The sequence below is a fragment of the Micropterus salmoides genome, unplaced genomic scaffold (assembly GCF_014851395.1).
Source record: "Micropterus salmoides isolate LMB-PRFRI ecotype aquatic unplaced genomic scaffold, ASM1485139v1 Ms_hic_scaffold_9, whole genome shotgun sequence".
NCBI lineage: Eukaryota > Metazoa > Chordata > Actinopteri > Centrarchiformes > Centrarchidae > Micropterus > Micropterus salmoides.
The window spans coordinates 28767160-28911221 of NW_024044681.1; the positions used below are offsets into that span (position 1 = coordinate 28767160).

At 39.1% G+C, this 144062-nt stretch overlaps 1 protein-coding gene across 1 annotated transcript; it reads right to left on the bottom strand.

Annotated features, from left to right (window-relative positions):
• Positions 1–10180: 10180 nt before the first annotated feature.
• On the bottom strand, positions 10181–97115 carry pcdh1a (protocadherin 1a). Its single transcript, XM_038709577.1, has 5 exons — positions 96536–97115; positions 88697–89511; positions 85574–87760; positions 31888–32107; positions 10181–14056 (listed from the first exon to the last, which is right to left on the bottom strand). The coding sequence occupies exons 2-5, from the start codon at positions 89489–89491 to the stop codon at positions 13686–13688; spliced, it is 3573 nt and encodes a 1190-aa protein (XP_038565505.1). The 5' UTR covers positions 89492–89511; positions 96536–97115; the 3' UTR covers positions 10181–13685.
• Positions 97116–144062: the final 46947 nt, after the last annotated feature.

Consider the following 144062-nt stretch of genomic DNA (forward strand, 5'->3'; position numbering starts at 1 on the left):
ACTGGAACCGTGTTGATCCTTAATATCGTTGTCCTCTTTCATTAATAATCAGGTAATACGGTGGTTCACTTTTACTCTGTGATCGGTAACGTTAGACTTTAGCTTCTGTCTTTATTTTTTTCACGTCAGTTTCACAGCCTGAATACAACCTTCAAATGCACAGTGCAACTGCAAAACTGCTTCTTTCTGAGATAATTTTTTTCCCACAAATTAGACAATATTTCTCCAGGGAGTGCACTAATAGACAGTGGCGGCAGCATCATGCTAAAAGTCCGACAGGTCCGACAGTTTGTCAGACTTAGTAACAGTAACTAAGGAGGCATGCCTTTTTCCCGGTGTGTTGGATTTCTGACTTATATTGTTTGGACTTCTTTTGATTATTTGGACTTTGATTATCGCCTGCTCCCTTTTTGAATTTGTTTACTTGTGTTGGACAGCTCATTTGTTTGTGACCCTTGATTGCCTCCACTCGTCATAAGCTTGTTATTCTTTTTGTTTTGAACACCATAAGACAGAACCTGCTGCATTTGGGTCCAAATCTCTTGTGTTCCTGTGTCTCCAATTGATTTAACATGACAGCTCTGTAAGTAAAGTTAGATGTTATCTGCATATAGACTTATTAGATGGTTTACATTGGTAGACTGTGTGCCTTAAATACCATAGCTAAGGCTACAGCATCTGCAGCAAGGGGTTCCATGAAGATGGCGAAGAGAGAAGGAGAAATTCTGCATCCTTCCCTGAGTACAATGTGAAACTGGATGATTGTAGCCCATTCATTTTGACTGTGGTCTTGAGATGAAGGTGAGTTGTACAGTGTCTTAATCCAATCTAAGAAATTACTCTTCAAATCCAAACTTTTGTAAACTGGCAAAAAATATGTCAAATTAATTCAATCAAAAGTGTTTTCTGCATCTAATATAGTAACTAATTATGTTGATTAGTTTCCTTTGAATTGTATGAATCCAGTCTGATCAGTACGTATTATTGATGGAGTGACATTTTCAATTTTAGTAGACAGTGCTTTGGTGATGATGAGTCACTAGAACTGCCAACTTATAATATTTACCCAGGCTGTTTTCACTTGTATCTAAATTTGTTTCAATAAATTATTCAAGTCCACTGGTCTTTGACTTTTCCTTAAAGGTATGTTATGTAGCACCCTTTATTGTTAAAAATTTACAAAATAAAGCCAGATTTTAAAAATGTGTCCTGGGTTGATTCTGCATCTGATGTGTCATAATCTGACTGCGACCCTCTTGCAGATTCGGACCGAATGCAATGATTGGCTGGGTGACTGTCACCCTCCCTCGCTGCCATGGCTACCGGCCCTGCTGCTACAGGAGCTGCCCCCCTGCGCGCACCCGGTCAGCGCTCTCAGACCGGAGGTAATGTTTGCATGGCTTTTCAACGATAGTGACTGACAACTGAGGAACACCAAGGGGCTGAAAAGTTACACCACGGTGGCTTTAATTCTGCTGGACAGGTAATCTGGCTTTTATCATTTCGATGGTAATTTGTTACTTTCATCGCTAGCAAACGTAGCTACCTACTTAGCATACAGCTAACGGTTGCTATGAGTGCAGGCTGGTGTAGGAGCCAGGGTAGAGAGGATGAATTATATCTGGCTGTTGGTGAGCTGCTAATGCTAATATTAGGTAAGACAATGTAGGTGTAGACTGCGCCGGTTTAGTTTATTCACCATCTAGGTTTATTATACTATGTTTACACCTATCTTTACACCTTGTATCTAATCTGTTTGTGTAATTATCTTGTGTCTGCAGGCGTTCTTTGACTGTATGTTACTCTTTTACAAATGATGTAGCTGTGTGTTTGTAGTTATGAGAAATACATTTCAACATTAGTGTACATAAACAATGATGGCTAAAGGTCCCCAAGTATCTGTGTTTCTGGTATATAAGCTACCTATAATATAGTTTTGACATTGTTCTTAGCTAAACCTACTGTTTGAAAACATTTTACTGTAACTGGTGTTTTTCCATTACTTATTTTACCAGAAGTAAAAAAAATCCTGTATGTTTTATTTCTACTGCGCCCTCAGGTCACCTGCAGTCTTCCAACACCCTGTGCTTCTCACCAGTACACTGATCGGACCATGCTGGCTGGCCTGGATTACAACCACCATGTCCACAGACCAGCCAGGAGAAAAGCTGATGACACAGTTCAGTATGTTACATTATGAGTACTCTTGTGCATTTTACTCAATACATTTATAAGTGATGAGTCAAAAAATATTAAACAGTATGAGGAATACAGATACATGGTGCTGATTTATTGTTATTGATTGCATTTTATGTGGAAATAGTTTACTAATTACTCTATAAGAGAACAATGTCAGGTGTTAGCTGATCCTCCTTTCCGTATTATCAGGTACAGCGAGGTGCATAACAAAAAGTCCAGGAAGTGGAGCTTGTATTCATTGAAGGTTGAGAAGGACAGTTACATCGCAAACCTCCAGAGTGCCATCATCCTCCTCCTCCGGTTGTCTACTACTGAGGAGATGCCTAGAAGCAGAACCAGGAGACCTGATGATCCCCGTCAACATGGGGTTCAGTCAGGTGTCCCTGCCCCAACTGTGTTGCTAGATACAGCAAAATATAAAACAAAAAGTAATGTGGTTGGTTTTGAAATGTGGTAATCATGTCAGAGAGGTGACTGTGATATATTTAATCATCTCCATAGCAGCGATACGATGCGACGAACTGTCTTCATAATCAGTCGATACATCTGGACACAACTTGTCTCTTCCTGTATTTTTTATTGATTATATTGATGTTTTAAAAATGATCTATTTGTGATATAGGTTGTAGTTTTAGTAGTATATAATAACAATAAACAAGTGTTAAACCACATTTGGATGTCATTATTTCAGACATAAGACACAAATGTAGTTCCTTGATTGTTTATGCTGCAAGTGTAAAGAAAAGGCATTTATTATTTTCAATGTTTTATTTAAAAAAGAATGAAAATATTATCCAGAACAGGGAAAAATATCTTTGTATTTTCTCTACCCTCCTGGGTATAAAAAGAAAACAATGTACAGGTATTCATTCACACAGTGGAGGGAATTATTTGTGTAGCAGTTGGTGACATTACATCTTACACACTGCTAGGATTAAACCTCTGTATTGTCCTGGTGGATCAGGATAACAATTGCATATCTTCCAGAAACAGCAACTTAGTATCACGACTCTGACCAAGTGCTCCACATTGCCACACTACAAACTGTCTGTATGCTGCCTGACTGAACTGTCTGTTACTGAACTGCGTCTGGAAGGTAAGCCTTGTGTGGTGCATGGAAACACTGTAGTCTGGATGTTGTCCTCAGTCCTCAGATTCTGGCCTGTAAAGGAATATGTAGTTGTTAGAACCCCAAACTGGAAAGATCGATGTAATAGGACACAACATTCATATATATAATAATGTGGAGTTTTTTAGGCTACATTTATAGTGATGACTTTTTCCTCTTTTCCTATTTTTCTATAAATTTCTTTGTAACTTAACACTTAAATTAGTATGAAGTATGAAATTATTGTCTTTTGAATTTATTGTGGGGTCATTTGTTGTGTTTATTTATTATGATATTTCCTCTATTTATCTATTGAGTTATGGGGTACCGGTGGGATTTCAGAGCATGTCAGTCTATGAATGAATTTTATTATTTTTTTCTGGTTTCTATTCATTGTGTAGAGATCTACATCCATCTCATATAGATCACTCTGGAACGTTATAGTATTGCTACCATAGAAAGAGTCGTATGTACTGTAGGCTTAAGTTCGATCTTTAAAAATGGAAATATGAATGGTTTGTAATTGTTGCCCTCTTTCATGAGGAAGTGGGTGATTGGTGTAGACAAACAATTCAGCTTCTTGAAGGTCTAGCACTGAAAAATTACTAATATATATATTTTTTTGCAAGTTGGACAGTGTGCGGGAGTTTTTCTTTGCTACTTTAGATCCACCTGTCTCTCTCCGACGCACCTGTTTCTTGTTATAGAGGGGCGAAGTAATTAACTGTTCTGGTTAAAATGCCTAAAAAACTTCCATGGGGAAGAAATACAGACCTGGTGCTTTATTGGAAGGCATTTGCATACAGTAAGTGCTCTGTGGAATTCTTCCAGTGTAAATGGTTAATCTAATTATTCTGCTTAGTCTTTGGTCAGTGTTGGAAGGTCTATGTTGTTAAGAAAATTGTTTACATCATCCGGTTTGGTTCATTGTATGATGTAAATAATATTTACATAATTTATAATAATAGTAGAATGTTTAAAATGTATTGTTTATCTCTTTTGGTGAGAAGAGAGTCGTCCCGGATGATTTTTTTTGTAGCTGGGATAGTGTTATTTTTTTTGTTTTTGTTGAACTTGTTTTGCAGAGATGTTTCCCAGCTTTTTTATTATAGCTTGAAAATTAAGTTTTTTTAATGTTTGATTTCCAGTTGCAGGTTGCTTCCATATTGTTTTTCTTGAAAGAAGTATGAGATTACCCCCCACCATCACTGTTTTTGAGTTTCCCAGCATAATGTTGGTGAGCTGCTTGAAGAGTCTGACTTTCTCCTTAAAAAACTGTCAAAGTCTGGATCTCTGTGAGGAGTGAAGCATTAATAAAGCACCTTCTGGAAGGTTGTTTGTAAAATTGCTTACTGTGGAGAACTAAGCAGATAGGGACATGGTCACGTTTACAATTGAATGGATTGATGTATCAGTCATGTCCTGTATAAATGAGTTACTAGTGAAGAAAAGTCAATGCAGGAGAATGAGTGATGTAGCAGTGAAAAATATGAATATTCATTTACTGTTGGATTATTTATACGCCAACTGTCGCCAAGTCCTAACTCCTCCATATACTGTTTTATTGTTTCTGTGGATTGCCATTTCCTGCTGGTTGTTTTTGTCTATTGAATGGTTAACAACTGTGGTAAAAGCTCAGTAAATGATGATTTTAGAATCTGTGAAATTGTACATGAATGTGAAAAATCTGTGTAAGTGGAGTGGGGGGTCATCTATGTTAGGTCTAAGTTGTTGAATGATGTGTTAATGAGAACGAATCCACATCTGGGTAAGTAATGGTTGATTTATGAGTTAATGGGACTTTCTTGTGACTCATGGATACAGATCTTTGCCTTGAACTGTAGTAAGGAGACTTGACTGAATTCTGGTGACTGTAATCTGTGGTTAGAGCTTGATGTGTGGGTTTCTTGAAGTAGGCATATATCAGGATTTATTTAAATGATTAAATATTTTATTGCTTTTAGCATGGGAGCCAATCCTGCACATGATCCAGTTTAGGAATTTAAGTGGGGCAATGATTGAGGGTTTTTGAGATGATGTGTCCTGGTGAGTATTTGCCTTAAGTAATGTGCGTTTGATTGTGCAAGCTTGTGTGTGTAGAGGTTATACGCAAGTGAGTGTGTGTGTGTGAGGTTGCAAAGATCCTTTATTTTTGCACGCTGTCACTGGTTTTCATATGAGCAATTCAGAGCAACAGACAACAACAAAAAACAAATACAGAAAAACATATAGTGCGAAAGAACAGAGATAACATGAATTTGTGGGGTGGCTGTTCACATAGGAGACCATGGGGGAAAAAGTCTGTTAGTCTGTTATTTGCATGTGTTTGAGAAGGGAGGGCGCAGGGGAGGAGGTCCAAATCATGTTATTAACGTCACTGATGGGTAGGTGTAATGTAATGTGTTTGAAACCAGTGTTTTGAATCGGGGTCGCAGTAAAGTTGTCCTTCAATGTATAATTTGTCAACAAACAAATTTACATTGCTTTGCATTTCTTGTTTTGTCTGTGTTGCTTCACAGTGGGAATGTGGGAATTGGTCATTAAGTCCATAGTTAGAATGTTTCCGTTCGTTTGCTTTGTTTTTAATCAGGTCCTTGTGATTGAAATGTTAGAGTTTGGCAATGATGGGCTGTGGTGTTTTGTGGTGTTTGTTGTTTGTCCAAGAGGGTGATCTCGGTGGAAAGTGACATGCTGGAAGGTATTTTCAGCAGAGGGGGCTGTCCTGGATATTTGACGGTGGCTTGAAGCGAGTTGTTTGACAGTTCTAACTTAACAAGCAAATCCAGTTTATTGTTGATAGATGTGAGGACACTGACCTCGATTTCAGTAGTCTGTTGAACATTGTCTGTAGTAATTTCTTCTTTCGCTTGTTTGGGATGGATGACTTTTACAAAGGCGAGCTGGGAGCAGTTTCCATTTTGCACTGTTGGTTGCAGTAGTTCAGCTATTTCCTCCAGTATGCGTAAAAAGACTTCTGATTGTATATAGATTGAGACAGGGGTGGTAACCTAAGTTTGAGGTTTTTTTAAAGTCCCGTCTGCTTTTCTGATTAAAATTGTACCTGTGCAATCTAATGCAATCCAATGTATGCTGAGACTTTGTCAGAGAGTTTTAACAAATTTTTAAATCTGTAATCAGTGAAATTATACTAAAACTTCTGTTAAGTGTTTGTCCAACACTGCAGATCTTGCATGTCCAAATATTCTGTTAGGGGTGGAAAAATGTCTGCTGTGGACGTATGTCTTGGTGTTTAGAGATATCTCCCTGTGCAGTGGTCCTCAAGACTAGGTCTTCTGAACTCGTCAACTCCATCTCAAGCTGTTGTCTTTTAAGACACTGCTACTGCTTGCCTTAACAACATTTGGATGCTTTTCATCTTCCATCTTGCAAGGGAGAAAAACATGTGAAGGGGCTGGGCGATGGCACTTCACGATGCCTTTGTGAAAGAGATTGTGGTCAAATCCCTGCGACTACTGTGTATGCTGGGAATGTTGAGGTCTCTTATGCAGTTCTGCAGAAATCTAATACCATGGCAAATACCACGCAATAGAGCGAACAACGACAGCAGCCGCTGCGATGTATTGGCGACCTGTCCAGGGTGTACCCCGCCTTTCGCCCTATGTCAGCTGGGATTGGCTCCAGCCTCCCACGACCCTGTACACAGGATAAGCGGTTGAAGATGGATGGATGGATGGATGTACGACAGCAGCCAGCACAGCACTTCCAGACAGACATCCTGCTACTACATCTAACACCATAACAGCATATCTTGGAAAACTAAAGTAAGCTGAATGTCCATGGGCAAGTCATTTAATGTTACCTGACACAGAAATCATGGCTAGAATAGTGTTGTGTGGCTCGGTCCGAGCCACTTTGTTTGTTTCCCGTTTGAAGAGCCAGGACTGTGTACAAACAATGGATTTATTTCAGCACACACACTGAAAGGACAGCTAGCAGACCATGAGGACTTATTTGCTGAGTGTAACAAAAAGTCGCGTATTGGATTAGAATCACATACCTTACCTGCACTTTGAACTCTGGCTTGACTGACCTATGAATGGTAAGCTGTTCTCCATTAGTCTGCCTGTTGCCCCCTTTTTCAGTGTGTTGTTTTCAGCGATGCACGTCCCTCTGCCTCAGCCTAAAGTAAATACAACTAGTGAGGCAGGCAGGCAAAAGACCATGCGCAATACCCATATCCAAGAACATGTATTGCATTCTCAAGAGACCTGAGCATGTGAGGGGCCTGTGTTTATGTGTGTAGATGGATATTCAAGCCTTTAAAGCCTTGCTAGAGGGTGTGTGTATACTGTAACAGTAATATTGTGACAGCTTACACAGTCACATTTACATCCTGACAGGTAAATGCTGAATAGGTAGCTAACCTTGTACTCAATGGCAACAAAGGTGAGAATTGATGGCAGCAAAAAAAGTGATATGTAAAGCCAGCTTCATCTCAGATAGCTTAACCGGCCTCGGATTCTTTCTTTTATGTGCTGCTGGAACCTGCTGTAAACTAGTTTTCACTAAATCAGGTCAGTTGTAATTCACACAACCATCCGTTGTTACTTTTAATCCTTTCCTCTATATTAACAAATGAGAAATTAGCCACTCGAGTATTAGCCCTGAAGTATTATTTTCATAATATGTTGTTTATGGTTTACTGGTCTATATCCGCAAATTTAAATATGACTGGATCTATTGTTGAACTGAATGGGATATTGTATTTGGAATATATTCATTTTATGAAGAGAAGAAGTGATCCTTAATACCTGCAAGATCCAATTAACTGTGATGAGCCATTTTTGTGTAACCACTTTATACTCAACGTCACTTTCTGCCAGTGTTCACTGACTGTGAAAATGAAGCATACAATTATTGACTACACAGAAATCTTTATATAACAAAACTATACACTGACTAAAGTCTTAGCCATAATGCTCACTGGCAGCTATGACTGAGGACCATGTGCCTAATGAGTGTAGATTAACTGGCTTATACAAGGGAGATTGTTGCCTTTATCTATTTCCAAAAGAGTCAATACCTCCAGTTCTGTTGGCCAGTGCAGTTCAGCAGTCTCAGGGTACCTACAGCATGAGTTTGATCTTTGAATTAAATATAATATAGATACAGCAGGCTGGTCCTCTGTTATAGGGCTGTGATAGGCACTTTCAAAGGTCTTAGTGCAGAATATCCTGCACAGTTGAATTATCTGTTTTTAGCCTCAATACCAGCAAAGCAGTAGGGATGGCAGTGTCAGTTGGTCGAGCCACCACTTTGGTCCAGGCTGAAATATTTCGACAACTATTGGATGGATTGCAATGCAATTTTGTACAGACTGTTATGGTGTCCAGGGGATGCATTCTAATGCCTTTGATGATCCCTTGATGGGTTTTTTTCTAGCAACACCTGCAGGTTGACATTTGTTTTTCAGGGTGAAATGTCTCAACGACTATCAGATGGTTTCATTTGCCTTTGTCCAATACTTTGACTTATGACTGAGTACCTTCAAATTTGCTTATGCTAAGATGCTAAACTAAGATGGTAACAGTGGCAAACAATTATGTTTGAACTGCAGAGAAATGATAAACAGTAACATATATAATAAATACTTCATGTCTAAATATTAAGAAAAATATATTTATTACATATCTCTAGCTCATATTTCATGACTTTGCTTACCTATGATATCATAAAATCACGCAAGCCGATTAAGATGGTGACCTTTCTGCTTACACTACACAAATAGTCATACTACCATGCACATCTCTTAACACTTTCACACTCACAACATAATAAACAAGGACTACTGAAAGGAAAACCTAAAGTGTCTTAGTATGGAGTCAGGTCGCCACAAGCCTCCAGAACAGCTTCCGTGCTCCTTCTGTGCTCCTTGTCCATTGGAGGGATAAACACAATTCCTCCGCAAGATATACCCTCTTTTATACCACCTTTATTTAATCAGGTAATCTCATTGAAATCAATATCTCTTTGTCAAGAGAGACCTACATATAGCCAGACATAACAAAAGGACACATAGCATCAGAGACAGTCACAGACGTCACAAAATAGATTTGAAGATAAAAGTTGATATTATACCATTTGGTATTACGGAGATGGTGGTGGAGCGCACTGTCTCAGATGGTGGTCTTTAATCTTTCATAGGTGTTCAACTGGCTGGAGATTTTTGCTTAATCACTCATGTTACAGTGCTGTAGTTCACACATTATTAAATAATATGGTATCTTGCAACAATGATTAAGTCAATTGACTTCACAGCTTATGTGCTAATGATCAAACACAGTATAAATGCATAGACTATGAACACCCAGACATGGAACAAGTTCCTCCTTTCACTGAATGCTTTCAACCGTAGCTCATTGTCCATTAAAAAAATTCTATTATCTCTGACTTTAAGCAACGGCACATAGACATCTCAAAATTAACATCACAAGACATCAGTCTTGTAAGCCTTGCACAAAATGCTTAGCAATGGGCAGCTCATCAATGCATTAAAGAAATGTTCTGTATTAAGCTAAGTGCATGATGGGGACTGTGTACTTCTGGCACATTGTTTTTCTAGTTGATGCAGTGAACACAGGTCCTGGGACTCTCCTACTTCAAACCCTGGAATGCTTCCCTCTCAACATTCTGGGGCCTCCTGACTTAGAAATGAGGCACTGGTCCCCACATGACAAGAATACTAGTTCTTCTTAATGAGCCTGCGTCCTGGAGTGAGACACATTTTACACAATGTAGCTTCAAGATTGCAAAACCTCTTAGAAAAATGTAGCAACCAAACCCTTGTTAGACACTAAGCGATGAATAATAATAGAAAACAAAGAAAACACTGACAGCATTCATTTTTTCCCTGAAGTGATTTTATTACAAAGTTCATGAGGACTTACAGTATTACAAGAGAATTTGTCAACATGCGAAAAACAGAACAAAGCAGAACACAGGAGTTTAACAAACTGGTAAGATAAGACAATCCACTGTTCACAATAAACATAAAAACTGATTAAGTCCTCAGGAGGTGGGAGCCGGTGAATGACTACAGTGCAGGCATAGAACGGCCACATTCACACTGACTCAGCAAAGGTCAATCCAACCAAGGCAAGATGTGCACATCTCAAGAAAACATTTTACAATTTTTATATGCCATCGGCTTTTCTCAGAACTTTTAGAAAGCTTCACTTGTATGTACATAAAACTGTACAAAAACATGGCATCACAAGCATTTTTATCCTATATAAATATACCAACAATTAGGATAACAACTAGATTCTCTCTTGCAAAGACATATTTCCAAGGCAATTGTCTTTGTACTAGATGAACGGTGGAAAAGATGAAATGTTCAGTTAATTTCAGTTTGTTTGGGGGAGGGCCTTTTCAGTATGAACCAGCACTGTCATTTCAGAAAGTAACAGAAAAGAAAAAAGAGTAAACAGTTTCTACCAATTATCTTTGGAATTCATGCTAAAATCATTGCCTGCCTGACAGCAGACACAGGGTTGTGGAGATCTATGTACACTACACCACCAACAGATTTTTTTTTTTTTTTTTCACACAACCAGAAAGAAAAAAATCCCTTGCCAATTTCAGTACAGTAATTTGTCCATCTGTCCACAGAAATGATCACCATACAATACACACTACAGAGAGGCAAAAGATACTCAAGTGAATTCAACATTAAATCAATGTTAAGTACAAATTAAACATTATTCAACATACTTTTGAGTGTATTTAGGTGCTTCATGATGTCCTCTTACTTTATTCAAGAAGAACCATTCTGTGTTTGAGAGAGAAGTTAACACAGTTCATTCAGCATGAGTTCAAAAGAAAGGTCAAACCTGGTGATATATTGTTCCAGGGGTGAGTAGCAGGAGGTCATTATCAGCAGGAGTGAAAGAGTCCGACTCATTAAGACGGGGGGGTGTAGGCCCAGGCTTATTTTTATTTTGCAGAGAACTTAAATCTAACTCCTGCCATTCCATTTGGAGTTACCCCATTTACTTCCTGTATGGGTGATCAAAGAGACAAATCTGAAGATACATTCCAGATTATCCAAAGCGATAAGCGTACTTAGGCTGGAATCAGGTTCAAATTGAACCACAGAGATGATTCTGGATGCAAAGCAGTTGTGAATCGGAATTGAGTCAAAGCATTTAAATAGATAAAGTTGTGATTGAGGCTATGTGACATTGGTTTTATCACTCATTGCTATCTTTCTCACTTTTCATTAATTCCAGGTCAGTGATCTCACCCGCCGCTTTGAGTTCGTGAAGCGGCTATCCACAGCTCTGAGAGCGGTGCTTGGGGGAGCCGAGGGGGTTTAATCACAGTGTATCATGGCTGTTGTTTGAATTTTATTTCAGTCGCTAAATGGCTTTGAAAACGGCATAATGTGCTTTCTCCCCCTCAAGGCAGGATAATCGCCCACCTTATTTAATCATGGCCATGTCCAGTAATTTCCATATGTTTCCAGTTTAATTATTCTAAACACAATTTTCAATGGCAGCATGATGAGGCAAGTGCTGATAAAAATACCCCTTTTAACTGATTGTAGCTCTGCGGGTGGATTTGCATTATCTGGTAGGTGCCTTGTCCTGAGGGTGTGCTCACACATGCCCTAGCTCAGGACTCATTACTCACCCTAATTAGTAAATGTCCATTCTAGGCTGTTCCACCCTTACTCTCGCTATGAAAATACTCTGCAGAGGTGAAAGGTATCTACAAATCTAATCAAATCAATGTTTAAATCAAAGACATTGGCTAGCTCTACAATGTTGTAAGGCAGGCTAGTGTTGTCATCATTAACATCCAATTACTGACTAATACATAGTGTCCTTCAGACATCTCCTTCAGATTCACTTGGATAATCTTTGTAAAGATAAATGAAGCCCACGGGCATGCCCTATTTTTAATTCTCTGTTCAATAGCCAGAGAAGGGAAAATACCTAATAATTTATTAACCATGTTGTTCTGAATACATGGAAAATCATAATTAACAGCAATAATTGAGCCTGACTCCTACTATCTACAACTATGTTTAAGATTAACATTTGCAGACACCTTCCATATTTCTTCAAATGTATAATTGTTTTTTATACTTGAAGGTCGACACTGTTCTATAATTCCTTATTTTAGTTGGTGCACTGTGTATTGACTTCACCCCTTGTGATAACTGATACATTTAAAAAACCAAGAAATTACTCTCAACGTAGAGCAGTCGTGTAAATTTATATCAGTATTATATTAACTCAATCTCTCCAGTGGCTCTACATGCCTTTTCATGTAAATAGCTCACTATGCATTCACTAGAGCTGTAGAAGTTCTGATGAATTGTGAGGAGAAATGACTATGAGCTTTAGAGGAAAGGACTGTGAGTTACACATAGAGCCCGTCTGATTGTCACGATAGAGAAGAGCCTTTTAAACTGATTTCATCAACACAGTGAGTCACAAGGTTTTATATGAAAAGCCAATCACAATGTGTAGTGAGTCCTCGGCGTTTGGTCATTAAACTCCGGGGTACTGTGGCCAAGTCAACCGTTTTCATGATGAACGATAGGTCACAGTGCTGAGAGTCAGTGGAACATAATGTCAGTTTAAATGTTGCCAGACAGCTTTCTCCACCAGTGGCATTGCTCTACGGGGAGCAGAGGTAAAGGCCATTCTGCTATGATTAGGGGTCAGAGGTGCGTATGATTGTATGGAGCGGATAAATACCTACCACAATATCGAGCTCCACTTCTGGAGATGGTTTCAATCAAGTCTAAACAGCAGCAGCAAAGAAAAGCTTAAATATGCTAAGATTCTGAGGCAATTTTTTTCAGTTTATGCCAGACAAAAATATATGTAGAACACACCATTCAAAAGTATTTACAGAACTGTACATTAAGATATCATTTGATTGTTAGTCAAAAGTGTTATGTCTTCTGATAGGGCCTGACTTGCTGTCTATTAAATTATATCTAATAATGGCACAAGAGCACTGATCACAACTTTCAAATTCAAGAGATCACTTCACAGAATGGGACTTGGCTAACTACAACGATAATTAGTTACTACGAAAGTAGCAATTACCATCTGGATTTCCTTTTGATCTGTTTGAATTGTATTCTTCAGGATTTTGTATGAATAAATGAGTGAGTGCATCAATTAACTTTGTGGAATTCTTAATAAATATGCTAATAAATTAATAATTTAAGGAGGAAATGACAAAAAAACAAGTGTTCATGCCAGTGATTGAATGAGTCACAGCCTATTGTTACCTACAAAACGGGCATTGGCTTTAGCATGTGAACAGCCTGTTTCTCCTTCTGGAGTGGGTGTATCTTTTCTTCATTTGTGCACCAATCGGATGATGGTATTCCTCACAGGTAAATTTCTCTTTTTGGAGTGTGGGCAGAAGGGGAGGTGGGTGGGAACTCAGAGGCTACGCTCAGGGGCATCTCCTCTAAGGGGCAGTCCTGACTGGCGTCGTGACCGCTATTGGAATAGGCACTACGGGAAGGCGGAAGGCGCGGCCGATGCTCCTCACCACCCAGCCTGGCGTTCCCGTTTGCCAGGCGTCCCAGGCTCCCTCTCTCCTGGTAAGGCACGAAGGTGGAGAGTTTCGGGGGGTTCCTGGTCTTGCGGACTGGGGAGGGATGCCCGGGCATCCAGCAGGCGTCTGAGTGGCCCAATTCGCTGCACTCGGTTGTACAGTTTCCGGTCATTGCCACATCAGGGAGGGAGCGGATATCTGTGGGCAGGAGAGAGAGAGAACAGCACCATCAGAGAGAGCTTCATAGCGATAAACATTGGAAAAACATTTATATAAAAAAAAGTGGTAAAAAGGCATTTGTGAACCGAAATGGTGTCATCTGAAACCCCCCCATGAAACCCATCCCCCTCCTTGATGTCTTTGCAGCTGTTGCTAAGCAGTCAGCAGCAGTTGCTACGTAGCTGTTGCTATGCACTGTGTAATGAGCACTACTGTGTGTGCAGTCCACTAGTGAGACATTCAGGAGACGGCCCGTTGTGTCTGTGTCATTTGGAAGTATCCCACAGCAGTTTGTCTGGTATGTTTGTAACGTCACACTGCATTGTTAACATGTTCAACAGCAATGTATTGATTTATATAACATGGGACTTAGATGGTGTAGATGGTGTTCCAAATTTGTGCCAAGGTAAAAGAAAAAGACTGCAAGAATGGACAAATACTACAGACACACATTACAGTGTTTGGTTACAAATGGAATGGCTGAATCCCTTTGGGCAAAACCATTGTTGAATGAGTTATTGATTGACAGTGCTGAAATGAGTTCCCTGCCCTTGATTATCATCCATTTTTTATTCAACTGTTCCTAATTAAATAAATGGGTCCATGACCCAGTGACCTCATTTTAATGTACAAGCTGTGAAAGCTCCAAAATAAGTTTGCCTCAGCTATCGCTCAAGAGTAATGTACGGTTTCTAGAAGTTGCACTGCACTGAAGAACTCATGTATTTGTTTACCAGAAAAGTGCAGCTGGCAGCCAACACACTTGTTAAGCAGCCCACCTGTTGACAAAATAAACATACAGCCCAGATTTAATGGAAATACCACTCAATTTATCTTTGTTATCCCTTCAGACTCTGACTAGGACAGCCAAATCGATGTCTGAAGAGAAGAGCAGACAACTAAGATCGGTGAGTCAGTGATGTCACCCGCATGTAAAGGTTTGATCGCTGTGATAAATGCATTACTGTAATGCCTCAATGCTGTCCACACCATGAAAGAACGTGTCCATCACTACAGGGCGGTGTGTGAAAGAGAGTAAATGTATTTTATTTAGAGAAAGCGGAGAGCTCAGCGCTGCGCACACAACAAGCTGAAAGATGCTGCTGCATGTGAATGATGCAACCACAGGAGATGACGTATCAGAGGTAGTGGCAAGGGTTCACAGCTAATAGAGAAAATGCCAGCTTGACAGTAAGCCTATGAGACGTACCATCAGTATTGTACTCATGACCGGTGGCAAGATAATTATCCCACAAAATGTCAGACCTCTGAGGCTGAAAAAACTGCTTCTGGCCCACCAAGCCTTCAATCAATCAAAAGCCAATGTGAGACAGCTTGTGTGATGGCATAGCTTGACTTTAGATTTTAAACTGCTTAATAAAAATTATTCAGGTATTTGTTCTCATTTTATTTTCCTTATTTATATCTAAAATAGTATTTCTCATGGGTAATCCATAGTACAATTGTCCAATTGTTTTTTTAAAGAATGCATAGCTTGTTCTATTGTTGCCATTAATCTCATTGTTCCACTAATCCTAAATTGCTAGATGTTTAGGCTATTTAATACATTTACTTTACAAGTGAGCAATGTGCTGCCTTATTCATGCTCAGTTATATAATTATGCTTAAGTGGCAAAGTCTTTTCTCTGTTTACTAGGCCAATGTCAATGATTCTTTTCAAATGAATGAACTACACTTTTATGCCTGATTAAGAAAGAAGAAACTGAATCTCTGAAGCTCTATGAAAAGACAGGCAAGAGTGTGTGCCTGTGTGTGCAGTGCCTCATGCATGATGATTGGAGTTTCATTTTCTCAACTCCGCTAAGAGCGTTGTCTGTATGCATCACTGCAGCGAAATGGTCTCTTGCTACAAAAGATGTTCATGGGAAGGGAGTTGGGGAGAGGGTCGAGGAGTACGCTTCCAAGCACAAGCACAGTCGTGTAGGCATCTACTCCAAAAGGATTTCACACTTGATTAAAACCTCTCCACAGCTTCCAGGAGGTTTATGCCACACCAAGTGGCCTTGTGCAAAAATCCAGCGCATCTCCACAACTACAGAATCAGTGTACTGGGAAAAAAATGTACATTTACACAGGTTTTCACATGCCACCATTGTTTCGTTCTTTTCGAATTAGAATGTGCTTTTACATGTGAAATGGCGAATGCAGCTTTACCTATTTAATGTATCATTTCTCTCTAAACTCATTCAGTCTCACAAAAGAATGGATAAAAGACATAAAGGTAAACACTGATTGCCACATCCTCACTGAGTGTCAGGTTGGTAATTGACTTGATGATTTGGACTTATGTAACGACATGACAACTAAAAAGAAAACATGTAATGTAAAATGATACCATGCGACAGTAACAGGAATAAAAGCACATTCTGAACCATGCTCTTCGTCAAGGGCCAGAAAATCAGCAATGACAGCTAAATACACCGTCGAGCTTGCCAGAGTCTGCCATTTTCTTCCAACACTGCCAAAGCACATATCGCACGTCATCAAGAGAGAACATTGACGCTCTCACGCCAGCTATTTTAGTAGGCCATTACCTTGTGTGGTAGTGTTTTATCTGAATTTTACATGGTTTTATTTATAAAGTAGCTATGACATATTGTATGTTCTTAACAGACAACTGATAGGCATATTTTCAACTGCAGCACGGCGCGTTGGAGTAAATATTTCTACGTGCTGTCATTCTATGGAACATATAATTTCCAGTCACACGTGTCAGCTCGCTAAAGTCATGTACTCATCATGTAATAATAATCAATTGGTTATTGTGCCGTTATGTGTCATTTATGAAAGCACACGTTTTTTACATTTGCTTGCACTGACCTTTTTGTCACACTAAAACCTATCTCTACAAAAAAAATAAAAAATCAATACTGATAATTATACTTTTGTGTCTGCTTTTTGCTGTGGCTATTAGCCATCTGTAGCTGTAGCACCCACTTACAGTGTGGCAGAATACCGTCTGCTCTGCACATCAAAACACACTCCCACACTTTGCTGAAACGATCGTTTGAATATTTGGTGGACACGCGATGAAGTAAATGAGTCAACCATGGGGTGAAGGAGCAGCCAAAGGCAGGGCGGGAAAATCGGTATTTTCTCACCCACTCAAACCTGTTTTCACCTGTACCTATACCTGAAATAAATCTGCTCACAGTCTGGAACAAACCCTTTAGAGTTTATAGTCTTGTATGTCATGGATGGAGAGCCAAGGTGGACAATGGAGAACAGATGGGCAAACCACAGCACCATTATGCCAGTGGCTGGAACAGGCTGACTGGATTTAGAGAGCTTGTGATATGGTTTTGAAGAGCAGTGACTCAATGACATTTCTTACTCTGTGCACAGCAGTATCCTTTTCCTCTAGACTTGGAGAGAGATTGCACCTGTAGCTCTCTCCTTTTATATTGGGTCAGTCCCGTCTGCTTGCTTAAAGCAATATCAGGAAAAAGAGAAAAAGAAAAACAGTAATTTCCTACCTTCTACTACCTTCAGTACCACATCAGCGACTCATAGTGAAACTTAGCAAAGCTTCTAAAAGCACCTCCACTGCAGTAGCATAACATGCACTCCACAGTGCAGTTACAGAGTGGGGGTACACACAGAGCTTAACCCCCCGGCTGACAGATACATGTGAGGGGTGGGTTTGCATGCTGCTTGCATCAGGGTGCCAGTGGGAGGTGTTGAGTGTCTGAGGCAGGCGTCCTCATCGTCTGATCCCCTGCCCACGGGCATGGGGGAAGCTGCCTCTTCCTGAGATTTCACACTGCTCCTCTCTGTTTGATTGCAAATGCTGCCTCTCCCCACCGGCTGCTTTCCAGCATGTGCGCCACACCGCTATGATCGATGGCGAACAAATATGAGAGACCCACAGCTTATAGAGGGATAACGGGGAAAAACAGTTACTATCGTTTGGGAGTGTGTGAGTGATATTAATGGTACGTTTGTGGTCCCTGCAAACTGTTTATGTGGTAAATGACTAAAAAGTTCCAAGAAACAAAAGGGAAAAAAAGAAATATCCCACATCTGAGCAGACATTAGCGTCTGGTGCTGGCTATCAGTATAATAACTGGGTATGAATGTATTCTGTGGTTGTCATACTCCGTGAAGAAAAACAACAAGAAACCAGGGTTTTGTATTTCCTTAGCTATGACATGTCAAGCCTTGTTATTCAAGTGCTCAACAGTTTCTCACAGTAAGCAGAAGCTACCAAAAACAGTCCTTTTTTTTCTCTAGAGGGGAGCATTTTTAAGAGAGAAAAACTTGCTACAAGCACACAAGCATAGTGTTGACGCACACATTTTCCCTGCTCATTGTAATGGAATACAAAAGAACAATGGTGGAGTTTGTAACCTTAGACATGCACTTTCACATCTCATGAGCAACATTTTGAATGTGTAAGCCTGAAGCTTTGTCATGTGAGATGTGAGATAAAGCAGCAGTTAACCATTTAGTTACAATGTTGGTGTTTTATTCTGTAGTAATTTGTAGCATTTTTTGCAACAGCTGATATACTGATCATCACTTTATTTTCAGTCTATTTTAATTACATGACTATTGAATGTTTTTATGCAATATGTATTTATGTATGTATTTTAGTACCTATGTCTTTTGATAATTATTCTTGCTCATTTATGTTGCAGTAAAGCTCTTTGGCACAAACCGGGTTTGTTTATAAAGCACTCCATATGTCTTTAGTTTCATGAAAACAAAATTAAAAATACTTGAACGCATCACTTTGCACATACTACATACAAGATAATTTGGGCTGTAATTAGTTTAAATGGTTAAATGTTTTAGTACAAACACGTTAATCAATTCTCGATCAAACTGTCCTCAGAAGGTGAGGCCAGGATAATAATTGGTATTGAAGTTTAAGGCATGAGTCAAAGTCTCCTTCACAGATTCAGTAAGGTCTGAATTCCCGGTTTCCTGAGAAAGGCGAGCCTGTTGCTGACAAAGGCTGATGGGTGGACATGTTGGCCAGAGGCATGTCAGGAAAAGCCGCTGTAGATGTTTCAGTGGGTGATGGAACACCTCCTGTCAGTTCTCTCACCATCCACCATTTTGTCTTTGAATTCCTTCATTTGATGACTGCCTTTTGTATCACTGCATCTGACAAAGCCTTAGCACCTGCTGACAGATCATGCTATGCACCAGCTCTTCCAATTGTGAAGTTGATTTGCGGTGTGATATGTCAACCAATACTAAAGCTTTGTCAAGCTGTGACACACACAAGGCATCTTCTGATAAAATAGTTTGAAAAAACTGGCGGAGTACTATGGGGAAACGCTTCAAAATGACGATATAGTTGATGTTGTAAGTAATTTAATCGTTTCTCTGCACATAGGGGTTTGTGAAACGCTTGTGTGGAGAACAGCTTCATGCCTCTGCCCAACAACAATATGTTCGGCTTTCTGGCCAATTACTGACTGGAAATTGCATTCTAAACCTTGACCAGAGAATATTGATCTGCAGTGGCTGCCAATGTAAAAAAAAACCCAATACAAAACAAATGATTTATACAGACATAAGAGACTCAGGTTTATGATTATCATATAAGTCCCAGTTTCAAGAGTATACCTAAATTGAATTAGGTCAAAATATCAGTTTTGTTTAAGCAGTCAATACATGGGACTACAAGGTTACACTTAATAAATTCTAGGGCTGTCCCCGACTAAGGATTTACATAGTCGAATCCAAATTGTCAAGTCTTGCCTATAGTTGACTGATAGTCGAATCATGTACTGTGTTTGTGTGCGGCGATTGCGGGCAGGGGGAGGGGGTAACACACAGTAGCGCCGCTTTAATCTTGACAAGCTGAAGAGCTGTAGTCTCTATTCATTAGTCACTGTAACTTACACTGTACATTTCCAGCTAAACTGAGTCTTATTGTTGACCCCTTTCTCTCTGCTCGCCTGCCACTCACCGGTCTTGTGCAGAGTTTTGCGTGCGTGCCGTGCGGCCGACAGCTGCATACACGTCGCGGTTCCTCGCGGATCTATATCAAGTACTATTTAAAAACGATCTAATATTCTTTGTGTGGTTCATCAATGGTGATAAATGATCCAAACGTCCCGCGAGGTGCGGACACCTCAGCGCAACAACGGTGTTAAGTTAAGGCCCCGTCTCTACAGCAAGTTCTTCTTCTGCCACGACACACACACATGCACACTGTTGCCCCCTAACTTGAGGGTTAGGGTTACAATTCTGGATTTATTCACGCACATTTATTTATTTATAGCATTATTTATAGCATTTCACAGAGAAACACAGAGAGAGTTGTTGTCTATGCTACAAGGACACATGGATTTTTTTACAAGCACGGATCAGGTAAAGCAACAGTAAACAGACCCGTGCAGATGATTTTGATAGGCTACGTCGATAGCAAGCCTCCTCCACATGTGGCACACCTGCTTCTGAAAATGGAATCATAGGTGGAAAAATCCAGAAGACAAGTTCTGTGTCTTTTTGGCAACTTTAAACAACGTACTGCTGATGGAGAAAGGCAGCAGAATAGACACATAAAGGGAGAGACAGACAGAAAGAGGCGGGGCAAGCCGGTGTGTTTGCAGCAGAGGTGTAGGTGTGTGAGTGTGTCTGTGTGTGTGGGGAAAAGAGAACTGAAGAGAAAGGGAGCCAATTCAAGCAGTGAGTAAACATTAAAATAAAAGGGGAGAATGAAGTAGAATTAAAATGGTAAAATAAGAAATAAGCTACTAGAAATAGAAAATATATCACATCCGCTGCCGCCCAAGTTGTTATTCATTCTGTGGGAAACACTGCCAGTACATTACATTACATTTAGTGTCAACAAATAGTAAAACCATAATACAAAATTTACAAACACAGTATGTAACAGTGTGTAAATCATGATCTGTTACATACAATTTGGTAAATTAAATTAATTTCAAAAATAATGAGTGCGGTGCCTGTCACATCTGTCTGCACAATGCACGTGTCAGAGCTCCCCTTCTCCGTGACTTCCTGCAGCCACACAAGGAGAAAAGAGCACCTGTGTTGCTCTGTGGTTATAACAACTCTGTTGACACAATGTTCATGATACCCTGCAGTCCCTGCTGCAGCCAATGGAGAACACTGGAACAGTGCCCATCTGTGGGCAACACCACAAGAATGTTTTGCAACAATCAGTATTTAATGTTTTATAATCAAATCTCATGTTTAGTCTAATTTTTAGGACAAACAGAAAAGCAGTCAGGACAACTATTTATAATTTGGGATTGTCCCACATTTTTCGGGATGTCTGTGCACCCTATGCAGAGCAGTATGTCTTGACCATTGACCTAGTGTTACTCAAATTAACTTTGTGTTGAAAAGATCATTTTGTCTCAATCTTTTGTTAGTGTAGTCAGCATGGATAAAAAACAGCATTGCTCTATATGCTGTATTCAATCTTATATTCATGCAGAGGGGGCTTCGCGGACTCAGGGTTGATTGTGCATGCTGAGTTTGAAAAGCACTAGTTAGCCATCAGTACCTAAATTTAGAAATTTGAATCTGTTCTTTAGGCCAATGCAGGTTTTCTAATGCTCTTCAATTAAATCTTTATCATGACATGACACAGTGACTATAGTGTGCGATGCCAAACATGATGATGAGGATTAAAATACAAGACCCACTTCTTTATGCATCTGTTCAATATGATGTAAATGCAATTTAACATAATATACGTAGATGATATGAATCTTTTGGCATAAGTTATGAAAATATAATAATAATTGGTGAAGTTATACTATAACAATATGTCACACTGAATAATTAAGAAAATTACTGCATGGACATTTTAGCTGTCATAGGTTTATTGGGAAACGGATTTTGTAAAAGGTTACCAAATATGAGAATATTTATGGTGGCCATGTGATAACCTGCTTACATAATTACATTTAGGCCCACTCTGCTCCTTCTCCTCCCTGCTTCTCTCAGTCCTGAAATAGGAAACCTTGCATTTTCCATTCAGTTTTCTGTGTAATTTAATTAGAAAAGCTCAAAGAAATGTAGACTAAATCCCTGTGGTGTGGGGTTGTGACTGGACGCTCAATAGGCTGAGGATTTTTTTCTTTTTTACTTTCCTTTGCCACAAAGTGTAACTCCATTACAAATTCTGCACAGGTCAAGCAAGGGGAAGACAGTGCATTCATCAGTTTGAAACAAACTTAGTTAGAAAATGTTAAGAATGCATTTGTAGCTGAACAACTTGAGTGACTCTGTTTTGCCTTGTTCTGCTGTGACAATATGTCAGCGAGCAGCAGTCTGTTTCTGGTGCAGATTAACTAATAAAAAACACTTTATTTGGCTTAATAATTGGTGACAGTGCTGAGGTTGGAAGTGAAGATGGAACTGAGAAAAATGAACACCAAAAATACTTTTTTGTAAAGTTTATGACTCTCATGATAATTAGACAGACTGTTTTATCACCAAACAGTTCTCTGATTACTTTGTGACGTTTGCTTGAAGAGTCACTTGTCTATTCCTGTCTCACACCCAAACGTTCTTTCTTCTTCTTGTCTGAATGTCTCTTTCTTGGTCCCAGCCTTTGAAGCTTTCTTCCTGCTTTAGGCTTTCACATTTGCACTCTATGGCCCTTTCTACCATGGTGGCAATGCTCCATGGCCTCATATTAGTAGGTAGAAGATATTTCATTTTCAAACAGCAGAGAAGAAAACATTCAGTCTTACTGTTAATGTTTGTTGCATTTAAGCTGTTTATTGCCTTGAGCCGAATTTTCCTAGAAACACTTACAGTAATGGGCTTTTCTTCTCAGGTCGCAATATGTTAGCATATGCTTTTATCTTTGTTTGTCGCCCACATACAAACCTGTCTCTTAAAACCTCAATTTTTAATCCATTACAGAATTTGATTTCAGTAGAATTTTTTTTTCTTTTCCACTAAGACCAGAAAAGGGGTGAAAAATGTACCATTATATGCCCAAAACTATACCCAAAACTATGACTGGATATTACTGGTTCTTATTACACCAAATAATGTGGGTACAACATCATTTGGAGTTTTGTTTTCATCAATAAGAAAATCAAAGTTGTCCTTATATTTGATCTACAACTCTAATTATCAACAAGGGCATTATTAACTCAGGATTTTCCCCTAGAGTTAATTCCTATGCACCACTTTCATGCTCACTATCTTCCAATCATTGATCCTATTGACATGGAAAAGGGTGTCTTCCATGATCCATTAGTTGTTATCCCTCCCCTTTCGATCAAGATGTTATCTCTTTGTAAATTCTGCCTTTGATCCCCATAGTCTGCGATGTGAGACATGGCTAACTTGGGAGAGCAAACATTAGCTGCTAATTAGCCTACACCTTCGTAGTCTGCATAGAAAGAAAAACACAATTTAAGAGTTATTTTTTATTTATTTTTGGTTACTGTGTAGTGAAATATTCTCAACATTTTTCCATGTCTTGAGGGCTACATAGAATTGCCTATGGCCATGGTTGTTCCAGAACGACTTTTATCATTTGATAAGACATCATATCCTCAAACTAGAAACCAAGTGGTCAGGCTCAGGTTGCTGTCAGAGTACTATGTAGTCTGGAAGCATTCCAGGCAAAACGCGTACATCAGCACAAGTGGTATAAAGAGACTGCTTGATAAAAGTTAATGCACATGGATTTAAATAATACAGTCACAGGAGGTACATCAGTTTAATGCCAGTATGGACAAACATCAACATAATCTCACAAAATCCGATCTTTACCATCATGGAAGCAGTCCATGCAGCGGCTAAATAACGACCCTGGAGCAGCAGAGCTTTATTTGACCATTTATTGTAGATAGAGAGTTGCTGCATGACTGACAATTCTCTGGGATAGTCAGCATACTAACGCAGTCAGATGGAAAGCTCTGTTTCCACAATACTCTGAACAATGCAGCTATGCGTTTTGAGCAGGACAATTCAAATTTCTAACATGATGAAATATGAAAATTGCCTTTTGTGTAGCAGAGAGGCAATGGGAGAGGAACAGCAGCAATCTCCCAATGCTGCTTTACCCATCTATACCCTCTGCCAGGCGAGAGCTTTTCTGACAAGGATTTGATTAAGGAAAAAGGAAAAATATCACATGGAATCAAGAAGATGTTGGAATATATAATGCAAATTTCAGTCTTTAAATGTGGACTTAAAGGGACTTAAAGGGACAAAAAAATACAGAAGGCAGTAGGGGGTCAAAATATTGGCTTTTGAGGCCAGCATGATTCCACCCTCCCCTGTTGCTCCTCACTGATCCATTGCGCTCAGCTCCTTGTGTCTGATTGACTTTTATACACTTTGGAATGCCCTTTGATGTTGTTGAAACCCTCCAACAGAAATAATAATCTAACACAATAACACAGTTGACCAAGTATCTAAGATGTGGGGGAGAGGCAGGAACACTTGGACATATCTCTGGGTAGCAAAAGTATTTTGCTTGATTTGGTTGGTACATATTCACTATGCTTTTGTGCCGTGTGTGGTTTAAGGTGAGCTAGATTGGGGCTATCAAGTGCAAGGTAGCAATAGCAATTACAGCAATAAAAGCAGTAAGAGAAGGAAAAAAAACCAACATACTGCAAATGCACAACAAGAGTAAACATCGCTGTCGCTTTTTTTTGTTTTTTAAAGTGGCTGCACTCGCCATCTGTTTTTTCAGTGCCTGTGGTGGCTGTGTGTTTGATGGGTACCTCATCTCCAGGCTAGATACTGTTTCAAAGTAGACAGCTCATCAAGATGAGTGACAAGTGTTGTGGGCCTTACAACATGACCATCTCAGAGGGAGTTGCCCAAAGGGAAATTGAAAAAATTCATATAACGCTTTAAATAAAATGGACCTTTGGTGGAGACCAAGGAATTGCATGAAGATCTATGTGTCTCTGTTACAGCTTTGTAGTTAAGAGCTAGCAAAAAATCTGTCACAATGTTTAAATGAAGTCAAGTGTGCTCTCTAATTAGAACAGAGATCCAGCAGAAAAGCATGGTAGAAACAAGCTACATCATCATGCAAAATTCAGTCAGACTTTCTCTACATTGGGCTTCAGAACAAGGGCTACAGCCAGAAAGTGAGTCTCTAAAGTGATCTAGTGAAGCTGTCAATGATGTGTGGCATTAAAAAACCCTGTCAAACCCTCTAAAATATTCTGATGATTTTGTTTAATAGGGCAGAAAAAAGCATAACACTGTCATTCTTGGCCATGAGCTTAAGCAAGACCAATTCATTTCTATTTAGTTTAAAGCATGTAGGATATTGATTGCATCATGTAACAACAAATCGCAAATTAAGAATTGATCCTTTCACCGGTAGGATATTTCGATTTGTAAAAAAAAGAAAACATACAGCTGCTTTCCATTTAGTGTAGAGAGGACATTTTCAGATTCACTGGGTGTAGTCTTCATTGAGTTCGCAAGGTCCTTGAACTGCAGTGAATTCTGAGATATCCTCAACTTACTGTGAGAAAGCCTTAAAGCGAGAGTGGCTCCATTCCTCTGTAACTCACTGAAAATAAGGAAATGCATGTCCGACCCATACAGTACAATTCCAGTCCCTCAAGTGCCATCCATCATTGAAGGGCAGAACACTAGTTAGAGGGAGGTTCAGCGGCTCTCCGTCCCCATCACACTATGATGGAGAGATGACCCCTGGGGCCTTTCTCTGATGCAGGCTTGAGCTGCCCGACCAACTGAGGTTGAAGTGAAACTGGCCCCTAGCCAGCATCCCCTCCCCGATGCACACCGCTCTACCTGCTCTACGAATCAGATCTGGGGTGAGACTGGGTAAGACCCACTGAGAGCAACAGAGCTCTCCCACCACTTTCTATTTCTGCCTCCATAATTATCCTTAAAGTTTCAACTCAGGGTCCCATGGACCTGCCAGTGGACACTCAGCTAAAAGGAGTGTCTCTTACAGCCACAAGCTATACCAGGCTAATTAAGACATTTTTCTCCATGTGTCTTTAGAAACTTGTACTTTCAAGCCCACGTTTACACATACATTACCACCTCTAAACCTGCTGCTTCAGCATGCTGTTGCCCAGACTCACTGGCGTGGCAAGAGCCGGCAGTGTGCTATCCAATTTTTGCCTAAGTAGAGAGCCATCCACTTTTGTTAGAGTAATACATGAGCACATCTAAAGCTTGGGGATACTGGCTTAGGCACACTGGCTCACTCATTCATTTTACAAGCTTAGTGCTAAAACCGGACATTTTCAGTGGCAGCATGGTGTTAAAAGCACTATTTATGGAATCTAATGTGTGCTTATACATGTGTACTTTTCATCCTGCGCATAATTCAGAACACTCATGTGGGGTTTCATCCATGTTATCTACATGTGGATAAGAGCGGAGTAGCTTGTGTAGATCTCAATTAAAATGAAGACAACTGGGAATCTATCCCCAGAAAATGTTCCAGAAATCTTCCACTAAATCATCTCTTTTTCATTATGTTTTTATTATTTAAACCATACTTCCTCCATTTGTCAGTGTTTTCTCCTCACAGAACATACTAACCAATACCCACATACAAAGACAAAGAGCAAATGAAAAAAAAAACAACAACCAAAACACTTGAAACATATATAAAACTGTAAGAACTACAGCCCAAATACGCTTAAGGTTATGACAAAACCATGCTATTATCACTGATGTTGCCACAGTCTTCCAGTCAGCTAGGCACAATGATGAAACTACAGAGAAATCACTTTTATGTGTAAAAGAAGGTAGTATGAAATTGAGTGCAAGGGGTAGATTTATTGGGATAATAGAACTTCTAGTCTGGTTCGATCCAGATTTCACATGTGGCTGCAATCTCTGCCACACAATAATATGTCAGTTCACTCATGAAAATAAGCCAATTCCATACTTGGCTACAGTTAATGGTCTGAGCTGTGTTACCATGTCCTTTCTCTAAGATGGCCCCGCTCAAAGGTCTGGGCTGTCTGCAGTCATTTGACAAACACTATAATGTGCGCGGCCAGCGTTTTGGATAAGTGTGTTGGTCTCATTGTTAGTGATCACATAAGCGAGAGGACATTTTCAGATTCAAATTGGGCGAAAGGAAATCTAGACACATTCAAAACTGTGATGTGTTGACATCAGTGATGATCAGCTCCATTTTGGATTCAGCTGCATTGTCCCATAAAGTAATTTGTAAAAGGGCTATAGTTAACCATTGTCCATGGTGTCAAAGCCTGATCCAGGTTAGAGAGCTTAATTCTGCTCCACTTAGGCTCTTCCAGTGACCTATTTGCTCCAAAATCAAATTACAAACAATTGGGGAGTAACAAACAGCCGCGGCTGATGTGAGCAGAGCATAATGCATGTGCTAGAATGAGCTCGGGATTATAAGCGTATTACTCATGACAACGTGCCTCAGGGGACCACTTGTAAGGATGTTTTCCACAGAAGCTTCCACAAAACTGCCAGTCCCATGACCTGTCTCTTCTCAGATGGTGGCAGTTCCCACAGTGCTGGCATAGGCCACTGTGCTGGTACAGGCTGGCATGGTCCACTCCACTCAATAGTACTAACAGGCAAGGACTCTGACAAGGCACAATGACAACCCACACCACTGCATCAGCACACTATACTGGCACCCAGGCAGGGGCCCAAGCTGGCACTCAAAGGACAAGCAAGCCCCATTAGACCAACATGCCTCTCTGTCTGGACAATGACTTCCACCACATCTTTCTTTGTTTAAAATCTTACTCATGCTTTGTACACACAAACGCTGATAGTCACAGGAAACCCATGAAATTAAAGCAGTAATGGCTAAAGTAGTGGTACCCTGTATGATACTGGGATGGCAAGCATTGAAACCAGGGGAAAATCCCTGACTGGAACTCAAAAAGAAAAAATATACAACGCTACATGCATCATCTGAGAGATCTAAGGCAGGAAAATCAGACAGCCTAACTAAAGAACCTCATTATCATGCAAATGCCATTTATTCCATTTTATCTCACCCTTCTCAATAGCCCATATGGCAGTGAGTCCGCACAGAGGAAGACACAGGGAGACCTCACACTGGGCAACTGGCCACATCAAAATTCCTCCATCTGTGGTTTGTGTGTGTGCGTATACACTGGTACCTGTCTTCAATCCACCTGTGTCCTATCGGTGCTGGCCCTCATATCACAGCCAAGATGCCTAACCACTGATCCGCGGAAGAGTGATTATTGTCTAGGTTGGATCGGACATGACGGGTTTGCTGATTAAACTTGTGTCTCAAGAAGAGAGAAGAGGTCTATCAACAATTTATGTTATATGTTTATGTGATTCCATGCGTGTGCTGGGGTTCAAAAACACAAGTTCAATGGCTGGGGTTGAAAATACCTTGTTATGAAATAAAATGTATGGGATTAATTAGGAAACTATGCGAAACAACATCAAACCAAGTCAACTCAGAATTTAAAACAAGTAATTAAAGATAACTTTGTGCAACTATTATTTTATACAAATCATAGTTTTTGACACTTAAGTTTAGGGCATCTAATGTAAATAGCAAACTACCAAAGTGATGCATTCTCCCTTTGAATCAATCAGTAATAAATACTGTAAATCACTTTGATTTGACCTTGAATCGAAGTTTGATCATCAAGGTCTGCGATATGGTGGATGGACAGATGGCACAGACAGAGACCAGTCCTTGGTCTTCCTTTGATTTCACTGTGGATGACAAACCATGCATCTTGACAGAAACCAGACATCCAAGATAAGCAGTTTTCATGCTGTCTAAAGCAATCAATTTAAAGAGAATTAAATAGCTCAGTGATTACGATGAGAGTCTATTAAAGTAAAACAGCACTGTAATTAAAATGATTTAGAGATTTGGGGTGTGATGCAGTACCCTCCAATGCAACAAATACATGCATGCATGTATGCAGGTGTGTACACACACACACACACACACACAAACACACACACACCTGATTGATGCAACCACTAGATAAACATTTCTGATGAGATTAACCAACATCTGAGCAATGTGCAAGGTGCACATATGAACATAAGAGTGGAAAATACACATGGGGAAACTGAAATGAAGTGCACTCTAACACAGCCTGAAGACAAGAATTAGAAAAAAGTGGGAGGGGGGAGCTGCGGCTCAGGCAGCAAGAACTCAAGAAATTGTATTACTGTAGTTTGAATCTACTCTTAATTCCAAAGACCAATAAGGCACCATAAGGGAATATGTTAATTTCTACTTCAGTGAAGCAGAGAGACTGTTACAGACCACACACACTTGCTCCTCTTTGCTACCCAGTCCAATAAACCTTGGTCATATTACTTCAGTCTGCAAGAATTGTCAAAAGACATCAAACATAGAACAACATTTAACATGAAATTCACCCAACTGATATAAATAACTAATACATTCTATGCCAGTAACCAATCTCTGGCATTAATATCCCTAATATAAGGATGCCTTGAATAAAGCAATTGCATGGGCTGGGATGCAGTCAAACTGGAATGCCCATGAAACTCAGGCTCCAGAATTTGACCTAATACTAGTCAAACGTAGTAAAGGTCTGAGTAATACCAAAATTTCAGCCAACAGCCAAAAGTTAATCTAAAGTGCATCATGAGCTACTACCACTATTCAATGTAGACTCTCTTAAAATGTAGATTCACCACTGTCAAAGTTCAACTTGTATAACAAAACACATCCATGTAGATATTTCCGGGGCCCAGTGATGCAAACGCTGACAGACTGGGGTTCATATATTGTGTTTTATCCAGCTTAAATGGAGTGACACATCACGCTCACCTCCCCATTTTTTGCTTGTCAGTCATCTCTACTGCAATGAATAAAGCTCTGCACCGGTACAACCTGTCACTCTGTCACTCAAGTGCTTAAAAAAAGACTTCACGTCACTATTCAGGTGGAGCTGGGGAGGAATTCCTCTGTCTCGTTTCATTTTTCTGTCTAAATCTTCATTTTATGTGGGCTCTTTGTTATCACCCTGAAGGGGGAATCACATTTTAATTAGGTCTATCCTTGGTTTGCAGTTCATCTACTCATCTTCCTGTCCTATGTGCTCATCCTATGGGCTTTGCTTCCTTGTAAGAGACGCTTAGTCCCCGCTCCGTGTCACAATCTAACATCTCCACCATCTTGTGCCATCTTTTCATTCTTTAACTGCTCCATCTCCACTCACAATCTTGCTCTCCTACTGCTGACAACAAAGAGCGCCCTGTCTGACAAAAACTGTTTTCTGCAGATGGGAAAAACACAATAAACAGCCACAACAATAGAAAAAGGAAAAAGAAAATGCATATATTACACATCCTAAGTGTAAAGAGCAAATGGAAATAGTCAACTCTTGGCTCCTGGGCTATAAACAGCTTGCATGTATATGAGGTGACTACATAAATCTATCTATTTAATGGAATATTAAGCAATTTCTGACCTCTATAGGACCAAAGGGAAGAGCAATATTGGCAGGACTTATCCCCTTCTGCACACCACCACCCACCCCCTCCTTTCCTTGAATTATGGTGTAACTAATTGACATAAACAAATAACGAATAAACATTTGCAATAGCCAGCTAATGAGATCTATCACAATTGTCTAGTAAAGAGGCAGTGCCTAACAACGCAAGATACTATACTAATAATATATACTTTTGTCATTTGCTGTTTTGGGAAATGACACATTTTTGCCTTTGATCTGAAATTGTTTTTTTTCCTCCCTCATTTAAAACAGCCAGAAATCTCTCCTTAATCAGGATGTACAGTTCCACTGACAAAAGGTACATCTGTGTCTTTTTCACTGACCCTGTGGCAAAGTAACTGTCAATGCTGATGAAAAACTCTATCAAGTCCTTGCTGATCTGTGCCATATTTTGTATGGGCCAGTAAGAAGCCTTATTACTTAAAGCCATTCCCTGTGCACAAAATGCAGTACCACACGTGGTTTTGAGATAAAGTCATAAATTAATACAACTAATGATATACAAATATCAAGAGAAGGGCAAGACGCTCTAGGTGAGCAGCGAACTGTCACCATGTAAGAGTGTCTAATCCTGCAATGCAAAATACTATAATGACTGGAAATGCACCATGTGAATCACTCTTCATAGTGTGTTACAAGACAGGTAATGGATTATATCTGGCAGCTTAATGCAGCAAAATTGCTATTATGATACACAGTTCACAAAATAGCAGTTACAGCTTTGGCTATGATTTCCGTTTTTTAATATAGACCTATGCTGAGACCATCAGTGTTCAGCCTGTGGATTGATTACTGTGCCTAGAAATTATGGCTCCTGCACACCTAAGCTGCAGTGTAACATGGGTCCAGCTAGCGGCAAGGAAATGCTTAGAGTAAACACAGCGTTCTTTGCACAGATGTCATGGTTCAGATTTATTTAGAGGGCAAATGTGCCATTAGTTGGGCTTTTTAATTAGCACACTTGTGAGAGCAGGTCATTAAGGATGTCTGACAGAGAAGCTGCTGATGAGGAGGATGGAGACACTGTTAACGCCAGTCTGATACCACACACCCCACACAAGCACAGATCTGCATGAAAACCCATAACATTTCACACAGTCATCGACAAAAACAGCAAGTCAGCGTCACAGGTGCCACAACATTTCCACTCTTAAATGGCTGAAGAGTCCAAACAAGTCTCCCACAAATGTCTCCATTTCCAACAACACACACACACACACACACACACACACACACACACACACACACCACAAGAGCCCATTAGAGCAATTTACATTTAAATACATATTCATAGAGAACAAGACAGAATGGAGGGGATTGTCACCGTACCATTTTCAGGGTGCTCGGTTTCTCCAATGCTGCCATCTGGAGTGGTTCTCTCATAGTGGTCCTCAGGCAGGGTCAGGGGTCCGATGCGAGGACCAGAAGATGACTTACTGCTGGGAGTCTCGGATTCCTCCAAGCCGCTGTCATAGTAGCTGTGCTGAGAGGCATCCTGCAGGTCCTGCACAGGGTTGGCAGTGGAGAAGGTCACTCGCCGATGGGAATGCTAAAAAACAGAAAGACAACAAATGAATATCTTCAACACAAGGAAATTGTGACAACTTTCAACTACACATTTCTTTTTGTTTGATGGTTCCATGGAGACACCCAGCAGGTTGTATGGTAACAGTTACAGCTCAAAACTCTTTTTTAGTAGTCTTTAAGACTACTGTCTGAATTTTGCTAGCATTATAAAGTTCACTCTTCAACAGTCAGAAAATAGTAATAAATATTAAACACTCTTAAATATTAAATAGTCTGCACTCTTATTATTCTGATGATTATAGAAGGTAGAGATATATGAACACAGTGAGGTTACGGACTTCAATAATTAGAATGTGCAAACTACCAGCAGCAGAAATTGAATAAATTGAGACAAAAGAACCCCCATATATTAAAATATCCCATACCACGACCTTTAAATATCTAAATATGGGGCATGTGTTTAAATATGCTGTATGACACTGTTGTGTATATGCAAAGACTGATTTCGAGCCTTTTGTATGCAGTGCATAATGAATAAGAGGATGAACTGTATATTCAAGAACTTCAGATTAATGTTTCTACACTGACGCATATTTTTCACAGAAAGAATCCTTGCATGTCAATATTGTATGTGGTGTAAAACTCTGCACACCTCATCTAAGATTCCTGAAATAGCAAGTGTAGATCCAGGGTACAGGATGTGAAGAACTGATGTTATTTGTGGCCTGTCAAAAATATGAATGTGAAGTGTCATATTCACAATTATATCTAAAACATTTAATTGGATAGAGGTGGACTGTAAAGACATTCCTATGTATGGAGACGCATTATACACTCGTACAAACATTCTAAGTGTCATAGAGCTTAAGAACGTGAGAAGCATTATTATTCCTGTTATTAACATTATTACTGAGACAAAAGTTTCATTTCCTGAATCTGCCACTGCCAAATTAATTCTGATGACAGTGATTGGTACAGTAAATCAGTAGCCCCAGTGAGATATTTCCTATCTCCGTTTTTTAATATTTCCCTTTTCCACAGCTTTTGATGTTTAACCGAGTGGAAAGCTAAACAATATTTCTGCAGTTTAACTAAAAAGGAATCCCGAGAAGATCTAAATAAGTCTAACAAAAAGAACAAAACAGAGCTCTGGAAATATAGTTTGTGACAATTACTATTTTGCCAGCATTAGAGTATATCATTAGACCTGCTTTCGCTGATATATACTGATGAGATTTGATGAAAGAATGAAAGAGTAAATGAATGACTGAAATACTGATGAAATCCTGAATTTGATGGCTTGAAGAGCAGCAGAGCGGCATGTAATAAATCATTCACGATCACACCCTTTATCAAATTGAATGGCTTGTAAATACAGTTAGGAGACCATTAAATTTCCTCTTCCCAAGATCAGTTTACTAATGGCTACTTACCACTGATCCACAACAGAAAGATGACTCCTTACAGTGCACACGCGACCGCGTTCCTTCCCCTTCCTCCACCCCCACACATGAGCACCTCTCGTAAAAGTCAGGAAAGCACTGATGCAGCAGAACAGCAGTGCCTCTGCTGCACGAGTCAGCCCAGATCAATACCACGGGTCTGTGCTTTCTACCATTCAACCACTTTTCTGCCAAACAAATCCATGCTAGAAATCATTCGAACCATCAGCCTTTTAGTACATACACACCAGATGCTTTTAGAGCTTAGGTAAGTGCTATCAACACTGTGTTCTTAATACTGTTAGTGGGCTTCAAAATGTTTCCAGAAACCTGTTCATCTGCCCATCATCTCAACCAGCCGTATTTTTCTCACTGCACAGATGCATCTCTTCGTCTTTCATCTAAATAATGATCATTTGAGTCCTGGGATACATCATAGTTTTTTTCACACAGCCGTGCTGCTACATCACTACATCAATAAATCATACATAGTAGACAGTAAAAAAGCTGTTTTGGACCCCTTGGTTATCTGTAAAATTTAATGCAACTTAAGCTAAATTTCCAAACAAATGAAAGATTATTGAAAAATAACAAAACGATGGCTTTTTATGTCCTTGTTTGTGGCAATCTGTATGCTTGCCGCACAAATGAGAAGAAAAGGGGGGTATAAGAGGTTTTGAGGGAAAAAAACACATTTGTTTTCTTTCTATTAAGCATGCTCTTTGATTGGTGCATCTATACACAGGAACATTTTTAACTGTATGAAATGTGCTTATAAGCTGTGTGTTGAGCTGAAAAAAACAAAGTGAGAACACACTATTTGACATTCCTCACAAAGAACATAAATACCATTAGGTTTACTGATTAAATTCAAATTGTGAGTACGCAGTGTGAAAATTGACCATATTTAACAGCAAGTCTCAGTACTGCTCCATCAAACTAGACAATAGTGAGTTATTCTGCTATTGTTTCTGTGTCAGTACCCGACTGGACCAGGCAAATAATAAATTTGAATGACACATTCCAAATATATGATTGGAGGTTAAGGTCTGGCACCACAGCTATTTAAATGTGAGGGGGCATTTAGTTGTTTAAATATGGATTCTTGCTTAAACTTCTCCTCAAGGCACCACTCCAGAGAGTCAGCATGTTTCCTGGGTATGATAACTAGCTAAGGCTGCAGAGATGGGAAATAGATTCTCCTTTTAGTCAGAGCACAAATCCTTTGCCAGGCCTTGGGGGCTGCAGGGATGCGGCAAGACGGAAGGATGGAAGGGGAGGCTGAGCAGGAGTGGGGAGTTGGTCAGGCAGACACGGACGGCGCTTTGGCTGGAGGGGACAAGCAGAAGGATTAGATTCTGGGAGACTGGAGGCGGGAGAGTGGGATTGTTTGGGCATTGTGGAAGGCGTAAGAAGCTATGGGGCTGAGAATGAAAAAGGGGACATTTATGATGACATCTGAATTCATAACCCCATTTAGATTGGGATGAAATGGCCTCATTTACGCACCTAATATTACAATCCCAACACAGACGGAAAAATACAGCAGGATTCTGTCTTTCCAGGGGACCAAGACACATTTTAACGCAGTAAAACAGCCAGAAATAGTATTATACAACCTACTGCTTCACAATAATTTCAAGCCACACATTATTACAGCTGAATATTTCTATTGACACAGACTATTGATACTGATACGCCAAAAAGCCAGAAGACAATTATGTAGCATAGTTTTGTCATATAACTTGGACCAATTTCACTTTTATACAATGGCAAACTGGCTGTCATGTTATATCAAGTTAATAAAAATAGAAAAAAATGAGAATGGCTGCTGTCCACCTAGTTGCCTCAAGCTATTCCATGCCATATATTTTGCTCTTATCTACACCAAAATTCCTATCCCCTTAGAGCTGAGATTGTGTTTTTGTCTTTACTGCCTTGAACATAATGCATTTGGCGGAAAAATACAGCGTATTGTACACCTACACTGAATGACAACCTGTGCATTTCCTGTCTGGAACCTGAGGTACATAATAGTGTTATTTCAAAAACACAGATCAGTACCTGGGCTACCTAACTTTGAATGAACAAATCTGCCACTTCTTAATGGATAGCATTTATATGAGCGGTTTGCACACCGTCCCCTTGATACAAGTTTGACTCACTTCTTAGAACTGTAGTTGACAAAATAATAACTTCATTTTCTTCATGGACCAGAGACAAATGTCTGTATCTCACCACAATTTTTAAATAAACTCTTAGGCACAGCAAGAAGAAAAAGTACAAGTCTTTATATGTGCTTGTATTTGAGGTGTGTTATGTAAGTCAAGGATACTCATTGTTTATTAACAGAGCTATTGACACAATATAAAAATGTCCTTAAGAAAGGACTTTTGACGCGACACTTTCTCTCTATCATCCTCCAATTGATTTGTACAAGCCAAGATACAATACAGGCACACACACATACAGTCTAAATACACATACAGTACACATCTAGTTGGGTGAATTATAAAGACCTCACTGTAGTTATTGGTGAATTTTACAACTTCTGACATGCCTCTGATGATAACTATATATTATACATATATTAAAACAATAGGATACCGCAGCCCAATTTGGCAAAACTTAACTTGAAACAACAGCTACTTATGGTTAAATGGATAAGGAGTGAAATAGTCTGATGCAGATAAGTGATGGTCTGTGTGAGTGAAATATGAGCATGGGGCTTAAGGAAAGCGAAAAACTGCTGGCCTGAATTTAAGAGTGCATCTTAGGTTATGTTGAGACTGGCAGCTTATGGGGGGGTTGATATCTGATTTAAAAATTGGCTTTCAAACTGTCCTTTATATCACCTGCAATCTGACACGTAACAGTGACGTCACGTCCAGAGGGCTAACGGCCCTGTTAGCTGGCTGCAACTGCTGCAAAAAAACATATATCAACCACCTCTGCCACTAATGTTGTGCGGTGTGATGGAGGACTTCTGCACTGAGACAAGATATTGCTATGGTGTGAAGAGTGTGAGGATACATCTCCATTATTCACCCGGCCTGCAGCTTTCTGTTTTGTGTCCAATGCACCACCAGTTTGCGAATGTACGCACGCCTATGTTGTTTCCACAGCAACTGACGCAGATGGGTTATTGTTAATGGTTATATCTAATCACTTTCAAAAAACAGTCTGGGCAGTCTGTCCTAAAGATTGGATTTGAAATAAAACATAATGTATTTGTCTGCAGCTTGAATGAAGGAATATAAAGAGAATTCCAGGGCGAATAACTGAGTTACAAGGATAGCATTTTTGGGACTGTGGAGTATCTCTATTGCCACTGCTGATTTGCACCACTGATCCCTGATGGGACAGCAGACCCCACTTCTGTTGTGCTCTCCCAAAACACTGAGTTCCCAGTCTATTGTGAATGCCCCGGAGCTACCTGACACCACTCTGCCTTCAGGTGCCCTGTCATCCAGCCAAGCCGCACTGCTTGCCAGCGTGCAGGGCTGCTGGTACTTATGCAGATGGGGACGCTTTTCCATCTTCTCTGACACTTCCAGAGCAGATTTCCAGCAGAGTCGCAGGTGAGTTAGATTTAGTGTTTGAATCTCTGTTCCATGCTTCCAAGTTAGCATTTGTGTTTTGACTGATCTGTATGTGAACATTTGGTGACCAAGCTGGCAACTGCATTGTCTGTACTTAATAAACTACCTTGTAGAAATAATTCCCGAGCGTGCTGTATTTCAAAGCAAGCGGCAGCTTAATGGTTGGTACATATGGTGGGACCAGATACAATCCATATAGTAGCAGCAGGATATATCAGAAGATTAACATAATAATAAAGTATTTCATAAATGTAACTACAAAGATGATTTGATTATTAATAGAATAGTCTGGCCGGTCTTCAACACAAGCATCCTGATTTGATATGAATTTTAATAGCACATCCTTTAATATGTAACCTGAGATTCAAAGCTTGAGGAAGCATGTAATATTTGAGGCATTTACCTCTGATTTTAAAGCCGAAGTGGTTGATACCCCATTTATGTCACTTTGATTGCATCTCCATTTATGCTACCCTGACTGCTTGCTAAAACATATTTGGATCAAAGTAAAAAAAATTGCATCATTTTTATGAATTAATCATCAAAATAATCCTTTTTAACCAATCCAGTTATCTATTTTATCCAATAACAAATAACAACATGTGCTAGATTGGTGTTGAGTAGTACAAAAAATAGATGATGTGCCATTTTCTATAAAAATCTAAGGTTTCTCCTTTATATTGTATAGCTGCAAAGAGAATTTTCCAAAAAATAAAATAAAATCAACAACAGAGCAAGTAACCCAATACTGTATTCAAAGAGAATACCTTGTTACTTCCCATGTCCAGTGGGTAACAATGTATCAGTCACAGGTAGTTAAAGCTGAGTCACTGTGGCCAGTGAAACATGCTGAATATTCAGAATTTCAGTTTGAGGAGTAAAGCACAACATACACCTTTGAAAAAGATATGAATGGGGATAGTAACCAACTAAACATAACCATTGCTATGTTGTATAGCAACTTGGTTGCAATTTGCTACTGTAAAGGCAGCTAGGGTGCATTATCTTTTCTTTAATAAAAATAAACTGGTAAAATGAGAGGCTTCAGCAGGTAAAGAATAAAGTCTTTGTGTTTCACACAGAGACAGGTGGAGAGAAAGGAATCTGCAAGGTTATGAGCATGAGTTGCATTTCACTGCGTTTACAATGGAGTGCTTTTAACCTGTTGCGAAGCCAAACAGTTATAGGATACTCTACTGGAATACCCTCAACTTTTCAAGCTGCAGGAAACCTATGTGGCCCTGTTTATCAATCGTGAATTGAGGTATGTCATATGTGTACTGCAGCTTGAAGCCAGACTTCTCCTACTGAATCACAGTTGTGTGTCTCTCAGATATTATGAAATGGGTTTTCTGCCCATGTTAAAGGAAACGGCTGATGTCTCAGTGCCCCTGTGATATGAAAAATTCAATTTAAAAGGATGAGAGAAAGAATGGTGCACGGCCTATTTTCATTCCCCCACACTGAGAGATATGAGAATGATGTTCTGTTGTGTGGAGGAAATGATGCCAATCGTACTGCAGAGAAATTCTTCCATAATTCAATTCAATTTCTTCCAAATCCCAATGGCAAGCTCCTCTGCCAAAGAGAAGCAGAATGACAGAGACAAAAAGCGAGGGCTAGAGACTAAGATGGAAGAAGAGGGACTAAAGATTGAGACTGAAACAACGGAGAAATAGAGACGGAGTCACAGAGAGCAGACAGACTTACTGAAAGGTAAGAGGAGGAGACAGCAATACAAAGTGGAGGGGAAGTGGATAGAAGAAAAATGTTTTAGTTATGATTCATTTTGATCACTTTGGCATTTAAGTACGACCAACTCATTTTCTCTAATTTCCTTTCTGCAGCGTCTGAGAGAAGTAGAGAAAATCATTTTATGTTGAGCTCTAAAAGGACAAACTGCTACTTCTTGTAAAGTAGACTAGTGTATAGTAAACCCGTAGTGTATCCATTTTCTTTTATTCTAAATGGAGCAATAGTTACAAAATGTGCATGTAAACTCTTTCATAACCTTTGTGAGTTCCCCGAGTGTGGCACCCAGAAATTCCATTTAGTTACAATGTGTGTGAGTACATCCCGGCTCTGGCATTTTGGGCGTGTATGCAGGAATCAATGAGCTGCTGCCTCTGAAGGCACAGAAAAAATGAGCTACACCAACAAATATGACAATGAAGAAGTGAACCTCTCAGTGTATGCAGCAAGCATAAAACCATGAAGACTGAAGCAGTTGCAACGGAAATGCATATGGAACTGTTTTTATTTTCCATCCCACCATTATGTTCCCCCATTCTCATCCCATCTACAGCTCTCTTTTCTCCCTCTCTTTCTCAGCTGGCACACACACACACACACACACACACACACACACAGTTGTTTTTGTAGGTGCAATAGCTCCAAGGCAAGCAGCGTGGAATTGGAGTCTTCAAAGAGTCTTGGATTATCAAAGAGACACAGCTACCAGAAAACTAGGGGACACGCTGGAGAGGGGGAGGGAGGAACATAAGTGAGAGGCGGGGAGGGGGGAAGAGCACAGAGGAGTCAGCATGGGTTTGGGTGGAGGATGAAGTGATCAGACAGGGGAGGGGTGGGGGGTGAGGGGCGGATAAAGACCCGAAGTCCCTTTGTTCACGTACTGTAAATGGAGAGAAAAAAAGGCTGGAGTGAATGCATTAAAAAACAATCACATAGACCTTAATGGTCTTGATAGGCAAGACTGAATTCGCATTCTTCACTGTCTGTGCGGGCGCCTATTCTGGAGTAATTTTTTTTTTCTTTCCCTACACAGAGAATTTCATTCCAATGGGAGCACCGGCCTTGAAATACCATAATGTTGTCACAGTAAAACCAAGTATTACTGCAGCAGGAACCACCATGTGTGAATATAGCTGCCACATCTAATGACAAATCTGACTGTTCACGCCATTCCATGTGACAGGATGTGGGAGTGCTGGTGTGAATGCATCACCCCTCGACAAAAAGCTCTCCGTCAGCCCCTCTGTCCCACAATGAGCTATGGATGTCTTTTTTCCATTACAAGACCACCTCTCACTATAGAACACATTTCAAGTCAATGTATGAAACTGATTCTGGTCGGTTCACTGCTGTCAGCCGCAGGGCATCATCCAACAGTGATCCTGTCCCACTGCCACAGCTACCACACATAAACCGCCCACCTTCACTGACCTGGTTTGAACTAAATTAGAGTCATTAAGTGTAAAAAGTGCATAAAATGCTCAAAACAAATCAAGGTACAAGAAGTAATCATCCTCTCTATGGACAGCTCTTCTTGTGGAATCAATGTGATTCTTGTGAAAGAGGGGTAGTCATCCTATTTGCATCCGTTTGGTCATTTTGGGGAATGCCTTGACATTGTTTGCCCTGACACGGGCAGAGGAATGTGAGTATGAGAGCGACAGTCGCATGTCTATACAGCATAAACTATTATTCTGTACTGTAAACTCTTATTAAAATATTTTGCACCTCTATTCACACTGAGCACATGTGCAGATGTTCTGTGCTGGTTTGGTGGCATCAGTTAGTGAAGGCACACAAAAGTACAGTGACTGTCCAGCATACTGTTATTTTAACACAGTTTTACTCATTATCTAATGATCAATAACCTTTCATTTGTGCTTCAGTCTTTTTTCTTACATATTGAAATACAACGATGGAATGGGGAAATACAAATGTAATATTCTGTGTCAAGAGAGATTTGGAGTGGAGGGATAAGCTTTGGGGAAGCAAGAAAAAGGATCAGTGGTAAAACTTAATTGGGAAGGGCACAGGATTAAAAATTTGATTGGTTTAGGGTTTAGATGGTGATGTCTTCCTACTGACACTCTCATTGTCTTAAGCTATGGGGACTAAATATGCTAATATGAGCTCACAGGGCCAAAAGAAATCTTACAGAATGAACATGGAGTTGGGGGTTTGCAAGCTATGTGCTAATAGACACACTGGAAAGGAGTCAATATTTATTTACTTATTAATTTCTTCACACATTCATGTGTCTATTTATGATATTGTTTATTTATTTAGAGTATACTTACATTTATCCATAGTGTAACTTGCTCCGGCACATAAATAAATAAAGTGCCTGATTGGTGAATGAATAGTATTACAGACCCAGCAGACTCAATCAGTCGATCGAGCTCTCTTTGATCAAGCTATGAGTTTGCAATGTCAAGAGAAGGATGGCCAGGTCAACAAGCGTTGCTGTTTTAGCCCTCCATCATATCACCCTGCAGTGTTTTTTCGTTGTTCCAACCCAATTTAGATGGATAAATTTGATGAATTCATCAAATTCAATGCCCCATGTCGCTATTTTCCAAACTACAGTAGCTACCACATACTGTCCATTGGAAGGCCGCAGTCGAGGCTTTTGTTATACGAGAGTGGCTGTGGTTTTAGCTAAAGTGTGTTGGAAAAAACCATCAGTGCCACCCTGTACCCTCACTTGCTGTACTATCTCTGCGAGGATCGTGAATACAGTTTCATAATCTGTTTAGCAAAGCTCTCGATCGGATCTAAAAAAAGCAGAAGAATTGGCATTTGCCTCATCTGTTTATCTACAACCAACCTTTCTACCATTGTAGCGTGCTAGATTTCATTAAGATTCGCACCAGGTACTACCATCTTGGATTAGCCAAAAGCAGTAGTTCAACCAACAATCGCAGGGCAGAGTCAGCCCCCCTACAGTATATCAGTATATGTGTGGACATTTGCACATTTATATATGTGTTTATATTATGTGTGTATATAATGTGTGTATACACATTTACTAGTGCCCGTTCACACGGGCCGATGTGACGCCTCCCAGCGCTTTGTGTTCAAAATGTGCTTCTCACATTGTTTTCACCTATAGCAGTGGTTGGCAATAGGCGACCTGCAGGCCAAATTAAATATATAAATAAATAAATACTAAATAATAGTCACTCAAATAATCACTTCCTCTGTGTGATTGTGCCTACAAAATAAAAGAGGCAGAAATGCTCTATTTCTAGTTGAATTTGCCAACCCTTGACCTACAGTAGTGTTTCTCAAAACTACTGGGGGGCGTTCAGAAGATGATGGGGGGGCGCTGAAAGCAATATTTTGGAAAGGCTGAGCTGGATTTGGGGGGCGTTTGTTGAGGTGAAAGTTTAAAGGCAAGTTTACACCAAAGATTCACAATAATACGAGTTTAAACTTTCAACTACTTGCTAAAAACTGTGGTCTGCAACATTAAAATCTGCCACTTTACTCCACTGCAAATGGACGAGATCATCATCATACAAAGGAATTTGGGCTGTTCTTTATCAGTTCAGCACATTGGCATGAAAAGGAGAGGGCGGCCTTTGTGTGTGTGGGGTGAGTTTATTTTAGTTTATGGCCGCTGAGGTCCACACAGCCTGGTTCAGGTTGAGGTTGCGTCTCTGGACAAGCTTAATATTGTCATTTTAACAGTCATGCGTAGAGTTCGTTATCTCAACTTCACCGGAGATGGTGGATTTTATGGTTGAAACCTCCCAACCAGCACTCAGAGTGGAAATAAGGTCTTTTTGATGTGGCAGGCCTACTTGAGGGGTGATAACCAATCCCCCCTCTTTAAAATAATTATTGGAACAGTGGTTGAGTTCACTACATATTATTAATTATAAAATTAATATTTATTTATTTAACACATTATACTTTGATGATACTAAAAGTACATACTTGTTTCAGCCGAGTACTCGTTCCATCCTAGTATATAGATAAACATATAATATATGACCTTCAAAATCATGTTACAAACTGCCTGCAGAATGGCAACACTACAAAAATAGTAGTAGTTATCTTTATCTTACGTAGTTGTGAAAGTCATTGCCTCCCACCACAACTATGGATTCATATTGCCACACATGAAAAACATGTCAAACATGGTGACAGTGATTTTAATACTTCCAGAAATTTTGTTCCAACTTAAAACCTGACTCCATCTAACCTCAGCAGGATATTTTAGGTGGCATATATTTGCACTGTGTGACACTGCACCTCTGAAACAAGAACATCACTTCCCTCTTTTGTAAAGCTCCTCTGGTGAGTCAGTGCTACACAAGTGTAGAGTTCACTGCTTTTAACAGGAGTGAAAGGAGCTGATTTCATTGGTTATGATAGAACTCAACTCTTACCACAGCTGATATATAGATGATGACATTTATCCTAATCTGGCCTCGATTTGTTTTATTCTATTTTATTTGTTAACACCATACTACTGTACTATAATGAATTTATTTTGTGTTTTTTATTGTTTTTATTGTTGCATTGCTTGTATTATCTTTTATTGTGCTGTGTTGTTTTGGTGTGCATTAATCATCTCCAATCCATTTTTAAAATCCTATGTTTTGTCAATGGCTTGTAAAGCACTTTGCATTTGATTTGTTTGAAAGGTGCTAGATAAATAAATATTTATTGATATTACTAGACTGCAGGTAAAACCTTTTCGGTCAAAGCCAAATGATCTAACACTGCTAACTTGAGCCAGCATCTGGGCTTGAAGTATGAAGTCCCTATAATTTTCTCTGCCAAAAGCAAGAGAAATCAAGCTTTACATAAATGTCTGGAATTGGCCCCAAAGTTTGTCAGATCACATCTGGTCATGCTCTATAATGTTGCTGAGCAGGCGCTTTGGCAGCTTTGCAAATTGTGATATCTGTATGTGTTTAGCCTATGGGTTCAGAGCCCTCTAATGGTCAATTGCAACTATATTTTTTATCTACATAATGTCCCTGGGGCAAGTTTCCAATTCAATATCCAACAAACTGTGGTTCTAAACAAAACTGAATTAAAGGCAAGTAGAATTTAAAGGCAGCACTTTAAGAGAAAGACACATATAAAGGAGCAAAGTGAGAGAGAGCTCAAAGAAACACACCCATTTGGACTGTTTCTTTGTAAGTATGCTACTAAAACACACTTTTACCTGACAGTATGGCTTTTTTGGTATCAATTCACAGCCTTGTCTGACATGGATCATGGCTGATATTTGCAGCGTACAATACATTTGTATTTGTTTTAGCTTGCAAGCAGTTGCTTCAAGTTCTGTGAAACCAATCAATATTTACTGTTTTGAAGCCCAGAGCAGAAGTTGCACAGTCACCACACCTTAATAGCTGTCTGTGGGCTAGTATAGTGTCAGTGTACTCATGTCAGCAAGGAATGGTAAGCTCAATTGAACAAGGTTTATGTCAAGTACCCAATTAAATGTTCTGATACTTGAAGTACATAGTCATAGCAGACTGTAGATGAGCTTTTTTCGTATATCACCATTTCCTATAATATACACTGAAATAAGCATCTTCCAAACTGTCTCTCTGAAAGACATACCAGAAGTTAATAACGCCAGAAGGGAAAGATAGACAAAGAAGATGGGCTGATGGGGGAAGTAAAGAATCAGACATGAGAGAAATTAATCCTCAATATCCACTCCCTGCTGGGTACCTTATTGCCTCTCAAACTTCCCATCTACAGAGTTAATATCTCTATTGCTGCAGCTGAGATGCTGAGGCTGAGAAGCATGCATATACTTCTATTTGTTTGAACTGGAACATAATTGGATTGGGGAGAGGGATGAAAAACCCTTCAACCATACTTAAAACTTTATTTTTCTGGCCATCCTTTTAATATGTGAGTGTGCGATTCAGTGTTTTGGCGTGCGTGTGTGCGTGCACATGTATGCGTTGCTAATAATAGCATCTCTCGTGGTCTCGCTTGTCTTGATTCGTTACCCTGCATCCGAGATGTCCCGATTGGCAATATATTCCAAGAGCTGGACAATTTGAGAAGTGTGTCTGCATCTCATTCTTGCACTCAGAGTGATCCTTTCGATGCAACTGCATGGGGAGCCCTCATGCTCCTCCATCTTATGACGGAACTTAGAAAAAATGCTTAATTGGATTCATAGTGACCTTTTTCATCTCTGGCTACAAGAGCCCAGTCACTCCCGAAGCAGGATGTGTTCTCAACATTGATCTTTCTGCAGACCCAGGGATTGAGAAGAGCCCGGTGCAGTGAAAGGAGGCAGAAAAACAACATATCAAAAATCATGAGATGAAGAGATTACTCTGTTTGAGTGAGCTGCTCATGTTTGTGGAGGCCTTTAGGAGTTAGCGTGTTTTTGTGAGAAGAGCTCTGTAATCCACCTACTGCATCTCAATCGTAGTGCAAACAAACTCACACACAAGTATCAAGTCCTGCCCTCTGTCTCATCGCACATTTGCCAGACACGCACATGTAATCCTCCTGCATTTCTCATTCTCAGATCCTACCTCCAAACGCTTCTCTTTTTGCATCCCACTACCCTGCTTTTTCCCTTTTCTGCAACTGAGCAATGAGCTTCCTGCAGGCTTCAAACAAAAGATGACTTTCAACTTCATCCAGAAAAAAAATAGAAGGGCTGTTGATGAAGCCAATACATAGTGACCTGCCTTTTCCCACAAAGTTTCAACATACCAACATGCTTGTATTTACAGCTCACATTGCCAAAGCTCAATTAAGTTTACACATATTTAATAATACCATATGTATCACCCAAAAGAGACCTATTAAGACATCAAAACAACCTGCTCTGACAATAATACTGTGGGAATTATCATTTTGAAATCTTGAAAAACATATGAGCAAATTTGTGTTTGTCACAGTCTCTCTGCAGCTTTGGTGATACTGTGGGGGAATATACTAGACACAGTTGATACAGATATGGTATGATATTGATGACAGATTTGATTAATCTACTGATGAAATTTTGGTGGAGCGCTCCACAATGGGCTTGAGACAGCGCCCCAAAGCAGAATAGCTAGTATGAATACTCTATTGCCATTTCCTTTCAGAGCTCATTTGAGTCATATCTGACATATTTATGGATCATCATGTCATATCGTAGCCATCAGAGTACAAGCACCATGAACCATTTAAATACTGTGGGCCATGCTGTCATCTCCTGTTAGTAACATATGTCTGATAGATGCATAAGAAGAGGCACTCAACTTGATTCTTTCACAGTGCTGCAGAGAAGCTAGAGCCCAGAGTTTGTGAATGTACTGGCAGGAATGATTTTGGAAGGAGGCCTATTTAGTTGAATAAAAAAATCGACAGCTTTATATTGAATGGAATACATGAGGGGCAGAGATACTGGAAGCATAGGGAAATTCAACAAACAGGAGCCTTATGGCCTGGATACAGAATGGTACAATATCTTTTTAAAGAAGTACACGTTAAGAGTTGCACCCAACAAATCTATAATGATCCTTTGTGTGCACCTTAACAGAGTTGCCTGGCAACAGAAGTAGAGCTCTGCAGTGAATTTAAGTGTCAAATGAAATACATTTGTAATCCAAAGGCAACATGGATTAAATTTTAGACAGTAGGAGTGCCTCTTGGACACGATTTCAATGGCTAAGGTGGGCAAAGTGAATTGGAAAAAGGCAAATAATTTTCTGCACCTTAATAACTTCCTTCTAACACTTACCTGAATATGGATGGTTGAATGAGCACAAAATAAGCAGAACTAATTAACTGTGTAGTTTGAAAATGGGCCGTCGTGCACTTACTCATCTGCCTTCAGCAGGAATCTATGAAATATCACGAGGGTGGACATGCGGCTGATAAATCATGATAGCATATAGATCAGTGTCATACCTTTTTCCTCTGAATTATTGATTAACTCGTAGACAGAGCTGCTGTTTGAAAAAACATTTCCTTTTAATATTTGGCCTAAAATCTGCTTGATAAATTTCACATCAAAAATGGGCTCATGGAAACAATGCTTCTAATATGCTTTATGTATGAGAAAGATAAAAAAAAATCAGAGAAACACTCTTGCAACCCCTCAACTCCTCCTTCGCTGTCTCAAACACCACGCATAAATGCAAATGTTTTATAAGCAGACTGCTTATTTTCTGCTAAACAATGTTAAGCATTTACACAAAGGGATCCAAATGAGCCTCTGATTGACGATAGAATCAGTGCCCAAGCAACCCATCACAGAGCCTCTCAATCCCACATATGCATGATTAATACATCAAACAACATCAATTCTCCTTCCTCTTCCACTTGTCAATGAGCACACACACGCATATGCACGCCCACATACATAGTAAACAGACCCCCCCCCCACACACACACACACACACACACACACACAGACACAATGTACCCAAATCCTTACAGGACGGCACATGAACACACATACACTGCCCCCTCCATCATGGTTAATACATCAAACAGCATTAGCTTCCTGGATTCCTGAAGCTTAGACAGACACGGTTCTGACAGCCAATGATTCCTCACTGGCTGCCTCCCCCTCCAGCTTCCCCACTTTCTTTATTCCTTATGAAGTCTGTTTGGGTGGTTAGAACATGCTGCCAAAATAGATTCACTTACATATTACCTTTGCTTTTTGTAAGCTTGTATAATGTCATGTTAGAAAGCCATCTCTACAATAAGATGACAGTGCCGAGGAGCTTTAGAGCTTGGGAGACGTAACAATAATAAGAGCAAGCCCTGATCAACAAACTCTTTATTTCATAAGATTTCCATATTCTTCTGACATCAGCAGGTATTTATAACCACATATATCCAAGAGTTGCTTTTGTACCATCAGCTCACGGGAAAAAAATTGAATCCCAGATCAGCATACAACCAACAGGCCATCAAATGCATTCAAATTTAACCCCATTCAATGTTGGGATTTTTTTGACCAGTCATACTGTAACGTCAATGAATCCTCACAGAATGAAGAGCGCAGGTGGTCTATTGAATCATGGTCTAATTAAAATGGACATTCATTAGTATATCTTAAGCATGAAGTGCTCTGTAATCACCATTAGAGGCCTGTATCCTCACAGTGCAATCCTGCATATGATTTCTTTTTACGGTGCTTTCAGCAGGATATTGATTTGAACTTGATTTTAAAGATGCAAGCTGTTGTCTCTCTATAAATTAGTAAACCAGAATATTTAACTTTCATGTGATGAACCTTAACCACAAAGGAAATATTAGTTGTAGCATACCTCCCCTAATACGATCGACAAACTGCCTGTTTTGTTTCAACATCAAATAAACGAACATGCTGTTCCCTACGGTCTCCATCTGTTTTCATTTCACTGTGTACAATCACAAATGGTATAGTGGGCCTAAAATCTCAGAAATAAACTTGCAATTTAAAGCCCAGTATTTACCTTACTCCCATACAAAGTACACCACGCTGTTATCTATAAACTGATGTGGTATCTTTTCTTATCTAATCTTTGTTTTTGTTTTTTTAGAGTGAACAAGTGATTTACGAGGCAGATGCAGCACTGATACTTTTTCCACAATACTTTCATTGATTTAAAGTAGTAACATTAAGGCACTTAGAAGATTGCTTTATGATTTTGAACGGTATCCAATGAGTATAGCTCTTCAATAAATATAAAAACAAAATGAAAGGAGGTTGTGTGTGTGTGTGTGTGTGTGTTATGGATAGCCTACTGAGCTGCTGATAGTGTAGCTTAAGTGCAGAGAGACTCATGTGGTCTGCTATACTGCAAATCCTCAAAAAGAGGATAAAGAGGCTTTAAAATCACATTTACAGCACAGGAGCAGAATCCCGCTGATAAACACAGATCATGGTATTTGACCGTGTCCATCAGCACATTGAAAGGCTCATGGCTTCTACACTATGGCGTCAAAAACAAGCCTTTGTCACTAACAGATACGGGGCAACCCTTCGATACCCTTCTAAATAATAGCACCAGTTTATTAGACATAGGGAACAACAGGGGGCAAGTCAACTATGACTCTGGAGTTTTCCAGAATTGTGCTCAGTTGTCTGACCTTTTATTTGGTTTATTAAATGAAAAACATGATCTAGATTTCAACCCTCAGACTCGTGTCTGAATGCAGCCTGTTGTAAAATATGTTGCATGCCACACAGATCAATAGGCTTCCTCAAAGCCAGCATACTATTTTTTGTTCCCTCATAACATTCAATAACAACCCTAAATGTCAATACTGATCACCATCTGCTAGACATTATCAGTACTACCTGAAAGGAATTAACTTCAAAAGATTACAGGAATTCAATGGTCGCAGGTGCGTGGATTTTGCTTTGGACATACTGTTATTGCTGATACCAATAACCTATACAGTATGTTCCTAGGACATTGCTAAGGTAATATGCAACCTGTGACGGTTATTGAGCCACTGTGTCACCATTGGCATTTTAGTTAATAATACAAACAACACAGCAACTGTGTGATTAGCTGTGTCTTTGCACAGAAACATAACCCGCAGTTTAATAATATCTGGCAGAAGGTAATATTTTATATTTATTGATATTTATCCCTACAGAGGGCTCAAAGTGTATAGTTATTTATGAGTCCATAGTTCTGTTTTCTTGGAGAGAAAACACTCTCAAAGCTGTAATGAATATAATTAATGTATATGGAAGTGATTTTTAAGGGTGTGTTTGTGTTTTATCAGCCTTGAAGTTGAAAATATTGTATTGTACCCACAATCTAACCGGAAGAAAAACTGTGGCTTGGTTCCTCTGTCTACCCATTCACCATGCACATTAATGTGCCCATTAATTGATTTGATTTGGACAAAACAGCAGGAAATATGTCATAGCTTAAAGCATTTTCAAGAAGAAAAAATCTGGCCTGAATACAGGGCATACTTTCCAAATCTTTCCATATACATATAACATTCTGTATACAGGGAAACAGCTCATAGTTCATATCATACAGTTCCACATTAGCTTGTCAGAGGGGAATTAAATAATTAAGTTAATTAGAAAAACATCATACATGAGTATGATGTCACAGCTGACATTTATTTATTTTTTTATAGATACACAGCATAGAGAATTCCCTGAAAAGACAATGCATTTAAAGGCCATAGTTTGCTCTTGTCCCTAAACAGACTTCTATTTAAAAACGCATATCTGTACAAAAAACAAACTATAAAAAGAAAAACAACAAATAAAAATGGAAGTACCAGAAAAGTACTTAATATTCTAAGGAAGGTTTCCTGATCACGCTTCAGAAACTGTTTCAAATGAACTTTAAAATGCTCCCTGTTATGAACCTCTCCGAGGTCTGTAGTGAGGACTAGGAGTTCCGCATATTTCCCCCTAGAATAATGACAATTCCTTGACTAACTGAGCAAGAAAGCCTGAGAGGTTTCACCATGTCAATGAGCACACAGAGCAGTTATATAAAGATTTATAGATACTGTTTGGTGAAGTCAATTAAGTTGTTGTGCTTAATGTCTTGAGAACATAGGAATAATGAGGTCTTAGTATCTATGGAATGTCTTAAGAGTCTTGATTAGTGTACAAGATGAGAGAAATCACTGGAAACTACTGTTAACACATAAAAGGTTAATAGTTTTGATGTCTCAATGTTTTTAAGTTAGCTTTTGCAACCCTTTTCACAATTCATCTGTGTTTCTAAATGACAATTTAAAATAAGAACAATATACTGTATCCGTCCATTGTCAACCGCTTATCCTGGGTACAGGGTCGCGGGGGGGCTGGAGCCAATCCCAGCTGACATCGGGCGAAAGGCGGGGTACACTGGCAGTATTGGCCAAGTTACTCAGAAATTGTAATATATTACTAGATACTTATTACTCCTTAAAAAAGTAATGTTATTACATTACTTATTACTGGATGATAAAAGTAACTAGTTACGTTACTCCTTACGTTACTATATTACTTTCCAGTGTTTCCCACAGAATGACAGCCGGGGGAAACGTCATCACGTCATCATGTTAGAATACCCGGTATTCTAACTTTGGAAAGGTTTGTGCTTGTGTTTGTGTTCACGAGAGAGAGCGAGCTAGCAAGGAGGTGATGCTCCTCAATACAGCTCCTCAATCAAAAATTATTTTATCAATATAAAAAATATTAAATCAATATGTGGTCGGTCAGCGTTGATAATTATCCAAATTATAGGCTAATTATGGGAAACACTGCTTTCACTACCATCCCCCCCTTCACCCCCAAACAAAGCGTCTCTCCCAACTTTTTTAACTAATATCATATTCATAACAGCAGCAAGGAGTAGCCTATAGGTTTTACAAAGCATATATAGCCTAGGCGTAAAGTTTCTTTACACCACCGGCTGAAATAAAAAAATAAAGCAAGAAAATCCTAACTTTTAAACAGCGTTTTTTCTGCACATGTAGCCAATTTATAAGAGCATTATTCAGTAGTTACAAAACGTTAGATTAACGCCACTCTCTCCCGATGAGTCCAAGCATCAGTGACAGTAGCTGGCAGAGTTTATTTCTAGGTTTCACGTTGCTGTGCTGCTTCAGCAGATGCTTCAATAAATCAGATGTAGAACTGTTCGCGGTTGAAAGCATTTTTCTGGTTTACACTAGACGACATGTTCTTTGCATGTTAGACTGTGACACAATAATGGCAGAAGCTACTTACAGCTGTGGAAAGAATGCCTATCTCCCTCGTTCTCCTTTCTTCCTTTAGTAGACATGAACAACAAAGTCCGGTGCCGCTGAGCTGCCACACAGTTGTGGATTCACGCCAAGGGTGGTGCGTTCAGGAATGAGTAACGCAGTGTTACTTGCTTTAGTAACTTCAATAATATTACTGTTTTAGAAAAGTAATTAGTTACACTACTTACTTACTGGGAAAAGTAATATTATTACAGTAACGCGTTACTGCACCCTGGACAGGTCGCCAATTCATCGCAGGGCCACACATAGGCAAACTATTTCTAAAATCTTGTTTTGTAAATTGTCCTATCACAGTCAAATTTTTTTTTATTGGCAAGGGCCAACCCCTGGATGAAAATCCTATATACAGTTTTCTTAGTGTTAAGTGTAAGGTGTGAGTTTTCCAACAATGCTGCTACAGATTGCACAAGCTGCCACAATGGTGTACATGATACCTCTGTAACTGATTTACTGAGGTTGAAATTCAAACACTGATCATCAGACAGGCCTGGGTTGATAACCGTATTATTTGATGGCAATAATGAACAACCACTCGAGAAATTCAGCTGTGTTTTCTTCCTTGAAACATCAGAGGCATATAAGAAAAAGAAATAGCTCCCTGGTGGCATTTTAGTGACATTTTGAAGTGAAGTGTCTCTGGTGAGTTGGCCAGAAATCTAGTATTTGTTTAAATAAAAAATCTTCTGTGCCCGATAACCACCTTGTATCATCTATCTCAGATCAATCGCTGAAGCCAAAACCCAGATGACCACCTTGAATCAATAAGATGAAATTAAATTTGAGTTCCTTTTCTGATCTTCATAGCGTTTCTCTCATAACTAAAGTGTGTTTTCACGTTGTGCTGGTGGCTAACGCTGCTCATGGACTGAAGAAAGCAGTGGCTGGGAAGTTTTAGAGTAAATACAGTGATGGCGGGTTTTCACAAGTGTTGGAGGTGGTTTGTCATGCTTTTCCCCTTTCCAAAACTGAATGAGAACAGACCTGGATGACTCATTGGCACTACAGTAGTAGGTTCCTGCTTTATTTATGAGAGCTGGAGGTTTTCTCCTGCGTGTCTCCTAGGCCCAGTGATTCATGAATGGACTAGACAGCCTGAGCCTGCAATTGTTGAGGTGCATTGGGAGCAGTGGATATTGAGGATTAATTTCTTTCGTGTCAGACTGTTATTCCCAACCCCCATCAAATCCATCTCTTTCTTGCTCTCTACAATGACTTTCCCATTTCTTAGTTTAATAGTGTGAAGCACAATTATTTGTCCACTGCCTGACAAATGGTCTGAATATTACGATAAAGCAACCCCCTGATATACTGTAGTATATATTATGTTGTTGTTTGTGGTAATGATTTAGACACCACCACTCAAATTCCAGCTTGTCACGTATAGGGTTTCATTACTCGCGTAGTAGACCAAAGCAAAAAGAACAGTGGGCCTGTTATTCTGCAGAGTGATGCAATCAAAGGTTCAAAGAGTGAATGAAACAGTATATCTGGCAGTGCTAAAAATGTAGCGAATATCAATTGTTTCCAGGCTATAGCATCTGGGCATTTTCTTGCTCACTGACTAAAGTGCATTATCCTGGTGATCACATGGGGGATGCATGCAAACATTAAAAAACAGGAACAAACATTATCAGCAGAATCTGATGAGAAGTAACAGTTCTGATGTTATGTCAAAGATGTCCACATATTGTGTTGCAGAGCTACATATCTACTAAAGTAACCCTGCTAACCAGGAAGTCCTGGCCCGTCCATAATACCATTTAAAACTCAAGAGGCAATAGTACGATAGATAGTCCCCCTCCCCCGAGTTCGCTACTCAACCTCTCTTAGCTTTGCTCCAACACAGAGGTTTTCCAAGTGTGAGGCGGGCCTCCCCAGGGGGACTCCAAACAGTTTCAGGGGAGTTTTAGTCAGTGGAAGTGAAACAATATTACATTAGTTATTATATTAGTTATCAAAAGGAGATCATATAGAATAGCCCAGATGTGTGTGAATTGGTTAAAGAGAGTTCAGAGATATCGTAGTTTGGGGGAACTGTTTTTCCCAACTTTTTCATAGTCAGAAACTACTAAAGGCCTTAGGACAGACCTATTTAATTGTATTTGGTGTAGTCTGAAGCAATATTAGGCTATCTTGGCTCAATTGTTGAGTGTCTATGGGGTGAAATAACACAATCATGATCCCATAATTGAGCAAAACTAAGCTTAGTTATCTAAGGGAAGGTGAGGGGGCACCTTTTCCTAAGCTTTGCCTGTGGACTTTGAAAACTCCATGTCTGATAAATAAACAAAATAAACTCACAGAATGTCTAGAAAGGAAATATTCTTTCACGTATTTTCCTTATCAAACAGAAAATTAAAACCGTGCACCATCTGAACTCAAGGTTCTCTCTTTCACCAAAGGTTCTCTCTTTCACCAAACTAACTGTATTGTTAAAAAATTGTAAAAAAAAAAAAACCCACTTCACTCAAACTCCACAGAAACAATATAAAACTCACCAAAAGCGCACTTTGTTAGTGTTTGCACCATTCAAATAATCGCCAACTCTGGTTTGAGCAAAATAAAGCCTTAATTCACAAAGTTAGATGTGAAGATATTCTGGCTCTACACACTGACGCTGCCTCTCTGATGGCCGACCTTCCTCTCGCTCTTCTCCGGCTTGACAATCCCTGCCTGATCCCTCTGTGTCTTCTTCGTCCCCCGGAGTCATAGTCCTGGCCAGAGCCACTGTAAATCACCTTGGTACCCTGTAGTCAAGCTGCTCCGTCAGTCTCAGAGGCTTTGTCCGCTTTGTTTTCACTGGGAGGCCTGATTGTGTTGCCATCTCGCTCGGCCCCAGTTCTGGTGCCCATTTTGGACTCAGTGTTATTTGCCTCCATATATATTTTTATATACAGTCTATGTACGTGTTTCTGTAAAAACACATTGATTGGCGTTTACAGACACCAGTAGCGGCGAATGTGTGTTTACGCCCCCACCCCATCATGCAGACTCTGTCAAACTGTCGGTCTCAGCCTCCGAGACCGACAGTTTGACCACTGGGAATACAGTACGAATGTGGTTTTCTTGCCGCGTTTGGCTCTTGGCAACCTGGGGCTGAGTCAACTGACAGAACCACTAGCAGCACAGCTAACTGACCGAAGATACAGGTACAGGCAGAAAGGCTGCAGTTAACAGTTTAGCAAAAAGTGAAGCTATTACAGAAGCTCTGTGTAAATCATCTTAGAAAGTAACTGCATTACCTGTTGGTCGTTGAGCTTGTGTTCGGTCCTGTTCATTCTGCGTTCACTGGGAGGCTGCTGAGGGAGGTTTTGTTGCCTGCTCGCCCGGCTACGGTTCCAAATCAGGCATCGCACCCCGTGTAACTTAAACACCTTTATAACGTTACAGTCTATGGTATACACTCCCCCGGTGCTCCGATCTCACAGTACGGGCAAAGTAAGCGAATTTGACCAGTTGTTGCACAGCTAACTGAGCTAATAACAGCAGCTAGTTAGCTTGTTAACTAAGTTCAGCAACAAGTAAAGCTATCTGTCCATCAGGAAACTCTGTGAATCACAGAGTTGAGGCAGGGCAGCCGGGGTACATCAGAGAGACAACTAGAAAAATATTTTCTCCATATTTTTAATATTTCTCCATTAAATATGATCCAGTTTTCACCAGAATCAGTGAAGAAAGTTGTTTTGTAATCAGTGGGGCCCAGTCCCAATATGCTTCAGCAGCTTCATATTTTTTATTGAATGCTAAATTAATACATGCAGATGAGTAATCAAAATTTAATTTTTTTCCCCAAATGACAAACTTAAATATCATCAAGAATACCTACAAAACAATGTTTTTGTCATTGATTGGCGGGATACTGCCATAGTGGTGACATAGTGCAAAGCATATATATATATAAAACATTTGGATTTTGGGAATAGGAGATTTTGTTATTCTATGTTTTTTCTAAAAATAGGCTGCGCAGACCCTCCCCACCCTGCTGGTAAGTAGCTAAGGGCAGCTAGCAGAAGTTATGGCCGGATGATATGATATGCTGCCCCCTCCCTTTTTGGAGTATGACTTTCATTAGTATCTAATGAAATGTATGAAATTAATTGTCCTTGTGTACTTCATTTGCTTTGGCAATATTTTTGCTATACATTCATGACAATAAAGCTAATTTGAATTTGAAACGTGAAGAATGGTCTCAATTCTTACACATTCTACCTTTAAATGACAAAAATCATCACATCCTGTCACAGTTGGAAGTGATAGACAGTTAACTTGAAATGTAGCACGTGTCTCCTGTTTCAGTGACACAGTAGGTGTCCAGAGGAATCTTTGAAATAGATGAATATGTCCTGGTTTCAACAGTATGTGTCCCCAGATATTCAGTTTTGGCAGATTGTTAAATATTCCTTTCTATGTAATGTTCCTTCTGCATCCTGACCCACAAAAATCAAACCATAAAACAAACAGCTATAACCCCATGTGGGGTTATTTCTGCAGCTGTTGATGGTTGCTCAGTTGCTGACATGCCAGTCTATCACAGCAGCAATAGTTTGAACCGTCCTCACGACATTGATTCTGAAGCAACTCCTGCTGTCTGACAGGAGTGTTTGCTGACAGTTTGCATTTCACCTCACCAAAGACAAATTGTTCAATAAAGACCCCTATCTAAAATTCATTTTTCTTTTGCTCACACTTATGATATTCAGAAATAAAAACAACAAGGATTCTGTTAAAATATATTTGTTGCACATAAGTGTAAAATTGTAAGTACAGCTGGCCTATGCCATTTAAAAGTAAATCTGTCATACACAGTAGTACAAATATGTTTACTATGGCTTGCATTTTGCCATAGTAATGCATATATGTATCTACAGTATGTTATGCTGGACTCAACCACTGAGATCTACCATTAAAAAAGATTTCTAAAGGGCCAAAATTATTTGCATTAACTATAAAAGAAGCAAGTGCTGCAGACTTCAGAAGACTGATGACACTACTTGCTACTAGCCCACTCATTGTTGTTATTAGACAGCTTTGTGGCTGATCAGTGTTTTAATTTGATTTATAAAGAACAAGATGTATTGAACTTAGCAATTACTAAGGGTTGTACAAAATTACTGCAGAGAAGCTCCATGCACACCAACAAAATCCCATTTTGTGCCCCAGTGTAGCTTTGATCTGTGCGAAAACAGATGCAGATCTGTACACATCCTTTACATTCTAATCCTATTTTTTGGTATCATCTGTTCACTTGTAGTTAACTCATTGTTCAACAGTCATTGTCAAATCTTGCTATTTTGCCTCAAGAGCATGACATGTCAAGAGTATATCTCAGATTTCAGCAGGTCAAGGTTGTTCACCTCTGCTTCACATTACACTAGGATTCGACACTCTTGAATGACATATTATGAAGTATTTAAGCTTCCTGATACACCTCTCTGGTGCTGTCCATATTACAAGATAAGCAACTGGCTCGCAGGAAGCTGGAGTTAATGACCCTAAAAACAACAGATTAGGTGACCCATCTGTAGTACATAGGCAATATAACTCACAGACTAAGGAACCATAAGGAAGAGCTCAAAAATGTAATGTTCCAAACTTATTTCTTTTAGTAGACACTATTATTGTGGCTGGTGGTTGGTAGAAATGTTGCAGAAGATATTGACACTGTCACACTAGACTATCAATATTATATGGTGAACATAATGACATTTATTTTTGCTTTTAACAGCCTTGAACACATAAAGTAGTAAATAAATTATGTTGATGATGAAGAAAAGTAGGGCACCAGTCCAACTGGGGCCAAGTCAAAGGTTTTTACCAATTATTAGTTATAGTATTACACTATACAGTGATGTAGTTCCCAAATCGCAACCCGAGATTTGGAGAAACTACTATAACTCTGCTAAAATGAATGCCAGATTAGCCAACTATCTTAAAATTGTATTTTTTTTTTTCATTTTCATTCCAGTGGGATAACTCCCACTGGAAAGAATAAGAACAGCTTTCCTCAGTCTTAAGTCAGACCTAACTAAATAGCCAGGAGCGTTATGATGAGAACATAACCAACAGGATCGGATAGCCCTGGAGCTAACAGTGGGTTTATAAGATAAATATTAGAAGAAAGAGATGGAATAATTCCAAGCAGCTCGATGGCAGCAGAACAACATGACCCAACCATTATTTCTCATTATGACATCTTCTTCTCTACAGCCAAGCAAATAAGACAGCATTTCCTTTCCTCTTCTTTCCATGTCTCACTCTCTTGCCCTGGTGCTCCGTCACTCACTGTCTGCGGTCTGCTGGGTGTAAGAGCATGTCTGACACATTTCCATTAGTGGGGAGACTATTCAATTACCATAGCTCAAGATATTTAAACCTTGCCAATTACTGAACATCTCCCCTTTAAATTATGCATACACTGAGCTGATAAGGTTGTGTAGTGATTTCTCCTTTTGACACGTTGCAGTGTGTTATGCTGTGTCCAACTTGCTTCTTCAAAAAGAGAGAAAACATACATATTTGTTTGATTCACACATCTATTCAGGCTTTGGATTTTACAATTGTACTGGACACCTGTAGCCTGTATCCACAAGTGTTGTGATCTAAAAGTTATAGTCAGCACCTGAAAGTGTTTTTTCTGTGTGTGGATGCTCATATATATATTCTCATATATACAGTGCATGTTTTTGGGTGGTAAACTGCTGATTTCACAGTGGGCCCTGTGATAACAAATCTGCTAAGGCGTGATAGTTTTCTCATAAAAATTAAGTAATAGCCTAATCATTAGCTCAAATAGTTTAAAGCCAAATCCAGTCGGCAAATTGCGTTTGCTCTCTAAGAGCATCTGATCTCTTCCCTTGTATCCTAGCAACCCTGTCCATTTCAAACGATACAGTAACATTCACACATCCTCCTACACTGCAATCCCACATACCTCTCCTTGCCTTGTCTCTGCACCTGACCAAATCTCCAGGTGAGCAGCTAACTCCAATCTCCAACTAAAATTTTTCTTCACCTTCACCCCCAACCCCCTCACTGTTGCACCTTTTATCTGCAGAGACACATATATAAAATAATACACACAAACCTCAATGCTCTTCTGCTTTTCTCTCTCTTATTCTACACATCAGCTGTATAGTTCTGCATGATTGTGTACACATACAGTACTTTTTTGGGGGGGTGGGGGGGTGGGGGGGTTAAAATGGGTTTCTTTTCAGCTACCATCAAAAGTTAGCAATGTCCATTCTGTCCTTAAATGAAAGATCCAACAGAGAATCTGCCCACTCATTGAACACGAGTTCAAGCGTGAATATAGTGTTTGCGCTGTAGAAATGAAAGACAAACTGAAAAAAACAAATGCATAAAAGGGGTGAAGGTACAGGGCACAGTTATAAAGGATCTGCTGGAGAATCCAGATGACTCATTTAATTAAACAGTTTAAATGGTAGTTGAGTGATTCTAGTTCTACGGTCAATGGATTGCTATACGTTTAAATGGGTAGATGGATTATATTTATGCGTTACTTCCTTACCTAATAGATAGCATTTTCACTGTATGTAATATACTGTATAATATCTATTATTTTTATACCTATCCAGCCAGCCATGTAGCAACCTTCATTCCAATAATTTTAACGCTCTGTGATCAAAAATGTATTTGACAGTGAAGAAGTGTCACATTGTAAACTCACATTTCTGTCCTGCCACACACTGTATAATACAGCCTATGAGTCTCTAATAAAGCAGTTTCAAGAATTAAAACATATGAAGAAAATGTGTAATTTCATCAACTGGTCAAATTATACAAGTACTAATTATAGATTTAACTGGGAAGATTTTAATCCGAAAAGCACCTAAAAACACAAAGCATCATTGCTTTCAGTCAATGATGTTTGACAGCTAACCATAGGTCTATACTTATTTTGACATAGTGATTTTCAACTTAAATGTTAGTGTCAGCTAACATGTAAAAAGTATGCTAGGTAAAATATAATTTTGATGCAAAAAGCTGGCAGCTAACAAGTCTTTACTTTTAGCACCAGTGTCCTGACTCTACATATTGCATTATACATTATAAACATCCCCACGACCCTGTATGCAGGATAAGCGGTTGACGATGGATGGATGGATGGATGGCTTATAAACATGTGGACACGCTTATTATTTATCCACTACAACAATGTTTTCCAGAATATTAATCAACTTTTATTTTGTAATGTAATCATACCTCAGTTGTCATATGCACAGCAGTTAATGTCAAAAACAAACCTCTGACACATACATAAAAAAAGTTTCTCTAGTAGAACCTTTCACTCAAAACATATATGAACAATACACAGGTCTCAATGCACATGAGCACAGATTATAAGAAACATTATTGCAGCAGCACTCTGAAATAAGCGACACATGAGCCCTGACTAGGTTAAATATCAAACATGTTTAATGTGTCAATGTCACATACTGTCCTATAGTTAAATAGGGGAAAAAAGGAGGAGGATCAACTTTCGGGTAATTTATTCTTGATCTTTATGTTTCTGTGAGATCCACACATCTCCTGAAGCTCTGGGTAAAGTATAAGCGTTGACCTAACTGCTGAAAACATTACAGAAACCCTCAATTATCAGCCCAGCCAAGCCCAAGGAAGTACTAGAATCAGTCCTGAAATGCTCAAGGTAGGAGAACAATTAGGACCAGAATCCTTTGCAGGATTCTTTACAACAAGAAAAGGCCTAACACCAAAACTCTAAAAACTTGGGGGCATCATACTGACATCACCGAACCTCTCATCTTAATCTGACATGCTGAAGGACCATTTTGATAAGAAAGAAGGGCTGATTTCAAGGATGGCAAAAACTAAGCAGATTCCTTTTTTGCATTACATCTGATACTGTCACAAAGCACCGGATCACTTAGTTTTCATAGACTCTCATATTCTTATAATATTTCCTTGGTATGGGATTCTTGACATAACAGCAAATGTCATCAAGATGTAGATTAGAGGTGTTAAGCTGTCTGCAGTGGGGCTGTGGCATATTATTAAATATGTGTCAAATTTAAACTGAATGTGTGAGGTGTATTCTTTTTCCCAACATATCCAATCATCACTGTTATGACTGGCAGGAGAAAAACACTTAAAGGGGGAGATGCAAGAAAAAGACACGCACAGATTCAGAGTGTGTTTGGTTTGTCACCTTGCTCTTCGCTGGACATTTAGATGAATTATTATTCATTTTGATTAGGTCTTACTTTAAACTCATAAATCATCTCAAATGAGTGGAGAAGATTAAGGACTTTCACAGAGCTGTGTCTCCAAGAAAGCAGACAAATTGAAGCCAACGGCAACAGTATTCTCTTGTGAAAACCTTATGTCTTTCATAGCAATGAAGAAAACGAACTCTGTTATGCGTTATTACTTGTGAAATGAAGGAAATTAATTGAATTATATTCAAGTCATAAGGGTAATTGTTTCTGAGTCAATGACTGTTTCCGACAGTGAGGCAGACAAGCTGAAAGACACAAACAAGCTCCCAGCTGGAGATATATATGCACAAATTCACAGAATCAAGCTAATTGCAAATGGCTATAATCAAATACATACCCTGAGTATTAAAAACACGCTGAGCCTGAACTATCTCTGTGTTTTTATCAGATCTAAACCATAAACCAAAAGAAATAATCCAGACCCCATTCTCACAACCAGACATCTTGTACACCTGCGCAAAGTTAACATTTTGGCTTAATCGGATATAAATACATGGCGAATGAAAAAGTAACAGCTATTATTATAACCTTAGCGTTTCCCTTGAGGGAAAAACACATACAGTTTTCAATGCTGAGCCAAGGGCAGGGCTCACATGAGGAAACCTTCCTCAATTAAAGATGGCTCAGCACTGAAGCATCGCAGGAGTCACACAGAGCACATACAGGTGTAGTATTTCCCTGCTTCAAAAAACATAGTTCACTTTTTTATTTTTGGTCCAGCACAATGTTATGCCACAGAGAGGACAGGTTCAGAGTTACAAGCACAACTATACTGTCTAAAAGTCCCTCCTCATTACAAATCAAACTCATGATGTGAGACGCTCAGCACTCAGACAAAAACAATAATCTTCTAATTTTAAAGACATTCACACAGAGTTAGTATAAAAAACATAGTGTTAAATGCACAGAGAACACAAGATCAAAGACTTTGTAAAGGGCTGTAGTCAAATATAAGGCTTATCACACAATTGCAGAACATTGGCTTAAGACATATGCTTATCAAGCACATACAGAAACATGATTAAATGCATAGATTCTTTCTAACATATTCTTGGGTTGGTGCTTTCTCAAACAGACCCTGAAATGCTCAGGTTTCAGATATATTGTATTTGAGCTTATCCATCTCTACAGACTATCTGCTACCCAGTTAACAAGGTGGAAGTAGTCAAAGAAAGCACACAACTGAGAGAAGATACAAAGAGCTTCTGTCAGATAACAAAAAATGCTGTGGTTCTTGACATAGAGTATATCACCTGTGCAAATCAAGTAATCATAGTTCTGGGTATTTTTGTATTCACCTAGCTCAAAAGCAGATTACTGACTTCATTTCCTAGGTAAGCATTTCTGGCTTCAACAAGCCGCATGGGGAGAATAGCAATACCTGTTTGTGTGTTCTCCTAGAGGTAGTGGAACCTTTCAATAACATTTTGTAATCATCAAAGCTCTGAAACTGGCCCTGGTGGGGTACTGTAACTTAACACCAGATGACTGGTGATACCTTCAAGCCTTCAGTATAACTACTGTTCGGTCTAAGTGCAGTTAATATGAATGGTCACACAACTGTAAATGGCAAAATGAGGACCACGGTGTCTGACACAACATGTCCCAAATTCCAATTAATTTTTGGGATATAAGGTTTGTCTCTGTGGAGGTTAAGTGACATTTTTCTAAGGTGTGTGAGCCTGCACTTGTTTGGACTTTAGTGCACTATCATGTGTCACTGGCCATCCACAGGTATCAAGTTTTACGTGATCTAGTGCCGGAAGTATCACATTTTGACAATTTGTCTTCATTTGAAAGTCAGTGTAGAGATGGACAGGAAACATGGGGAGAAAGAATGGTATGACATGCAACGAAGGTCCCCCTGGCCAGTGAACCATGGACATTGCAGTTATATGGTAGTCATGCACATCTAAGTTTTGTTTGGGAACTATCAGTTATCAGTTGCCATGTAAAGGCTTATTATGTTGCTATACATTTATACACATCGAATGTATAACATATTTGCTATATAACAGCACACACTGCTATTTTGGAAATCTTTGAAACCCCAAATAAGGTACAGTCCATGGACTGTATTTCTAAATATACACACCACTATGCTCTACGTTACATTCACCCACACACACAAGCATTTATACAATGGTGGTGGAGCTGCAAGGTGCTGACCTGCTCTACCACCCGAGCTACTGTCATCCCACACACAAGTGCATCTGTCCACTCCATTACCACTCCAGCACGCCATAATCGGAGAGCACTTTTAAAGGGGATAAAGGAGCCAGTGACTGGCCACAGTTGTTACAGCCCTAAACAACCCTTACAAGCATACCTATTATGTATTAAAACTGAATCACTTTAATCCAACCCTACTTCCACGTGCACATTAAAAAACGCCAAACTTGTGATGCAACTCATACTAAATTGTTGACTGCACTATGTTTCCTGCACCTTGACTCACAAAAAGCACCCACTGTCTCCTTTTGATCAACCACCTATAGAGCCTGAACCTAAGAAGATGAAATAAGCTTAATCATAATAATAATCATTAAAAAAAAGATTTTCATTTTGTTGTGATCCGTGTGATCTGATTATTTAATCTTCTGCATCATGCCTTGCTTGCTACATTATATGACTCACTTCTGAGTCATATATTGTAGCTCCTGCTTGTACAATGTACTTGTAAAGTTTATTGGAAAAACACCGTCAGGTCAAGGGGACTTAGTACCTTACTTTAGCTTCTGCATGCTGATGCGACAGCTACAAAAAGGTGAAATGCCCGTTTCTATTCCTTTTGATTAATGTGTTAGTTCATTAAATTGTAACTTGGTCTTACCTAAGCCATGCCTGTGGAATGCCTCATTTATTGGTCATTGGTCAATTTAGAGTATGTAAGTGTATATTTGTTCTGGCAAGGTTAAAGGATTATCCATATTTTAGTAAAAAGAAAAGAATATCAATTATGTTTAACTTATAGACACCCATTCTATAAGCCTGTAGTATGCTTAAACGTTTTACTTGACAGCTAAATCTGCCTGAGTTAAATGTCTGTAAAACTGGACAAGACTGAATGCATGTGCCAAGGACACTGTCTCAGTGTTAAAATGATCCTTGATTGTGGTGAATATTTCATACAGAGTCTCTAAAGTAGGTTTTAAACACTTAGTACACAGTAAAATGTTCAGTTCACCTGATGAATGGTATAGGCTTAAAACAAAATTTTTTGCAGAACATTATGAAAGAAGCAGAAAATTGTTGCTGTAGCAAGATGTTTTGTGGTGCCATTTATTTCTCTTTGCCAGTCTCCATTTAACTTGAATGTTGGGAAAGTAGGGTGCCTCGTGATTCTGTATACTTTGCTGGAGTTCTGAAGTTAAAAACAGTAACAGTATGCTTACCGCGCTAACCACTTGACGGATACACATGCACACACACAGGCTACATTCAGTATGAAGGCCTAATGCTCAATTCAGAATTTTTCCCAGATCAGATTTTTTTTGTTTGACAGTTGACATTGTTGTTTAAAAGACTCCAGTGTGAACTGTCCGTGGCCTAAAAAGTGACCCGCATGAGCAGAAGACGTTACACGCAGCACGCTGTTGTACAGAAGTAATCTAGGAGCAACAGAGGTTAGCTCCGTGTTATTGCCCTCTTTCTGTTCACAACTTTCTGTTCTTTTCATTATGGTTTCTGGCATTGGACAACACAACTGCCCCACAACTCCCTCCCTCTCGCTCCCTCTTTCTCTCTCTCTCTCCCCACTGTTTCCACTCGGACAAGTAGCATGCACATAACTTAGGATTTGGGTCACTTTGGCCTGCAGTCTGAACGTAGCCATAGACACACACAGACAATAAACACATAGGCTTGAAATGTGAGTAGAATCTTTGTTTGACAATATGAAGTGCATATTTTATGATTATAACGGAAGTATTCACAAATTAATCTTTCAGTATGCAACAGTGACTGCAGCTGTAGTGGATTCATATTGTTTGAAATGAAGTGGAAACTGGACAATTGTCCTACTGTAGCATGCCCTGGAGCTCAAACTGTGCAACCATGGAAATATCAATGTGCGGGGCAAAAGAAGCCTTAGATGTAAACCCACTCCAGCTGTGCCACCGAACCTCTCAACAGCTGGAACCCAACAGTTGATCCTTGGCGGGCCTGTTTCATTACCAGTCTGCCGCTCTAAGTACAGGTTTTCTCAGGCAGAGCTAGGACAGTTTATGAATACATGAATTATAAATTACAAAAAAAGCACAACAAAAACAAACAAATAAAGGGGGCTGAACACAGAAAAAACATTTTTGGTCTATGAACTAAGAGACTGCTACAGATACATTTATCAAAGAAATAGGCAGCAGTGCTATGATCTGATCATGGCACTTTTTTCATGCTCAAATGCACAACAGTGAGATGCTTCACCATTTTGGTTTCTTGATAATTAGATTGAACTACTGTTGTACTGAACTATTGTAGCTACCTTGCAGTAAGAAATGAGATAATAAAGTTAGAAATAAAAATGGACAAGTAGAAGCTAGTGTTGACAAACTGATTCCAAAATACAGAATGTAGCTAAAGTTAATGTAATCAGGAAACTGTAGAGGATTTTTACTTTGCGCTGTTTGTTTTATTGGGGCCGTATTCCAACGGGAGCGCCTAAGGCAGTGCTTTTAAAAAGACCTACATCCAAACATGAGCCAGATGTGTGCAAACCCATGATAACTGTAAATAAATAAATGAGCAGATGTGTTACAAAAAGTGTCTACCCGAAGTAAGTGGAAGAATGTTTCATGCTGATAATCTTGAAAAGGTCAAAAAAACTGTTTAAAATGAGTTCACCCTATTGCTTTTTTGCAAACATGTTATTATTATCTTGTTAATTATTTGTTGCCAGTGTACATTAATAAACCCACCAGAGGAGGATTATACAAATACACATACAAATGTTTGTCTTAATATTTTACAATGACAAAGTAGAGTCCATAAAAAAAACGTCTGCGTCTCCTTGGCTATGCGATATCAACTCTGTCACACCAGTGCACAAATTTTTGGCCACGGACACAATATAATCAGTTTAATAGTATAAGAAGGCTGCCAGTTATTCTGACCTCGAGACAGCAGAGCCCACAATAATTCTTGTGGCAAATAATTAGTTTTATCACACAATGACATGGGTCACCCGTAAGGGCTTGATTATAACAAGAGAACAATATAAGAAAATGTGCGGTTCAATGGAGCTCTCAAAGGGGATTGCTTCTTCATATCTTGTCAAATTCCAGATGACATTTCATATGACTGCAAACCAGAAACAATCCTTCACCATATGAGCTGCTGCAGCCTCTGAGAGTCATTATGTTGAGAGCTGAAATTCCACACTGCAATGCTTTAGTTGTCAAGTGCTTTGTTTGTACTGACACTTAGCAGAAAGGAAGAAGCGACATATATCAAATTTTTAATTCATGTTGTTTGCAGGATTATTTTATGGGAGGGGGGGTATATATATATATATATATATATATATATATATATTTATATAGTTTGCTATTAATCTTTACCTCTAACAGATTGACAGTATTTATTGTTGTACTTGTCTTATTTTTCACTCTTTCCATTACCCCTGGTGAGCTGTTCTCTTAATGGCACTGCATACTGTGCTTCCCTAAAGGAAATGGTTTGGGAAACATGCACATTTTGCTTTTTTCCCACTCTAATCTATATGGTATTGACCATATGTTGAATAATATAGCCTACTATTTGTTATTCCAATTACATTCCATACACAGTATTTTTTAGCTCTGCCTGATGGATTTGCACTCATCTAATGTGTGCAGTGTACTGCTGCTTAACAGACTCAGAATTTGCATTATAATGATTTAGAACACCAATGCATTTTTAATGCTCATAAACAAGAGTGTGTTACTGTGGCTTTTTTTCACAGAATATGTTTACTCCACCATTTAACTGTGTATATGGTTGCGGCATTTATAGCAACTCCTTGGCATGAGACTGCTCTTGTATGAGATTAATAATGATAAAAAATGTGTCTCAGCCGAAACACAACATTTAACTAGAATTTGAGTCGCTCTGAAGGTGAGCTGCAGCCTTAAAATTACACTTAGGTCATAGCTATGGAGAAACTAATAATTGCCTCTTATCATTGTCAGACCTGATGTTTTGATACTGATCAGCTTCTGACAAAAATTGAGGGAATTATGAATGTTACCACTGGGTTTAAGCATTTTCAAAATCACACTCATTAGCTCAAGGGGGGCACTCAGGTATTCATTCATTCCTCTATAATATCTTTGATAAAAAAATAAAAAAATAAATGTACACTGCATTTCAGCATTTTTAGATGTAGACAGATTTGTCCAGTGGGGTTATATGGGTGCCATTTGATTATCTGTAATAATAACATGTCACTGAATTGCATTTCTTAAGATTACACAAGCGAGTACAGAGCATGCATGATACAATCATCCCGCTATCAATGTGTGTGTTCAACTACTTCCTACATCGATACTCAGAACAGATATTCATTTTAAAGTCCTGTTTCTATTGCCTTGTACAAACATATGATATCCTGATATCTACATTCAATGTCAGTCTGTCATTCATTCAGTCAGTCAGTATATCTAAAAACAGCATGTGGTGCTGCAGCTCAATAGAAATATTTCTAGAAATCAGATTGTGTGTACATGAAAGTACATTCACTATCCAATGGATGGTCTTTCTTTTTGCATTTTTCTGCTTGTTATCAACTAATACAACTCAACTAGTACAAAGCAAAGCATTAAAAGTGTCCTACTGTATGTTAAATACCAACACAAGGCAACTTAACTCACACAATGCACCCCCAATAAATGCAAGATAGTCGGGCGAGTCACTTAAGGTATTAGGGTGGCCCTAAGCCTTTATCTTATCAGGTTTCAGTCCAAAACACAGGGGGATGGGGGCGGGGACAAAAGGAAGCCAAGCAATTAATTGTCTTCTCTGCTTGGCATCTAATTTCAACACCCCAGAAGGTCTATTACAGGAGCAAGACAGTCATTAAACCTCAACAATAATCACTGCTGAGCTATGCCTTCATCCTTCGTGCTACTTCAGTGTCTCCTGCTTAATGACAATTCCACTCAAACGCAGTAAAAATGTGATATATGCAAGGCAATTTATTGCATTTAAATACCATGCTAGTCACATCTGTGGCATGAAAGAGAAGCAGGGGAGTAATTATTGTATGTTAGAATCAGTCTATTATACTACTATGTATTAAATGGACTAAATAATCTGCTAAAATAACTGAATAAGAGAATGCAGCAGGACCTCTTCAGTGGCAAAAACCTCTAATTCGTCTCAAGCAACAGAGCAAAAAAGAGAATAGGGGAAGGTGGGACGCAGAGAAGTGACAGAGCATTACAGGGAGAATAAAAGTAAAATAAAAAATGTAGGACAGGGGAAACTGAGAAAATGAAGAAGATAGGGAGGGTGCTCAAAAAAAATGGTGGGGGAATAGGTAAGAGAATGAGGGCGAGAAGGAGTTTGAGAGGAATAAAACTGGCAGTTGGGGAAGAGGAGATGGTTCATTTGTCACTGTCAGATCAGTTTGTTTCTCCTTCATAACTGCAAGGACGGGATCTGGCCCACAACCCGGCCCCCGATCCTCCCCGTTCTTAAACAAGCCTCCCATCACCATCTATCCTCCAACCTCTGCCAGCACCTGCCCTATCTCCAATCGCTGGAGATGAGGATGCAACCCATGCTACAGTGCACTCTGTACACACACAATTTTGTCTGCCTTCGTGGACATGCTCCCAGAGCTTAATCGAATGTATGTCCCAGTAACAGTAGCAACCTATAGCCTGGAGTAAAATCATCTGATGTCTGAATGATAGTATTTCTTTCAGAAGCTAAATGAACCAGTAATGAGGAACATCCATGCAATTGTAGTCTTTTATCAAAAGTCACATTCACAAATTGAAGATGAATGTTTGATTTAGACTGAATGTCTTACAAATACAGAACAGCTGCTTATAGATGAGTTTGACCACAGCCCCTCTTTCTTCTCTATATGTACCTCCTGCAGTTAAGCAGAGGCGGCATGCTGATATAGCACTCCTGGATGCATCACAGGCAGAATTCAACAAACTTTTATTGGCTGAGTGTCTACCCCAACCTGAGCCCTGTAATGAGTACTGTGGTGGTGCTTCCTCAGTAAAAACCTCTCAGTTGGAGGTTAAAAAACACTTTCTTTGGCTCAGGAAGCATGGTGTAGTTGGCAATCATAATGCATGTTCAGTCCCTGGTGGGTAATGTGTCTCCGCATCCTTCATCAGGTGTAATTAACCTGCATTGTCTGTGGTGTGTAGGTAAGTCTGCAATTACTGCACTTAACTGCGAGGTGTTTCTGCTGCTCAGCAATTCAGTTTCCAAATGATAAGAATGGCCATGAATGTTTCGATAAGGATACCGTTTCTTACTTTGGAGTCTTTATTTGTTTATTTTACTAGAAGTGTTTCATTCCTGACCTCTGTGCTTTCGACAGCTGGAATATCAGTTCCTTTCTTTCTGCTGCATATTATCTACACATTTTCTTTATTTGTTACTTTTGATTTCTTTTTATCATTCATCAACATACTTGCACTAACATCTACTGTATGATGGATGGATCTCTCTTTATATTTTATTTTCCACCCAAACAACTATGTACAGTATATTTTCTTGAAAAGACCAAATGACTACTGCAGCTCGCAACAATTCTAAAGTTCATGTCTATGAATGAACGATTCCCCAAATCCACGGTTCGGTTCATACCTCGATTTTTGAATCGACCAGGTATGATAGCACCTGCCAAAGTATATTTGGCAACCCACTTTAGCATTTTGCAGAGAAACACAGAGAGAGATGTTATCTGGTATTACGTTAAGTGGACACTTTGGAAATTTTACACTACAGAGCGACAGTGAACGCACCACTGCAGATGTCGCTCACTAATGTTAGTTTCGGTTTTGATCCACATGCGACACACTTGAAAATTGAATCACGGGTGAGTTTATTAAACATGACTTTCTGAAACATATTTCTGATGGAGAATGTCAGCAGAGACACATACAGGGAGAGAGAGGCAGAGAAAGCCGTGAGAGACCAGAGGTGCAGGGTAGCTTTGTGTGCGTGTGTGAATGAGGGGAGAAGAAAAGAGGAGCAGATTCAAGAAGTAAATAAACACTAAAATAAGGTGGTAAATTACCTGAAATAACCTATTGTCATTACAAATACGATATACACACTGTCGTAAGGAGAGCTCAATGGTGTGTTCTGTCTCTCAGAACCAAGACACGAGACCGTGGACTTCTGTGTCGCGTTTTCTGTCTCAGGTCCAGAACTGTCACAGCCCTAGAAACGTAAATATTTAAAGTTATATGCAACATTTTGACACATTTTCTTGTTATCAAGATTTAGATTATAAGATCAATCAGTCACTTAATTGCCAACATTAAAAGAAGAGCAGGCTGGACAAAGCCAGAAGAGGTCTATAGCCCCCCCCCCCCATAGCCTAAAATTGAGCTGCCAAAAAAGATAGCTATATGACATCCTTTGTTTAGATTAGCCTAAGACCGGAGTATCTGCCAAAAATACAGAATAACATCTTAGTTGGGACAGAACAAGTGAGTTTGTGCACTTAACCAGCTGTTCGAGCTAACTGCTCTTAAAACCCCAGTTTTCTATTTCTACATGTGTTACGCACACACACATGCAATGTGTAAACAAGACAGCCTTTGGGGCTATGGGCTGTTTCCCCTGCCTCCAATCACTGTGCCAAGCTACGGTAACACATTATACAGCTTCCTCTGTACGCAGAGGTGACACTGATCTTCTCATCTAACTGTTGGGAAAACAGCTAATAAAAAACATCCTAAAATATCTACATATTCCTTTAAGGTTTTTACAGGTGAGAAGCTGTAGCCTGTTTGCGTGTTCACAGGGGCCACTCTGGCAGTTCTTACAAGTTGAAATGTGGTAACAGTTTTACTCAAGAAGATTGGAACTACTTACAATTGTATCTAAATGTATAATGAACTGAATCTAATTGCTAAATAGCCTGTCATAAATGTTGGCTTTGTCAAAACATTTAAGAAAATTTCACATAATCATAATTGTCTTACAATGTCACAGATGTTAATGAAATCTTGACTGTAAAGTAAAGTCTTTTTGAGGAAGTTTGATGGGACCTTTTTATTCAAACAGAGACTGTTGGGCACATCAAAATTAATGAGATCATTTCCTTTTGAAATTTTCTTTTCTTCCACTTTCTTTTCTCCCTTCACTTAAAACGCATTAGAGCAGTGAGGTCTCTAATCAGAAATGTAAATGGCATAGTCACATTGCTGTAGTCTTATTTTAGAATTTCACTAAAGCACTTTTTGGATTAGATGTTGATATAAAGTCAAACATGTCAACACCCTTCTCATAGGGCCATTCCTCATTATTCTAACTTCTTACTCTAATTGCCAAGGCATACACACTAGCACCACATCAAGTTGATTGTTTTGCTCACTTACTCATCAGTAAGCTCTTGGCCAACTAACTATGTATTACAAGGAACAAGATCATGTTCATTTGAATTCACATCATTTCTTTTAAGTAATATATTCATGCAATTTAAAGGTTCAGGAGTTACAGTATCCATATGTAAATGACAATCTATTAGACATTATGGATTTGAAAACGTGACAACGTGAGAAAAGAAAGCAAAATACCAAAAGAATGAAGAGAGTATAACCATTTTGTACAGAAATTTGTACAGTAGCAATGTGTTTCAAGTGTTTTCCCGTTTTAGGAAGTTCGTCTCAACATTGTTTTGGAATTTATAATAACGTTTATATTAATTAAACAATACCTTATTGTATATTATATTATATATAAAGTCATATGAATAGGCATTTCTTTAGGGGACACACAGAGTATAAAATATATTGACCATCCCATCATATAGAGCATAATCCTGAAGGACAAATTATAATTTATAATATAAGCAAAATTACATGTACTGTGTACAATATTATATAGTCTCATAAAATGTGTTTTTAGTACATAATTACAATTCAAAGAATGTATTTCTTTTTATGTGTTACATCGTCAGCTCTTTTTACACAATTGAGTTATATCAATACAACAAAAAAAAACAGAGAAAGGAGTGAGGCTGTAGTAAAAAAAAAAAGATATTTGAGTTCCCCACTCGCTGCTGTGAAACACATGGAATTAATCATAACCCCACAACAGTTTGTCACAAAGAGAAATGTTTCCCTAAAGCTAATTAAAAAAAACATTCATTAGGCAGCGCTCCAAAACTGTGTGTGGCAAACTTTTGTTTTGATGTGAGTATGTAGTTGTGACACAGCTTTAAAACCTGGTGTGTATATATATATATGTAGTTGTTGACGATGTTTTTAAATGTCCTGAAAATCTCCCCAAAACACCAAGTGGTAGATGGGATGTAACAGTCCTGTTTTACCCTTTGTTTGTAACCACAGAAATGCACCAGAAATAGCAATTTATGGCCAAGTCAGGGATTCACCTTTGACTTGATCTAGGATTTAGAATTTCAAACTGTGAAAAACGTGTCTGCCATTGGAAGATTTGGGTCAGGCTCATCAAACGTAATAAGCAGCTCTGATCACATGAGAGGCAGTATGCAAAACCTCTCAGCTGTATGCAATTGTTCCAATCGAAGGAGGGTGAAAGAACTGCCATTTGCTGAAGAGCGTGTTTAGGCAGCTATAAAAAGACAGAAAAGAAATCTCAGCTGGGATCTGTTTTAGCACAATAATACTTGTGTTTATTTAAATCCATTGTGGTAATTTGCATTATGTTTTGATTGGCTAACTAGATAAATAATTCCATAAACGTACAGTACAACAGCTGTCACCAAACCTCACTGAATTAGGAGATGATTAAAACTTACTGACATGACAGTTGCAATTACATTTCTGAATCTACATACAGTATCCGCAACCATGTAGCAAACATGCATGCAAACCCATGGCTCTGAATAAACATCTTAAGGAAAACAATAGAAATGTAATGGTGGTGTTTTGATGACAAATCAAATAAGTTTTACACCATCTGTAACTGTGCACCTTTGTGGCTGACTGGCCTTAAAGGTGTCTCTGGGCCAGAGCACTTCCCTAATGGACCTTAATGGGTTTTATGGTGCACTGCAGGCTTCTAATGGGGTAGTATGTCTGATGGGGGATGCTGCTTTCAGGTCCTCCTGGGCCCTGTCTAGGTTCCTAATGTGACCTGAAGAGAAGAATACATAATGTATCACTGATTCTAAAAGTCCAAGGTTAATACCCAGAGTTAGAGAAAGTGGAGAATTGTAGGGGGTGAAAACAGGGAAATGTGAGGTTATGAGAATGTGTGAGAGCAAAAGACACGAAGAGAGAAGCCCAGGAGTTAAAGCAGCGGGAGAAAAAATACCATGGCATATTATTGAGGGACATTTTGGTGGTAAGCTGCTTATTGATAAAAGCACTAATCTGCCTGGCAGAAGGTAAGGAGGCTGGGATGTGTGGTGATATAATATCTCAGCTAAAGGCAATGCCATCAGGGAGCTGAGCCTCCACACAGCTTTACCTAAAGGAGTTACTCATTTTATTTTATTTTTTTGCATAAAAAGTGGAATCTGACCATGTGCCACTCACAGAAAGCATATGAGCCTGAGGAAAAATGAGAGCAGATCATTGTGGACCACTGGCTTTTCATCAGACTTGATCGATAAGGAAAGACTATCACTTTTTAATACGTATATAGATCACTAGCATCACTTTAATTAGTTTCCTTCTACATCAAAGAGCAAGTCAGCATTGCTGAGCATTTTGATGACATGAAGAGGGCTTATGGTTGGCAGTCAGGGCTAGCTGCACAGAAAGTTCAGTTACAATTGCCATTTATCAGGAGGAATTTTGTCACTGGTCCTTTTTGCCCTCCAATCAATACATTATCACATTATTAAAAAATGTTTAATGCATAATCACTATAATAGGTGGCATGATACATGAACGTATTCATTAAAAGTGACAGTAACTCTTAATAATGGAGGTGTTGAGACAAATAAAATCTACCTCTGGAACCTCACATGGTTACCAGGAGTCCTCTCTTTGCTGCATGTTGATGCGACAAAACTGGGAGATTTAACTTTTGGGTTTCATTTTTATTTTGGTTCCCGGTGTGCAAAATACCCTATAAAACAGCAACCCTAGCTTGGTTGGTGACACTCTATACCCTGCTGTTGAAATGCTAATCACTTTGCCATGTCGCACCAGTCCTTGTGTACAATGGCGATAAAATCTGTTCAAAATAACAACTTCTAGAACTGGAAGTAACAAGTTCACACTATGTTGCTAACTTCACATTATCACACTTTGTTGCCACATTTTCCAAGTTTTGCAATGTCTTACTATAAAAAGGATGAAAATCCCCTCTTTCTTCTGCAGAAAACTCTGTGGAAAGTTATAAATGTCAGCATTTTACAGGTAAGTGAGCAAAAAGGCTTTCCAGATTGTAACAGATAAGTACATTAATTATGCTTAACATGCTGAAATGTTTACTGCTCCCTCTTGTACATGGTCTTAGTCTATTATCTATAACTGTCAGTCCTGCCACACTAAGGTTGGGCAAACCAATCTCAGAGGGCCAACTCTAACCATTCAATATAAGAGTGAGGTGCAAATGAAATCAATCCTCATGTCCTATTTCAAAGAATGGTTCTCTCATTAGGACGGGCCTGCTAATTGAAGTAATTTGCCTCTCTGCTGTCTCTCTTGCCCTCACCGTGTTGATCATCCCTCTAGTTAGAGGCTTCTCCCCGCCCCCCGAGAGCATTCTGAATCAATACTTCCTCTGTTAGCACTAGGAAATCTCTAAATACTGTCTAATAAGTGTTTGCAAATAATATACCCATCTCTAACTTCTCATCTGTGTTTTCCAATTCATTGTTACTTAATTACATCAGTTCAAATGGACTATAATTCTATAATTAAATAAAACAATAAAACAAGGGGGCTTTCACACCTGAAAGTCCGCACCAAAGTTCATGTTTTGATACATTTTGACACATTCGGTTACTTTTGGCTTGGTTTCACACTGCAATTCTGCGACCGCACTAAAGGACTTTCCATGACAGACTTGCGTCCTGTCGTCATCATCTATATGGGCTGCGTCTCCCTATACTTGACATTGATTGGTTTATTAAACAGTTTGACAAGAATGAATGAATAAAAAATGAACATGCATATTTGCCACTATAGTATTATTATTATGTATTACTACCTGCAGCACCAACTATACTGATGGTTAGTTCAAATTCGCAATTAAACGTCCTCGCTGTGCAAACACTATATCGTCGATGAGAAGAAAGGAGGAGAAGACAATAAGGGATCCTTCTGCACCTCCGTTTCAGCAGAAACCAAAGATGTATGTGGCAGTGTGCTTCTTTAGTGGCCGTTTGTTTGAAAAGATGAGCTGTCATGGGAGATTAATAATTGTGTCCTTATTTCAATGCATTTCCCTGTGCATTTGTTTGTTTCCGGTTTACACGTCAACCGCCAAACTTCCTGTAAACAGTCTGAAAGTCCGAACCATCCAAAAAATGCTTTCACACCAGAAACTAACCGAACCATGGTTCAGTTTGATCCGGACCGCGACTACCTCTTTTCGTCTGAACAAATTTTGCCTGCTTGGTCCAGACCGTGGTCCGTGGGAGGTTTCACACCTGCAATTTTGGTTCGGACCAAATTGAGAAGTCTGAAAGTCCGGACCAAATGAGGTAGGTGTGAAAGCCCCCTTACAGGAGAAAAAAAAAGAACTACCTGACAATACATAGGATACATGAATAGTTTGTGAACAGAGCAAAAACTACATGGCCACTGTTAACAGATTTTAGATTAGTATTAGTCGTGCTCCTAATGTTACTTGGCTTCTACAAATGCTAGCACAAACACTCCTGAAAGACCATCATGCCTTCAAGAGAGTCAAACAAATTAAGATGCATCATCTATACATACAATTTTCTTTATATTTTTTTCTTATACAATGTTATTCCTACTGGAATTCTTTATATCTCAGTAACTTGTAATACATTGATTAATCAGATACATTTTTCAGTACAAGGCCGATTTACACTTTTACTTCCTTTACTTCCTTTTTACCTCTTGCCACATGTCACTTGAGGTGCTGAATATGTAAGTCCCATCATGATCCATGGAATCTAACTTTGAGTTAAGTCAATTTTTAATCTTCTCTCCTCAACTACTTGGAGCCCACCAATAATATTATAGCAATAATATTATGGTCTGGCACTTTATTGGTCTTCTGGTGGAAAACCTGAACTCTGCATGCTAATGACACATGCATCAAATAGGATTAGACTTGTTAAGTCACAGGTATTTAAAGCAACTCTGTCCCTCAAAGTTTTGACAGTTGATTGGCCACAGAATAATTAGGATGTATCCTGATATGTAGGCGCTCCACTCTTTAAGACAACATCAAACAAGATGGCATCAGAAGGCTACACAGAGTGTGCCAAGAAATTGTAAATGTGCTGAGTATAGCAGGCAGTCTGTGCACCCAGCATTTCCGCATAAGCCTTGATTATTGAGCTGTGCCATCTTTTATACTGTGTAGAGCCAGATCTCACAGCTGACATCCGTCTCCGTCTACTGTAACTCAAGGTAACACACACCCTCTCTACCCTGGCAAGATACTTCAAAGGATGTCTGGGGAAGTTATGTGAATATTTTTGGCCTCAATCTCCACCTGCCTAGCACAGTTTTTAATAGCAATGAGCAGACACACCAAAGAAGATTTGGAGGGGTGGAGTTTAAGGATTTTAGGCACTGGCCCACTGCAATTTTACAGTGAAATAACTAGACCAGCTAAAAAAGTAATATTCAAGGCAGATCAACTTGATATGGTTGTATTCATTTTATTAGTTTGACTTTGATCATTGACTCAGACATAAGTAGCTTCTTGTCTGTTGTAGTATTCTCTTGTGTGTATGTTACACGGAACCAACGGAGATCATTTGATATTGTACATATCTAGTCTTTCCCAGGCTTCCACAATCTTTTCCCTCATTCACTTTGGAAGACAGTCTCTTTTCCAAGGCAAAATGAATACATCTTTAACATCTACATCTGTTCATAGTGCTGCTACTTGTAATGTTATGTTGGCTAGCTATTTCTCTCAATGAGCTGACACAAAGATCACTGGTTACCTCCCGATCTTGATTACGTAATAAAAAATAAAAAAATCTCATCCTTAGATCTCTGCCCAGCTGACAATTTAAGGCTAAAACTCGACTTGACATTAGTCTACTCAGTTGTTTTTCATGTGTTCTGTCTCTCACTTTTCTTGTCACTAACACTCTGATGTATTAGCTGATATTGACTGATTGACAGTAAATTCATACATCTACCTAGCCAGCTAGCTGCATGTCAACAGGTGCTTTTTTTGTTCCTCAATATCCACCAACCCGCAGAACTAGTAAGTTACAGGTTATCTATGCATGGTTATTGAATATTTTCTTTTCAAGTGCAGGAGTCGGTGTTGGAGACTTAAGGAAGTTCAGAGAGATTGAGATAGCTGACTAAAAGACAGATTAATTGTTTTGAAAGCTTTGTGTAAATGTTCTTTCGTCATCTGATGTAGATATGTTCTTAGGAAATATTTGCTGTACGTCTATAATGTCCAAATGTATTAGCCGTTACTTGCCATGATGAACAACATCAATAGACAGAAAGGAAAGGAGTTGCCTGTGAAATGTTCACGTCTTTCTATAGAACTTTTTGAATTAAGTAATTTATGTATTTTAGGTGAATATCTCTATGTGTAAGCCCAAATCATTTCAGGATGTGTGAAGAATACTTTATTATGCTTTAACATAATTATTGTCCCAAGGGGGAATTGCCAGTTTAGTCTTTGTGTTTAGTCATCTTAAAAAAAAATGAAATTAGAAGATCACAGTATTTAAAGACAATGCTTCAGCAGAAAATAATGAAAAAGGCTCTGGAGTCTTTGGCTTCATTTTCTAATGGGATAGAAAGTCAGTCTGCATGGGAGCAGCTCAAACACTCCAATCCAGAAGACTCATTTAACTCAACAGTGTAATGCATGGCATTTAGTATTTTGCTTTTTTCCTACAAACAACTCAGGGATGACACTTAGCACTAAGCTTATTCTTGTGCTGACAATCTTTGCAAAGTTTTTATTATCTATTCCTCTGTGGTATTATCTCAAAGTTTAGTGATGTGCGATACCACTTAATTCCTATATGATCCAATACAAAGTAATACCCAGGCTGGTATTGCCAATACTTTTTACATATTTTATTTCTAGTTTAACGTGACCTCCCCCCTCCCGTTTCTGTATTTATGAGGGAAATAAAGAGTAGGCTGTAGGCTTATCAATTTCAAATAATAGCTGCATAACGACAATACATCAAACTACTGTCATATTCTCGAATTATAATAAAAATATCCTTCTCAGAACTGCCGCTTCATAACATTATCATATTATTGTTAATTAATCTCAGATGTTTAGCGAAGTTTGCGGTGTTGCCAAAGTATTTCACTGTCTTTGCACACACATCACACAGAGCAACATTATCACCTTCACAGCTAAAATACAGCCAGACGTGACTGCTTTTACAGTCAGCCATAGTCAGTATTCAATTGCGGGAAATGTAAAGTGCTGCAGCGGCTCACTTCAAAGAAGCTCCGTCACAGAGCGGTAGCACAAGCATGACTTTGACAGGCGGAAGGAAAAGTAGTTCCTATAAACCGAGTATAAATAGACCATTCTGGTGACAGTAAGATACTTATGATAAAACAAACACTCACTCCAAATTATGGAGTTTAGATATCGATCCTTTTATATGAGCATCGATCCTAGAGCAGGAAATGTTGGTATCAGAAATATCGATACTTTAGGATCGATCCGCACATCACTATCAAAGTTATACTTTGACAAGCTCTTGTGCAGTCAAGCATACATTATGTTCTATTTTGTATTATCCTATATTATATGACCTGTAACTGAGTCCTTGACCAGCAACTAAATACACATACAATATTTCTTTTCAATATGTATCCCTGATACAATATCCCTGAACACTTATATTATGAACATATTATTTTGAATGCTTGCTGCAATCACAGCTAAGCTACACACACACACACACGGGGCATTACATCAAGTAAATCACTGTGCTTCTTGCATCACTTCCCACTCTTTCAGGTTCACATTCAGACACAGCCTCAGACTGTCTCTCTCTTGTCTCAGTGTATTCAGAACTTTTCTCTGTCAGTCCTCCGCTGCCCCACTGTAGATCGCCTGACCCAAACCGAATTCTACCGAGCTACTCCTCATCAGCAATTAGTCCCAGTATTTCTAGAAGTTTGTTCACTGCCAGATTTCTTTACCTTTCAGTCTAGCCATTTCTCTTGTTACCTGTTTGTCTGTTAGTACCTGTCTGAAATCTTTTTTTCCTATTTGTCTGTTACCTGTATGACTGACTTCCAGTTGTTGACATCCTTTCTATTGGTCAATTTTACTGTGGAGGGCTAGGAAATATAATCACCCTGATGGGCATTTGTGTCAGCATTTGAGTACAACTTTCTATGTCAGGTACCTGAATGGTGACAGTATGATCTGGCCACACTATGCGCTATGAGAAACTACGCTATGAAATGTATAAAGCACATGACAAATTCCACTGTGCACATTATTTTGTACCCCTGTGTTATATGCTTTCTCCAATAGTGCAAAATTCCTAATTAAATGTACCTCAAAATCAATCAAACCTATAAAAGCTTCCACTTGACAATCTGTTCCTGTCATCTTCATAACTATGTTTGATCCAGCCATGCCTTAGCTACATCAAGTCTGGATCAAAGTACCATACATTCATTACTGGCTTCTGCTCTTAAAACAGCCTTTCAGTGTTTGTCAGAAACGTCGCCTTATCAAAGCCAAAAATAATAATTTTTCCCAACAAGCTTTTTGATTGGTTTGGTTGGTTTTAAAATGAAGAGGCGTATGGTTACTGTACTCATGCAGTCTAGCACATGTACTTACTTCATTACAAAAACATACATAAAATGCAGATTTTCAGATAAATTCAAATACGTTTATATGCTGCTGAAAATCCTTAAGAAATAGATAACAAGATAGATGATAAGATAATAAGATAATAGTGCATTATGAAAGCAACAAGCATGGAATGCACAAGCTGATTTAACTGATGGTATGTAGGTGTGTGTGTACAAATATATATAACACTAAACTGAAAAATAGTAGGTGTATTCTAGGAAGTTCAGTTATGTAACTGTACTAGCTACAATTCTCAGAGGTACTATGTTGTAATTATAAAAATACATTGTACAGTAGTCATGGACATACTGTATTATACACTAAGGTCACTAGCCTTGATTTAAGTAAGTTTGGCAACCCACCAAGCATTGGACAGTATGGGCTAACACTTGGAAATGGTGTTGTTAAGATGTAAAACGGCAGCTGTTTTGGTGACTAAACAATATACGGTATTTTTAACACAATGCAGTGAGCAACACAATGTCTTGAATCACGCCTTTATGCTATAAAAGAGTAAACAAAAAATGCGGTACAGGCAGGGTAAATTATTCCAGCATCTACAATGCTTTTACCTCACTTTCCTTATAGCCTTCCTTTTCTGGGTAATCAGCTGTGTGTGTATGTTTGTGTATGTGTGTATGTGCGTGTGGGAATGTGTGTGTGTCTGGCCTGTTTGAAAAATACTGGAAGGCAGATTGGAAACAAAGATAGGGAAAGATAGGAAAAATAAGTCAGCTGCACTCCTTGCCTTCCCAACTAATCACTGAAATGCAGACGACATATTTTTCAATGATTTCTAGTTTTATTGGTCTTGAGTACAGGTAAGAGAGAGTAGTCAGTTTCACAGTTTCGTAGAACAAGTGCACATTTTGCCTCTGGCCTGGTCTATAATATACCTCTGCTGGGTTCAAACAGCAGTATTGGGCTAAATTGGGCTAATCCCAGCTCAAAGGGATGCCCAAAGTTCAGAAAGTGTGGGCCCTGCTTAACAAAGAAGCAGGTTAATTAAGAATCCCACTGACTTGCTCTACCCGTTTCCTACTCTAAGAATCCCCTTCCTTGGCTTTAGGTAACTGCAGAAAGGCATGAGATGAATGAGTAGTCCACAGGGGGAAAACAGTGATCCATTTTTGATAAATAAAGCATAGTGTTAATAGTGTGAATGTACATAAAGGATGAATTTACAGCTTTGAAAGAAGTCTGACTGCTGTGTAACATAAAGTGTTTCTTACCGCTCACATGGGATGCTGTTAAAATGTAGGATTCTCATTAAGTGACGTGTGAAAAAAGGTGCTAGCTCTTGGACCCAAAAGGGCTAATTATCAGATCTAATGACAAATGTGAGTCATTGGTTTCTCCAGCAACCACCATGCAATATCACACATTCAAAGGTGATGAGAAGGGGGAACTAAAAACTAAAAAGATAGTCACTGTAGAACTGCAAAATCCAGTTCCAGTTTTCTTGCTTTAGAGATGTAAAGACTGTATGTCTATGTGTATGACTGTAAATTTGATTTAACTTGGCATCATATAAATTTAATTAAACAAATCACTCACAGGTTCAAACATACTTTTATAAATTAATCCTCAAACTTCTAGGAGAAAGTTTGAATGAGTAAATGAGGGGGCGTCTGTGTGCAAATATGTTGTTCATATTCAAGGTTGTTAATGTTAATATGATATAGTGTATCATCATTATGGAGCAACTAAATTCTGCTATGTTTACTTGAATTGTCCACACTGCATATGACATGCTGTATATCATGCATTTACGCATTATCAATATTACCATATGGATAATTATTTCTTTGAAACATCCATACTTTTCTGTATGTAAATACTTATCTAGGCTCAACGACAAAATTGTGATATACACCTGAGAGTGGTTTACCTTGCCAAGACCCAAAGGAAAATTCCCAATGAGCCTACTTTAATTACAATATAACCCAAACAGGTGCAAGCAGAATGAAAGCAATTGTAAGGACCTCTGTTCAGCACAGTGAAGCTACAGCACCCCATCATGCAATGAGCTTATCTCGTTTGGTTAAATATATTATAGAAACATTTTGCGCCTGTTTAATGGTACATTTGCACTTGTTTAGGATATTTCTTGCCAAAAAAATGGGTTATATTGTCAGAAGTAGTAGAGACATTTTAATTAGGTATAATTCTAAAGTGTGCTGTTAACTGAGGACCGGAGTCTATCTACAGTATATCAGCCTCACATAGGCCAATCATTTTACTCTCTGCTCCTGATGCAATGGTACTCCATCTGCACAGGGGTTGGAACAGTTGGCAACAAAAAGCGCTGTCCATGGTTCTGAATTCCATTGGTTCTAGACACATACAGTACATGACAACTGTTGTTCAGCCTGTCAGATGTCTAAGTCTATTCCTATCATTTTATGTTTAGTTTTTTTGTTTTGTTTTTGGAACAAGCATTTTAGAAAATGGATTTAATTTGAATTTGCTGTGAGGCAATGGATATTTTTTGCCCAATTGCCCTGAACTGTGCAGTGTGTCTGTAGAAATATCCTATACACCTTATACGGCATTTCAGGAATTCTGTTCCAAAGTGGGTTGATCTAAAGAAATTTCTGAATTGATAGCAGTCCTAGCTCCTAGTGCAGGAAACAAAACAAACAATTCTGCTCAACTTTAGGATTTATAGGTGTAGAAGTTTCTATAATAAATTAAAATAAAACAAATATTCTCTGGTGAATAAATAAATTATATTCTAATGGAAAAATCAATTAATGTGTGAAGAATGTGTGGCAAACAAGGCTATACAGGACATCTGGGAATGGGCAAAATATCCTCATGTTTTAAAAATGTACGTCCTATCAACGACATAACTACAAGACCCAACTCCACCACCTCACCCCCATACACACATACACACACTTGTCTCACAGTTTTCAGCAGAGACTGCTTTAATTTGTTGAACACTGACTCAGATTTCCACCAACAATAGATAGCTGTTCAAAAGTGGAATGTCTTTAATTAAAGCCTGAGGGAGATGGAGAAAAAGAATGATAATGCTGCAGATAGTTACAGAGCTAAACTCTGTTTGGGTACAATCTTACAAATACTTTTAAAAAAAAAAAAAAAGCTTGTGCTCATAAATCATAATCTGTAAACGTGCAAGCTGTAACTTTCAGACACAATACCAAGAAGTTTAGTACAAACCAAGACACCTGACCACATTCCCAATGAAAAGCCATTGTCAAGTGTAACACAGTTAATTAAAGCAGGGGCACCACTCTACATCTGTCACATCACTTGGCAGTTACTTTAATTATATATTTTGGTCAATCTGTTCTTCCTGATGTAAGAGGGGATGCCATACATGAGACAGCATCTGCTGAGGTATGTCACATGAGCTTCAACATCTGTTCATGTTTTTACACAGCCTGTCAATCACTTGAGCCATGTCTCATACGCATTTATGTTATCATATTGAGAAATCACAAACACTGTCAAGTGCTGAGAGCTTACATCTGCGCCACAGTTACAATTAACACTCTTTTACTAAGCAGTAAATCTACACACAAACACAGAGATTGGCACTACACACAAATACCCAGACACACCCTGTGGCTTGCAGTCATTTTGGTCCCTTATGTTGTCCATCAAGGAGACAGTGGTGACTGTTCTCTAAACTGACTCCACCCACATAGGCTTGTGATCACCTAAGCTGTCAGCCAGCATCTGCTGAAACTACCAACCAGCCAACTGTGATACTGGCTCTGAAGATATCGCCACAGAAAATATGTCACCTACACATGTTCAGAGCTCAGTGGCATATTTTCCACTTTTCCACTAATTTTTATGTGGCAAACTTTATCTGCAAAGCTTAGGAGATTGTCAAACTGCTTTGGATGTATGACACTGTGATTTGATATATGGTAGTGTCTTGAAAGCTGCTGTCAACTTGTCTTGGATGAAAATAAATTGTATACATCAATGGCACATATTTTCAATAAAAAAACATGATAGCCATTTTATAAACCTCTGTAGCAACATGAATGTTTGATTATTACAGCTAGTCAATATTTATGAGATTCACAAATCAAAATCAGTTTTCACTCAGTAAATGTTAGAGGTGGCTAGAACTATCAGTCACGTTAGGTTGTGTATTGTGGATGCAGTGTTTGTTTGAAAAGGAATGCCCCTGTAGGAGGCTGTCTTTGGATTTGGGGGCTCTTGAAGTTATGTGATACTCCTACAGACCTCCTACAGACACTGAGTGATTTTTTTCCTCATGTAGAATGAAACTTAAGTACAATAATTATTACTGGAAAAAGGGATTGGCATTTTAATAGTCCATATATAATGGTCTTAATAAACTGATGGGATCACAACCTATGGACATGTTGCTGTACTATTATACAGAATGCTATACTATTTAAGGATAATGGTAGTCTGCCTTATCCGCCCTGAACACACACACACACACACACACACACACACACACACACACACAAATACACATCTATACTACAACAAATATTCACACACTTGCAGATGACACAGAAACCTAGAGACACACTAGCTTTCTATCCCTAGACTCTACAATTTTTCTGTTCGTAATCCCCTCTGAGTCTATTAATATTTCTGTTTCCATGGCGATTTGAGCCTTGCCAAATGTTGTACAGATAAGAGGAGATAAGAGCATAAGGAGCAGGGAGATAAGAGCAAGTGACCTGCCGAGATCAGAGCTCTAGAGGTCAGGCACAAGAGCAGAAGTAAGTCACTGAGAAATGGCAAAACTCGACTGCCAACACGATGAAAAAACAAAATATGGGCCATCTAAGTTTTCTAGTAGTGCAACACTTGAACAGATACCTGGGGTTAATAATTTTTGCAGCAACCTTCTTCATATATCCGATTCTACCCTCCAGAGAAGTTACATGGAAGCAAAACAAATAGTAAGACAGCATTTCACTGCAGTTAATATTGAGAGAAATAGTACTATACTCAATCTATAACTGGAGTCCAAAAAACTGTATCGTTATTAAAATGATTCCTAAAACATATTAATGTTGCCCATGTGGGAATGAATTTTTTTAGTGGCAACTAAAATTTAGGGAAAAACAATTTCATAAAATCTTTAACAAGTTATATGCTTTTCAAATGGGAGTAGACATTTTGCCTCTCCCTAATCTGTCATCTCACACATTATGTGTAGTTCTGCAGAGATTGAAATTGTGAATGAGAAAGAAGTGACAGGAACAAATCTGCGATACATTTTAAAGTATCATTTTACATTTTTACAATGATGGCAAAACCATAGCAAAAGCTATTCAAATTATTCAAATTTAATATCATTTTATTGCCTCATATAATATATCATGGCACATTACTGTAGCTGACAACATAGTCCTAGATGAGAGTAATTTATTCTATAAGAATTTTTTAAATGTTGCAAACAATAAAAATAATATATAGTTCTAAAATTGAATTATCCCTCTTTAATCTCCTCAAGCTATGCAACACACCGACCATTACTCCTCTAACAGACCATCTAGTTACATTTTATAAGGCATGACTTTACCTGTTTGTTGTTATACTTCGGTTGGCTGGTCTTGTAACTGTAATCTGAGTACTGGTCTGACCCGGTAGAGTTGTCATCTCCTCCTGTGCCCACAAAGGTGTTGGCGGCAGGAAGGTCCTGGACAGCCTGATGCTTCTGTGATGCTGAGGGGGATTGGGCCTGCAGCTGAATGGAGGGTAAAGGGGAGTTGGAGCGGTAGTGCCTGCCTATATCAGGGCTTCCTGGCGAATATGTTAAGGGCAGGTGTATCCTCGGGCTATCGTTGACTCCATCGAGGTTGAACTTGAGACTCTTTTGAAGGCTAACCTCCTCCTCTTCCCCGAGTGGTTTTGGGGACTTCTGGGGTTTTCCTTTCCTTCCTCGCTTGCCTTTGGCATTCTTTGGTGCCTGTTTGGGTGCATATAAGTCTTTTGTTTCCTTCTTGCCAGCCTGATAACCACTCTTTGTTTCTCTCTGGATGCGGTGTCGAATAAATACCACCACCAAGATCAACATGACAACACCTGCCACGCCGGCAAGACTTCCAAACAAAATGTTACTACGCTGTGCAGCAAAAACATTGTCAGGATCACCAGCAATGTCCCTGTCCAGTGGAGTATAAAGACTGTGTCCAACTAGAGCCTCCACTAAGCTGACATTTGAAATGGTTTCATTGACATAGATGTGGACCAGGGCAGTGGCATGACGTGCAGGCTTCCCCCTGTCACTCACTCGCACCACTAGGCGATGTAGTCCACCATGTTTTCGGGTCATCTCTTTTGCTAGAGTGATTTCCCCACTGGAGGGGGAGATTCGAAATAACTGGTATGGGTTTCCACCAGCAATACTGAAGACAAGCTCTGCATTAGGCCCACTATCCAGGTCTTCAGCTTCCACTACCTCAACATGGCTATCTGGAGAAGCAAGAGGTGACAAGCGCCTGAAGGAAGAATTGGAGGGCTTGGTGACCACAGGGTCATTGTCATTTTCATCCAGTACATTGATGGTAACACCCACATATGAAGACCTGGGTGGCTCTCCTCCATCCACTGCTTTTAGACGGAAAGTATAGCTGCTTTCTTTCTCCCTGTCAAATGAGATGCTTGAAAGAATGGTGCCGGTTCCATTTTGAACAACAAACTTCCCTCCATCAGGCTCTACAGAGAGGTGAACGTGAGCGTTCTCACCTTTGTCCACATCCAGTACTGTCACCATCCCAACTGGACTAAGGGGAGGCATGTTTTCCAAAACTGAAAAGCTGTAGCCACTGAGCATGAACTTAGGGTCATTGTCATTGCGGTCAAGGACTTTTATTACAACAGTTGCTGTTCCTTTATGAACAGGTGACCCTTTATCTGCCGCTGTGACCCGGAACTCATAGTGTTCTTTATGCTCACGGTCAAGCGGGCTGCGGGCTCTTACTTCGCCTGTATTTGGGTCAATCTCAAACAGGCCTTTGATGGATGAGTCTGCCAAAATATTATAGAGCAGTTCCGCGTTAGTGCCACTGTCAGCATCTGAAGCTGTAACATCCAAAACCTTCTCCCCTGGTTGGTTTTCTTCGGCAAAATCTACCTCAAACAAGGTTGGGGAGAATATTGGCGAGTTATCGTTCACATCAGTCACCTGCACCTTCAAAGAGTTTGTACTAGAGAGTGCTGGATTTCCAGAATCCACAGCCACAATCTCTACTCGGTAGTCTCTAACCCTTTCGTAGTCCAGAGGAGTGGTGGTCTGTAGGAAATACTTCCTCTTGTTGTCACTGGATGAGTCACTGGCAGGGCGGAGCTGGAAGGGCACATCTCCTGCGACCACACAAGTGACTACAGCATTCTCTCCCTCATCCTTGTCAGACACTTGCACCAAAGCAACGGCGGTTCCTACTGGCATGTCCTCTGAAATGTTAGCCACTCCTTCACTGTGTGTCACAAGGCCAATCCCACGAATCTCAACAGCTGGAGCATTGTCATTTTGGTCAGTCACCTCAATGGTTACAAATGTCTTTGAGCTTTTCGGTTGAGGACCCTTATCCCTTGCCACCACATAGAAGGACAGGCTGCTGATTTCCTCCCTGTCCAGTGGTCCTTTGACATAGATAATGCCAGTGGACCGATCAATTCGTAAGAGTTTCGGCACTGGGTCTACTGCTTGGTGAAGGGTGTACTCAATTTCTCCATTAGGGCCCATGTCAGAGTCATTTGCTTTGACCTACAATAAAAGGAATGTGGTTAAAGGTGTGATTTATGTGCAACAATGTGGGGTTAGAATTGAAGGAGGCCACTGTAGGATTTTCTCTACTAATCACTGGTCAATGAATGAATTAATTAATTAATCATCAGATGTCTGATCACTTCAAAGCACAGCAAGTGAACTGCTTTATGTGGCCATGTTTCATTATTTCCCTTCCTCTCTGCTTTTGATGGTTATGCCACTGGCCTTATTTTCTCTTTCCCCCCTTTTATTCCAGAAAATGGACTGGAGAAAAGGTTCACATGAAAACACAAAATATTAGGGCTGCTATTTCTTTCATAACATCCAGTGCAATTTCACAGTGGTATGCAGAAAAAATCCTACACAAAGTATCTTACTCCTACACGCCGACATTGTGTGTCTCCAACTCTATTTCTGTAAGTATAATAGGACAACAAAAGCGATAAGCAGCTTAATTACCTGTACAAGCATATCGTGCTAATGCTCTAATACTTAGTATTACTTGAAATGCAAAATAGAGTAATAGGAGTGAAACAACTTACATATAATTCATAAAAACTTTGATGGAGATATGTAAGCCGACAAGAACTAAGTGTGGCCTGGTTTTTCGAGAGCTCAGTCTAAGAGGTTAAATTTTGAACATCAGAGTTGTATGGCTAAATATTTTAAAGTCAGAATAAAAATATCTATCTTTAGGTTCAATTTACACAATCAGACTGTATCTGAGGAATAAACACTGTACAAACATGACACACAGACTAATTTTTCAAAAACATCTTGATAAATTGGCTGAGCATTGCTGTGTTTCTTTGTTGCTGTATATAAAATTCAAAGCAGTACATCAAGCAGCACTAACAATTTTGGTTGCAATTTAACTCTTCACTCAAGAATAATAAGTTCTTAAAAGCAAATATATTTGCATCACAATCTTACCTGCAACACAGAGTGCCCCACTGGACTGTTTTCCGACACTTCCGCCTCATACGTGGACTTTTCAAACTTGGGAGAGTTATCATTAGCATCAGTGACTACCACCCTCAGCAAAGCACTGCTGTAGCGCTGAGGGTTTCCTCCATCCACTGCCTTGATGGTGAGGTCATAGGAATCCTTTAACTCGCGATCTAGGTTGCCCAGGACAATGAGCTGTGGGAGCTTCCCCCCCCTGTCGTCAGCCACCTGTAAACCAAATAGGGTTGCTGCGTCTGGCCCTGCAGTCAGAGCATAATCCGCCACACCATTCTTGTCCGAATCCCTGTCTGTAGCTAGAGGTATGGAGAATAGTGCCCCCATGATCGTGTTCTCTGGGACAGAGATGGTGAGAACAGAAGACGGAAATTGTGGAGTGTTGTCATTGATGTCCTGTACCTCAATGCGTCCTTCAATAAGTCGTGGGCTCTGGTTTTGTATCAGATCTGTCACTGATACTTCAAATTCCAGGTAGCAGGGCTTACCCTTAGCCAGGGATCGACAGTCCCTCAGGGTCTCTCTGTCTATGGGAATTTCTGTGGTGAAAATGTCTCCCGTCTTTCCATCAACACGAAGGTAAGGGGCACCCACCTCCAGCTTGTAGAGATGACCAGAGTCTGGCAGGCCCTGGTCTGCGGCCAGGCTACCAATAAGAGTGTTGGGAGGCTGCTCCTCTTGGACCCGGTACAGGATACTGCCTTCAGCAGAACCACAGTGGAGCACCAGGACCCAAAACAGCACTACTCGTAAATTCAGTTCCATTAGGTCATCAGAAGATCTGCCTGAAAATTGACAAAAAATATTTGTGTCAAAACGTTGTTTACTTTTGGAAATCATGTTTATAATTACCTGTAAAATGCCTGTTAACTGTAACAAGCTAAAGAGTATTGAATTATGTTTGTCAATAAGATATACCAAAACCTAAAGCAGGCCTAGAGGCACAATATAATAATTAGACAACAACAACAACAAAGGGGGGAATTTGTTTGTTATGTTTTTTTAAATGCAATCATAACTATATCCCAACATGGTTTCTTTTGTCCCAGAGCTTCAATTTCTTCAATGGATGTCTCAAATTAAAAAATGTCAGGTAGAAACAAATATAGAAACGAGAAATTATATGTTGTGAGGTAACACCCAGTGGCCCAGTGTGGACTGTTTCAACGGCATAATCAAATAAAAATGTAATCCAAAAAAAAAATCAGCAAACACAGCCTAAGACTCATTATTTTAGTATTACACTTCTAGACAGTGAGCGCTGAAGCAATGTAGCTCAAATGTAACCTACGGTAAGAAACATACCCTCAAAAGTAAATCCTAACAAACCTGCCAAGATATTATCTTTTGACACGTTTCATCTAAGTTATTACCAGAGAGGCCTCTAAGAACAAGGGCTTGCATTCTAAGGGTCGTAAAATGCCATATCTTCCCATGTAGACTATGCTACTTGCCCATTATCATCATATGCAGCTTGCAACAATGCACAATGTTGAAATTTCCATCAATGCTCCCTTGCTACTGGCTACCTCAAACAGTGCAATCATTATGTTTGATTTTGAACCTTTCAACTCTGTAATTACGACCCATTATTTTAGTGTCATCTTTGATCTATATTCCCTCTAGCTAAAGAATTCTTGCTTTTTTCATGCTACAATGATTTTAGACTATAATTATTTCCTTTGTGTGTGTGTGTGTGTGTGTGTGTGTGTGTGTGTGTGTGTGTGGAGTTCTATTGGTAATTGAAATGGGAGCAGAATTTGAGGTTAAGTATCAAGGTCCAGTGCTCTGGTATCAAAATTTTACCAGTTTTTTTGTTGTGGCACATCTGTTGAGTGTCTACTCACTAATCATGTGGTGTATGCTTTCAGTTCAGACTCTTGTGTTCAGAGTCTATTTGCAAAAGCCTTTACAGAATGCTACTGTACGTACATCACCACTTTTAGTTTAAAAGGTATGTAGTTGAAGCATTATATCACCTTACACATATTTTTACCCTGAGTTTCGATCAGGAAAAAACAAATGGGATCTGTGCACCAGTAGTTTGTGTGGTTGTGAGAAATATACAGTACATAAATATGAGCAAATAGTGTTATTCTGAGCCTAGATCAGTACATTCTGCATCTCCTCACATTAAAAAATGTTCCAGAGAGGTGCATAGCAAATGTGTATTAAGCTAGACAGCAAAACACAAATATACAGAAATTCAATGAGAAATCCAATTCCTTTCAAATACATTCAAATTGGAAGCGCATGTTAGTGATGCACTAATTGCTCAGTTATCGATGTGTCCCTTTTTACATTTGCAGGGGGAGCATCTAGTCAATGTGGCGCGAACGGTGAGTGTGCATTATGTGTGTTCATATGTATAAGACAAAAAAGGCAGGCGGGAGTAAAAACATTATCAGTGGATACAAAACACAACTGCCATAATTTGCAATACAATAATAAAATAAAGGTAATTTATATTGTGAATCTTTCATACTACCATCCTTGCTTATATTCAATAAGCCTTTAAGTTAAATGAAGATGTATTACCACTCAAATTGATAAGAGCATTGTTTGCATTGCAATTTGAATAATGTGATTATTACAAACGACTCTGACACACAGGACCAGAATGTTGGTCACGATGACATGCTTTAGCTTACCTGACTCTTATGTTTGCGAAGCAATCTTTGCAAAATGGCCATTTAAAAATAAAAACTGTAATTAATTTCATAATGTTTTGTTTAGCTGTAACCATCCCCCTGCCATTACAGGCACTTCTAGAATGAATAGGAGGGTTTTGATAGTGACATGATTGTTATGGTTGATGACACTCATGACTTAATGTCTTCCAGTTGGCCTCATGCCTGTCTTCCAGATGGCACCGTGCCTGTCAGCCAGAGCGAATTGGTGTTCTTTTTTCTTTGTTTACATTTACATTAAAATTGTAAAATGATGTTTGTGAAATATGCATTTTGCCATCACTCACTTTTCACTTATCGGTTAAATAAATATTATTGACACCATGCCTTTTGGATTTTATCTCATATTTCTCAGCTATCTCGCAAATATTTTATCAAAAGCTTGGCAGCATCAATTTTTCCCCCTCATTTCAAAGCCGGTATTGGCAAAGGGGAAATTGTACTGAGATTTTTAAACACTGGACTACTGCGTGTCTCACCAAAGTTCACTACCTGAGCAGCAAAATGGATACATTAGAACTGCTGAACACAACTAGCAGTGACATTTCCTGCATCTCAGCGCTTTTTCTCTGAAAAACTTGGTTATCATCTGCCATCCCAGATGGTGTGGTAGACCCACAAGACTACAAGCTGATTCAGGCAGATCACAAAACATAACTCAGCATAAAATCAAAGGGAGGAACAAGAAGTTAGTTTCTTCAATGTGTTGAAAGTCATATTTCAATCCTGGTCAATCACTCCAAGACATTTATAGTCATTTCCAGTTCTTGGGTCTACAATAACAATGCCAAAAAGTGGGGCAGATATTTTTATATGTATACAGATGTTGGTTATTAAAACTTGCCCTGTCAATACCCAAGAACTGTGGTAGCAGAGTGGAGTTTTTATCTTTGACACTGACTCCCCATTATACATACAACATTGCCGAACTACTTTGTGATAGCTACACCAAAGGACAACTTAGATCTAGTGCTTGGGTGGCCTCTACTGTACTACAAGTTGTGTGAGTGCAGTGTACACTAAACTTTCTTGCAGAGATATTAGGGCTCTGCACGGCCTAAAGGCCTCAAACTGTAATTCCTGTAAGTGCCGTTGGCTACAAAAATCATCCTGCACAACAAGAGAAAACAACACATACACTGAGCCAGAGACTTATGGTGATGCTCTGGAGCAACAAATATTCTTAAGACATATCTTTCCAAATACAATCAAGGCATCCACTGTCTGACTGAGGAGCGAACTTCCACTCTCCCACTGAAGCAACATTCAGCACATAGCCTCATGCTGTGTTCATGCAATGCCCCAGATGGTTCCAACATAGAGAAAAACTGGAGGCAGCATGTACCACAGTATGGAGGTGGACCTTCAAAGATAGTCTCAAACTGCCTGATGGGTCTGCTATTTGCTATATCTCCAGCGAAGATGTTTAACTTTGCAAAAATTAATGCAGTCAAGGCATAACTGCTCAGCAACGGAGTATAAGATCCTGAGGAACATCACAGAGTAGGCTTGCCACGTGGCAAGAATACTGCCTGGCCAAAACCCAGCTTATTAAGACCATCAGGGGTGCCAAGTCTAAGTACAAGACCAGACTAGAGAGTCAGTGTTGCATGACTCATGCTCAGCATGGCCATCACTCCACAGACTCACAAGCTGCAGGAGACGCTCACCTAAGCATACCCCTTCACCTGCCAATGACCTGCCCACTGTGTCACCTAGGAGTCTGTTATTGCTTATTCTGAAATGTCAGTGAAATTCCTATATATATATATATATATATATATATATATAAACACACATTTCTGTCGCTTATGCATATCAAAATATGTGCACTGGAATAATTGTCCCTCCCTTCCCCTTCCTTGTGATCTCTCCCTTACCTCATGGATTAACCCATTTCCTCCAGTCTTACAGTGAATGACTGTGAACTCCCAGATTCCTCCTAGAAACTACCTACAATCCTCTATTGCTCCACCTCTCCCTTAAGGCTCAGTGCCCAGGGTGAGAGCTGCCACTCCGCTCCTCCCAGAGGAGAAGGTGAAAGACTTCACTTGCAGCTAAACATCAGTCAAACCGCAAGGTCTGATTGCGTCTCACCCGGAGCCCTTAAACAGTGCACCACCCAGCTGAGCCCACTGTTCAAGAAAACATTTCAACTTCTACATGTCTACAATCACCGACCCTACCTGTGGCACATTGTGCACAGTTGGTCTCATTCCCAAGAGGGATACAATTCATTGCCTTAATGAGCCCAGGGGTGCTGAACCCAGTCATAACAATGACCTCTTGGTCAAATTTGGTACCATCCTTTCTTACAAAAACGGCAAACTCATTCCACCACGAGGAGTCTGCTTGCATGGTGGTCAGCAGGCAATGCAGGAATATCTGTTATCACCGTGGCTCCTACTGTTGGATCCTGTTTATTCACTCTGACTTTAAAATAATCACCCTAAAACTGCTCCACATGTGACATATCAAAAAACCTTTTGCAACACGGATAGTCAAACAGTCTTCAGGAATGTTGAAATTTCAAAGGTGGGAGGGGGAATCAGTGTTTGATTGGCGCATTCTTAGCTACGCATTATGATGTCCATCTTTAGGACAAAACGTTGTTGGGCACGAAGCAACCATATTAATTGAACCCTAATAAGTGTGTGGTTATCAAAGAAATACCATATAAAAATATAGTGGAGTGTGTGGTTGCATATGTGAGTGTTCTCACATTAAAAAAAAGGTATGTAAAAATTGAAGAATAATAATTGTGTTGTGGAGCATGTGTGCCGATCCTGGTTACCATAGAGACAGACTATGTAGTGACTGATGACACTTGCTCTTTAAGTTAGCTGCTCCACAGGTCCAGCAGAAACGGCTCAAGCATAGAATCAATTGAGGTATTATTGTAAATTACTAAAATGTCAAAGGGTGTGGGTTGTGCCTGGAAAAACAATCATCAGTGTATAGGAATGACTATTTTCTAGTACTTGCTTGCTTTTCAGTGACTACAGAGAAAAGAATGATCCAACAGCAGTGCCAGTATTCTGCAGAATCTGATTTTTCACCTGTTACAGGCTTGTGAATGTCTTCTATAAGATGCGCTCATCCCTGCTTGCTAGAGTGTGGAAAGATAACGGATGAGGTAATGATTTTCTCAACTGATGTGATTTGATATATTGGTTTGATTCAATGATTCTGCGCCTTTGGCTAGTATAACATTACCCTCCCACCAGCATGATTTATGATGGGCAGCATCACAGCTTAACCCTCCTTACAGCTGATCTACCAATAGAATTTACCACAAAATGTTACTCTAAACACTTCTAGTGACTGTAAACCCTGGGCATTGGTAATGGGAAAGCAATGGTCTTTGGTTGGAAACACTTGCTAAGGGCATGGGTATTTCATTTAGGTATTCATGTAGGCTGCTCCACACAAAAACACTAATGGAGGGTCACACCTACCACAAAAAAATCCCATTAAATACACTGAGATCAAAGAGGCTGTATTCAGACATTGAGTGTTTAAAGGAAGTTATGAACACACTGACAGGTCATTTACTTTATATTCATTGTTGGTCTTTGTATGCAACTAAAATCAGAATTTTGTTAGATTCCCTTTCAGGGGTATTTTACTGCTTTTGTATTATTTTATAGGTTCACTCTCTCAGGTTTAAATAACTGTTTGATTGATTTGATTGATAACAAATGGCAAAGAGTTATCCTTCCCTCAGAAACTCCATTAAATGACGGAATACTGAACAATAACATGCAGAGGAGAGCATAGGAAATGTGTGAAGCTCACCATGGTTCAACAACCTGTTTTCATAGCAAGTGAATACAATTATTGAGGGAACTGAACCGACAGCTTATCCGTTTGCCCTGTATTCATAATTGTATATGAAGATACAGTAAATAGATGTATTTACTATGTACATGTTTTTTTTACACTTGCTTTGGCAATGTCTGTTTCCCATGCCAATAAAAGTCCCATGGAATTGAATAGATAGATAGATAGATAGATAGATAGATAGATTGATAGATAGATTGATAGATTGATAGATAAATAGATAGAACTTGTTCACAAGAATTACTAGCAGGACCAATTAAGTCTGTCTTTTGCCAAACTCCAATCTCACACAACTGCTTCATAATCAACTGACTTAGTTCATCACATCCATCAGGTTTATGTCTAATAGACATAATATGGGATATGGGGTAAAACTTGGTTACAGGCCTGTTTTGATCAGGTCTGTTTTGACGGCCTTGTAGCCTACAGTATGTGTGGGAACTTAGACCGACATCACTATGTGAAGCAGACTATTAAAATGTGCCTGGTGGTCGGTGGAGTGGCGAGAAACAACACCCCAGACTCCTACCAGAGAGCACAGGAGATTACCCGTGCGGATGCGCTGATCAAAGATCCCCCCTCCAAATATATGCACGAATGTCTCCATAGGAAAACAGCGCATTAGTTAGGCTACTAACATGGACGGCTATACACCAGAATTATTTGGTCGAGTAAACAGCTTAAAAGAAAGAGTCACTAATAAAGATAATTAGTGCGATGTTTGCAGCTAGAATCCACGAAATGGCGAGAGTGATACAAATGGATCACGTTTTCTGCTTCACATAATCATAATGGTGTAATAAAATGCAATTAGCCGATCGTCACTACAGATTAGGTTGAAGCGTATGTACTCATATTGTAAGTGAAGTGCAATGATAACCAGACTTTATGACTTTAATGCCATTACTCACGGGCCTTGGACTTCTAGTCTACTCGGATTTGTTTTAATTGCAGTGCATCGTCCAATCAATCATGCAGCGCGTCATTTTTGTGGGAGACATATCTACACAGCTACCTTTCTCTCGCTGTGTCCTATCAACCTGTAACACCGAGCCGCTGCTGTGTCGGCGCGTCTATTGTGTGCGAGTGCACCGCGGACAACTTGTTGTATAAACGGTCTATTTGGAACACGGCCTGCGTTTTTAGACATCACTTCAGACAAGTCAGAAATGTCTTTTAAAGAAACTTCATTCGAATCGCAACACAAATCTCCAACAATGTCGAAAAAGCACAAACAACTTTCTCGGTTCATTTTGCAGTCATTTCAGTAGCCTACCTGAGCCAGAGACTTCTCTATGAGCGCTTGCAGCGTAGCCAAACCGTCCGCAGCTGATATGTCCGCCGGTGATCCCAGAGGCAGGTGTCTAACCCTCAAACCTCCGTCACAGTGCTGACATAAAAAGAACTTCAGCAGCCACAAAATCCATTCATAGCATTTAGAACTTTCCGCATCAGAAATGAGGATCCTGTGTCCACCGTCGTCCGGCAGTCTTGCAGAACTGATAACAGATTTCTGTCGCTGAAAATATTACAAATTATGACCTGTTTGTGTTTGATTATTTTATGATAGAGCTGGGAAACGGAGAGTCTCACTCCATGGCCTACTGTGTGCCATTTCCAGTCCTTAACAACTGATCCCTGCCAAGATATGCACTCGTTGGCGCATCCCTTCGGTCCAAGTTTCTCGAGCGCTTCCCCTGATATAAGTACCCTGGAGCGCGCTCTAAGGACGCACAGGATGTCTAAACGATGGCAACACAAATGTCATTTTTGCAACGTTAGACGGAATAGCTAAACGGTCCTAAAAAACAAGCCTATCTGAAGCATTTCCAGAGAGCAAGTGGTGAGATACTGTGGGTAGGTTAGTTGCTCCCCTCTCTCCCTCTCCCTTTTTCTCTCTCTACTCATCAGAGCGTGGGAGGAGGTGGGGCTCCCATCCACCGCAGCACACAGCAACTTCACACTCAGCATCACATTATGCCTGGGCTGCCTACCAGGAAATTGTGTGATTCCTACAGTTTAAGAAGAGCTCATCAAACTGGGTCACCTCAAAAAGCCGAATGCACCCTATTAAATAAGCGTATCATGAAGTCACTGTGCCTGGCTTGTAATCATTTTATTCGACGATCGGTGCTTCTGTTGACATAAAATGCAGTGATCTATATACACACACACACACACACACACTTATATATACATATATATATATATATATATATATATGTAACAGGTAGCCTTCACCACAGTTTACTTGTTGATATTCATCCCATGTAGTAAAATGAATGGCCTAAAATGGAAGCTGCTTGGCCACAATTTATTCATTTGGCGCCACCCTCAGGCAGTTATAATAAAGAAAGGAAATAATATAGTCCTGTGCATCAGCTGAGGAAATTAGGAGGGATTGACTGTTAACATTGCTTTATGTTGGAATAATGCATATTGTAGTGTTGGTTTCTTGTCAGTGAAAACAATGACTATCACTTGAACAGGAAAAAAAGGTCACTTTGTTGGTGTATATTGGAATAAACGTATGTCTGACATCATGTGTTAAAACCGCAGCAGACGTAATTAAAAAAACAAAACAATGCTTTTGCTCAGGGCTATAAATCAGCATTGCTCAGCAGGGAGCGAAATCCACCCCGCCACAGTTATTCTCTTTCCTTTCTTCCCAAACACTGATGCCAGTGATCATAACTGCTTAAGCAATAAGCAATGGACCAGGAGCAATGAGTCAAACACAGCTTTTGTCACAAAGGATAGCCTTAAACAACGTCCTCTGGAGAAAACTTGATTTCATATCTTCCCAAGCCATTCTGAGGCAAGAGTTTATCAGAGTGTTTCCAGTGTGTGATCCTTTACTCCTCCCCCATCTCTCATTAGCTGCAAACACACAGCTGTTGGGTTACCTCTCCAGGGCGCCCATTACTTGCTGCCACTCAGGCTTGCGGTGTCCCTGAGCCAATCATATTAGAGCTCCCGCCCACGCACTGCCACTGCTATGCTGCTCTTCACCAGTCATACTAATAACGTTTAAGTATTTTCACAGGTGGCCCATAAGTTGTCTAAGAAGAGAGCAGGCAGAAAGAGATGAAGAAAAAGGAACGGAATTCAACACATAGATGTTTACCAAGAAAAGGCTAAATCAAAGAGTTTGAGTGAATCAGAGTTCCAATAGGGAGCAACCAACCCCTTTGAATCAAATCATTCTATTTCATTTAAATGTTTTAAAGCCTCACTTAAAAGGAGGCTTTATGTGATTGCAAGAAATTTAAATTCATGTTTCTTGTCATTAAGCAGAAATGAAGTTTGATGATGTCTTGCTGTTTAATTAAATGTTTTGTCTCAATCTGTTTTTAGTAATTAATCACATAAATCAAAATAGAAATTTAAGACAGTGTTTCAGTGTTTAATTATACTTTGTCTAACTACATGTATCGTCAATGTATTAATGTTCAAGTCAGAGGGTCTTCATCAGGTACGTGGCATTCATATAATTTATTGAAATTCATGCATATCTTAAACCAAACATCAGACAGAGTGAGGCCACGATTCAACAGTGGTATTGTCCGTTTCAGGTATAAGTGTGTGGGCTGTAATACTGCTTCATTTGATGTCTTATTAGTCAGTTTAAAGAGCGCATGGCTGTTTGATTCCCAGTCACCTTTCCTGGTGGCCATATTTGAATAATAGAGAGGTAAAACGAGGACAAGGCAAGAGTAATATGTGCATCAGAACAAAGGCAGAGACTGCCCTCAAACTCTCCCAAATTCCCCAAAAGAGCCTTGCATGCCCACAATGCAGTATCTGGCCAACACACCGTCTGTGGCTAGTGCCCTGAATATTACAACCTCACACTTTGATGAGGATATGATTTTTTCAAAATAAATGCATTTGAAAAGCATCAACTAAGTGTTTGGCAAGTGTTTCTTAAAAAATATGTTTTTGAGATCCATCTCCATTTACGACCATTGATGCTGAAAACGTTGAAGCTTAGCATGCTTGAATAATCTGTAGGGAAACAGAATGTTTTAATTCTAAGCTCGTGGTTTGTTTGCTACTGCGGCACACAACAACACAGTGTGTGAATGTGATCTGTATACATTTACATCTATTCTCTTATCACATACCACACCTGGAGCACTTTTCCTCCCCCCACAAACACACACTTTAACTGGAGGTGTATATTCAGAGAAATGCCAAAATCAGGCACTACAACAGACAAATGCAAAGACACATGAACACACAACACAAACAGGGATACATCTAAAGACAGAAAAATCAGGTAGAAGAAAACTGATATAAAAAAAACTGCAACAAAAGTTGTTGGTACATTTGAAGAGTAAATCTACAATGAATGAAAAATGGGCAAAAAATGTTGTTGGCACTTTAGGTACAAATGTTAAAGGATGCTGTACCTTTTGGCACATCTACGAAAAAAATAGACAGCTAAAAGTAATGATAAACAGTTAAAATAGACAGCTAAAAGTAATCTTTAACAGTTAAAATAGACAGCTAAAAGTAATCTTTAACAGTTAAAATAGACAACAGTTAAAATAGACAGCTAAAAGTAATCTTTAACAGTTAAAATAGACAGCTAAAAGTAATCTTTAACAGTTAAAATAGACAGCTAAACGTATTGATAAACAGTTAAAATAGACAGCTAAAAGTAATCTTTAACAGTTAAAATAGACAGCTAAAAGTAATCTTTAACAGTTAAAATAGACAGCTAAAAGTAATCTTTAACAGTTAAAATAGACAACAGTTAAAATAGACAGCTAAAAGTAATCTTTAACAGTTAAAATAGACAACAGTTAAAATAGACAGCTAAAAGTATTGATAAACAGTTAAAATAGACAGCTAAAAGTAATCTTTAACAGTTAAAATAGACAGCTAAAAGTAATCTTTAACAGTTAAAATAGACAGCTAAAAGTAATGATAAACAGTTAAAATAGACAACAGTTAAAATAGACAGCTAAAAGTAATCTTTAACAGTTAAAATAGACAGCTAAAAGTAATCTTTAACAGTTAAAATAGACAACAGTTAAAATAGACAGCTAAAAGTATTGATAAACAGTTAAAATAGACAGCTAAAAGTAATCTTTAACAGTTAAAATAGACAGCTAAAAGTAATGATAAACAGTTAAAATAGACAGCTAAAAGTAATCTTTAACAGTTAAAATAGACAGCTAAAAGTAATCTTTAACAGTTAAAATAGACAGCTAAAAGTAATGATAAACAGTTAAAATAGACAACAGTTAAAATAGACAGCTAAAAGTAATCTTTAACAGTTAAAATAGACAGCTAAAAGTAATCTTTAACAGTTAAAATAGACAACAGTTAAAATAGACAGCTAAAAGTATTGATAAACAGTTAAAATAGACAGCTAAAAGTAATCTTTAACAGTTAAAATAGACAGCTAAAAGTAATGATAAACAGTTAAAATAGACAGCTAAAAGTATTGATAAACAGTTAAAATAGACAGCTAAAAGTAATGATAAACAGTTAAAATAGACAACAGTTAAAATAGACAGCTAAAAGTATTGATAACAGTTAAAATAGACAGCTAAAAGTAATCTTTAACAGTTAAAATAGACAGCTAAAAGTAATGATAAACAGTTAAAATAGACAGCTAAAAGTAATCTTTAACAGTTAAAATAGACAGCTAAAAGTAATGATAAACAGTTAAAATAGACAACAGTTAAAATAGACAGCTAAAAGTAATGATAACAGTTAAAATAGTTAAAAGTAATGGACAGATAGTTGTAATAGACAGCTAAAAGTATTGATAAACAGTTAAAATAGACAGCTAAAAGTAATCTTTAACAGTTAAAATAGACAGCTAAAAGTAATGATAAACAGTTAAAATAGACAACAGTTAAAATAGACAGCTAAAAGTAATCTTTAACAGTTAAAATAGACAGCTAAAAGTAATGATAAACAGTTAAAATAGACAACAGTTAAAATAGACAGCTAAAAGTAATGATAAACAGTTAAAATAGTTAAAAGTAATGGACAGATAGTTGTAATAGACAGCTAAATTGGTGGATTGAAGGGATTAGCTAAAAGTAACAGCATTGTTTGCTAAAAAGCTCAATATATCAGATAAATGGTCAAAAAAAGTTAGCTAATGGATAAATGGTTAATACGTCCATCTTGTGCCAATCCAAGTGGTAGCAGGCAACAAATGCAAACTTGATCTAATGGACCTAAACATTGGCAGTTCAACTGTATGAAAACATCTTGTTTAATACAATTAAATAACATCCAGTTGCATCTATCCAATAAATGAAAATGAACATACAGTATTGTGTAATTGTGTGGATGATGGCATACCTTAGTATATCTAACAGGGCTGTAGTGTATGTCAGAAAAAACAGATTGGGGACCACTGCTCAGAGGGATGTATATCCATTTACCATCCTCAATTTTAATTTCTAGATTTAACTGCCATGACGACTTAGAAGCACTTTGTGAGATTTTATCAGCAGTAACAGTTTGATCATAAAAGTAACTTTCTTCCGTACCCTGCCCAATTTCAGTATGATTTCTGTGTAGTAATGTAACTGTGCATGGTCTAATATAAATGTTTTCTCAGCTGAGCAAATGAATTAATAATATCACAACAAAACAGATGTTATTTTGGGATCACTAATTCATTACACAACTTTAAACCCCACTTGGAGTGAAGAGTACTTACAGTATAAGGATGCAGATCAGGTTTAGCTTTGTAAACTTTTATGATGTCAATAAGTCATTGTCACTATAGACAGAAATACAAATTATATTTCATCTTGAACAGATAATTCTTCTGTAACTACGGAATAGACCATCTGCTTCATGTTTACACTGGCACGCGCATGCCCAGTGTACGTGAACGGTCACTAGATGTGCGTTTTAATGTAGACAGAGATCAACTATAAAACGCAGCTAAAATGCTGGTGTGGATGGAGATCGTATTCGTTTTAATTATCCGTTTTCAAACTAAAAGGAAGTATTGTGGATGGAGCCTAACTAAACAACACTTACCATTGCCCATAGGTGAGGACGCCAACGCTGTACTTTCAGACTTGGCCTCGAGTAGCTCCAACGACCATAATGACTGTTGTCGAGCCAGAAGCACTTACAAACCAGCGGTATCGATCATCTTGACACCGAGCCCACAGTTTCCCTATCAGTCAGTCAGAACTGAAGAAGTCTCTTGGATGAAGGACGAAAAGTCTAAGAGTATCTTCAACCAAGTCCAGTTGCCCTTGATTTTAACCTTCTTTGGATAACTATGACCTGGATGACTGAGAATCTTCACAGACTTCTATTTGAATGTTTAATTTGGGATGCTAACATGTTCCAACGTAGTTTGCATATTATAATATCACAAATTTCTGTTCAAAACCGCACCTAAGTAAGTTTTTCATGTCAATAAGACATAGAAAGACATCCCATAATTCTGTAAAGGGTGACATGTAACAAATGAAATGTGTAATGGACAACTGATTTCCTAATCGTACTGGCATCTGAGGAGATTTAAAAGAGGTGTGTTTATAAAGCTGTCAGCAACACATGAACAACTCACCGTGCATCTGATTGGCAGTTACAAAGGCTGAATAATTTACAATCCACTAATATTTCCAGCAGCAGCTGCCAATTCAGTTATCACTTAATCTTGTGCACACTTGATTATCTTTTCCAAACAATATCATACATGAGACAAGTGGGGAGCTTAGCAGTAAGACATTGATGGCGTTGATGTATGAAAAAAGACAGATGGTCAGTAAGATGACAAAGCCAGCATGAGTAGGAAGAGTGGTTACGGTCATAGGTTAGGGTTATACTTTAGGATATACTATACCAGGACATGTATTCTTTCTGACCCTCAACTCCCCTTACAACATCCCCTATACAGACATATTTACACATATTTTATGTATAGCCTCTGCTTCTAGCTCTTATTCATTGAGAGAGTATACAGTGAGCTTAAATCAAAACAAGAGAGAGCATTTGGACTTATGTTTGGCCCCATGTGGTTTGGTTAATTAACAGAATGGGCTCTCTAGCAAGCAGAGAGTATTAAGGGGTGGGAGGATCTGCACCACTCTTCCATCTTGTAGAAAATGCAATATCTGAATTTGGGAAAAATGTGCTTTGGAAATAGTTCCGTCATCTTTACAAAACTGGACTTCAAACGAGCAACCTATGAATACATTATTTAACTTAATTTTCTAACACATTAGTGATAGTGAAGTGAAGTGTAGTGAGGTGATGAGTATATTGCACTGTAGGGGTAAGCAATGCTGTTGCTGTCATGTAAACATGTCTCTCTGTTTTATACTCATGCCTCATTATCTTATTCAGTGCATTTATTCCAGATTCTATGCAGCAGTGCTGGATGTCAGTATTCCGCTTAAATGGTTGGGGGGTTGCAGAGTGTTTAACCATGCCAGAAGATAGAGTAGTTTGCATTTCCTGTTTTCGTTCATTGTTTATGTTTGCCCCTGGGTTGGGATTATATCCACATGATCCTGACAGTAAGGCACGCAATAGCGGCAACAATACATTTCTGATAGTGAAGCAGTAGGCTTTGAACACTCCTGCAGTCTTCTGCTGCACAGCACAGCTGCTAACCCTACGCCATCTAAAGAAAGCAGGAACAAGAGAGTGAGAGAGCAAATTAAGCTACTTAGCATTTTGGTCCTGCTTTTTAAAAAGATTAAATTATGTACAGAGTCATAAATAAATTCGATAGATTTGAATGGATTAGCAAATGGCAGCATTCATCTAGTTCTGCAGTCTGAATCAGGGATCAGCTAATTGAATTGTGGAAGTTATTTTGTCTCATTTTCCAAACCTTTTTTTTTGTGTGTGTATTGTTCCAAACCATTCAGCCCATTACAGACCTACTCTAATGGCAGTGGAAAGGTTTCAACATTGATATTCACTAGTTGAATTGAAGGAAAATAACAGTTATCTAAACTTTTAGCTATCACTTAGGATACTATTTGTACATTATTACCTGTTTGGCTAGATTACCATTGGGTAAGTGCCAAGCCTAAAAAATAATTGAATAAAGAATACAGGTTCAAGTGTAAATCAAGGGGTTGACAGACTAGACATTTGTTTGCTCATACTGGTCCAACCCTAATGAGAAAATAAAACAAGAGCCACGTAGCAATAAAAGTATAATAGCAGATAACAGGTTGGGATTCAGCTAGTCTCTCAACTAATTACTAATGATTAATTAATACGCATTAAGATGCACTTCTAGATTAATATTTGTTGTGTGCATTATGGCAAAGAAGTATGACTTATGTCGTTTAGTGAGACAGGGTTTATCAGTAAATTCCTGTGTAGGACTCGCTCTGCTTCATGCGTCTTCCTCATATGGTTCTGGTAATCATAAAAAAACGGCTTGCTTTTTCTATGAAGCCTTTGACTTGACTTATTGTTTTAATTTAAGTTTTATCATATCTAAAACATAGTTCAGTTGTTGCTCAAGTTGCAAATAGCTCAGATACTTGAAGCAGATGCACAAAGGTGTATGCATTTCATTAAGGTGAGTAATATGAATGATATGCTTTAAATATCAAATATGTCAACATGTCCTGGCATCAAATCCAATATAACACTGAAATTGTGATCAAATGTATGAGTTCCATGTGGTGTGATTATTCCATCTAAAATTTTAAAATGTCTGGGTTAGCAAGAAGAAAGACTCTGGTGGACAGATAAAATGCCTCAGTATTAACTGTATTGTTATTTTCATTATTAGATGTTGGTAAAATGGAATCTCATTTCTACAAGTTTAATAATGTTCAAAATCAGATTCAGGCTTCTAAAGAAATTTGGGCAAGGGCTACGGCAGGAAATCACTTTTTTTTTCATTTTCAAATGATTAAAGTCGACTTAATGAACACCATACAATACATATGAGATAATAAAAAAAATGTTTTCCCATTTGAAAGTGTAACAACAAAATGGCAGCATCTGTGTTTGTGAGTCACTGTCAGTCAGCCTGTCAAACAAACCCGGTTGCATGCAGTAAAACAGTAATAGATGAGGTGTTTCCTTCAGAACATCAGCAGCCTTACAATTTACTCACCATTAAAAGGAGTTGACCTCTTCACTGGTTCACTGGTTTTAAAAATGCTACAACCACTAATTGCTATAGATATTGGCAGACGTGAGAATAAATGATCTGATGATTGCTAGAGCTCGCAATCACAACGTTATTTAAAAGCACTGTGGCCATGTAAAGGCGACATTGCTTTTTTCCACATTTATTTCAGGTTTTTAATAACTTGATCTTGAACTATCAAGCCACCTGCATATCTGACTGTTCCTTATGCTACGTCATGCAACCCACAGGTCTTGCAAATAGTTTTTCTAGACAGTACAGTACTAAAACATAAAGTCAGGTGTGGGTCTTGTAGTTCATATTTGTATTTATTATAGCCTTATTCACAACAAATATAAAACAAATCCACTTGTACAGATGAGGACAAGTGGTTAGTCAAATATATCAGAATCAGAATCAAATTCAGAATCAGCTTTAATGGGCAGGTATGTGTACACATACAAGGAATTTGACTCTGGTCTTACATTGCTCTCAATACTACAGAGCACAGTCCCGAGGTGGCCATCTGCGGGGCCATCACTATCTAAGAGGTAATATGAAGCATCATTTTTGCATATCGTAGACAGTAACATCGAACACATTCACTAAACCTATAGATAATTAATCATCCAAAGTGTGATCAGAATACATCACACCCACAGACAAAAACTAAAATAACCTTTCCTTTTTCTTCCGATAATATTACCTTCAATCTTAGAATCATATTATCATCTAAAAAACACCGTAGAGTATTACATTCTTGTCACCATGGATATGAACACTTTCACCCATTCCATGACAATCTGTTCTAAATTGAAAAAACATGTCCTTGGAAATACATATCACAGTTCTTCTTCTATTGATTTTCCAATTCAGTGCCTGTGCTGCTTCAGGTGTCTAGACATAGCACAGTGCAAGGGGTTTCAGCAAGTAATAATTATTTGCACTTGAATATATAAACTACAGTTCAAGAGATGTACGCCTACAGGTTTTCATCTGTCAGATCTGGTGAGATTATTAAACAAAGTTGCATGAAGCCATAGCACCTGCTTTTGAACTTTCAAAACCCTGTGTCCCAATTTGTTGAGTTTTTATCTTATTGTCTCCTCCTCGATTAGTACATCCGAAAGCACAGCAACCATCCAGCATTTTGGCAACACAAAAAGTAACAAACTCAAAGTAACAGTGGTATCACTTGCATATTGGTTGACAAGCAGCAGAACAATTGTTTTCCTTTTATCAAGTGCTTAAAACTAAGAACGGAACAACTGTTTGACAATTAAGGTTTGATTGTGGGAAGATATTTGATTACAACGCGCAAATAGTTTTGATTAAATATTAAAAGTCATAGACAAGAAAGTCCCTCAGGAAAACCGGAAACAAGCCCTCCCTCAGGGGAACAAAGGACTGCCCTCTGGGAACCACGCCCCAACAGACAAAAGCAGCGACACACGTTGTCTTGCTCTCTCTTGTCCTCCGCTTGTTCCTGGCTCTCCAACTGCGATTCGACCTGTCACAGCAAAGCCTTGTTCGTTTTCAAGCCACACATGCGAAGTGCCGCGACCGCAGCTTTCCCTCGTTTCAGCAACTTTACTTGCGTTTTATTAAGTTAAGTTACACTAGTTTAATTGAAGAACGACCAAGTTCTTTTCTTTTAAGCTTTATTCGTCGAGCTAAGCCCACTGAGGTCGGACCCTGACACGTAGTCCCGCCAGCAGTAACAAAGGATGACCAAACCTCTGACCCGAGCCAGGGTTGGGAAGGCCCCCACTGCGAGTTTCTTCAGGCTTTAAGCTGTCCTAACCGAGAACGTGTGAGGCCGTTGACCAGCACCCAGGCTGGGAGAAGTGACATGCAGTAAGACCAAAACCCAGTGATGTCCATGTAGTGAACAACGGTGTGGATTTGTGCATTTTATATTGAATAAATTTGGAGCTACCCTAAATTCCTTTCTCCTCCCCAGAGAAGAAGGGGAGGGGTCAAAGTTGCTTTCTCTAAGTGCTAGCCCGACCATAAAACTGGCACCTTTTTGATTCCGAAGCTGATAACGTGGGGACTGACTGTTAAACTGACAAAGGGACACGATCCAGTCATCGGCATTTCCCTGAACAGCCTATCAAAACTGGCCCCCCCACACATGTTTCCGTGGCAACTGACTTTGATCTTTGTTTATTATCCCATCAAAGGGATACTCCTTGTCTCACCTAGGTGTGACATAATCCAGGACAGCCAAACTTTGGATGACAAAGGACTGCAGTCTCTAAAGACTCAAAGAATTTAATTAAATCTTTAGTTACTTGATTACGTTTGCCTCTATTTGAGCAGTTAACATGTTGTTGCTATCTGTTGTTGATATTAGTGCTGAAAAGAAAGTTGCGTTTGCAGTGTTTTTATTTTCAGCAAGACACTCCTTCATCTAATGTAATCAATGCTTGTTCATAATACTTTCCTACAAAATTCCTTTAGAAATGATGACAAAGGAATGTTTTACTATACTCTTAATCGCCAGCTTGAATTTAAGGATGAATCAACAATATTCCCAGTTCCTAAAGAGAGATGATCTTTGATTTAATCTAAGCTTTCCTCATGTAACCGGAGTTCCCCGAGTGGACGAAATAAGTATTACATGCCCTCATCGGAAATGCCGTTAAATGTATAAATATCCTGACCAATAATGTGACAATTGTTTCCTGTTACCAAATGCTTAACTTAGAACGGTACAACCGTTTGACCATTGAGGTTCGATTGTGGAAAATATTGATTATAATACGCGCAAATAGATTTCTAATTAGACATTAAGTTTAGAAAGGCAGTCCCTTGGGAAACCTGAGACACCCCCTGGGGAACCACGCCCCAGGCAACAAAAGAGCGACACGTGACCTCTGGCGCTCTTCTCTTCGCTGTTGGCTCTCTTCCACTCTGCGCGGCTCCCTGGACACTTCGGCACGCGTTTGGCGTGCCTCGCCAGGCAACGCCCTCAGACTCGCCAGCGAGACCGGCATTTTGTTCGCCTGAAGCTACACACCTGAAGTGCCGCGACATCGATCTGCCTTCAGTTTGTTTTATTTTCTTTATTTCTTTTGTTTGTTAAAATTATCAGTCCGTTAAGTTACACTGGACTAATTCAGGAACGACCAAGTTCCATTTTAAGCCTTTTTCGTCGAGCCAACTTCACCGAGGTCAGACCAAGCCACGTGGTCTCGCCAGCTACAACGAAGGAAACCTGAAAACAGCCGAATTGCCAGACGGAGGAGGCGTTTTCAATCAGACACGGAGAACCCCGAAGAATCCCTAGTAAAAAGCCAGGATCGGGCAGCTAGCGTGGGACCCGTGCAACAGGCCAAAAGCAGGCTGTCGACAAGCAGTAAGACTTAACACACCTTCTGTGATCAGATGTCCATTTTAACTCCTAAAATCATAGCATTAGTTGACTTTCATTAGCTCTTCTATGCCATATGAGTCAAATGCTTCCCACAGTCGAACCTCCAGGCTCATTGTTCAGCAAATGTTTATGTTCCCTGTATCCAACCATCTTTTTATCACCTTAGTTAGAGAATAAATTCACTGTAATATAATCAAGAGCTGTGTGTTGCCTATTTCTAGTTCCTGCCAAGAGAACTGACCCTTTAGATATGAGACTGACTGATTGATTTAAGATAATTGAGCGTACTGCTCACTCGTAATAATTGTATAATTATTAAACTACCTAGAGGTCCGGAGACTCTAGGATTATAACAACTCCGGTGGTGCCCTGAAATGAGGAAAAATTTGATTTTATGAATATTAAAATTCATAATTGGGTATCAATTATCATAAATTTATTAAATTGCATAACTAAAATTTAGGTCTGCTACATCCAATAGTTTGTTAATTCATTATCGTTAGTCCTTAAACTCCTAGACAAATTCAATCACGTTATATTATCTAATTGCGTTCATTAGCTGCCGTATGAGTCAAATCCTCCCCACAATAGAACTCCACCTTCTCATTGTTTTGTCTCATTCTCATTCGCCATTGTTAATTTCTTTGATGTATTTAACCACATTTTTATATCACTTTAGTTAGTTAATAAAATCCACTGTAATCGAGGAATTATTTCTGCATTGCCTGTCTCCAAGTCCCTGCCACGAGAATTTACCCCTTCGATATGAGACTGACTGATTTATTTAAGATAATTGATAATTACTAACTAACTGATCACTAGTGAATAATTGTACAATTATTAAAACGCTACCCAGAGGTCCGGAGACTCTGGGTTAATTAGAACTCCTGTGGTGCCCCGCGATACGAGAGATTTATGGATTAATATTTTATGAATATTAAAATTCATAATTTGGTATTAATTCTCATAAATTTATTAAAACATAGTAGACATGCAACAACTATGAATAGGTATACTGGCAGTCAGAGGTATCGTTTTTATGTAATGTTACAACCCTTCACAATCAGACAATAAACATAACACACGTTCATTTTCTCACATAGTGAAATACAAATGTAACTCACAGAGCGAATCAGCTCCATCCAGCTGATGCAACACTGCCTCGCGCTGTGATTCCGGACAAATGTCAGTTGACAGTCTCAATCTCGTGAACCCAATGTCGAAGAGGAAGTGAAGTGAAAACATAGCACATATAAATACATAAAAAATACATAATTATTACACATAAGGCCTATGTAATACAAAATACAATAAGAAGACTTAAAATGCAGACCTGTTTCATACCGGTTACCAAATGTCTCTCTTAATAAGTATGTCTTAAGCAGTGTTTTCAAAGCATATAGACAATCAGCCGACTTTAAGGCTGAAGGCAGAGCATTCCAAAGTTTTGGTGCAACGGCCTCAACAGATCAATCACCATAGGTCTTAAGGCAAGTGCGTGGGACAGACAGCTATTTTGGTTATAAAACCTAAGAGAACAGGTTGATGAATAAGACCATAAAAGTTCAACAACATATGCAGGAACCTGACTTTGCAGTGCTTTGTAAGTAACAGAGAATTTTGAACTGGATCCTATATGCGAAAGGGAGCCAGTAAAGAGATCTTAGTATAGAGGAGATGTCAGACCTTCTTGTGGTAGCATTTTGGATTATGTACAACGGTCAAGGGTAGGCATGCTAAGAGAAGAGAATATGGTGTTACAGTAGTCTATGCAAGATGAAATAAATGTGTGTACAAACATCTCTAATTTAGCAGTTGAGACTACAGATCTCAGTTTATTGATATTGTAGCTAATTGATCAGATATTACACTTTCATTTTGCATGTTGGAGTGAGCAGCAGAGGAAAGAGGTCCAATATTGTCTATAATCATGGGGGTAAGTGTTGTGGGGCAACAACTGGAACATCTGTCTTATCAGCATTGAGCTTCAAAAAAGTTTTTGCTGTCCACTCACTAATAGTGTTTAGACAGTCTAGGAGCCTAGGTACTCCTAAAGCCTCGCTGGGTGTGAAAGAAAAACCGAGTTGAATGATGTCCGCAAATAAGTAATACGTGATATTATATCTGACTATGATCTTTCCAAGGGGCAGTAGATATAAAAAAAATGACAGGGGGCCCAGAATGTAGCCCTGGGGGACATCACAAGACAGTAGAGAGGAATCAGACACAAAAATCCTCCAGTAGAGAAGGTAAACTTCTGTCAGAGAGATACTAAGTAAACCAGACTAAAGCCTGATTCATCTGTCTCCGAGTAGCCCTGAACCCTGATGTGCACCTCCCCAAATAAGTAACTACAAGCCATGGCATTGAGGACCGCAAGAACTGTGATTGGTCAGCCTGGTAGCATCACATTTCCTCCAGGCCAACAGGAAGTGCTCCGTGGGCCTCAGTCTACAGTGATTTCAACTTGTAAAAACTTTGGACTGCAGTGTGGCATCTTTTCTCTGACTGTTAGCTCTGTGTCGCTGCTGTCTCTGCGTCCGCCTTGTTTAGAGACACCTTTGCACTTTACTTCAACAAAAGACACAAAAGAGGAGGGAAGACATCATCACTACTGTTGACTCACAAGGGATGATATTTAATGACAAAAATAGATATTGAAAACATATTTAAAAGCAATACATTTTGTTTCCCTTTACTTAAAGAAAAGGCATTCCCACCATAATTGATGCTATAAAGGCAGAAATTGGTCCACAAATGGCCAGAATTCAGGAAATACTGTCATATACTTCTGAGGGTGGATCCCCAGACCTCCACTCATTTCTCCTCTCCTATGCTGAAACAAAATGTACGCCCTTGTAGAACAAGTGGTTCTATTTCGTATAGGCTTCTCCCTCTAAGGCCATCGCTACTGGGTCTACCCCCTACACGCGCCTGCGCGGCACTGATAAATTCTGTCTACGCCCACCCACAGCGTGGGCCTCTCCTACGTCCGAGACCCAGCCTTCAGCTCCCATTTTTCTTCAGCACTAAGATGTCTAATGAGCAGAAGATTTGTCTAAAGAGCAGAGAATTCCAGCCGGGAAACAAGAAGAATGATGTCTTCCAGAACGGGACGAGACGCCGCTACAACCGGACGGGTGTGCGGTGTCTGCCACACGGGCTACATCGTGCTGGGTGGTCTCCGCTGCGAGGCGTGCCTCGGACCGGAGCACGCCGGCCGAGCGTTCATTCCCGGTTCGCACTGCCCATTCTGCGCCCTTCTCTCCTCCTAAGAGCAGCAGCGGCGGGTGGATAGCTTTGCCGTTCAGGATGAGGAGGTGTGGCGCTCCACCCACTCTCTGGACAAAGCCCTCGATCCAACCTCTGATGACGCCGGCCTCAATGTTGGCTAGGTTAACGCGGCGAGACAAGCTAACCTTGAGCTAACATGGAGCTAATGTTGAATTGGCTCATATGTCTCTGGGGGTATGCCTTACACACATATAAAAGTTTGATTGACACAGTTTGGGCGAATGATTTGGGAGAAATTTTGAAAAAACTGCTGAGAAACACAGTGTCCAGAATACGATGAGGACTCAGTGTTCCAGACGGCTGGAAATTTCAGCTCACCGTATTTCGGGCAGGTAAGAAGAAGTCATTTCTAATATAAAAACACACACATTTGAACAACTATATGATAGTGAAAGAATTATATCTATACTGAATAGCGTATTTATTATTTATAAACTATAAACTAATGTTAACGTTATTTTGGCTTTTAACAGGAGGGGGAGAGAGAGACCAGAACACACCGGGAGAGGCACAGCAGTCCAAGTTGTTCACCTTATTTAATAGTTTTTGGTTTATGTTGATCTATTTGTTAATAAAATAAGTTCCTTTTTATAACATTAAGTCTAGACTATTTTTTATTGGGTCCTCAAATATGGAATTAACATTTTAACATTGAGGGACAATAACGTTAACTTCACATGCTGTGATGCTCCGCTGGCGATCACATTCATGTCCGACAAAGTGCCTCAGTAAATGTGTGTATGCCTTAAAATAGTCCAGATATTGTAACTCATAACTATTTTATGAGACTTTAAGAACGTTTTTGTATTTTTTCTGGTGGGTGTTCATGTTTAATAAAACTCTCGTTCTTAGCGGAGGTATGACTCTCCTCTCTTCCTTTTTTCCGGCCGGAAAACCCTCCTCCCGCCATTTTCTGACCAGTCATTGGTGCACACTGGAAACTCACGTTGATTTCTTTCAGACTACAGGCTATGAAAAGAAGGGGTTGGTCGGAATGATTTAACTCTTTTCCCCCTCACTGTACAGACCGGCTGCAGCTGGCTGGACAGCCTTCATGCAGCCTGGCTCCGATGTCACAAGTAGTTCATTTTCCATGTCGCCAACCCCTGCCTCCCTCCCCTTAGTGGGGGTGCGGCGGGGTTATGATCCATCCTCATGTGGATTCCCCCTGCCCCCGTCCCCTCTCTGCGAGTGCGGTAAGGCAGCAGACCCAAGAGAACAGCCACACTGCCTCGTGCAGGCCCTCCCACCACACACACGCTCCAACCCTCCTTAACTGTGTGTGGAAGGCTGTCAGGGGGCACGGCCGCCCTTAATGTGTGAGATTAATTTACGCATGCTCGCCACGCAGGGAGGCACTTGCTGTGCATGGCAGTGCCTACGATCCTTCTCCACCCCGCCGGGAGCAGGACCCTCCTGACTGGCGGTTCACGGAGACTGGTGGTGATGGCGCACACGGCGACACCAATGCCACAGGGGATTGGGTGGCATATTATGTTGGCTTTGGGCAGGTGGGTCTGTACTTGGTGATACCGTATGGGCCAGTGAGGCGTTGACTCATCCTGCTTCGCCTCTAAACCCAATAGCGATGGCCTTAGAGGGCGAAGCCTACACGAAATAGAACGATAGTTACGTATTGTAACTCCAGATTCTATGAGTATAGGTGCAGCCAGTTTATCCTTTTCATGGAAAATAACTATACATAAATAATAAATACATAATAATAAATAATAAATACATAATAAAGTATTTTCACCCTGGTACCGTCATTTGAGTTAATACTCAGAGACTAAAGAAGGTACTATCTTATCTTAACACATTTGAGGACTATGGAGACTGATAAGTGTATAGGTGGTATTAAATCTACCATCCGTGATGCCTTCTTGTGCTTTTCAAAATGGAAGAGAAGTTTGATTAGTCCTCAACTTCAATGTATTACGCATTATCAAATCTTTATGACTGCGAAAAGGTGAAACATAATAGTTCTAGCTATTCGTAAATCCCATAGCTCAATGAACAAAAGCCTTGGTGTGCTATCTTGTGTAACTAATGGTTATGCCATTTAAATGCATTATTGTTTTCCTCTCCTCAGTGGGAGCCAACATGGAATATATCCTAAAAATCCACTGTTTTTACTCATGTTGACCATGTTGGTAATAAAGCAAAAAGACATAATATGAAAGCAAGCCTTTAAAGGTGTATACCCTTGTGGTCGTGTAGGGCATTTTGAATGAAAAACATTCAGCAAATGACATCTATATAAGAATATCCACTGGCTGAAAATGAAAGAATCTTTCTTGCTTTATTGTGGCTCCAAATAGCTTCTTGAAAAATACAGAGGCTGGAGGCTGCCAATAGAATTCTTTGGGGAAAAGAGAGAAGGCAAAACATCTGGCCTCCAAATTTTAATTAGACTTACCATTGGGATTTCTTTCATTTTACGTACTGGGCTATTTCTTTTCCTTGAGGAGTACTTGACAACATGATGTGAAATAAAACATAAACTATGCATTTAAAGTGGAATGCCATTTATTTAAGCATGCATATTAATTTATAACCCTTGACTGTCAAAAACAGTCTAGAACAGCAATTGTAAAAATGCTGATGTTGCAAGAATTTGAGTCCAGTACTTTGTTCCAAAACCACAGACTATGACTTGGACATATCATGATGTCTGAAGATACACTGTAAACAAGTTTGTCTGTTTGATTTGAGATTTTATATGCTCAAAGTTGACGAGTTCAACTATAGTTCAACTATGGTGCAACTGGCGCATATCTATATAAAACACCCTAGAGTGGGTTGATATCACACAGGGAGGAAAACTGGTGCTCCACTGCTCTAAATGGGTTTGTTTGAAGCATTCCTCTTTCTCCAAGCATTCTTTAGGAAGTCTCTCATTCACTATTGTACATTGTACTTCATGACTGGTCAGCCTTGCCCTTGCATAAGCTCAAGTAGGGCATACTTTTATTTTATATAAAGAGTTTGGTAGCACTTTCTATGAAGGTCATCACTATAATGACTTATGCATATATTTATAACACAATATAATGTGTTCATAGGACATTATAACAGTTGTTATAATCACTTACAAACATGCATTAGGCGCTATAGCAAAGTTCATAATGTATTATGACCTTTTGATTTAATGTTTTAGAACAGTAGTAGTAAATATAATAGTATAATAGTAGTACCAGTTTATATCAATGTGCGTCAGGAATCTCCGACCATGTTCCATAACACATTATAACCATCGACTCTGCCTCGTTATGAATACACTTTAGTCACCATTTACAATTAGTGATATAAAATGGAATAAAAGCTTATAGTAATGTTTAAAGTTATATAGCATGTCTTTGTTTGCTTTAAGTAAAGTGTTAAAATATCTATCCCTGTATAATATATTACAGGTGGACATAATACCATATGAACTAATTATAAGACCATATAACACGTCATTGTTTGCTTTAAGTAAAGTGACACACATTTTACGCAGGAAAACAACTTTTATTTATGTTTCTTCACTTTATGAACAATCTGTATGAATTTTGAACATTTTGCAGTTTAGCACAAAAACACAACATAATTATATCACGAAAACTCGTTGTCAGGGTGGAGAAAGATTGCTCAAGAGAAGACCTGTTGCTGACCAACATCATGTAAGAAGAGGCTTGGATGTTGTCACAGATGAATGGCGAGCCTATGGACAGGCCCTGACAGATACAGTGGACAATTAAAGACAACCACTTCACAAAACGTAGCCTATTAAAAGACATTTTAAAGTAATTAAATGGGAATACTGTTAGCTAGCGCTAACTGCCTTCACTTTTCCTGACAGATAACTTACGAAGTAACTTAAATATTTTCCACCGCTAACTTTCACCTTCTGCTGCTCGTTCTCAACATGGCTGGAGATTCTTGATGCACATTGATATAAACTGGTACTACTATTAGTTATAAAACATTAAATCAAAAGTTCATAATACATTATGAACTTTGCTATAGCGCCTAATGCATGTTTGTAAGTGATTATAACAACTGTTATAATGTCTTATGGATGCGTTATATCGTGTTATAAATATATGCATAAATCATTATAGCGATGATCTTCATAGAAAGTGTTAGCAAGAGTTTTTTTGTCTGCTGACTTAAGCTTGGTCATACAGTCAAAAATCCTTCAGTACCTCTGTTACTAAACCAAACTAAAAATAGTTTGTTATTGCACTTCATTTCCAACAATCACACAGGCTGTTCAGGTGGGGGGAGGTTGTCGACGTTGCTAGCCTTTGCGTTTTCCCATCTGTGATTTGAAGTTGGGATTCAAATCACAGGGTGACGTATGGTGTGCTGAGGTTACAGGACTACTTGTTCCAGTCAATTTTGATAATCTGGCTATTTGCCAACACCACATCTGGGTCCAAAAAGTGGAACATGTAGTGGGAATCAGTCCTAAAGCTAACCTAGTTTGCCAATTTCCACTTTCTGAGTGGTATCAAACATTAGTACAATGGGTCCTCCCAAATGTTGAATGTATGGGTGCAGACATTAAATTGCTAACAATATATTGGCTTGTTGAAACAGGAGAAAAAAAACATCTTGTATTAATGCCCATAGGTTACATAGAACTATGACGAGGTTCAGTCAGTAGCGGACCACAGAAGTTGACAGCACGTCTCCTAGCAATGCAGGCTCTCAGATATCCGTCAACTGCTGCAATAGGACAAGCCCTGCCAGAGGCCTAAAGCTTAGATACTGTTTCCACAAAAATGAAAAAATGTATATGTTTAAAGAGGTAATATGTAGTTTTCAATGGCCACTAGTGGTGCAGTTTGAAAACTGTAACCAGGTGTGTGCTTGTACGTGTGCTCGCTTGAAGTCATGCAGCTGTGGCTATTCACACAGACATGTTCAGGCTGTGTTACTTCAACATTACTTTTCAGCTCCGTAAAGTTAACTTTCAGACAGCGCAGCAAGCCACATGTTGGCACCTCCAGAAAATAAGGCAATGTGAAAGCGGCTATATACAGACAAACTGGGAGACTGGCTTTACAACATGCTGGAAACTCAGGTAAACTCACACTGCAACGTTACAGTTATATTTTTCAGCTTGAGGTAAAACTAATCAATGCTTGTTACATGATAATGGTACATTTACTGTATTTAGTCGACGTGATACATCGGCGTTAGCTCGCCTGGCTGCTTTTCAGTAACTAACATTACTATTTGTGCATCTTTGAATGGAGGCTCAGCAATGTGAGCACAGCTAAATGTTTTAGATGATAACAAACCAGTTAGAAAGCAGGACTGAATATTATAAATGAGACTGTTGCCACACTTTATAACAGTTAGACAGCAGTAAGTACCTTTACTGTAATGAATAACATTAATTCTTCCACTGTGTTGTTGTCCTGTGCATTATGCTTCATTATTGTATATTATGTGGGTCACATAAGTTACAGCAACTAAGATGGTGGAAAAGCTATATACCTGAGTATCGGTAAAACGACAGTAAATCTAAATTGAACATTAAAAAGTAAACACTGGTGGATCCATGCTAACCTAGCTGGCTGCTCCTGCCCTGCATCACTGTAGGCTGGTTTAAACAAATTGCTCCAAATTTGCTTTGTACCGTTACATCATTTTTGTAGGCTAAAATCCACACTAATACAGATGATACACAGGGTAGTAATATGGTCCACGTTAGCTGGTGAAGTAATACGTTAGCAACTGGTCAGTGTTAGCTTGTTGAGCTTGTTGTTGACTTTATTTTCAACCGACATAAACTGATTCTCGTTTGGCCTGAGGTGCTCCAGCAAATAAACCTTTATTGTTGTTTTGTATCCTTACGTGGAGTTTATGTTGGAGTTTGTGTCAAAGTCTGTGTTGTGTCGGTTGTTTTGTTGTGTTAGGTGGCTGCATTTTGTTAGCTGCGGTGTTGTTGCTGTAGTCGGAAAGAGGCTCGTGAGCATGCACAGGGCTACATCCCTACCTGGAACCTTCACATTTGATCAGTTCACAGTTTTGTATCTTCAGTTACAACTTACAATTAGTCATCTATCAATCACATCATGTACATCTCATTTACATTCAACTGAACTTAACTCCTAAATAGTATAGTTTACTTTCCTTCTGACTGCGTTGCTCCAAATACCAGCACTAAATATATTAAAGATGTTGTGGTATACTGTATAGATTGTATAATTGCAACATCAAAAAACATGATATGATAAATTTAACAATTAAACAACAATAACTCATCTCTTTGTGTAGTTCCTTCTGCTTTAGAACTACACGAGTGTATTTACATGAGTCAACATCAGCTGGTGACCGCCATTACAAAAACACGACACGAACTACCACAAACTCAGTCTATTTTCACATATTCTGAGGAACTCGAAATTAGATACTTTTCCTTCACACGAGGATACTCTGCTGTACCTCATTACTCACATAGTATATGTAAAACAAACAAATTTTCTTTTTCACTGTTACATATACATTACATTACAGACAGTGACAACAATGAATGCTAGCTTGAAAATGCACTCGACACAAAACTGTTCAAACTCTGTATTTGAGCGTTTGTATCGCTCACAAATCCAGCAGAACACTTATCTAACATTTCGGTAGTCTGTACACTTGATCTCAGTATCTTTATCACCGTATTTTACATACCTGAGGAGCAGTAAGGAACATACACTGTTATACACGCGTGACCATCTCAAGCCCCGTCTTTATTCTGCCGTAACATGTCCCACACGGGCTTGAATAGGAAATTCCCCACTGGACCTGGTATTACAGTGAGACCTACTGTTGCAACAAAACATTTACGCAGTAAATCATTCATACCAAATGTATTATGTGAAAGAGACTAATGTATGAAATAACTAATGTTTTAATTTTTACTTCTAATAGAGGCCATTTTCCCACCTGCTATACAAGCAACATAGAAAACAGGATTTTGGTTAATTTCTAAGTGAGGCTACACTCCACTGACAAAAGGGAAGTAAAAAAGTTATTTATTAATAAATAATTTCATTGAAAAACTATATATAGCACACACAGAAATACCCAGAGACTACAATGACAGAAGGGTAGTCTATATAATGACATCATACATTAAGTATGTATGATGTCATTGTGATATTCATGTTTTTAGTATTCATTTGAATGGATAGCACACCTCAGCAGACAGCAAACTTGAGTCAACGCAGCCACAGCAACAACACAAATGCATGGGAACTGCAAGGAGATGAAGAGGGAGAGACAATGCCTAGACTCCTGTCTGTAATGCAGTTCATACACTTCACAGATAAACCACAGAACTGTAGAGTAACATTGGGTTTCATGAACAAAGAATTTTTTTATATCATGTTGACATTTTGTATATTCACACGCCCTCTCGCTCATGCACACGAGCTCATTCTCTTTCTCTTATCAGTTTATGTTTTTTATAATGCCTGGTGTTAGGGAGTGCTGCAACCCACTATGCACATTGAATGAAATAAGTATATTGGGTGGGTGAATTATTTTCTTGTTGCATATCCGTCAGTGCCCTTTGCAGGGCATTGCCGTTTCGATTTAAATGGGTCAAACAGCTAAGGCCACACAAAAAGTGAGGAGAATTACAATTTCAGTTTGACTTTAACAATCTGCAGTTTTACCCCCTTTATGAGAGTTTCTCATGCTCTTTCAGTCATTTTTCTAATCCAAAAATTTATTATATTTGTAAATGTTCTGCATTGAGCAGCCGGTCTCTCTTTGAAAAGAGACTGCTGATCTTAGCTGGACTTACCAGTGGTAGGTGAATGAAATAAAATGACACACAGTGGCATTGTATCCCTCATTATATGTATGGAGTGTGTACCTTTGTTATAACAGTTTTAACTTGTGCATTAAGCTTTTCCTTTTGTTAAATATTTTCTTTTCTGCTACGTTATGATAGTCTGTTTCGCTCTTTGAGGTTTTTCAAAAGTATGACAGTAAATGCTATAATTAAAGGGTATAGTAATTTGTAATTTGATGATTTTGTACAGCACAGGGTTCTTGCACAATTTTAAATGCTTTTTCAGACCTTTTAAGACCTCAACAAATATAATTTAAGAGGTTGAAACAATTTCTTTGATAGAAATTAATTTAAATACTTTTACTGAATGAGGCCATGCCAACATATATTTATTTTCACCACAGGTGAATGACTTTACATATTCTGAATAAGGAAACATATAGGCTGTTTACACATCCACATACAAAAACTATGTAGGTGGAAATAAGTACCGGTCTTCTGTCTTCTGCAAAAAAAATCCAAAAGTCTTTCCAGCCAAGCTATTACATAGGTGCACCACTGAGAGGTAAACATGAATAATCCATGAAGGAAAACTAATTATGGTGAAAAGAGACACTTTTTAATAACTTTCCAGACAGTTGTTCATTTATGATCATTTTTAAACTTCCATCTTAACACCTTGCAATCACGACTGCTGACACGCAGCCAGACGTCAACTACTGCAGCTAACATAAAAGTAACATAAAACTTTATTAATTGGCGGAGTCTCGCATTGTCTAATAGTAAGTAATCAAACAAATACACGCTAATTAGACGTTTTAAGCCTTAAATGCACCATCGGCAAATTTAATATCTACAGCGGATTTAGGGTAAATTTAAGAAAATTTATGAGCTTAATTTCCCTGATTTTATATTAAGACCTTTTAAAACTTTTTAAGGAGCTGCGGGAACCCTGCAGAACTTTTCAAACAGTGCTATACATTTGTTTCTTAAATAAATAAATACAACCTATTTGAACATGATTACAGCAGACTGTAATGATTCAATTATAAGAAAGTTTCCTCTGTGCTAATGAAGAAAGCATGAGATGTCTCACCAATTTAATCTTCCCAGGTAGGATGTTCCCAAAGCCTGGGGGCCTGGAAAGCAAAGCAAAAATTGCCTTTGGTCTTGTCTAGACTACAGAATGGCCAGGGGGGTCCTGGGGTTGTCAGAAGAGGTACTTGCTCAGGTTAAAAGACCAGAGATAGCTTCACTCAGACATACCAAACTATGATAAGTATTCAGAACAACCTAAAAATCAGTAACTCCAACAGAGACAACACACGAATAACATTAACGAACAACCAGGCCAGAAAATCTAAAATAGAGGTAGTATGTTCTGAGGTGTGTAGTATTCTTAATTAACTCCTTACTTCTGAGATGTGGGATGGAAAAGATGGTTAAAAAAACAAACAAAAAAACAGTGTGAAGTAGCACTTTCAACAACTTCTGGTCCATACATCTTCCAAATTAAAGAAAAACAGTTTGTCATGTCATAAATACTCTTTATGTGAGCTGTACATTTGCTTAACACTGATCATTTCTGAGAGAGCAGTGGAGCACTGAATGACATATTTGTTTTCATAAATCTTATATTTTCCCCGTCAGCTTGCTTACCTACGGATTCATGCCTGACTAAGTCATTAAATTGTAGATCTTGGGTGTTAAGGTAAATTACATACACTGTAAAAGGTATTGCTCTTGGTGACAAACCCAGAAACTGATCACCAAATTCGGCCACCCCCCCTCAGATCTAGAGACATTTATAACCTGTTCATGCTGTTTTGGTTTCTAAGCAAACACATTTTACAGTTTGGCTCATTTTCACAGGTCTCATCAGTGTTGTTGCCAGCCGGAGCAGGCAGCTGTTTTCAGCAAAAACGCTTCGATAAACAACGTTACTGTGCCTGTCAATACCAAAGTGCAAACAGACAAAGTTGGCGACTAGCTGGTGAACAGTCTAGCTGGTGAACAGTCTTTACTAGCTGAACTGTTGGTAATGTGCACCAAACTAACTCTTTAATTTTGATTATGATTAGGAAAATCAATGCAGTGAAACATTTTTGACATTTTTAAATATTGTTTACTTGTTTGCCATATTAATTTGCATATCACATCAGCTCATAGCGCCCTGCGATGGATTGGTGACCCTTTATGCAGGACAAGCAGGTTGACGATGAATGGATGGATGGATCAGCTCATAGCAGTTGTGTTTGTCAAAATTCTATTCACAAGCCATAATACTGGCTTTCTGGAGACGTTTGAGTAGAATGGATGGCAATATGAAATGTTTTAACAAATTGGTGGCCAAATTGAAAATACTGGTTTGAAAATAAATGTCAAGGTTTGCCAGCTTCTGCAAAATTTGTCATATTTAAAGTGGCAAAGAAAAAAAAACTGTGCTTGCTAAAACCAAGGCCAGCTTTTGCCGCTATGCCAGATAGGCTTTAAAAAAATATAACTCAAGTGACAGAGAAACAGAGTTAAGATGGTTCCAAGAGGTTTTGTCTTTGAAAAGGTCAGGATGATGGTACTTCAGCTTTTGAGTGAGAATGAATAATTGTGACTTTCAGAGTTATCCTTGGTGAACCTGTATCCTGCGATACAGATTAGCAGTTTTCTCAGCAGCAGGCTTTTGTAATCCATTGCTGGAGTCCTCAATCACCCATTGTTATACTTGTACCCTGGTTCTCAACTGTGTTTTTAAAGCATGAGTCGGTTCTGCAGAGTCACACTGGGCAAATGGGTTGACACATGTAATTGTTTTGGATATTATTTTTTTGGAAAAGACTATTTAATGACTCAGACAGTCATATCATGAACAGACATTTTGTAGGGATTTAACATCATATTTTGAGGCATATGATATCATGATGGAGATTGCCATTACCATGTGAACTGTCACTCTGTGCTGTTTTGAAGTAGACGCCAAGATACAGAGGAAATGAGAAGCTTTTCATGTTTAATTAATAATGCTAATGAAACTTAATTAGAGCAGCTTATGAAAAATGCATTCAAATGAGAGATGAGCTTTATCCTTAAATAACAAGCCTCCTGTGCTGGATTTGGTGTCCTATTACATGCTAATTAGACTGCACTGGGGACTGTTAATGAGCATAGATCATTTCAATCTTTAGCACAGAAGATCCTCAACCAATCAGTTATGGCCATATATGTGGAAATGTCTTTCATATGTATACAGCATATGGTATGACTGAATCATTGTGTGCAATAATAGAGATGTATCTGGGCTACTGTTATTGTCCAACAGAACATATTATAGATCATCGTTAATTCAATGATTTGCTCCTATTCAGTAAAAACCTGAAATTGTTACTAAGTAATATAATGTGAATAAACACGCCTTATGTTGCCTGTGTTTAATTCTTATGAAATACTTGGGAGTACATTTAGTATTCCAAATATAAAATACTTTTTTTTGCTAGCTGTTTCAGTCTACACTGTACAAGGGTACAGTGTAGTACAATTACATTTAAAATTAGTTTGTAAAAGAAATTTTTAAAAAAGACAGCTACTATCAAAAAAAGTTTATATAATTAACTTAGTCTTGTATCTCTGATGTGAAATCTTTTGTAATCGAACACATTTTAATTGTAATGACTTACATTTGCTGGGATTTGCTGGAAACAAGCTGAGACTGACATTTGCATCATATATAGCCTCTGAGCATTTGAGCATTCTAAAGTCCGGTGGGAGTTGCGGTTAAAAGGAGCTTGCAGACTGCAGGCCATCAGTTCACAGTTTACAGATCAGGGGGAAAAAAATCTTCAAACAGCTTGTGCTGTTCATTTGGTGTTCACTGAATCCTATCCAAAAGTACATTTTCTGGCATGTATTTTGTATTTTTGATTGCATTTTTTATGCAAGTCAGTTATCTACATTCAGTTTTCTGCTATTTTATCTAAATGCAAAATGTCAAAAATAATAGATTTGTAATGCTAAAAAGCATATCTTATGATGCATGCTGTGTGCTGTAAGTGATGGTCTTTATGTGGAGAGACAGTGAACTGTCACAGTGTGTGTCATCTCCAGCTATCTAACAGCTTACTAACATCACAGCTCGATTGTTGAAAATGCCTGTATACCCTGCAGGTAAGGGTCTATTAAATCCTCCTACACTGTGATCCTGCTCCTACGCCTGATTCTATCTCAACCTGTAAGGCTTTTGGTCAGCACCACCTATTCCAATTTACTTCTCTTGAATTCCAACAAATTAACCCCTGAAAAGGGGACAATCATTGATTTTATAGCTAACATTAGATAATTTATACCAGTTGATAAATGATTAGTATGATGCATATACATAAACTACTTAACTCTATAACCGGTGTCTCTGTGCTAAAGAAAGAGAGGGGGTTGGATGAATGGGTGGATGTGTGCGCTCTGTTTTACACTGTCAATTTGGCAGACGCCTGCAGGGGCTGGTGTGTTGCCATGGTGATATGAGCAAGGCATGAAAGAGCAGCAAGGTTTCCCTAACAGGACCAGCCTCATAAGGACTGATAAAATGAGAACCTTTCTTCAAAAGTCTCACATAGACTATATGCCTATTCAACACAACCTAGAGCGTTTCTCTTAAGCCTAACAAGATTTACCAATACAATTGAATCAGACCTGTCTGTAATGCTTGAATTAGTTTAAAACATCGATAAAGTTCTGCTTTCACACCAGTATTCACCATCTCTTCCACAAGTGCTAATATTTTTAAATCATATTATAAAATATGTTAGGTCTGCCATTGGCCATTTATTGTTATTGTAAAATCTTTATGTTCACTAATACCTGAAAGTGAAGATCTATAACCCACAGCATGGTTTTTTTGTTGGCCATTATATGAGCTAAACTGTCAAATTGTGTTTATCTTATTATATTTACCAAATGACTACCAAGGTTTTGAGCTGGTGAAATTAAGGAAAGGCAACACCACAGAATATTGTGCGTTTGGTCTCATGCAATATGTACTTTAAGGCATTCCTATAAAGAGGCACAAAATGTGGGAGCAGGGAATGGAAATTCACACAAATAGCTACTCCACCTGATTTATTAATGCAGACTGACCACAGAGGAAATAGTGTGTGGAAAAGCAGATAAAAAATCTGTAGCATCTTCGTATCAGATACACTTGCAGGAACAGACTGTAGTCTAGCTGAACAATGAGAGAGACAGACAGTGCGCACGCAAGAGTGAGAGGTGAAAATTAAGACGCATCATAAAGTTATGCTACTTTACTGGAACTCTCCACTCTGCACAGAAACACAAGATAAAAGCAATGCAACAACAATAACAACCTGCTATTTTTTACATGACTTTACTTTTCTGTTTCCTGCAGGTCCGTCCTTCTATATTCTGACTTTTAATGATTAACAGCAGCACCAGCCACTAGTACTTATTAAGTAGGCGGTTATATTGTTTTGTTTTTAATCTGTTCACAGCAATAATCATTACTTTTGAGACAACATGTGTCAATTTGACCCATTCCTTCTTTTAAGTGTGTAATTACTGGTTACCTGCTGTTCTCCACCCTGAAATTCTAAGCTTAGGGTTAGGACCTTAGGTGTAAAATGTGAACACACTGTTGTGTTGTGTGATGTCTGTACCAAATTTATATACAACAGTGTTTGCTGGTCAATTTAAACCAGAAGCTTTCATGTACTTAAACAGTTTCAAGGAAACAAAATGGTTTCATTCTAGACTGGTACTGATTGGACTGTCAGGGTAAAGAAAATAGCTGTTGCACACTTTACAATGCAAATTTTACATTATGCTAAAAAAAATAAATAAAAAAATAAACTCCAAAAGACTGAAGGCTGAAGCATGTTTCTGGTAAAAATGACAGAAGGGTTTGGAGACATTAGCAGTTTCCTTTACGTATGCTGTATACCATTTACAAATTGTGTCCATGTTAGTGCCATGGTTCTACAGATGGCAATGTCAGTGTGTTGGTTCATCATTATTACTGTAGATGGATTGCCATGAAACTTGTCTCCATAAGGAAGAATTGTAATATTATGAGTGATTCCTTAACTTTTCATCTAGCACCATCATCAGGTCAAAGTTTTGTACTTTGTCCTGTACTTTGGTTTATGACCTAATAATTGCAAAACTAATGATATTCCATCAGCCTCAGCTGCACTTTGTATTTAGTGCTAAAAAAGTTGTCAAATAGAATGAACTGCATATATCAAATTAGGGCTTGGCAATAAACCAATAATGATAATTAATCATAACATAATTTTCGTCAATAACAATATAACAAATGTTCAATAAATGTTTGACTTAATTCATTTGAATCATGAATGCACTAGCACTTCATTTTTCTATTAATATATTTATTTTGTTGCGAAAAGGGGACAAATTTTTGTGCATCATTTGTGCATCAATGCATATTTGTTGACAAAAGATTTTCACGTAATTGTTTTGAATGTTCTTCCACAGATTTGTGAAGTGATCCACTTTGTAGTTTGGCATCAATTGTTTGTTCTGACCAAAAAGAATAGTTTAAAACCACAAATAACCTGGTTTGTTCAATTGCCACTCAGGAGCAAAAATCAGCCTTTAAACTTGAAAGAAATACTGATTTGACATTTGTCGTGATAATTATCAATATTAATATATATGAAATGTTTTATCGTCACAACATTTTTCCTAGTCCTATATCAAATGATGCTGTCTTCTTTCTGACAAGCCATAATAGCATTTTTACTAACTTTAACTATTTGCCTGTATTTCAACAGTGAGGGCAAACTTAACCTATAACATAGTGGATGTCGTTTTGTTTTTTTCCCCCCAATATAACAGCCCTCCTATTATGTTAAAAGCACAAATGTGAGTATAGTGGCCCTAGAGGAAAGGTCAGTGCATTACCAAAGTCAGTAGGATGCATCGTCATGGAACCATGAATCTCTCTACAAAATTTCATGTTACTCCAGTAGTTTTTTTTTTTTTATATTTCAGTCTCTCGCAGGGACAAGGAACACATATCACAGTGAAAAAGCCATTCTACACTTGGACAAAAAGGGAAAACAAGAAAAGAATTCAGTCCGGAAACAATTATGTTCATCATAAGGACATAACAAATTAGTGCATGTATATACTCATATACACTCTATGCAGTGCTTTGATCTCACTCCTACTGGTACAGAACAGCTTGCGTAATTACATTTTCAAGTGTTAATTGCATGGCATATACTGTATGTGATGCTGTTTAAAAAATGAATTGTTATGGTGGCTGCATGTGGCGATTTCAAAAAATATAAATAAGGTTTTGTGATTGGAACAGATACAATAAATGGTATGCATTTTGTGTTTCTGTATGTCTTTCTCTGCCCCTCTCTTTAGATGTGACTGTAATGTTGGCAGTGTGACCAACTGCATTGTCCTTATCTTTACAGATAGCTGGACTGGATAATGTCAGTAGTTTATTTTATTAATCTCTCTGAATAGAAGTACATTACCTGCACTTGATTTCCACTCACGAAAGCCTGCTGGTATTGTTTTTACCTTGTGAGTGTGTGTGTGTGTGTGAGTGCAAGTATTTGTCCTTACAACTCAATACAACAATCTGCAACTGGATATTGGACTTCCTCACAAACAGACCCTAGACAGTTCATCCACTCTAGTGCTCAACACCGGAGCCCCTCAGGGCTCTGTGCTCTGCCCCCTCCTGTTCATGCTGTACACCCACGACTGCATCCCCCGACATGAAGAGAACTCATCATCGGCCGGATTTCAAACAACAATGAGACTTCATATTGGGAGGAAATTGATAATCTTGCATAGTGGTGCTCAGAGAACAACTTACTGCTCAACATCAGCAAAACTAAGGAGCTGGTCATTGATTTCAGGAAAAAGGAGATAAAGACACAGACTCCTGTCTACATCAGTGGAACTGAGGTGGAGCAGGGGAACAGTTTCAGGTACTGACACGGTCATCTCACATCTCCACGCTGGTGAAGAAAGCTTAAAAACACCTGTATTTCTTGAAGAAGCTTAAGAAGACCAAGTTCTTGTTAGCTTTTACAGAGGAGCAACAGAAAGTATCCTGACTGGAAACATCACAAACTGGCATGGGATGTGCACGGCCCAGGACCGCAGGGCTCTGCAGCGGGTGATTAAAACTGCTCAGAAGATCATCGGTACCCATCTCCTGAGCATCAATGATATTGGTGAGGTGAGGTGCCTGCAGAGCCCAAAGGATACTAAAGGCCAGTACCCACCCAGCCACAGCCTGTTCACCCTGCTGACTTCTGGGAAGAGATATAGAAGTTTCTGCTGCCACACCACCAGATTGCAGAGCAGCTTTTTCTCCCAAGCATAACGACTTTTAAACTCAAATTCATCTTAAGCACTGATCCATTGACTATAGTTTATTTCTGTTTACCATTTTTCATAATTGCTTCTATATTAATGTATATTGTCTGCTATGTAGCAAAAGGGAGTTACACACTCTATTTCACTGTATAAGCTCTTGTATTGTGACAAAATAAATCTACCTACCTACCTACCACAGCAAAATGTGGTCCTGGATGTTTTGAGTCCTTTGCCAGGTATTTATGTCTATCTATGTGCCCGCCCGCCCACCCAGTTCCTTCTTTGCTTTTTGTGTTTCCAATTATTAATTTTCAGCCAGCAACCTACGGTATTCAATTTGATTAGTAGTTTATTTTTTTCTTTTGTGTGTTTGTTGTCAAAGTATCAGTCCCATGTCTCAAATATTAGCTTGTTGGAGTTGGAAGGGTTTTCGACTGACGTGCCATTAACCATCACTAACTGCTTTGATGCAGTGTTCTGGTGTTTTAATTTTCTTCGCTTTCTACACGGCACACTGGATTCTTAACTCCAAGCTTTTATATTGCTTTTCTTTAATCGTCTTAACCCAGTGTTCCTTACCACGTTAGAAATGTATTAGTCTAACCAGGCTGTAGCACAACTGCTTTTATCATCTGGCCATACAATGGTACAAGTGACTGTTTACTGTTCTCATTAGTGATGTGCAACGCTCCAGTCATTATTCTAGCTGACAGGTATACCCTTTGGGTGAGCCTGATTCGTTTTCATGCGTGAGCTCAATCATTAATTCAACCAGCAGACATGGCCTAAAGCTTTAGAGAAGACAGAAAAGTGGGTACTTTATGCTGGCTTTCAGCAACCTCAGAAGCCCGTAATTAAGAACTTCCGACCAGGACAGATACACTGCAGTGGCAGGCTAACTCTGAGTTATAGCTGCTGAAAAAATCTCTGATACTATGTCCAAAACAAGGTTTTATAGGGTGAAACAGATAAGTCTAACCATGGTTAGACTAATCTAACCATAAGTCTAACCATGGTTAGACTTATCTCTTTCACCCTATAAAACCTTGTAACCTTATAAGATGAAAAGGCTTAAATGGGAGATTTTGGTATTCAGTGAACATTGGTGCACATACAGTAATGATTAATACATTCACAGCTTTGATGCTCAAACATACTAGAACTGAGAATATTTCAGTGGTGAAATGATCTGAGCAACTCTAGATAAAGCAAGCTGTGCTATCAACCAGAAGGCACTGCATCGCGCTCAAGCAGCTCCTTGTGTCAGCTATTTTCAGCTGCGTGCATCTAACCAAACCAACTGCCACAAAACATTTTTTGAGAGGGGCTGTAAACAGTACAAATGTTTCAGCCTCAGGTCTTCCTCACTAGTTGCTTACAAGGCCTAAACCTACTCCGACAGAGCATAGGATTTATACATCCACACACTGGAAGAGCACATTTTGGCCTTCTGGTGACATGCATTGTTGATATTTCACCCTTTATGTGTGACCAACTGGAAAATGTCACAGTAATCTCACCGACACAACAGTGGTACCTTCAAAGTTGTACAGTTTTTTTGTTTGTTTGTTTTTTAATGGCATGATTCACAACAGTCCCAACTCACAACATAAACAAGAATAACGATAAAGACCACTCTGAGTTTGAAGTAACCATTAGTAGAACAGTGTTTGGTCATTACGTAGACATAAATTAAGCAAATAAAGTAGAACAAAGAGACCAAGACAATATGTGAGCTGACATTTTTTTCACCTATGTATGTTCTATCAGCATTAAAAAGCATTTTTTTTCTGCAGTGCTTGATTAAAGAACTTTAGAATTATGGCTTAAGATAAATTGTGTTTTAAAATGTACTGGAGTAATCTCCCACCTAGAGTAGTAATGTTTATCGATGTATTTCTTATTATATGTGCCCTTGTGCTTGTTAAAAAAATATTGTTTTTAATTTTTACACCACATATTTTTAACTTCATCTTAGTCCTTCCTTTTTAACTGTTCAATTTTCTTTATCTTCTCTTTCCCCTTCAAGTTCTCACTTGTTCTATGTCTTGTTGCTTCTGTTTTCTAATTTCTACCTTTTGTTATTTACACTTCTTTATACACATTGTTTGTCTCCACTCCTCTCCCACCCTGCTCTTATTGTAATATTCTCCTCCTCCGCCCTTTTTTAAACTTATTTCTCTCTTCTCTTTTGTTCCCTCCTGTTTTATTCTTCACCTCCTATCTTTACTCTTTTGCCTTTTTCTCTTGTAATTCTCTCCTCCGTCCTCCCCTCTCCTTTTGTGTTTCTGTTCCTCTCATTTATTCCTGTCCTCCAGCTCCCTTTGTGTTCATTACTATGCCCCTAATCCTGAGCTTCTTTTGGCCTTCCTCTCAACCCTTTACATCTCTTCTTTATTTCCAACTTTCTAATCTTGTACCCTTAAATTAACACAGCGAATATAAGCAATAACAACGTAACAGTTGCACTGGGTGTGAAGCAATCACTCACCCAGTGTGGGAAGTCTATGAGCAGTGCTACTGTAGGTGAAGTTTGCCTGAGAACTAACAAAGCAGAAAACACAAGCTCAGCAGTAGCTTTTGTCAAAATCTGAGCACTTGGTAATCCAACAACTCAGGTTTCAACAGGATATATCCCAGGATCATGTCTTATTGACACTCTGTAGTAGTCTGACAGAAACCGTTGGGGGGAGCACTGAGTCTGATGTTACTTACTATAAAACATGTGGTGTAATAGGGTGACACTTCAAGGTCAAATCCAATGATGTTTACTCTTCTCACAGACAGACTTCATGTGGGTGACACAAACTGCCAAACTATGCAATGTGAAGCTTTGAAGATAGCTGGCAAAGGAAATGCTTAAACTTGCTTAAATCTAAAGTTACAAATTCTCTTGCAACTCATAGATTACACTCGTAATTGGTCCTCACTCTCCATCAAAAGTTGATCTTTCCCTCCTATCAAATCTTGCTGTGAAGGTTGATGTCAATAAAAATGTGTTATGTAAATGTGTATGTTTAATGATTCTATCCACAGTTGACAGGTATTGGATGTGTTGCTTAGGCTGAATGATGCATTTGCAGCATCATCAAATTTTTTTTAATTTATTTTTTAGTGACATATTCTACCGTTTGAAACAAGCAGTAAGTAAGGAGCTAGTTTCGGAGCTGGAATAAAACTTGTGGAAACACATTTCAAAACTGGCTGGTCTTTTTGCCTTTTGATTTACACAAAGGTACAATTCTTCACTTTCCCCCACTGTGTTCATACAGCAGTTTGAAAGCACTGACAACCAACTCTCCCTAGTACAGTAATTTGACAACTTGAAAATCTTAGCTGGATTAATAAGATTTGTGAAGAACACTTTGTCTGTTTATGTTGCTGGAGTTTAAAATGATAGCAAAGCAGCTGATTATGTGACTAGAAGGTGGTCGAAAAAAAGTCTGGACCAGTAAAATAAGCAAAGATGAGTTTGCTGTGAGGTAAAATTCAACTCTAGCAGTTTGACTTTCATATATGCACATCAACACATCACCAAAAAATCACAAATGTGTGATGAAAAATGACAGATGGTGATGGCGATGATTGTGGTCAGCTAGTTCGGATCCCCAAATACCTTGTGCATCAAATACCAATGCTTTGATGCACAAGGTACCCTTCATCATCTGTATGAGATGCCCTGGCTTTCAACTAACTCCAATGTAACCCATCCATGTTAGGTGACATAGCATAGTCAAAGATTTTTTTTAAGTTATATAACGTAACACATGTGACTTATGTCACGTAATGTACTTATTGATCTTTTCCAACATCTACCAAGCCTCTACCAAACCACCGCAACCATTTCACGACATTAACCATATCTTAAAAAGGCATATCATATATTTGCTGAAGCATACATTGTGCATCAAACACTTTGTCAAAGCAGAAGAGACTTAAAGCTGTCAACTCACAGAGGTGAGGTCAGCGCTCATGTTAACAGAGAGAGCAATGTAGGTGCTCACAACTCTCCTGCTACTATAGCTAACATCACAACAACAGCATATCTTAGCAAACTAGAAAGTAATCTAGATATCCGTGGGAAAGTAATTTAACAAAACAGACAGATCATGGTTGCAATGGCTGAAAAACTCCCTTTTTGGATGACTTGTGGACAGAAAGTTCAAATAAATGCTAATATGGTTCCATGTATACTACATACATAAATGGACTTACATGTTCACCATATAAACTTTATAAGGTTTCAGTAAATAATTACTCAATTAGCTGACGATTTTATCAAAATTGCTATGTATATCAGAGGTTGCACAACTCTGGAGCTACTAGGGTCTTAAGTGCCCCATCACCAACCCAATAAGCACTTTTTTTCTTTTTTTTTTAATGCAGGTTTAAACCCAAATACTTGTTGTTTTTTAACCTACCTTTCATACCGCCCCCCCCCCTTCTCACAGCATGTTGATGCCATCTGTTGGACTGGAAAGTGGTGGCTGTAAGGAACTTGCGTTTTGGTACAATTCTTTGATACATTTCCATCTCGCTAATGCTGGTAGGTTAGTTTTTCATTCAATTTAGCAACATGACCTCATTAAATTCACATACAAATGCTAAAAAGTAAATTGAAAATATTCGCTCATTTCAGAAATTGCATTGTACTTAAAAGCATTACTTATTTATTTTTTTTATTTAACTTTTATTTAACCAGATGATCTCATTGAGATTTAAAACCTCTTAAGTTCCCTGACTCTGAGTGAAGCCTGCTGGCTTTTAGGGTATGTGCCATCTTTAGGTCAGCTGTCACTGCTGATAAGACATCGCCAGCATTTGCATTTAATCCACCCACCAGATGGTAATGTAACAATGTAATCTAATGATTCCTAGTTAAAGGACAAACCCCATAGGCATTGGATTCTCAGCATACTTAATCAGTTTAAAAGTCTTAGTGTAACTGAACAATGAAACCTTCAAACGTGTGGAATATGGCAAATTCAAATGTACTTCAGTAATAAAGGAATAGAAAGCATCGCGTTTCAAAAAATTATCTCTCTGATAGCACTGCTGCCATCTCACATTCATTTCTGAGGCTTTTAAGGGTACCAATTGTAAGATTCACATGTATTAACTGCAATGCTGCAAACGTGTATTTGATATCTTTGAATTTCACATTTGAAAAGCTATGCCATTCAGCTCCTCCATGTAGTTCTAGTTTATCAGTAGGAGGATGCAGTGCCTCTGGCAATTCTCATCTGATCAGTTTGTTTATGGAAGCTGATGCAAGTAAAAGCACAATACAATTTAGGGCATCACAAGTTTATCCAATCATGAGTTTGATTCAGTCAAATAATAAGCATGTTTTGCAGACAGAAATATTCTGAACAAGTTGGTTGGTGAGAGCTGTTGGTGAAGGCAACTACACAGCACGTGTGTGGGCTGAATAATCAACAGTAAGCTAAAAGTGGCCAAAGACTCCTTAGAGCTCCATGATGTGTGTTATTTTGCTGTGGGTTTGATAGTACAGAAACCCTGTCGCATTAGACAGCCATTCGATTTACTGTTAATATCGCAAATGATATTTGCCATCACTTACTGGCAAGACTTGTAAGACTAGAAAGATGTGGTAAGAAGGTGGATGACCAATTTTTTTTGTTTGTCCACCTATTACAAAGTATGTGACCCGATAAAACTTGTTTTGCAGGAGCTGGTAAGGTAATGCCATCCTCTAATGGCTGCTGCTGATATTAAATTAAACTTAATGTTGCTTAAGTTGCTTGAGATGTAATATATTGGCCTTTTTGAGCTTTGTAGCAATGGCTGAGCTGTCAACTGGAGTACAGTCAGCCAACTAACTAAATAAACTCTTGAGAGAAGAGAAAGCAGCAGCCGCCACAACCAATCCCACAGACATTTGGCCCCCTGTAGCTTAGCTAATAGCAAAACTTTGCTTTACAAAGCATGCTACAAGTACACATGCATGCACACACACAAAAAATACAGCTATACATAAATTTCCTTTTCATTTCAACTTAAACTAACAATTCAGCTAACAGCACCGATGTGCTTCAGGGTTTTAGTCCAACAAGCATAGAGTGTATAGTAGTGGATGTCTGACAACATAACAGGAGATAATAGCCTACATTTATGTTTAAGCCATAAGCATCCCACTATGTCTGGAGGGGAGGTGAGCATAACAGCTGTGGTGCCAGCTAACAAGCCTGTAAGTAATTGGTGGCAGTACTGTAGAAGAATCCATACACACAACAGCAAACCATCAGATTAGACTTTCACACAGAGTCACTAGGCAATGTCTAGCATGGTCTATTCAGCCTCTACCCACTTTCCATTTCTACACAGGTCTAAAAAAAATGTAAAAAAGTGATTAATCATAAAGACTTAAACTACCCAATACTCAGGTCTCAAAGAATGGTCACACCTGAGGTTTTGGAGAGCAGAAGAGGACAAAGAGACGCTGTTAAAACTTGGAAATTACCTCTTCAAACAGTAGGACCAGGAAAAGCACAAAGATGCATCATCTCTTTGTATCCTTTTTTTAAGGGAATGTCAGCTGAATATGCACGTCATTTTCTAAAAACATCCTGCTTCACCCTTACACAACATACATATTCACACCTGACAGTTGCCAAGAAGAGCTGCAGTCTGGTGGCTGATTGGCTCACAGGGGACAAGGATACAGTTAAGTGCTCTGCTGTAGAACACTTGTTGAAAGAACATTGCCTATTTACTTTCAAGAACCATATTTCCCAGATAGTCCAGGAATTTAAAACAGTACCTTTCACTCATGAGACTTAATGTAAACTAAATCTAGCAGAATAAAAAGGATTACCTACATGTAGACAACAGTCAAACCAATCAAATGCACGTTAATGCATCCATGTTTTTCTCACTTGTATCTTTTCCTTGCACCTTAGTCTTTCCCACTTAAGACGTGAAGATAGATGCAAGAAAAAGAAAAGAAGTATGCAAAAGAGAGGAGTCAAGGAAAGAAATGAGACTTCTTTCCTCTGAACCATCATCTGAAGCAATGTCAGTTTTTGATGATGGCAGCACAGCTGGCTCACCTGTCAGTCAGCTTCTGCTGCCACTTTTTATGGCTTAGAGATTGTATTTGCCCATATGACCACTGTCCAAATAATAAGGATGCGGAGCTTTGTTTTTTTAAAGCCAAAATCCAATTACTAACAGATTTCCAATAGAGGGGAGTGTCGGTCACTTCAGTGAAAGCTGGTCTCATGTTTCCTCCTCACTCCTTGCAGCAGACATAAGGAAAATGGAACTTCCTTCATGAGAGCAGACCAGAAGGATTTCTGAGTCAAGCTATGAACGATTAAAAAAAGGGAACTGGGATGTACCCGAAGATTTTTGTAGAATAACTAGATCCTTTCTGGCAATAATAGGGCTTTGAACTAAGACAAATTGGGCCAAATACTGACAAGGTAGACTGAGTCAGACTCAGACTGACTTATGGTCTTTTAAATATACCATATTATGCAGTGCCATCTGTAAGCAAAATGCCATTTAAATGTTAAGCACTGCTCAAACTTTACATCTGCACTCACAATGTGGTTAAAACTGCACAATGCATTCAAGATATACTGCAATTTATTTTTAATTTTGTTAATTTGGTAACTAATTACTGAAAGACATTATTACATATTAAAAAGAAAAACATAATTTCAAACTAATCCTCTCCTGTTTTCCTCCATGTTGCATGGCTTCCTAAAAATATTAAACTAAATAACAGTACAGAGCAGAACAGGAGAATGAGTTTTAATTACTGAAGTGTATATGTCAATCAAGGCTAACACCAGTATGAGCATGGCTTTACATATCCTCCCCACGGGAGTATCATATCGGGGCATGCATTCTGTGTATTTTCTGTGTAAGGCTGTGTGCTCTCACTGGTGGGGATAGGTCTGTCACTGCCTCTCTTGAAGGTACATCCGGGAGGAGACCATCTGTTAATTTTGCCCTGACATCACCTCTACTTACAACACCTTAGAGGCCTATATTTTCTCAAAAGGTTTCAAATGACTTTTGGGAAAAACTATTTGCCTATTTCTGTTATTTCAACATATATAATAATTATCCACCTTTCCATCCCGTTCTTGTTATACGTGAAAAGTGTGTACTATTAATTTCAGATCAAATGCTTTATGATCTACACATCTATCGTACATATGGCGGGATTAGTCCATCCTGTGGATTGGTGGTCACAAAGACTTGACAGCAACAGCTTTAATGAAACAAATTCCTCACGATGCCTTTGTTGTCTCTTTCTCTTTCCGCAGCCCACATGTCATGGTGTGATTGTGTACATTGTCATCGCCATCCCACTCATCCTACTGTTGTCACATCAACAGACTCAGACTTGCAGTGTCCCACAGTAACTATAACAAAATCATAATGTGACATAAAATAGACCACATATTTAGGTCTGACAGACGTATAGCCGGAGAGTTGACAGGTAGTCAAACAATGAACTCTACTATACTTCAAAACTTTGAACTCTACAACCTAATGGAGACTGCCAGGCCTATCTTACTGAACATTTACTCGGCTCCAAACTAATTGACACCATGTCAAAGAACTTGCACAAGTTTATTTCTGATTGCAACGTGTGTGTGTAATTTACCCTTGACTGCGGCCGGTAAAGGTTCAAGCTCAATGATGGATCGTTAATGGCTGTCCGTGACCATGACTTCAAAATTTAAAGTTGTAAGTTTTGCTATGTTTTATGCTGTTTTAGTGTTTATTTTGCTGGGTATGTGTTGAACTTTAGAGGCGCTGCCCCCTTGCTGGCGACATAGCCACAAGACCTACGCATCTTGTGGCTATGTGTTGTGTGTTTTATGTATTTTGTATAGTTTTTAAACCCTTTAGACTCTTTTGACTGAGTGTGTCCGGATAGTAACGATAATATCATGGCTTCACTGTGTAGCAGGTCTAGGCTATGTATAATTTTAATACAGTTATGAAAATTAATTTTTCCGGGAATATTAATTTATGCCTCGAAACTAGGAGCACCACCTATACATTTGCTTGTCCGCCCAAAGCTTTAGGTCCTTGAGTATAGCCTGAGAATTACACGAATTTCTAGTAATTCATTAGTTGTTAATGGTTCAGTTATTCTGAAATCGTAAACTCTAGTCAATCAGTCAATCTCAAATCTGAGGATGAGTTCTATGTATAGGGACTCTAGATTCTTAATAACACACACACAACATCACTGTGCTCAAGGTGAATTTATTAACTAACAAAAGAGAGTACAACAGTGGGTAAATGTTGTAATATTACAGGGACAACAGTCAACATGACCACCAGGAGGTAATGATTAGGGTAGCCTATGTAAGGCTCGATTGAATTTCAGTTTATATTGCAGAGGGAGAGAATTCTACAAGTATGAGGGAACGAATGACCGAAATTATGTTGCAGATTTAGTTTGACTAATCTAGGGGTTTATTAACTGTAGATGGAGCCCACTAGAGAACACCAACGAGTCACAGAGTGTGGTTTATTTTGCCCTACCGTTGCCGGAGGTCCCGTAGCAAGGCTCCACTGCCGGTTGGCTTGTGGAGTTGGTTCTGGCCCGACCCCAGTGGCGTTTTCGAGCTGAATTCGAAACCGGTGGATTTGTTCCGGAGTCCTTTGTGGGAAGCGCTTGCAGCAACGGGCCGTCAGCCCAGGCTTTTACTCTGATCTCAGTTTGTTTGGTGTCGCTATAGCGGAACCCACTCCGGGTTCTGTCGTCAGAGCCGTGGTTTCATTCATTCAAGGCCATAAATGAAGGCTTCTGAGTTTCTGGTCCAAAGTTGTTCAAAACGATCGGATGAGGTTGCAACAACAAAATCAAATAAACTCATACATTTGCCGTAGGTTCGCGAGGCCCCGGGAATATCGGCTATTTAATGTTGCTGAGATTAAACAGGTCTGGGGAAAGTTTCACCCAGGAAGCTCCAAACAAAAATCTAAAATCAAATCTCCCGCTAAGAAAATTGAGGATTCAAGGTCGTAGCTTTCTCAGCTCGTCGAAACGGAAAAAAAGATCAGAATTTCAAAAGTAAAGGAAGTTAACGAGAGCGTATACATTTAGTTTCAAGAGAGTTTTTTTTTTAGAAGAGAAGAAAAGACAAAAGACAACAAGCCCTTTTATCTGCCTCCGTTAGGTAGTGGTGACGTCACTCAGTATACTTGCTGGTTACCGGTTTTAACTCAAGAGACAATTTAGATGTAAGCGTGGCAGCAAAATTTTGTTCGGGTATGCAGTTACATGGTGATAGGTACTTTGTCATCGTCAGTGTAAGCACTTGCGTGTTATACCTTTCCTGTCCCCTTGGTGGTGCTCGGGTCACACGAGAAAACAGTAGACCTTCCATTGTGAGATTTCCCACTTTAAGTGAGAGGCTGGTGATACACACAGGTGTATCAATGGATATTTTAGTAGGAAATTGTATATGAAACATTTAACTAAAGCATTAGTTAATGCTGAACAGACAGTGATTACTAGGGAGTAACAGGGATGAATTAAGACAAAACGGAAAGAGGTTAGGGAACTCTTCACGATTACTTTCTTATGAGTCTGCTAGTTTTCAAACATCACTAAAAGGATAACAACAGGGTCATTACTTACTAAACTCAGAGGCAAACGCCACTGCTCACTTAGCAAGGTTATTATTTAAACAGAACAAAAACAGTTATAATGGAACCTTGCTTGTTTCGAGAAACAAGGGTTGTAATGGTCTCTTCTCTTTGCATTCCTGGCTTATCGCATTGGCTATTAGAGAACGAAATGGTGGTTTATGGCTCAGCCATTCTGTGGAGAGAAAAGAGTCAGGTTGAGGCCGGAGGTGCCCTGCGGGAGGGAGAAAGGGGTCAGATAGCCCCTTTTCCTGTCCTGTTGACTGTCTTTAGTGACACCTTTACGGCTAGGGTTCACTAAGGCTCTTTGAATACACAATCCTTAAGCGATGCATTGTCTGATTGAGTCTCTGCCGGTCCTTACCAAACACCAGGTGATATCTCTGGTTTTTGCATGTGCAAAGGTCAACTCTCGGGAGGAAAACTCCCTCTTTTGACACCATCTGACCTTCTTTGAAGTGCGTCTGGTTGAGTTCACAACAACTGAATAATCTCAAGTTGGTGTGCCTTTTGTGGCTAAGTGCAATACTTTTTTGGAAAGCGGCTCAAACTTTTCAAGACAAGAGCGAGCCAGGCCCTCCTCCATTCATCACCTACAGCCGACAATAGCTCCTTTAGCTGAGACCGTCCATCTCAGGTGGTCCGGATCCTGATGGCATCATGCCTGATCTCAAACTCAGGACCAGAAAGAGAGGAGGGGTCCAGGTGAGAAATAGTCGGTGGAAGTATAAGCATGTTCTCCCCTCGGTCATTATGGGGAATGTTCGCTCCCTGGATAACAAGGCAGAGGAATTGGAAGGGTACCTGAGGCACGACCGCCTTTACCGGCAATGCAGCCTGTTGTGTTTCACGGAGACTTGGCTGTCAGACAAGGTCACGAGTCCCATGTCAAAATCGAAGGGTTTTCACTGCACAGGATGGACAGAGATCCAGTGTTGTGCGGGAAGAAACTGGGAGGAGGCGTCTGCGCTTATGTGAATGAAAGGTGGTGTCTTCCTACCCATGTCACGGTGAAAGAGAGAGTGTGCGACCCAAACATTGAGCTGCTTGCAGCGAGCTGCCGACCATATTACCTGCTCAGGGAGTTTTCTAATGTAATTGTACTTGTTGTGTACATTCCTCCATCGGGTAAAATTTTCGGATGACACCGCCCTTGTTGGTCTTCTTAATCGTGGTGATGACCAGGCCTACAAAAATTAAATTGCCTCCTTTGTGAATTGGTGTGAGTCAAACTTTTTACAACTAAATGTTGGGAAAACTAAAGAGCTAGGAACTATAGCCAGTGTTCTTTTTTATTCTTTTTTTTGTTTGTTTTCTTTTGTTTTTTTTGTCTTGTTTGTACATACAGTTTCCCCATTGAGGACTAATAAAGTTTTTCTATTCTATTCTATTCTAACTTGGTGTTAGCATTTTGCATGGTTAACATGGCTACACCCACATGTTGGAGCAATGTTGGACTAATGAGGGGGAGCAACAATGCGAACATTAAGCCTTTTTTGAAGACAACTAAATAACAAGAGTTGTAGGTTTGATGCCAGTAGCAGTTTTTTTCATGCTGCTTTTTGTGGAACTTTACTGCAACACTAGCTCAGGTAGTGTTAGCTAGCTTTGTTATACAGAAGCCTGTTTTTCTTCTTTTGATACCAGAACCAAAACCAGTTCCCTTTAAGTGATACCAATAGAGTCCTTTATTCGATACCCTCCATTAAATGCCTCCTGTTGAAGCCATAGTAGTTGATTCAAAATACCTGTAAAATTGTATCAGATTGCCAATCATAATTAGGTCATCCCCACGTGTAGTAACATCAGAGGAACAACGCTAGCTTGGGAGGTGTTCTGTATTTGAATAAGAGAAGAAGAATAGAATACTTTAGTGACCACTGTGAGTTGTCAAAAAGGGATATATGTGTGTTTGTTTAAAGTCAACCACAGAGAAAATAAATCTTGTAGAACTGAATTGAAAAATCTCTGTGAGTGCTTTTGCCTTTAGCGGTGAGTCGCAGAAAAAAGTCGCAGAAAAAACAAGTAAGGAGTCAGCTTAAACAAGTCACTAAACTACAATAAAGAAGATAAAGAGCTAAGCAAAGAAAAAGAAAGCCTGCACATCCAGCTGATTACACCGACTACATCTGGAGGCTCTGTGAGTAAAATCAGCTGAAGCGCTGCCGCGCCACAAAAGCGTTGAAGAATCCAGTGTTTCCCGTATATGCATTCAGGAGTGGCGGTGTGCCGGTGCTGAATCATGACAGCCGCTACTAAAATTTCCCACGATCATTAACTATGCGCTACAAATGTTTTCACTCGCAAACTGTGCGAGCACAGCAACACTCAATGCTTGGCTCGCTTCCTCTCCTCGTTCTATACTGACCATCTACATGACAGATGGTGTTTTAAGAGCAGCGTAACTCCTGTAATGAATCGGGAGGTGCGTAGCAAATGTTTGATTGTCCAAGCGGCAGAAAGTGACGGTGAACGCGAGCGGAAGAAAATATTCTGGCAGTAAATGTACTGTGTCGGTTACAGCGTGTCAGCTTCTCAAGAGCAAGAAACGTCTGTTGTTTCCGACCTGCTGGAAAAGTGAAGCCAGTTTGTGCTAGCTAACATCTCCTCTCCCCTTCAGACTGCGCAGCTTAGCAGGAAAGCTTATAACATTACAGTAGGCTACATTTTATGTCTCTATATAACATTAGCTCAATTTATAGAAAGTAGGCCTAACTGGTAGCTGTATTTTATTACTACCTACTTGTCCAATGTTGAGAACATCAGGTACAAACTTAGACATGCACCTCAGAAGGGAGGAGGTTTCTGATGTTGCCTATTTTTTTATATTAATATCTAAACAGATAAATGTCAAGAGCTGTAAAATGAAGCCACAAAATTCATGAACACTCTATAATGATTCTGATGCCATATTAACAGGGTTTTAGGGGGTGACGCCCAAAACATAAATGTAAAAACACTGAGGAGAGCATCATAACCAACCAAATTACTTTCCCCAAATCTAAAGGGTGTAGTTCCTCCCCAGTAGGCTGATCTTTGTGTGTTGGTTATTTATTATCTGCTCTAGCTCAGCTTTTCCAACTATTTGTTCAAAGATATGGTGAAAATAATCGCCCAAGATGATGTGAAATTACAGGTGGCACGGTGGTGTGGTGGTTAGCACTGTCGCCTCACAGCAAGAAGGTTGTGGGTTGCCCCGGTCCTTCTGTGTGGAGTTTGCATGTTCTCCCTGTGTCTGCGTGGGTTCTCTCCAGGTGCTCCGGCTTCCTCCCACCGTCCAAAAACATGCAGGCTAGGTTGATTGGTTACCCTAAATTGTCTTTAGGTGTGAGTGGTTGTTCGTCTGTGTGTGGCCCTGCGATGGGCTGGCGACCTGTCCAGGGTGTACCCCGCCATGCGCCCGATGTTAGCTGGGATTGGCTCCAGCCCCCCCCCGCGACCCTGTACGCAGGATAAGCGGTTGACAATGGATGGATGGATTAAATTACATTTGTCACCATGACTACCACAACCACCACCAAAACATTTATCTAAAGCTCACATAACACTATGGGAAAACACTGCAGATTTAAGCTATTCTAAGGTGCATCACATGCTCATGGACACAAGAGCAATGCTGCTGACACATGTTGTGTTGGGGTTTCATATTCAGACAAAAATTTTGCTTCACCGCCGCTGCTACAACTCCATCCTAGGGGAAACACTAGAATCCTTACAAGGCTGCATCAGAAGCTCAGGATTATTAGTCAGACTTGATGAACTGCCACAATTACTGATTTTGTATGCTTGAATGACCTCCTTTTAAATGAAAGTCACAGTTTTCTTCTACTTTACTACTTATTATTATTATTATTATTATTATGCCTTGTTACAAACATTTTTCAGCAGATAGCCATCATTCACTGGCTTGTAAATAGTAAAAGCTGGGTTCTTCTGAAAGGAAACTCATTCCTGCAGTCATACAGGCAGTCAATATGTAACACAAGTGGTTATCTTGAATTTGAAATGGATGATGTCCCTACTTTTAAAATACCTCTATTAGCCTGCCAAAAAGTGCAAAGTTTGCCAAAGATGATGGAAAATGAATATCAAGTGCAATACATCATTCTTGTCTGACTAGTGATACGGCAATCCCGGGTGGAAAATTAATTTCATTTCCACTACAGCCTGACATTGTAAGATGAGCAGCAGGAGCACCTTCTGCCAGTACTGATCATCACAGTGTCAAGAGTCCCAGATTATGAATATGTTTTCATATTTTTTTCCATTTGTTTGCATTATTCGATATAGTGTTATTTAATTTGGAGCTCCATACTACTGCAGGATAATGTGAAGATGTTATTACATTTAGAAGTTAAAAACACTATAAAATTCTAAAGCTGCCATGATGTCAGGACAGTAGGGACATTTATTTGGTGCTAATGATATCATGCAGCCTATACATGAATTGCACATGGCAAAGGTTGTTATAACAAGAGGATAACCTCATTGTTCAGTGATAACAGTAACAGAGTACGTTTAGAATTATAAACTATGTTTGAGCAAAAGCTTACAACCAGAACCACACATCCTACGAGCAGCCTCACCCTGACAACTCAAAATGTAACCACATGGAAAGTGTGTTTGTGCTTAAAACTCACCAAGTATCAGTAAACCGTGACAAATTAGAAAAATGTATGAACACCAAATTCAGTACAACAAAACCCATGACTGTCAAAATAAGATAAGTATGTCACTCTGTGTCTGTGTATGTTTGTATGTGACGGGGAGAACAATTTAATGATGCCAACAAGCTGTTATAAAGTACACAATCTGCCTAAAGCTACAGCTATGACAGTAAAAAAAATGCAAAGGCAACAATTATAATATCACTGCTCATACTCAATTAATTTAGAAAAACTCACCTGTTGCACAGCTCCAGAAAATGCCAACACTGAAGCTGCCACATCCTGCACTAAATCTTGTTTACCAGCCCAGTTTGTTTTGTATTGAGTCCTGACTGAAATGTGGACTGAATATAAATATCTTTTTTTCTTTCTCACCAATATATATGGTGAAAAATTCAGTCAAATTAATGGGTTTCTCGTCATATTCTCATTGCTTGACACTGTACTGAGGTTGACATTCTCTGAACTCTTAACTAGATAATTAGGAAAGAGTAGCAATCCGTATTTAGAGAATTCCTTATCACTGATCAACAGGCATCT

Excerpts from the sequence above, each read along its gene's own strand:
- pcdh1a (XM_038709577.1), bottom strand. The coding sequence starts at position 89,491 with ATGGAACTGAATTTACGAGTAGTGCTGTTTTGGGTCCTGGTGCTCCAC. Across the intron at positions 87,761-88,696 it reads TGGGGCACTCTGTGTTGCAG|GTCAAAGCAAATGACTCTGA; the intron begins GTAAGATTGTGA and ends CTTTTATTGTAG. Across the intron at positions 14,057-31,887 it reads AACCGAGCACCCTGAAAATG|ATATCCGCTCCCTCCCTGAT; the intron begins GTACGGTGACAA and ends TCCTGCCCACAG.